Source organism: Narcine bancroftii, chromosome 2, assembly GCF_036971445.1.
Source record: "Narcine bancroftii isolate sNarBan1 chromosome 2, sNarBan1.hap1, whole genome shotgun sequence".
NCBI lineage: Eukaryota > Metazoa > Chordata > Chondrichthyes > Torpediniformes > Narcinidae > Narcine > Narcine bancroftii.
Genome location: NC_091470.1, coordinates 97,650,928 through 97,760,216, shown reverse-complemented (window position 1 = coordinate 97,760,216; position 109,289 = coordinate 97,650,928). Strand labels below are relative to the sequence as shown.

Here is a 109,289-nt window from a genome sequence, read left to right as displayed (position 1 = left end):
CTTCAAAGGAGGTTGCTGCCCGCCAAACTGTGAGGCACCAAGATGCACGGTTTGAGGCGATATCAGCCCACTGGCGGTGGTCAATGTGGCAGGCACCAAGAGATTTCTTTAGGCAGTCCTTGTACCTTTTCTTTGGTGCACCTCTGTCACGGTGGCCAGTGGAGAGCTCGCCATATAACATGATCTTGGGAAGGCGATGGTCCTCCATTCTGGAGACGTGACCCACAAAGCGCAGCTGGATCTTCAGCAGCGTGGACTCGATGCTGTCGACCTCTGCCATCTCAAGTACTTTGACGTTAGGGATGAAAGCGCTCCAATGGATGTTGAGGATGGAGCGTAGACAACGCTGGTGGAAGCGTTCTAGGAGCCGTAGGTGATGCCGGTAGAGGACCCATGATTCGGAGCCGAACAGGAGTGTGGGTATGACAACGGCTCTGTATACGCTTATCTTTGTGAGGTTTTTCAGTTGGTTGTTTTTCCAGACTCTTTTGTGTAGTCTTCCAAAGGCGCTATTTGCCTTGGCGAGTCTGTTGTCTATCTCATTGTCGATCCTTGCATCTGATGAAATGGTGCAGCCGAGATAGGTAAACTGGTTGACCGTTTTGAGTTTTGTGTGCCCGATGGAGATGTGGGGGGGGCTGGTAGTCATGGTGGGGAGCTGGCTGATGGAGGACCTCAGTTTTCTTCAGGCTGACTTCCAGGCCAAACACTTTGGCAGTTTCCGCAAAGCAGGACGTCAAGTGCTGAAGAGCTGGCTCTGAATGGGCAACTAAAGCAGCATCGTCTGCAAAGAGTAGTTCACGGACAAGTTTCTCTTGTGACTTGGTGTGAGCTTGCAGGCGCCTCAGATTGAAGAGACTGCCATCCGTGCGGTATATATTAAAGCAATTTAACTTAAGCAGATCAACAAGGCAGGGATGCCCACTATCACCCTTATTGTTCGCGTTAGCTATAGAACCACTAGCAGAATTGATAAGAACAGAAAATAAAATAAAAGGGATAAAAATAAAAGACAAGGAATATAAAATCAGTTTATTTGCAGATGACGTTATAGTATACTTAACAGAACCAGAAATATCAATAAAAGAATTACATAAGAAATTGAAGGAATATGAAGAAGTGTCGGGTTTCAAGATTAACGCAAATAAAAGTGAAGCAATGCCAATGAATAATGCGGATTTCTCAAAATTTAAGAAAGAATCACCATTCAGATGGCAAATGCAAGCAATACGATACCTAGGTATACAAATAAATAAACTCAATTATTATCCAGTAATGAAAAAATTACAGGACGACTTAGAGCATTGGAAAGACTTATCACTAACACTAATAGGAAGGATAAACTGTATTAAAATGAACATTTTCCCTAGGATACAATACCTATTTCAGGCATTGCCAATACACTTGACAGAGAAATTCTTCAAGGAGTTAAAGAAAATAATAAGGAAATTTTTATAGAAAGGGGGGAAACCGAGGATAGCACTAGATAAATTAACAGATTGGTATAAACAAGGAGGCTTACAACTGCCATACTTTAAAAGTTATTATAGAGCCGCACAATTAAGATACCTATCAGATTTTTATCAAACAAGGGAAAAGCCAGACTGGACTAGATTAGAACTAGATAAAATAGGGGAGAAGATACCTAAACATATATTATATAAATGGGATGAAAAATTGGTACAACGTAGGAATTCTCCAGTATTATATCATCTGCTCAATATTTGGAAGAAGATTCATGTAGAAAGGAATAAAACAAATTACCAATTACCAAAACTAATACTGACACAAAATCAGCTAATCCCTTTTACAATAGAGAATGGGAGACCTTGTCTGAGAAGTGAGGGACCCACTGCGAGTAATAAGAGAACAGGCCCAGGCACCTGTGGAGGGCCTTTAGCATGAGGGGGGGTGAGAGAGGTAACTCCATTAATGGGTGCATCCTTTCTGGATCTGGGCCAATGACTCCATGGGCCACGATGTACCCCAGGATGGCGAGGTGGGTGGTGCTGAACACATACTTCTCCTTGTTGTAAGTGAGGTTCAGCTCCGCGGCCGTCTGGAGGAATTTTTACAGGTTAGCGTTGTGGTCCTGCTGGTCATGGCTGCAGATATGGGCCATGACCATTATCCAGATATGGGAACGTTGCCTTCAGCTTGTGCCGGTCTACAATGCGATCCATTTCCTGCTGGATGATGGAGACCCCATTCGTGACCCCCAAAAGGAACTCAGCGGAACTGGTATAGGCTCCCGTCCACCTCAAAGGTGGTGTAGGGCTTGTCCTTCGGGTGGATAGGGATTTGGTGATACGGCAACTTCAGGTCAATCGTGGAGAAAACCCAGTAGCGGGGAATCTCATTGACCATGTCAGTGATCCTCGGCAGGGGGTAGGCATCCAGCTGGGTGTACTGATTAATGGTCAGGCTGTAATCCACGACCATCCTCGGCTTACTTCCCACTTCGACCACCAGGACCTGGGCTCTCCAAGGGCTGTTACTGGGCTTTATAAAGCCTTCCGCCAGGAGTCACCGCACCTCTGCCTTGATGAAGTCCCTGTCTGCAACGCAATAGCGCCTACTTCTGGCGACGATCGGTTTGCAGCCTAGCGCAAGATGTGGAAAGAGTGCCGGTGGGGTGATGCGTAGTGTGGAGAGGCCGCAGGTTGGCTGGTGCTGGTAGGTTGGCGTGCTGTGCAATGCAAGTGGAGGTTGGGGCCCCCCAAAGGCAAGGGTGACATTCTGCAGGTGGCACTGGAAATCCAGGCCCAGGAGGTGTGGTGCGCAGAGTTTGGGCACGACCAGGAGCCTGAATCCTGTTTAAGCCTTCCCTCCCACTGTTATATCGAACGAGCTGTGCCGAGGGTACCAACAGTCTTATCCTTGTTGGCGAGGGCAATCGAGCAGGTGGTGGGGTGGAACTTTAAACTTAGGGAGTGGGCCACGCTCGGGTGAATGAAGCTCTCAGTGTTGCCACTGTCCAACAGGCACTTTGTTACCGCCCGTTGACTCTCACATCCATCATTGAGTGCCCGAGATCGTGGGGAATGTCCCTGGTCAGTGTGGTGGCGGCCAAGACAATCTCGGAATCGGAGTCATCGCTATCCGGAGGGATGGGGAGCATCGATAGGGTGGCCTGATCATTGCCCGTATTGACCACGTCGATATCAGTCGTGAGGTGCAGCATGCGGTAGCCGATGGCCTCCGGAGGTGTGGGGTGCGTCCGTAGGGCGGGCTGGTCATTGCCCGTGTTGACCACGTTGCTTCGGTCGCTGGGTGCAGCATGCAGCAGCTGATGGCACCCAGAGGTGTGGGGAGGGTCAGTAGGGTGGCCTGGTCATCGCCCACGTCGTTCTCAATGTCGTCGGGGGACCTCCTTGTTGGGCGCTGCCTGGCCCAAGATGGCCCAAGATGCCTGGCCCAAGATGGCGGCGGCACGTGGGGAGCTGTGTGACTGGCCTCCTTCCCCAGCCATGTCTGCTGTGCTGGGGGAAGTGACATCATCACGGCCGGTGGCAGTGACGTCATTACATCAGCCGGAAGTGACATCACACCATGAGCCGGAAGTGACGTCGCTGCAGTTGAGCGGCGAGGGCTGGTGCAGATACTCGGGGCACACGCTGCGACAGTTGCTGGCGGGGCTGGATGTTGCGCAGTTGAAGTCGGGGAAGATGGAAGTCGTCGCGGGGACAATGGCGCCATCCTGCATGCGCACGTGGGGGTGTCCGCAGCGGAGGTAGGGAGGTTCATAGAGGGCTACTTTGCTGCCGGCAGGTTTAGTGAGGCACACTTTTGCAAAGTGGCCTCTCTTGCCGCATCAGGAACAATACTAGTTCCTAACTGGGCAGTTTTGGCGTGATCGTCGATCTGACCCACACCAGGACCCACAGTACTTACAGGGGCACTGGGCGCCTGCTGCAGCGATGTTCTCCTCCCCAGCTCTGCCTGGGGCTGCAGCTACAGTGTGAGAGGGCCATGAGGGAGCCTGGGGGAACCCGGAATAGAAGGTTTTGACGTGCAGGGCTGCTGCTTCCAGGGTTTGGACCACTTCCACAGTCCTGGTTAGGGCATAGATGTTGTCCTCCAGCATCTTCTGTCGGATGGCCCTCGAGTGTAGCCCTTGGACGAAGGTGTCCCGGATCAGCCTCTTGACCTCCTCTACATCTACCGTGGGTTCAGCCAGACATGGTCGGGCCAACCCTCGCAATTGTCCCAGGTAAGACTCAGCCATCTCCCCAAGTTGCTGGGCTCGGATGTTGAGGAGGTACCTTGCACTGACCACATTCATGGGGGGTCTGTACAAGTTCTCGAGAGTGTCCATTGCACTCTTGTATGTGGAGCAGCCTTTGGTTACCTTGAAGGTCCGGGGACCCAGCTTTGATCGGAGTAGGACCAACCTCTTCCGATCGGAGTCCAGGATGTTGCCCTCGTGTGCCTCGATGATTGCCTTAACCGCGTGCTGCCAGATCTCGAAGCGTGTCTGGACTTCCGAGTGGAGTGGGTTGACCTCGAGGCTCCCTGCGTTCAGGAGTTTTCCATGGCAGCCGTGGGAAAATTTTATGCATTAAATTGTGGTGCACTGTTAGAGTGAATCAGACACACACAAGGTAAAGACTGAACAACAGGCTTTAATCCACAAAGACTTCCACAGAGCCAGGCTGGCTGTGGCTGCAGCAACTCAGTGTGAGGCCTCTGGAGGCTGATTGAAACCAAACTGGGTGGGGCTTGATCCATTCAGGCCGACTGATTGGCAGCTGGCCAGGTGTTGTCTAGTCCCCTTACACTCCTGCAGGTACAGAGGTTGCCCCCTGCAGAGGCCGGTGGTGTACCACCACAGGAGGAGAGAATTGATTTTGGCTCTTTGAAAGGAGGAAATGGGAAAAGGGCTGGGGGGGGGGGGGGGGCGGAAGAGAGAAAAAGAGAGAGAAAAATGGGGGAAGGCAACAGGGGAAGGGGGGGGTGTGTTTAATGAAATTGAGAGAGGTCAATGTTAATGCCATCCATTTGAAAGGTTCCCAGATGGAAGATGAGGTGTTGTTCCTCCAAAATGTGGGTGGTCTCAGTCTGACAGTGCATGAGACTATGGAGAGACACGTCAGAGAATAGAGAATTAAAATGGGTGGCTACTGGGAGATCCCGCTCTAGCGGAAGACAGAGCTGAGGTGCCCAAAAATGCGATCTCCCAGTCTGCATCCAGTCTCTCCAAAATAGAGCAGGAGACCACAATGGGAGCACCAGATGCAGTAGACGACCCTTGCAGATTCACAAGTTAAGTGTTGCTTCACTTGGAAGGACTGTTTGGGTCCCTGAGTGGTGGTGAGGGAGGAAATGAAGATGCAAGTAGAGCATCTCCTGCAGTCACAGGTAGGTGCCAAGGGGCAGTGGCATCGCTAAGATTGATTGGTGTCACTATGTGCGCTAACTCAGTGTCACCCCACCCCCCACCACCATGGGCCTCCACCCTTAACAGACCATACTGACTCCTTAGTAATGTTGTTTGCATTAATGCTACTCATAAATCATAATTCATGTATATCACTGAATGTATTGGCAATAGTAATGAGATAAACAACTTGAAAAATTAAAATTACACCTTTAAATTACATTATTATACGCACAGCAGCAATGGAAACAACAGCAAGGGCTTGTAGTGCGTGCAGACGAAACCACGTGATTTGAAGAGTCATTGTCATTGGGTTACAACGACAGCTCTGACAGCACAGTAGAAGGTTTAAAAAGTAAATGAGCATTGTAGGTATATTTATACATGTAAACTGGGCTTACGAAAAATGCTTTTATTGTTATAACTAACAATAGGGATTTTTAAATAAAAAATAATACATTTCTTCTGAAACACAGCATAAAAATGTTATAGACCTACCCCCCCCCCCCAACCCGACGGTGTCACCTGGCGCCAAGGGGATGATTGGTAGGGACAGAGGAGAGGACAAGGGATTTGCGGAGGGAGCAGTCCTTGCAGAAGGAGAGGGGTGGGGAGCCGAACAGGAGGGGAGCGGAACAGGAGGGGAGCGGAACAGGAGGGGAGCGGAACAGGAGGGGAGCGGAACAGGAGGGGAGCGGAACAGGAGGGGAGCGGAACAGGAGGGGAGCGGAACAGGAGGGGAGCGGAACAGGAGGGGAGCGGAACAGGAGGGGAGCGGAACAGGAGGGGAGCGGAACAGGAGGGGAGCGGAACAGGAGGGGAGCGGAACAGGAGGGGAGCGGAACAGGAGGGGAGCGGAACAGGAGGGGAGCGGAACAGGAGGGGAGCGGAACAGGAGGGGAGCGGAACAGGAGGGGAGCGGAACAGGAGGGGAGCGGAACAGGAGGGGAGCGGAACAGGAGGGGAGCGGAACAGGAGGGGAGCGGAACAGGAGGGGAGCGGAACAGGAGGGGAGCGGAACAGGAGGGGAGCGGAACAGGAGGGGAGCGGAACAGGAGGGGAGCGGAACAGGAGGGGAGCGGAACAGGAGGGGAGCGGAACAGGAGGGGAGCGGAACAGGAGGGGAGCGGAACAGGAGGGGAGCGGAACAGGAGGGGAGCGGAACAGGAGGGGAGCGGAACAGGAGGGGAGCGGAACAGGAGGGGAATAGGAGGAGAGAGAAATGTGAGGAATAGGAAAGAGGAGGGGAGGGAAATAGGAGCAGAAAGGTGGGAAATAGGTGAGGAACAGGAGGGGAGGGAAATAGGTGAGGAAATAGGAGGGGAGGGAAATAGGAGGAGGGGAAGGGTGGGAAATAGGTAAGGAATAGGAGGTGCAGGGCGGGGAATATAGGCCTCGTGATTTATTCATCGCTCGTGCCCGCCTTCTGACAGACAGTAGTCTCCACCAATGGAGTGGAGCATTAGCAGAAGCGCGGGCTTGCATTGGTTCAAAGAGGAGAAGGGGAGCGAGAGAGATTTTGGGGCGGGAGTAGAGTGAGCGACGTGGCAGAGCGCCAATGACCAACGCGGCCGTGGAGGCAACGGGCGAAGGGCATGATTGACGTGTGGGGTGTCGAATGGGAGATGGGTGTGGGCGACGGAAGGGCGCGGGGCGGGCGGGTGGCCGGCCGGTCGGCCTTCGGGCAGCGGAACGGCGATGCCGTGTGTCATAACATGGCGAGGCTGAAGCGCGGCGGCTGCTGCTGCTACTACTACTACGTGCTGTTGGCCTTGCTGCACTCGGCGGTGCGCCGGGCCGCCGCCGCCACCACCACCATCTCCGGCCTGAGGCTGGAGGACGCGGCGGGCATGCCCGAGGCCCAGGCGGCGGCGGCGGAGGCGGCCGCCGCCTCGGATCCCTGGGCGTTGCAGGTGACCGAGGGGAGCACGGTGAAGCTGCGGGTGTTCGGCACCGCCGTGGGCCGCGACGCGTACAGCTGGCTGGCATTCGCCGAGGCCGAGGGCAACGCCACGCAGCGCGGCGACGGGCTGTGCTCGCACCGCTCCAAGGGCGTGGAGGTGCTGCGCCAGGTGGAGGTGAGCCGCGACACCTCGGCCGTGCTCGGCCTGCGGGTCAGGCCGCTGCGCAAGGACGAGCGCTTCAAGCTCTTCGTGCTGTGCACCTGGAACGGCTCGGCGTGGCGGGCGCACCCGGGCAGCGACACGCACGTCGTGGTGCTGGAGAGGAAGGAGCCCCTGCTGCCCCTGTGGCTGCAGGTCATCCTCACCGTCCTGCTGCTCGTCCTGTCCGGCACCTTCAGCGGCCTCAACCTGGGCCTCATGGCCCTCGACCCCATGGAGCTCCGCATCGTGCAGAACTGCGGCAGCGACTCCGAGCGCCGCCACGCCAAGTGCATCGAGCCCGTCCGCCGCCAAGGCAACTACCTGCTCTGCTCCCTGCTGCTGGGCAACGTGCTGGTCAACACCACCCTCACCGTGCTCCTGGACGACCTGGTGGGCTCCGGCTGGGTCACCGTGGTGGCCTCCACCGTCGGCATCGTCATCCTGGGCGAGATTGTGCCCCAGGCCCTGTGCTCCCGGCACGGCCTGGCGGTGGGGGCCAAGACCATCGTCCTGACCAAGTTCTTCATGATCCTCACGTTCCCCTTGTCCTTCCCCATCAGCAAGTTGCTGGACCTGATCCTCGGCCAGGAGATCGGCAAGGTGTACAGCCGCGAGAAGATCTTGGAGATGCTGAAGGTGACCGGGCCCTACAATGGGCTGGATAAGGAGGAGCTGAACATGATCCAGGGGGCTCTGGAGTTGAGGACCAAAACCGTGGAGGACGTCATGACTCCCATTCACGATTGCTTCATGGTGAGCAAGGATGCCATTCTGGATTTTAGCACAATGTCTGAGATCATGCAGACGGGTTACACCAGGATTCCCGTGTATGAGCAGGAGAAATCCAACATAGTTGACATACTGTACGTGAAGGATTTGGCCTTTGTCGACCCTGATGACTGTGTCCCCCTCAAGACAATCACCAAGTTCTATAACCACTCTTTGCATTTTGTTTTCTACGATACCAGACTGGATACGATGTTGGAAGAGTTCAAGCAAGGTGAGCGTTTTGATTCTACTTTTGCGTCTCGTTCAGGTGCCTTGGCATGGGCGATCATGTCTCTCTATCCGTTTACAGTCTCTGACCCTCCGAATTGTAGTTGTTTTCCTTCGGTGAAGGCTTCTTCTTTGAGCTGAGACTGTAGTCGATGTTGAGCTCATGATTATACAAGGGAAAAATACTGAAGTGGTTTCCCATTGCCCTATTCAGTTGCAGTGTTTATACTGGATAGGGAACCCTGGCCATTGGTCAACAGGTTCATCTGTCTACACCATCCGCAGCCCATGGCTTCACCTGACCCTGATTGGGAGGCTAAGCAGGTATACACCTTGCCAACAGTGACCTGTGGGATATAGGAAGGAAGGAGTGCCTTACACCTTGTGCAGCATCGATACCTATTTTTGTCTCTAGTTTAATCAAAACATTCCTACTAAGTTCTTTGTGGGTTGTGGACAATTTCCTCCTTGCTTTGAACCTGTCTGATGATTTTAAGATGGCTTGGGTTGTTCTTGGGTCTCCAAACAATGAAAGCATTGCTGGCAATAAGAACTGGATCAGGCTCTGTGAGCAAATAACCTTCCACTAACTAGTGCTACAAATGGAAGGTTGCAGGGTGTTTTAGAATCTGATCACTAACACCTTTTGGGACAGGAGTGAAATTTTTCTGAACTTTCAGAGTTCTGTTGGGATTCCTCTTTCCCATCCAGTCATTACCTGGGAATCTGCATTGGCTTCTCTCAAAATGGCCTCAAGAAGCCAAATAGTCTCTTGTTCTGTGGTACCAGCAATGTTGCCTTAAATGCCCTTGATCCCACTTCTTTTTCTGTGAATGTTCTCCCTTGGTTCCCTTTGTTGTTGGATGTGACATTTGAATATGCTTACACCTTCCGATTCATCATGTCATCCCTCTTCCTAAATGAATACATTCTACTAATTTTCATTCTCAAATCTCAGCATCATATAATTGTTTGCTGCTCCATTTGTGGCTTTTTTTTAGTGTCCCCTGTCTTCATCCTACCACCATTTCAGCTGTGCATTCCTCCTGCTCAACTGACCCAGCAGATTTTCCTCTCTTTGGCTTATCCCTGGCTCTCTGAACCAATCCGAAGAGCTGGGCTCCTGTTGGTCAGAGCAGGAAGTTTATTCTTGCTGAACTTCTTGGTTTCATTTGGGTAAATCTGTGGTCTCTGCTTCTGATGAACTGCTTGTTCAGATAACCTGCCATAACATGAGCGAACCAAGATGAACCAAAACTGGGTAGCGCATAGGGATGTAGAAATCTGGGAAAAGTTATATTTTCTTTTCCCAGTAACTGGAATTTGAGGCCTGTAGGCATGATTTTTAAAACAATTTTCAGGTACAAAATTTGCCCAGAACCAACTTGAGTTTGATAGCTGAAGCATTCTTTCATGGATAAATTTTCCTTCAGAGTTTTCAAGCATATTTCTCGTTGAAACAAAGTTTATAATTTAATTACAAGCTATTGTACCTATTAAACACATTTTGCTCCTTGCAATTACCTTATTGGTTCTGACAAATAAAAGGAGAAATATGTTTGTCATCAAATTTTCAACATTCCTCAGGATATCATTTCTTTTAAAGGAATTGTTTGTTGTAAAAAAAAAATTGCATCCTCTGAAAGGAGGTTGATCCTAACTTCAATGAAGAGCTAGATGATTGTTTATTTAGGTAATTAATACAATTAAGAGTTGCAATAAGAAGTATTTGTACATAATAAAATTAAAGCCAGCTTCATAGATCTATTTTTCATGGGAGAGTTTAATTCGAAAATGGAGAGTATGATAAAATCTCTTTTGAGAAACTGGAAGGCTCAAAAATCTAGACTGTTATTGAGTCTGCAAGGGCTTGAAATGTGATTTCAGACAAATTGTTGTCAGCCTCTCTAAGGTAGTGTAATTAATTGATTGCAATTTGATTGTGGTTGTCAATGCATTTTATTATTTGTCCACATAGGTGACTAAAAATAATAGTTGCCAATGCCAAGTTAAAATAAAGCCCAATGACAAACTGGCAGGACTGGTGGAGAGAGAGTGGATTACAAGCAATTTTGACTGTCATCAGCTGCAGAATTCCTCCTGTCAATCTCCCTGCAATCAGACCATCTGTAAACCTGCTTCTTTGAGCAACCTTTTACTTGCTTGACAATGGTACACCTCTCTTTGGTTCTGTGACCGATCTTAACCTCTGCATCCCTGTGCTGCATCTTGGTTGAAATGTTTATATGTACCTTCTTGCTCAAGTTGCAACCCATTTACAAGGCATAACCTGTGTAATGTTGTGGTTTTAGATTCCCTATCTTGGGAAAGACTAATTATTTGCCTTGTCTATGTCCTGCTTGATTTAATAAATTTCTGCAAGCCCCCTTCCCACCCCACCTCTTTAGCCTTTTGTGCTCCGGGAGTAAAATATGGTAGTGTTGCATTTTATGTGGGCAACAAGTGATGTGCAATTCATTGGGGTGGAAAATAGATTTATAAATTGCAGATGCACCCTAAAGAGTCAGGGATATTGTATATTTGTAAATCAAATCCAGAAATAGTTGTGGTTCTTTTCCTTTCTGTGGGGCTAGTTTCTTTAACCCATTTCTGTACAATATTTTATTGCTTTTCTGGTTTAAACATGTGGTTGTTCAAATAGCAACTTAATTCATTCAGTGATCAAAGTAATGGAGACAGAAGTAAACGCAATATGCTGGTGAAAAGTGAAGCTTCTACCAGGATGCTGCATAATTCATGCCAGGTCAGTGCTGTGAGCATTCTTCGATTTCTCCTCTCCCACCTTGTCTGACTGAGACTCAGCAAGGATTTACCCACTGGGTTTCTATCTGCTCAGATTTTTTCGACGGTGCTTGGCTCGCTTGGTCATTATTTTCCTTGAGGCGTGACTGGTTCCATGGCTTTCCTAAGATGAGGAAACCTCAGTCTGCAAGATCGAACCTTCCGAGAGACTCCAATACACCTTGAATGTGCAGCCACAGGTTTTCAACGAGGCCCTAACTATTGAACGAGTGGTTATCTATTTACTGCACAGACCCTCCCAATCCCTTGGACAAAAGATAATTACCAACCTACACTACAGATGGAGGAAGGTTTTTGCAATCTTGAAATACAACTGGGGAAAGGTCATTAATCTGAATTGTTGACCCTGCTTTGCTCATCGTAACTATTTCCAGAACTTTGTTACATTTGTAGCATCTCAGTTTACATTTTTAATTAAAAAAAAAATTTAGATATACAGCATGGTAGCAGGCCATTTCTGCTCACAAGTCCGTGTCGCCCAATTTACACTCCATTAACTTACACTGGAGCCCCTGGAGAAAACCCACGCAGACACGGGGGGAATGTACAAACTCCTTACAGACAGCGCAGGACTCGAACCCTGGTATGGTATGGCGCTGTAAAGGCATTGTGCTGTCTGCTATGCCAACTGTGCCACCCTAAAAGCCTACAGCACCTGGTATTTCCAGGCGCTCTCCCATCCAAGTACTGACTAGGCCTGAGCCTGCTTAGCTTCCGAGAGCAGGTGAGATCCTGGTGTCTTCAGGCTAGTGTGGCCTTTATATTTGCATTAGTCTCAGATTTCATGTCTATTGCAGTGGGAAAGTTTTGTTCACTTGGGAATGAGGGGAGGTTCAAGGGTTTGTCATTGCTTGCAGGAGAGCCAATAATGTAGTAGTATTTGATATGTCTATTGAATTCTAGGGTGATGTAGACCAAAAAAATCTGTTGATGTTGCATCACTGAAAACTGCGCGAGTCACTCAACTTGATTCATTGTTTATACAAATGAACTGCCTGCAGTTCACACCCACCACTGGCCTGCTTTTGTTCCCAAGTTGTTCAGCAACAACATCACTGAAGAGTCAGCAAATAACAAGCTGCTGGAGAAACTCAGCAGGTCAGATGGATTCCATGGGTAGAAATTATCAGCCAACGACTTGTGTCGGTATCAACTAAAGTAAAAAAAAAAAGAGGGTGATCTAATGTGCATGAAGGGGGAAGAAGCCAGGGAAGGGCCCAGAATGTGTGAGGTGGAGAGATGGGGTGGGGGAGGGAGAATGGACGTTGGAGAGAAAAGTCAGTGCAGGAGATGGAAACAGAAGAACTAGATGGAGGTGCAGGACAATGAATCTCAAGCCCCCTTCACACTTGCCAGTGATCCCAGGAATCAAACGCCAATCCACCTTTAAAGTGGCAAGTGTGAAAGTAAAATCTGCTCAATGCTGGCGTCAGGTGACGTCATCTCTCTGGGGATTGCTGGCCTCAACCCCAGTACAATTCCCAGCGTTTGCAGATGCCTGTGTTGAGATCAGGCAAGAATGAAACGGGCAATTGCATTGCAGGTACTTCCTATTAAAGGTAGATAAACCCTTGCAAATATGAAAGTGTTCAGTGTTCCAGTTAGGAGTGGGCTAGTGTGAAAGGTCAAGCCCCCATTCCTATCCTGGGACATTGAATGGCTGATTTATGGAATGCAAGTGTGAAAGAGGCTTCAGGGTTGTATGTGATGCTATGTGTACTCTGTTAATAAACCTGAGGTTTACAAAAAATGAGAAAAATTAAAATTCATACAATTATGTTAAAACATTAGAACTCGATATATGCCCTTCGGCTCATGATGCGCTGATCTACGCAAATCCATAATCCTCTACTTTTCAAGTATCCATGTGCCTGTTTAACATTCTTTGAAATGTCCCTGTTGTACCAGCCTCCATCACTAACTGTGGGATTGCTTAAAAAAACCCATTCCCCTGACTTTACCCCTAAAATTCCTTCCCTCACCTTGTGCCGATGTCCTCTGATGTTTGCTACTGTCACCATAGGGGAAAAGATTCTGGCTGTTCAACCTATCTTTTTTTAATACATGAAATTTACAATTTTTATCCATTCAAATTTTTTTCCTAACTTCCAGAGTGACAGTTTACACATGAACGACCAAAACTTGAAATCTCTGTTTCCTTACGCGAGTTTACACTGAGTTCCGGAAGTGCAGTAAGTAAAGAGGCGGGACTTGCAAATACTTGTTATTCATTAGCCTATTGTTACGATCCGCCTGCACACTTCTGTTTAGACTGCAGGCAGCCCGCAATGTCTAGGGGTGCTGCAGTTAAAATTTCAGAACAGGGAAGAGTCACTCATTTCTGTTCCGATCTTTTTACAGGGACTGTGTTCTGGGAATAATTTCACGGAACACAGCACTGTGTAAAGAAAAACATATAATCTTGTAGACCTCAAAGACACATCTTATCGTCCTTTACTTCAAAGAGAAAATCCCTAGCTCTGTTATCTTTGCTTCATGACATGTTCTCCAAGCCAGGCAACATCCTGTTAAATTTCCTCTGTACCTTTCTCATAATGAGAACTGAACACAATATTTCCAAGACTGGTCTTACCAAAGTTTTATAGAGCTACAAAATTCCCTCACTGCTCTTGAACTCAATCCCAAAGGCCAGCATACCATAAGCCTTCTTTACTTCCACACTGTTAAGAATCCTACCATTACCCATGTACTCCAGCTTCAAGTTCGACCTTCCAAAATGCATCACTTCACACTTATCAAGATTGAACTCTATCTACCACTTCTCCACCCAACTCTTCATCCTGTCTATGTTCAGTTGTAACCTTCTACACTATCCACAACACCTCCAATCTCTGTGGCATTACAGACTTGCTGATAGATCCTTCCACTTCTTCATTTCAGTCCTTTATAACATAATCACAAGGAGCATGGATCCCAAAAAAGATCTTGCGGAACACCTCTAGTCACTGACCTTCAGGCAGAATACGTTCTATCTACTACTAGCCTCTGTTTTCTGCAGGCAAGACTATTCTGAATCAAGTCAGCCAAGGTTCATGGATCCCATGCCTCATGACTTTCTGAATGAAGCTGCCTAACTTTGGTCCACTCACAGAATGGGTGCCTTGTGTGTACCTCTCATCTTCTTAAATTGTCCTGCTCTCACATACTCCTGGTATCAACTTCTGTTTGCTAGAAAAAGCTTGTCCGGGAGAAATATCCTTGACAGTGGATAAGACTGAGAACTATCATTTCTGTACAGTAATGGTTGGTGGAATTGAATTGTTTGGCTGCCGGAAATTAGATCCACAGCCAGAGTGTAGGTAAAAACAGTGCTGGGGAAACCCAGCAGGTCAAATGTCTGAGACTTTTGTGTTTTATTCCTCTCATGGTGTCTGCAAACTTTTGTGTTTTATGCTAAAGTGCAGGTGTTTGGCAAATATGTTTGGTTTCACTGATGTTGGGGAGGCCACAGTGAGTACACCCAGCCACTTGCTCCCTCATCTGATCTTATAACAGTCCATGTTTGTTTGATGTTGGCTGTCAAGGTATGTGTTGAGAGTTATAAACTCTTGAGCTTGCATTCGACAGGAGCTTTCCACACCTCAGGACACGAGATGCACATTCAGTTGCGTCCTCCTAAAGGGTTGACACAGTTGTATAAAATGCAGAACAAAGTAAGCCTTCCATATCAACAGTTTGATCACTAGCTAATCTGTTGTACGTGGTGTTTTCCCAGAATAGCAGGAAGAATGTCCCAGCTCTTAAAAATGGATACAAGAGATCAGAGGTCATGTTTTGATGAAATTCTTGTGTAACTGAAGAGGTGGAGGCAGGAGTTCTGCAGAAGGCAGCAGTGAGGGCAATGGAATCTAGCAACAGAGCAAACTGGGGTCCTGGCAGAGGTGGGAGCAGCTATGTGACTGGACTGCTGAGAAGATTGGACAGAGTGGAGAAGGGCTGCAGAGGAGATGATGCCAGCAGGGCGATGGGATGGATGTTGGAGGAGAAACAGTCCCTCGGTATTGTTGCACGGTCCACATTTTATGCTTGGATTACTGGAATTAAACCATTTTTAACTTGGAAAAGCAAATTCTACCCACCAAGTCGAGGTTTTTTCCCCCAAAAATTATACATAAGAAATATTTTAAATATACAATGTAATTAAACTTTTTTTCACAAACATAACAAAAATGAAACCGTCCCTCCCTCCCTCCCCTTTGACATGTACAGATCCATTCACCATCAGAGCTTATATATTTTAAGTATAAAGAGTACAGTGGGGGGGGGGAACTGTTTTTTTATATATAATTTTATACCCATTTTTGTTCCTTTTATTACTGCATCTGGGCCCCTCTGTGGTCCAGGTACGGCTGCCAGACTTTTACAAAAGTGTCATATTTATTCTTTGTTGTGTGATTTTTTTTTTTTCTTTTCCCCCCCCCCCCCATAGGTATACAGCTGTACATTTCTGCAGACCATCGTGCTATAAGAATAGGGGAGTCGGACTTCCAAGTAATTGCGATACATTTTTTTGCTTCTGCCAGAGCTATTTTTGTGAGATTTGATATTTGGTCAATTTGTCGCTTATTTCCATATAGTTCTGGGTCGCCTGTGAAGGCCACTCCACCAAGCCATGGTTAAGACTGTGCAGGCTCAAGGTGCTATGTGCTCCTGTGCACTGAAATTAAATTTAAAATCAGATTTTCAACGATAGGTGAGTGACATGTTTTCCAAAGTAGCACTTTTATCAAGTGGCATTGTGCAATGTCAATGTTATGAATAGATCCCAACCCAGTCCCCAGAGTTAGTTCTTAAATCAATGAATTAACAGTGTTGACATAGAGATACAGCACGGAAGCTGAGCTGTTGACCACAGTCCAGTTACATTAATCCCACATTCCTATCAACTCCCCCACCCCCCCCCCCCCCCAAGTTTCTCCCACTTGCCACACCTGGGGTTCAGTTTCAAACCTGGAAATCTGAAACTCCGAGGCACCAGTTGTTCCAGTTACAACTTTGTTCAAATTGGGTTATCATTTTTTAATAAAAACTCACCGAATTGCTGGAGGAACTCAGCCGGTCTTTTCAGCATCTATAGGAGACAGAGATATTGCTGACGTTTCAGGTCTGAGCCTTTCTTCAAGGAATAAGCCAGAAGCAGGAAAGTCTCAGAATTCACACCATTGTTCCCAAAATTCTGGAACACAGTCTGTGTAAAAGGTCCTGGATGTAAAATATTGGAATAGTATTTTACCTGGACCCCGAGATGTTTTCACGGAACACCTGCAGTTTAAATGCAGCTGCAGGTGTTTGGCAGCATCAGGGGTATTAATGGGACATTTGGTGATGTGTAGTATAAGCTGGTATTCTGTGAACGGCCACTCCAGAAGGTAGGTGTGATAATTGCCAATGGTGGGCGGGGGAACCATCAGTTATACGATTTAAAAAAAAAATGATAGTTGGGGGAGGGATCCAGACCAACAAAAGCTGTTAATTGGATGTGAAGGATGAGGTTAGAATTTATCATGTTTGCGAAGGGAGATAGAATGGAGAATCACAGATAAGGAAGGGGTGGTTGGGGGGGTAGCAAAAGCCAGAGAAGTCGATATTAATGCCATCTGGTTGGAGAGTGCCAAGTTGGAAGATGAGGTGTTGTTCCTCCAATTAATTACAGAAACAAAGTGAGTGAAAAATGATTCCAGGATGTGCAATGTTTAGAGCAACAGTTGGAAGATGCGAATGAATTGATGGCTAGAGTTCCATTCAAGTGTTGGTTTGGATTATTCTGCATTTGGGAAGAAGGGGAAACTCATGCCCCTCACCTGCACCAAATCATGGTACACGGGTTCCAGGTGTCGCTCTCACCTGGGAGTCCCTGATCTGTGACTGCTCAAAGAAAAACGGGAACATTTTGAGTTAGTCAAGTTTATTGTCATCTGATTGTGCAAGTACAACCCGATGAAACAGCATTCTCGGTGCAAAACACAGACACACCACCAGACATAACTCAGTGACCAAACGAACAATACATATGCAGGATAAATTTTTAATCTGTACAAATAAAGATTGTTTCATGAATGAGAGTCTCGGGTGGTCAGTGTGAGCGGTTCCTTTGGTCGTTCAGCATTTTCCCAGCCTGTGGGAAGAAGCTGTTCCTCAGCCTGGTGGTGATGGCACTGATCCTCCTGGATCTCTTCCGCAAAGGGAGCAGCTGAAATATGCTATGTGAAGATGGAAGGGGTTCTCAATGATTTTGCATGCTCTCTTCAGCCACTGGTCCTTGTAGAGTAATCATGTGGCTGGGGGAGGGAGGGAGACTCCAGTGAACTTCTTCTGCATTCTTATGATCCTATGGATTGACCTCCAATCCATTTCTTTTCTGTGATGCAGGCGGCCAGGATGCTGTCAATGGAGCTCCTGTAGAAGGTTGATGTAATGGTGGCCGGTCTTAGGAAGTCCAGTCCCTGTTGAGTATCATGAGGGTCACTAGTTAAGTGATCTCCAAGGAATTGGGTGCTCTCCATTCTGCTACAGAGTTGTGTAGTGAAAGGGGGTCGTTTCTGGTCCTCCTGAAATCCATGATCATCTCCTTCGCCTTGTCCACGTTGAGACTCTGGTTCCTCTCGCACCATTTCACGAGATTTTCCACCTCTTTAGTGGTACTCATCATTGTTGGTGATGAGGCCAACAACATCTGTTGTGTCATCTGTACATTTGATGACACTAGGGGTTGGATCTGGTGATGCAGTCGGGGGATAGTAGCATGAAAGGGAGTGGGTGGAGCACACAGCCCTGAGGTGTGTCTGCTCACCATGATGGTGCTTGATGTTCAGCTACAAACTCAGACTGTGTCCTTTCCATTAGAAAATCCAGGAAACAGCTACAGAGTGAGGTGTTGAGTCCCAGCAAGGACACCTTGTCTACCAGCCTCTGGTTATGGTGAGAACCTGGGGACTGCTTTGGGAATACAGAGGACAAGGAGATGACACAACAAATAAAGTCTTGCAAACTAATACTCGCCTGTCCTGCCTGTGGAATAGTCTGGTTTAGATGTTGACATTATCGACTACCTCAGAACCCACAAGACAGGAGTGGAAAGAAACACAAAGAGTTCTTTGGGGTAGAAAACTTTTGCCCCACAGAGCCGTGGTCAACTCTTGGCAGTGCTGCCACTGAATGTGGGTGCTGGTTCAAGGGCAGAAACAGATACATTGTGTGACCTTTAAAAGGTGATTGAGTTCAGTGTGTGTTTATATTGGCCCACTCTCCACCAACGCCCCACCCCTCATCACATGCATTTGTACCCTGTGGATAAACAAGCCCAATTATCCCCGATATCAATGAGATGTGACTGCTCACTGCCACCTTGGTAGTGGCTGTGAATGTTCCCATGGTAATTAGGAAAATGAAAGGCATTTTGTGTGACTGCAGGGTGTCCCTAAGCCAATTAAGTACTTGTTTGCTGTTGCATTGCAGGGAAACCACCTACCAAGAACCTGGCTGGTCCATGGGAAATCTATGTGTCCCACATTGGTCTCAGCCGTCACCTCAGAACCCACACAGTAGGAATGGAAACCAGTTCACCTCAACCCTGGGGCACTACCTAAGCCACAAACAATGACGTGATCTGTTTTGTGATAATTTGGGGGATAAAAGCTGAAGCAGTCAAGGGAACTTGACTGATGATCTTTCAAATAATGGCTTGTCTTTTTTATTAATCTCAGTGCGAGACACAAGTAGACAGGTGGGGAAAGCAACATTTGACAAGCTTGCCTTCATCAGTCAAGGCATTGAGTTCAGGAGTTGTGACATCATATTACCAGGGACATGGGAGGCTGAGGGGTGACATGCAGAAGTATGCAAAATCATGAGGGGTATAGATTAGATGAGTGGTCAATCTTTTTCCAAGGGTAGAGAAGTCTAAAACTAGAAGGTGTAGATTTAAGGTGAGAAGGAAACTATTTAAAGGAGACCAGAGGGGGAATGTTTTCTGAAGATGGTGAGTGTGGAATGAGCTGCCAGATGAAGCAGTAGAGATGGGTCCAGTTTCAAATGTTTAAAAGGTGATTGGGCAGGTCCATGTATAGGGAAGGCCCAGAGGGATTAGCTTGATTGAATCGGGTCAGTATCTGGGGTGCAGAACTCTGACTGACCAGAGATTCCTGTGCTTTGGTTCAACATTTCCACGATGGCATGGACTTATCCTGTGCTTCATTCTGGACATGTCTCGTTGGTGGAATCAGGTTTAATCTGGGTGATTTGTAACTTCCTGTGTAAATTAGCAGTTTCAGGAAAATTTCCACAGCTATGTTATCTGCTATTTTCTAATGGCTTTATGACATTAAAAGAATACCATTTTGTCCTTTCTATGATAGCCTACAGTGCAATTCAATTCCCCCCCCCCCTCTAATTATGGTATCCCTGTCACCTGTTCTCCTGACATTCCATTGATGCTTACACATGAGGGAAATTTATAAAGGACCATAAACTCGCCAGTCTTTGGTAAGTGGGAGGAAAGTGGAGCACCGGGGAACACGCATGCTGACAGGGAGAACTGCAAACTCCAAAGTGATAGTACTGGAGTTTGGTATTGAACTGCTGGAGCTACGTAGTGTAAGGATGAGTTTTGAAATGTTCTTGTGTTCTGTTCAATAAATTATGTAATAAGTAACAATATTAATATCGGTTGAATGCAGGATAAAACTTGCTCGAAATTGTTCTGTCAAACTGTGCCAGGACAGGTTAGCTGCAATGTAAAGTTCCCCTGGCACTGTTTATCAAACACTGTACAGACAGAATAGGCTTGGAATAGAATTCTCTCAAATGCCTAAAAGCGCAGTGCTGGCCACTTGAAGGGAGAGCTGCACTGGATGCGCCTCTGAGCGCACTCCGGCTCCTGTCCCTTCAGGCTGTCAGGTTTGAGATGGCTGGCTGTTAGAGCCGGGACAGCTGGTGCAGGCTATCAGCGTGGGGATGTCCCCACACTGATACTGCTGCCCCCGCTCTCTCCCAACAGCCTGACGTGTCCCCACACTGCCCAGCTCTCCCAACAGCCCGACGTGTCCCCACACTGCCCAGCTCTCCCAACAGCCCGACGTGTCCCCACACTGTCCAGCTCTCCCAACTGCCCGCACTGGCTGCCCCTCAGCGTGGGGACTCATGTCGGGCAGGTCTGCCCCCGCACTGACAGCTCACATCGGCTGGCTGTGCCCTGACGTCCCGCGCAGGGGGGCAGGGGCAGCTGGGAGGGGAGCTGTCAGGTGCTCGCCAGCTGACTGTCATCCCCTTAGCAACCGCTTTCATGTGTAGGGGACCTTAGTGCTCCAGCGATTATCCCTCCCGGAGGAGGGTTTTCACAGTTTGCCTTGCAGGCGCCTCCTGCGCTTTCAAGTGGCCTCCCGACAGCCGCTTATTGGCATAATATGTGGCTTTACAATCGGGGATTTTGGCCACCTGAAAGTGCCTACTTGTAGACCAGGTGTAGGTGCAGCTCAGCCTGGCTGTAGAAAGGAGCAATTACCCTTCAAAGCAGATATCTATTAATGGATGGACCGAGATTGGATAGGGAGGTGATTTGAACGAGGGTCCCTCTAGGATCCCCTGCCTGAGAGTGAACAAAAACCCCAGTTCATTTGGAAGTAATCTTTTTAGACAGTACTAAGATACCAGCCAAGTATAGTGATTAGCAGGGCACAGTGGAAGAGACCCTTGTACAAAGCTTTTGTTGTTCATCTTGCTGTACGTGCTCCTGACTTTTGCTCTCTGCCTAAAGAAACATAGCATTTCTTTGTTACAGAGAGATCAGTGTGAGAATTAATGAGCTGCAGATACTCCTCTCCCTCCCTGAAACTGGTCCAACTTTCTCATGTGTTCAAAGGAGAGGGATAGGGTGAGGAAGAATGATCATTCACTCCCTGAGGTCTTTACACTGTATAACTAGATTATGAATGAATTGTTAAGAAGGCAGCGTCTCAAATTAAAACCTGGGCACTTTTAATTTAGCCAGACCTGAGTGAAAGAATAATAAAGTACAGGTATTTCAAATATGTCAGTAATATTAAGCATTCTGAACAGGGTAGATTATTGAGTTAAGCTGTGAGCTCAAATGTTTCATTGGAGCATGCATCCAACTGGACACAAATGGGCACATTGGACTTGGGTGGGTGGCTCCAAGATCCAACTCCATGTATGAGCCTTTTGCCTTTATACCTGGAGCTGTTACTATGGGCAATGTTCATCAATGTCAGTCAATGCAGTGAGCATTTTCAATTATTTATAATTCATATTAATGAACTGGAGGAGGAAGTGGAGTGTAAAGTATCCACAGGGCTCTACCCACACGGCTGTCTGACGTGCTGAGTGCCTCCAGCAATGCTTTGTTGCTCAAGCTTTTGCATCTGCAGCTTTCGGGTTTCTGTAAGGTCTGCTAATAACATGAAAGTAGATGGGAAGGAGTGTTACAAACAGAATTATGGGGGCTCTGCAACTGGTTATGATGGGCTGAATGAGTGTGTGGGTGGAAACTTGGCAAAATGAGTTTATTATGAGGAAAGTGTGAGGTGTATTCAGTGAGAGAAATACAAGTATTGAAATGGGGAGAGTGCAGGTGAGCAAAGTACAGAAGAATCTAGGTGTTTGCATGAATCGCCAGTTAAGCAGATTGAGCAAACAGTTAAGAAGGCAAAAAAATATTGATTTTCATTGCAAGAGTGTTTTGACATTGAAAACCTCTTTCTCTCCTTCCCTCCTCACTTCCCACTCCCAGAATGATGAGGGCAGCAGGTACAGGAACACCACCGGAGGTTCCTCTCCATGCTGCACACCATTCTGAATTGGAGGTTGTTCATTCGTCATGGGCCTGACCTTCCAGCAGTATTAGTCTCCTGACTAGATCCTTAGGGTGGTTAACTCCTTGGGTTGAAAAGGCAGTGAACATTGATGGTAAATATTGGCCTTGCCAGAGTTGCCACTTCACCGAAAAGAATTTTAACAAGGTATGAGAAGGGAGAACCTTAGCAAAACTTGCAGTTAACCTCAGCAATAAAAATCATTTTGGTGACATAGGTTTACCAGTAAATTGTTTGTGGCCCGTAAGAATGAGGGAGGGCAAGTTCCCTTGTGTGAAGAGAAGGGATAGGAGTTTTTAGTGGTTACTTTCTGTTTAGCTGATGCTTTATTTTTGAGTTCTGTTTCATGTGCTACACCTTGAAGTGCCACCATTTGAGAGTTTAAAAACAACCATATCTGGAATGGTGTAAGCAAAGCAGCTGGGAATACTGTTTGTCCTCGGCAAGTCCTACTGCAAGGATATTAAATGGACTTGGCCAGTTATATTGGTCAGGATTGGCTCCACCTGAGATAATTTGGGAAGATTTAATTAAGATTTCAGATTTATTGCCAGAGTACATGCATGCTATCACGTACAACCCTGAGATTCTTTTTCCTGCTGGCGAGGCAGAATCACCACTTAGTGGAAGAGCAAACAAACTTTATTCAAGGTACTTATGTAAACAAATAAAGAAATGTAAACAAATTGATTTTTTTTCTATTTATTGCACAGTTAAGTGCAAAAGTAAGGGTCCTTAAATAAGTCGGTGTTTGAGTTTGTTGTTGAGGAGTCTGTTGGTGGAGGGGGAGCAGCTGGTCCTGAACCTGGTGGTGCGAGTCTTGTGGCACCGATACCTCTTTCCTGATGGCAGCAGGGAGAACAGAGCATGTGATGGGTGGTGTGGATCCTTGATGATTGTTGCTGCTCTCTGACAGCAGTGTTCCCCGTCGATATTCTCGGTAATAGGGTGGGTTTTGCTTAAGATGCCCTGGGCTGTTCCCACTACCTTTTGCAGGACTTTACAGCAAGGGGTATTGGTGACAGGGTTTCTGATGTCATACCAAACCTCTGCAAACTCCTGAGTAAGTAATGGCTTCCTGCTTTCTTCATGATCCCATTAGTATGTTAGATCCAGGAAAGATCCTCTGAGATGGTGACTCCCAAGAACTTAAATTTGCTCACCCTCTCCATCTCTGATCTCCCAATGATCATTGATTAATTGTGCAGATGTTCAAGAATTTTACAGAACTCAGCGCTTCAAGTGTTTTCTGACATTTTAAAAAAAACCAGTGCTGGACAAACTCAGCATGTCAAACAGTGTATTTTATAGAGCAAAGATAAAAGATACATAACCAACGTTTCAGTCTTGAGCTCTTCATCAGGGTATGAATGATATATAACCATAGCCCAAAACGTTGGTTATGTATCTTTATCTTGGCTCTATAAAGTACACTGAGCTGCTGAGTTTCTCCCAGCATTGCTTTACATCAATCACAGTGTCTGAAAACTTTCATCATCAAGGATCCACACCATCCAGGATATGCTTGAAATTTTAAATTTAAATTTAGAAATACAGCACAGTAACAGGCCATTTTGGTCCACAAGTCCTTGCTGCCCAATTTACACCCCAGTATATTTTGAATCATGGGAGGAAACACGAACCCCCCCAGAGAAAACCTACGCAGAAATGGGGAGAATGCACAAACGGTCGGCGTGGGATTCGAACCCAGGTACGGTCCCAGTCGCTGCCGCTAAAAAGCCCTTGTGCTAACCGCTATGTCAGTCGTGCCGCCCTGTTCCTGCTGCTGCCATGAGGAAAGGGGGGATGGTGGGTGTAGATGTCATGAGACTCGCTCCACCAGGTTCAGGAACAGCTGCTGCCCCTCCACCATCAGACTCAACAGCAAACTTGGTCAGACTCATTTAAGGACTCTGCACGTCGTCACTGATATAGATTTATTTTTTGGTTCTGCATTGCCCAGTCCGTTGGCACTTTTTTTAACGTTTCTCATTTTTATACATATCTTGAATAAAGCTTTGTGTAGCCATAAGAAGAAATTCTGCTTCTGCTACAGGGAAAAAGAATCTCAAGATTGTATGTGATGTATGTACTCTGACGCTACATCTGAACTTTCAGTTCTGCGATTCTATGGGAAGGTTTAGAGTCGGAAAAGCTACTTTTCCCAGTTTGTCAAATTGATTCAAGTTCAATGGAGGCATCCATAACCAGGTCTCTCTGGACAAAATGCACTGGAAAAGGTAGCGTGTTTCCAGTATACTTTGTAAGCACTCCGCCACCTATACTGAAATCATCTCCCTCAAGTGGCTTCACTGCAAGTGACAGCTCGATCCTGATCTGTTCTTCACCTAAGCATTATCCAGCCAGCAAGTGACCCCTCTGAAAGTGGAGCCCAAATTTGTTCGGGTACCTTTTGGAGGACAGCTGTGTTGCCTAATTTTCCGCAGTAGTTCACAGACTTGATGTATGAAAATCTTTCTGAACTGGAATGGAATCCCAGCCCTCTGGGAGGTGTGTGTCAGTCGGATGAGGGAGAAAGCAGTCTGTTTTTCTGCATGATTGTAGATGAAGAGGCAGTTGGTATTTCTTGCATTCGTGCACTGTTATTTCAGATTTAAAATTAGCGCTGAGGTCCTATATCAAGCTGTTTTGTGGCAATAACACGTCACACTTTTATTTTGTGGTTAGTGAACCAGTCCAGTTCTGATCTTATGGTCCATGAGGTCATCAATTTCTTCAATTAATTGCAGCCTTTGCACATCAGATACACATTCCCTGTAATAAGTCGGCATTTTGAATTACAGCAACGTGTAATTGAGTTTTTAAAAAGAAGCTATGTGGGAATGAAATAATCTTGTTTGGAAACTAGATATCTGATGTTGCTACAGAATGTGAACTGGGGCCAGGGTTTGATTTGGATTTTTTTAACCATTTGATGGGAGATTAGTGTTATTTTCTTTGGAGTTGGGGGTTAATTAAAATCAACATGATATATTAATAGGTATGATAATACAAGAAACTGTTTCCACTTGTAAGAAGGTCAGTAAGCAGAGGACACCAATTTAGGATAATTGGCATAAAGGTGGAGGGCTGAGATATTTTTACATGTGATATGGAGTGCATTGCTTGAAAGGGTGGAGAAAGCAGAATCAGTGGTAACTTTAATTGCAAGGACAGTAGAGAAGGAGCAGAGGGATGACTATTTTGACAGAGGGAGACAACGGCCAATTCCTTTGAATGAAGAACAGACTCCAACATCAAAGTGCTTCTGGTGAGAGGGGTGGCCGCCACCGATGCTGTCCCATCACCCTGTGGGCAAACTGCAAATTAAAAGGCAACTTTGCTCTTCTATCTGGTTTTTAACTCTTGTATCTTATAACATTGTGGAAAAGGGTGACCCTTCAGCCCCCTGAGTCTGTGCCAACCTGCTCCCCCTCCCACCCACTCAAACTCACACGCATTGAGACAGGTTGCTAGAACTTGAGGTAGTTCTAAGCGGTATACCACAATGCTGCCACTAACACTCCCTTGAAGAGAGCGTTTGATGGAAACTGCATTGTATCCATCATTCCAAATTTTTTTATACAACACAGGAGAAGCTGATTCTGGCCATTGAACCCCATGTTGCCCAATTATACCTGAATTAACCTACAAACCCCATATGCTTTGAAAAGTGGCAGGAAACCAAAACACCCAGAGGAAACCCACGTAGACACTGGGAGAATGCGCAAACTTTTTATAGACTGTGCCAGATTCAAGCCTGGGTCACTGGCACTATAATTAGTGTTGTACTAAACATGCTGCTATGTGTGATGGAGTTGAATTTAAAGTTTAGGGCTTTAATATATTGAATGTTTTGTTTAAAATAGTTTATTTAAAATTTTGACCAGGCAGACAACTACAAAATTAAAAATTACAAATAGAAATGTAAATCCAGTATTTACTCCATGATGGTTGTGCCCCAACCCCACCCACCCAAGAAAAAAAGCCCAAAGAGTAGATATAAATAAAAAGCAAGGAGAAAAAGAAGGAAAAGAAAGCAGAATGGATCGCTGAAAAGAGCACACACTCCATGGATCATAAATTGATGTTCTATTAATTTTCTTTGGAGAAGATCAACGCAGGTCTCGAGGGTGAGGCAGAACATAAAGATTTACATATGAAAATTGTAAATATGGGTGCCAAACTTGTAAAAATATGTTGAACTTCTTAAGTTTTAGATTATTTTCTCAAGGCAAATACAACTATGAATTTCTGCATTCTAACGTGCCGTACCCAGATGTGAATCAGACTTCTCTACATTTATCAGACTGCTCTACATTTTCTAGCCACTGCCAATGCAGTTTTAGCAAATTTTATTTGATAATTTAGATGGCTTCAATTAATATTACCCCATAAGAATAATTCTAGGTTTTGTGGAAATGTAATTCCTGAAATTTGCTCTAAGAAATTTCCTAGATTGACCCAAAAGGGTCTCACTTTAGAAATGTTGAATGTTTTAAAAAGTTCCTACCTCTTCGCCACATCTAAAACATTGGTCTGATAAGTCTGAATTTAATTAATTTCAGTGGTGTGAGATATAATTGATGCAAAAAAATTATATTGTACAATCTATATCTTGCATTTATTGTATTAGTCATACTATTCTGACGCAGTTCAGACCAGGTTTCCTCATCCATTCTTATATTTACGTTTAATTCCCATTTTTCTCTGGACTTGTGAACTCTCTATTTGGGGGTTCTTCCCATTTGAAATAAGAGTGTATTACTGAAGTAAATTTATTGATATTTCCCTTTTGAATCAGTCTTCACATCACTGCAATTTGGTAAAAACATTGTTGGGCCAATTTATCCCTTAGATATGCTCTTGTTTGAAAATAGCAGAAGATTGTCTTGTTAAGAATTCCAAATTTTTAAAATTTCAAATGACATAAATTAACCACATTCATAGCAATTTTGACCAGGCAGACAACTACAAAATTAAAAATTACAAATAGAAATGTAAATCCAGTATTTACTCCATGATGGTTGTGCCCCAACCCCACCCACCCAAGAAAAAAAGCCCAAAGCCCAAAGAGTAGATATATCTGATTTCTTTACGACTAAATTTCAAACATTTGACTGCCTATTATGAGTCTGGAGATGAGCTTGTTCCAATATCACTATTTTATGCCAAATATTTTTGTATTTTAGCAAAATGGTTTCTTTCTCATCCCATTTATACACAGTCCTCTGCCATTCTCTCTTATTTTATCCAATTCTATTTTCACTCATGCAGGTTTATCTCCTTTCTCAAAGAAGAAAGTAAGAAATTTCATTTGAACCACTTGATAATTTTTTAAGTTGTAGTCTTCCCAATTCATATTTCCAAGTTAATTTGTCTGTAGAGACCCTCAACATCTTACCTTTCCAAATAAATTTTCTGACATTTTTATTCAACTTCTGAAAGAGCCTCTGAGATATTGGTTTGAGCAGTGATTGAAAGAGATTTTGGACTCTTGGAAATGTATTCATTTTAATACAATTGACTTCTCATTAGTGTTATGGGTAAGGCAGCCCATCTGTTTAAATCTTCAATCTTTTTGAGTAAAGATAAATAATTGTATAAATTTAAGTTATCATATTTATTCCTAAGTACTTTATCCTATTTTCTGGCCATTTAAATAGGGTATCTCTTTGACACCAAGTATAGTCTCCTCCTGTAAGAAACAATTTATTTTATAACCTGAAACTTTCCATAATCTTCCAGTTTTGAGTATAATTTCTGTAACAAGTTTGTTGGTTCGGTCAAATATATCAATATATCATCAGCAAATAAATTAATTTTATATTCCTTCTGGTTAACCCTAAATTCCTTAATGTCTGGATCTTGATGAATTACTTCTGCAAGAGGTTCTAGAGCTAAAATGAATAGGGCTGGAGATAGCAGACATCCTTATCTACTAGATCTTGACAACTGAAAAGATGTAGAAATTTGTCCATTAGTTGCCACTTCAGCTTTCTTAATTTGTAAAAATTTAGCCTAGTCTAAATTTAAATTAAAAAATATCCTCACTCAGTCGATCAAATGCTGTTTCTGCATCTACTGCCACAGCAACACTCAGATCACCCCTCTTGTGCTAAATGAATTATACTAATCAGCCTACTTACACTATCAGCAGATTGTTTCTTTCTCACAAAGAAACAATCTTTGCTATTTTCTGGCCATTTAAATAGGGTATCTCTTTGACACCAAGTATAGTCTCCTCCTGTTAGAAACAATTTATTTTATAACCTGAAACTTTTGGTCAATATTTATCAATTTTTCCAATCTATTTGCCAAGGCTTTGACAATGATCTAATCTGAAATAGGACTATAAAATGATGGTTTCAACAGTTTCCTATCTTTTTTGTTATCACAGTAATAATTGCCATTGAAAATGTTTCCAGGAGAGTGTGTATTTCAGATGCCTGATCTAACACTTCCATAAAAAGTGGAATCAACAACTCTTTGAATTCTTTATAAAATTCAGGAGGGAAACCATCTTCTCCTGGAGATTGTTACTTTGCATTGAACTCGACAATTCCCTAACATTGAGTAAAGGGAGCATTTAGTTCTACTTGTTCTTCCAAATTTAATCTTAAGTTTTATTTGTGTTAAGAATTCTTCTATTTTATTAACATCTTGAGATTCTGATTGATATAATTTAGAGTAAAACTGTCTAAAAGTCACATTCGTATCTGTTTTTAACACATTAATCGTTCTTGAAACCTGTTCTGCTTTCAAATGCCAAGAAAGGACTTCATGGGCTCTTTAACCCAATTCATAATTCTGCTGTTTATTTCTTGTTTTTAAAATATAAAATCACTTTACAAACATGTGGTAATTTTATATTAAAAGCACCCAAAAAAAATAAAAGAAAGAAAAACTTCCTCTAAATCCCCCACCCCCTTCCCCAAACCCTCTACAAACTTAATAAAAAAGACAAGAAAACCACAACAGGGGCACTTCACTTTCCAATGCTTTTAAATGTCTGCATGTGTGTGTGCTGATAGGAGAAAGGGAATGTTCAAGATTCAGTTTGTAAAGAAGGGTCCCATATTTCACAAAAAAGTATGATATTTACCTCTTAAATTGTAAGTAATTTTCTCAAGTGGAATACAACTCTGAACTACTTCTTGCCATCTGTTTGGTACGATAGAAATCAGTTCCTCATTATTCCCCCCACCATGATATTCTCCATATAGTAATTAATCATTCTTTGTATGCAAGAGTTGTATTTGAATATAGAAAGAATAGAAAAACGCACAGCATTCTTTAATTAATCATCCTTAATGTTCTAATGTTCGGCAATGTTTCCACAAATTGTTCTGTATGCTTATAGTTTGAAAAAAAATTGTCATTATTTGACAAAATAATCTTTAAAGTTGCTGGATGATGCAACATGAATCTATACCCTCTCTGCCAGAGGGATCTTAACTGGATTAAATTCTCTTCTTCATTTCAGTAATGCCGCACTTGTATCCAGATAAAATGATACTCTTCTTTCTTCAAACTCAAGCAGACCACCTCTTTCTTTTGTTCCTTCCACCGCTACATTCAATATCTTTTCTCTATCCTGATGTCTTAAGAACGTGATCAATGTAGAACGTGGCGTTTGATCTGATGCTGATCTCAGTATGTGAAAGGGCTCTATGTGCCCTTTCAATTTCATTATTCTGTCCATTCTCTACCAGAACTTTAGGTATCTGTTCTTGGAAAAAAGGAATAGGATCTTTACCTTCAATGAGTTGTTTATTCTGCTAGAATTTTCCGGTGCAGACATCTTTTCCCACATTTTATCTTTCTCAACTGTCCACGTGTTCATATCCATCTCTACTTTTCGCACTCTATATCTGCCACTTTTTCTACAGTCTTAATTCTTTCATCTATTTTACCAATAGAAAGTTGTAAATTTTTTTCAAAGGTATATTTTTTCATTTGTTTATTTGCATTCTTCTATTTCATTAGATCGTCAAGTGTGCACTTCCCTTTTTTAATTCTGTTGACTTTTTACCTTTAGCAGGCATATTTTATCTTCAGTGTCATCACTCACTGTCTGTTTCTTTCTGTTAGTCTTGTTCTCCTCCTTCTCTGAGTTGTGTTGCAGCAGCTGGTATCTCCTAGGGCTGATAAAGGCACCAGTTATTCCACCTGCTGTTGAAGGTTTTTCTGTATTAACTCCAGCGCCTCTAGCTATCCCAACAGGCAAACCACTCACAAGGAGGGGGTGGGGAGGGGGGTGGGGGAAGCAGGGCAGATCGAACTCCAGCCCCAGGCTTCTGTTAATCAAGAGGCCTCTGTTCCCGATCTTCTTCTTTTGTTCACTGGACACCAGAGATTTCTGCAACCTTTTTTAATCTTTGGTGACATTCTTAAAACCAGTAAGTATTATTTTTCTTCACATTAGATTTTTAAAACTTAGTATAAATAACTTTTTAATCAAATTCCTGGAAGGGTTGGGCTTGCTTCCTGTTTTTACTGCATCAAATGACATCCCCACCAACCCCCATATGTTGAATGATTTAAGTATGCTTATTTCAAATACTCTCTGTCATCAGGTAAATCGCACCTGGCAATTGTACAGAAGGTGAACAGTGAGGGCGAAGGAGATCCCTTCTATGAGGTGTTGGGGCTCGTCACTCTGGAGGATGTTATCGAAGAAATCATCAAATCAGAGATTCTTGATGAATCTGATTTATACAGTGAGTTGCTTTGATACTTTGGGGTATCAGAATGTGGGAACAGGAGGAAGATGGGCAGTGTTTAAATGTGGAAGGGTTTAATTGGGGAAGGGATAATTACATTGGGGTGAGGCTGGAACTAGGGAGAGTAAATTGGGAACCGATGTTCACAGGAGAAAGCACAGAAATAATGTGGAAAATGTTAAGGGATCATTGGATAAGTTTGTCCCACTGAGACAGGGGAAAGAAGGTAGGAAAAGGGAACCGTGGTTGACAAAATAAATAAGGCAGTTAAGAGGAAGAAAGAAACATAGGTTAGATTTTAGAAGCAAAAAACAGGAAGGGCTCATAAAGGAACAAAAGAATTGGGAGAATTTGAATGGGGCATGAGAAGGCTTTAGCAAGTAGGATAAAGGAGAACCCTAAAATGTTCTATGCTTACGTGAAGAAGATAAGAATGATGAGAGTGAAGGCAGGGCACCTTAAGGGTAAAGGAGGCAACGTATGCCTGGAGGCGGAGGAGGTTGGAGAGGTCCTAAATGAATATTTTGCTTCAGTATTCAGAGAAGAGGACCTTAGTCAAGGTGACGTCTGAATGGAATAGTCTTATGTGCTGGGCCATGTAGAGATTAGGAAAGAGGAAGTGCCAGACCTTGGTTTCTTGGATCTTGATCCTCCAAAATATTCCGTCTGGAATTTAAACTGGAGGTGGAGGAGGGTGGGCTTAAGGAGAGGGTTTTTGAAGAAGAGATGTCTTCAATTTAATTGGGTCTAGTTGAAGGTGAAGATTATTCCATGCTTTAATTGTACAGGGGAAGAATGAATTTCTGTACGCACATCTTGGAAGATGGCACTACAAATTGGGTTGTGAGACCACATCTTCTCCTAGCAGGCTTGGGTTTGGTAGTCCATATTGAGCTGGCAGTTTAGCATTTGTAAAAACGGGTCAGGCGGTGTCCTTCACATCTGTCTTGGAAAGAGCTCCTCTTTAATGAATCCAAGAGGTTTGTAACACTCGCTTCTCTTCCATATGCACTGGTGATAAATCGGGCTGCCTGTCTCTGGACTCGTTCGATGGTAGTAGTGTTTTCCAAACGTGGTCTGATGAGGGTGAGGTATAACTTCTTGACAGAGTTGAACAATGATGGAAGTTGCGTCTCAGAAAATTTAGGACTCCTGTTGCCTTCACTGTTGTATGATATATCTGATCATTCCAATGCAGGTCGTTCTGGATTTTGATGCCAAAATATTTGGTCTGCTTGGTAACATATTTTGTATGATGTTTTGCCTGGCTTTCTCTTCCTGGTGACACGCATGGTTTTGTATTTGGACTGCATGCCCCATATTTGTGGCCATGCTGTCAAGATCTTTTTGGAGAGAATGCTTGTCATCAGCTGATTTAATTGGATGGTGTACCAAACAGATGGCCGAAAATAGTCAAGTGGTACTTGTGACTTTTCCATGAATGTTGGATGTACAGTAAAATCAAATGTGGGCCTAACGCTGCCCAAAGGTGTACCACTTAACGCTGGATGCCATGCAGAGCTTTTTCCATTCATGCACTCATCCTGGAGATGTTTAGTCAAGAAACTGGAAATCCATCTTTAAGCGTTGGAGCGAATACTGTAGTAGTTGAGCTTCTTAAGTCATCTTTGGTGGGGAACGATACCAGATGCTTTGGAGAAGTCTAGCACCACTAAATCAGTGATGACATTGTTATTGAAGCTTTTGGCCAGGTCATTTGTTGTCAGGATAAGATGGAACTTGCATGATCTATGCTTCTCAAATGCATGCTGATTATCAGCAAGAATATTGTGAATGCTAAGATGTCTTATTAGGTTGCTCCAGGAGTTTGCCGCAGGTGCTTGTTAATGAAACAAAACAATAATTTGCTGGTTTGGTGGTTGAACCCTTCTAGAAGAGAGGAGTGATGTTTGCCTTTCTCCAATCCAGGAGGTCACCTGAGTCAAGCAACTACTTGAAGATGAACTGGAGCTAGTTCTTCAGCTGCAGTCTTTTGAGAGCTTGATTCTGAATCTGGCCTGGCCCAATAACTTTTGCCGTATTGATGTTAAGCAATAACTTTTTGACATCTTCAACCTCAATTGTGATAATTGGCTCATCTGTATATGGGCTGGGCAGTAGATCAGGAAAATATGAAGGATCTGTATCTTCCTGGAATTGATTTGCAACTGCTTCTGCTTGCTCCTGGTCCTTGGTGCATCTGGACACCAGTGTTGTCTGCCCGTCTAGATTTCACGTAGCTCCAAAAATCCTTCAAGGATTGTAGAAACGTGTGGTCTATGGGCTCTCCTAATGGTACTGTAAACTTGCTTGTGCACTCTGGTGAATTTGTCCCAGCCCAGCCCTTGGCATGGAAAAGAAAAACTTAATACTGCAGAGATGTTTTAGTTTTTGCAGAAAACCAAGGTGGATATATATGGCCCTTAATAAGTTTGAAGGATGTGGTTTGTGGCAATATCATTTAGTGAGTTTCTTCGCCATACCCAATTGTCTTCAACGGACTGTTGCAAATTGAAGAAATCTTTGCTAAAACTGAATTCCTTCCTGTTCACCCTTCTCCAAAGGGGAATTTATTGAGGTGGTTTAGAAAGGATTTTAGCCTGTGCACAGTTTTGCTTGGGTGATGGTGATTACTAATTCTAGTGCTAGATGAGACCTCTGAAGTTATCTGGATGTCTAGTTAGTAATAAATCTAAGGTGTTTTCAGTGCCATTTGTATCATCATAATCTGGTAGGGAAAGTGACTTTCTAGGACCGGTGATTATTCAGAATCAGATCAGCCAGGGCTTCTTGGATTGTGCCTTTTGGTTTGTTTTATTTGCCTGGGACATTAAAATCACCCCCCAAGATGATAAACGGAGAGTGCAATGAGGCATTTATTTTGGAGATGCTTTAGTCGAGGTCTAGGAGAGGCCTGGACTTTGCGTCAGGTGAGTGGTAAAAGGTCCCGATCTGCACCGCCTGCCCATGAAGTGTAACTTGGCACCAAATTTGCTCTGAGTCACTGCCCAAGTTGGTTCTTTCGAAACACAGGATAGAATTGTTCACGCCTATTTATTTTTTAAAAATATATTTATATTTTTTTAAAAATCACCTCCTTGAGAGTTTCTGTCCTTTCTAAAAATTTGGAGGTGAGGAGGGAATATCTCGGAAGATTTGATTGAGAGATCGAGCTAAGATTCAGTCCCAATTAGGATGTCCAGATTTTTGGATTTGATGAATGAATTAAACAGCTGTTTTTCCTTTTATACTACTGAGGTTGATAGTTTAGGGGAAATATCAGGAGTAAGTTTTTTTTTACACAGTTGTGGGTGCCTGGATGCCTTACCAGAGATGGTGGTAGAGGCTAAAACATGGGAATGTAAGAGACTCTTAGACAGACATGTGGATGAAAGAAAAATGGAGAGTTACAGAGTAGGAGCAGTTTAGTTTTTTTGATAAGATAAATAGGTCAGCACAATATCTAGGGCTGAAGGGCCTGTACTGTAATGTCCAATGAATACTTGTTCTGATATTCAGTTAGATTATGATTTCTTAAATTTATACCACTCTATTCCATAACCTTTATTACCCTCACCTTATAAAAATTGTTCAGTTTCTGCAAACAGTGGTATGCAAGAGTGAATTTCTCGCTTTCATTTACCTTTGCTTCAAGACATCGTACCTATCAATTTTGGTTATAAATATTTGCTGGTGTTCTGGTCTCTCCTGTCAAAAGAACTAATTTGCTCTAAATGCTTTAGTGAAGCAATGCTTTGATCAAGAGAATACGAGTTGTCCCCGTTTAACCTCCAGTTCCAATATCATGTAGGTGAATTGACAGAGGTCTCCAGGCATCAGTACCCACAGCTTGTGGAGTAATTGGGAAGGAATATGTTTACGTAAATTTTAAAAATATCTGGGTCTTTTTTCAGCTGACAATCGAAGCAAGAAGAAAGTTGTTCATTATGGCAAGAAGAGGGACTTCTCTGTCTTCAAGCCAACTGTTAATGAGGTGCAAGTTAAGGTGTCTCCTCAGCTGTTGCTTGCTGCTCATCGCTTCCTTTCCACAGGTGAGAGGTTGCTTCATTTTTGCTGTTCCGTTCTTGTGCGGCGTGGACGCAAAACTTGGTCGGTCCTGCTCTGTATAACCCTCTCTTATTCTAGGAAGGAAGTTTTCCATTGTAGCCTACACGGGTCTGTGCATCTGTGGTTAGGCCAGAATTTATTTTCTCTCCTTAACTGAGCAGGTGAGGCCACCCATTTACATTCATTTACAATGGTTCCAATATTATAATCAAAATCCAATGCCACCACCCCCCCCCCACCCCTTGCCTCTATCTTCCAAAGGGTCTACCACTCACCTATATACTGTGGGCATTCTGCACCACAATTAACATAACTTGTGACTTTGGGATTTGAGAGAAAATTAGGGACCCAAAGAACGCGTAGGCTCCACGCAATCACCCAAGGACAAGATTGAACCTAGGCCTCTCACGCTCTGCCTGCAAGGCTGCTATTAGTGAGGTTCCACTAACGGATGGATGTTCCCTCCCATTTTTAGGGTTCCAGATAATCCACTCTTGAGGCACTTTCTGCTATTCTTTCACCTCGTCTCTTTCCACCTTCCTTGGAGGCAGTTAATCTTTGTCATCTCCTCTGCAATGGAGCAGCCAAATATAAATTGGGGACCACTCTATAGGCATCTCCATTCAGTCGTAAAAGGCAATCCTGAGCCTCAAGTTGCCTATTTCTTTAATTCTTTATTCTACTCTCAGCTACCCAACTGTGTTCTCGAGGTTCTTCAACACCTGAGTCAAGTTTATCAAGAATGATCTCATTTTCTAACTGGTGGCTTGGAAGCTCTCTGCTGTCATGATCAAATTCAAGAGTTCTGCCATAAAGTTATCCATCTGTAATTCAAACTATTTTTCTCTCTGTTAACATTTCCAAATCTGAGCATTTCCCTTGGTCTCAATGTAATTTTGGGTTTCATTTCTGACTTGCATCTACAGCTTTGGCATGTTCCCCATAGCTTTTTTTCTCTCTCTCTCACTCTAAATTCCATCTATTAACAAGGTGGATCCGGACACATTGAAATCACCTGGAGAACCCTGACTTCTCTCTATCAAAGATACTTCCTCTATCCTACCCGTCTCTTCTTTTGACCATCCCCTGAACTTAAAACTGGAAATGAAAGAAATCTGAAATATAGAAAATGTGGGGAAAAATGTGGCAGACCACTCAGTATCTGTGGAAAGAGGATGATTGTAGGTTTGGTGGAGATTGATGATGAGGAGATACGAGACCAGAGGTGGGTGAACACTGCCACTATGAATGAGAAACACGTAGACGGGAGATGCTGGAATTTTGAGCAAACAATAAGAAAATGGAGGGGCTCAGCAGGCCAGGCAACAATGAGAAATGGTCAGTCACTGTTTCAGGTCAGAGTAAAGGGACCGACCGGAAAAGTTGACTGACCACCAAGACCGCTGCCTGATCTGCTGAGTCCCTCCAGTTGCTCATTGCTTGCCCTGCTATCAGGAGATGAGGGGGTTAGCATATGAGAGAGATTGAGTCACCTGGGTTGTACTTACTGGAATTTATAAGAGCAAGAGGGGATCTAATAGAAGCATTTAAAAATTATGGAAGGCATAGATAAGATAGAGGTAGGTAAGTTGTTTCTATTGGTGGGGAGACTAGAAATAGGATATGGCATCAAGATTGAGGGTCATAGATTTAAAACAGGGATGAAAAGTGATTGCTTCTCCCAGAGGATGGTGAATCCATGGAATTCACTGCCCATTGAAGCAGTGGAAACTACCTCAATAAATGTATTTAAGATAAGATTGGATAGATTTTTGCATTGTAGGGGATTCAAGGGATAAGGGGAAAAGGTAGGTAGGTGGAGATAAACCGATCATCAGATCAGCTATTGAATGGCAGAGCAGGATCGACGGGCTGAATGGCCAACCCCTCGTCCTATTTCTTGTGTTCTCCTGTAAACCACTTTATTCCAGATTTCAACCATGTTGACCATAGTTTCAAAAAGCACATAGACTTGGGCAGTGCGGTGCTGGTTAGATGGATGCGTTCGTGAACACAGCCAGTCACAAATGAAAACTTAATAATAGGATTCGGGGTAATTATGCATCTTGTCAGTCTCCAACTCTGGAAGGGGGTGCTGTCTAAGGGTTTAGCTTTTAGCTTCTGGATTTAAAAAAAAACAATTTGGACTTTGCTCTCACTTTTTTCCCTGCAATGTTAACAGAAGGATGTTTTGGGAAGGGCGTGGGTTGGTAAAATATAACCTTTGTATCTTCATGCTCTTCTCAGGCCAAAGGGGTACAAGGTGACCATACAGAGTTAACAGAAGGACTGAAGCAGTTGGAGCCTGATGTAAAGGGTGCCTGTTCCATTTCTGTAGCATCCCACTTAATCCCTGTCTCCACTCCCTTGCTGTGAAATCCTCGTCTGTGACTTCATTACCATTTTGCTCCATTTCTGCTTATGCTCCTTGGTTATTTTCCGCTGGAAACACCCTCGCTCTCCCCCCCCCTCCAAAAAAAATACATTTTTGATACATGACCACAGAAAGATGTGTAGGAATAAACATTTAAATTTAGATATATAGCATGGTAACAGGCCCTTTTGGCTCTCAAACCCATGCCATCCAACTACACCCAATTGATTTAAAGCCCGGTATGATTTGAAGGGTGGGAGAAAATACACGCAGACATGGGGAGAACGTACAAGCTCCTTACATACAGTGGAAAATTTGAACCCCAGTCACTGGTGCTGTAACAGCATTGCACTAAGTGCTACACTAATTGTGCCAACAATTGTTATTTAAAGATGTTAAAAAAAAGTTTTGTATATGCATGGACGTACCGCATATGTATCGTTTGTCTCTGTGTAATGCCTGGATTTGTGTTTGTAATTTTTGCATCAAGAACCGGAGAACTTTGATTTGTTGGGTTGTGCTTGTACAATCGGATGATAATGAACTTGACTTCATTGCCACCACTACCAACTTAACATGCAGAGGAGCCTGTATCAATCAAGCAAGGCCAGAAGTCTTTCCAGAGGATTAACCTCTAATCTCTGGTGCACAGTTGTGGGTGTAGATCTTGTGTGAGAAGAGGATCAGCTCAGCGGTGATATCACTCAAAGTGGAATAGATTTCTGACAGCCAGTGGGAAATAGGAACTCTGGTCAGGTGTGGGCAAACAGCAGTAACCAAATACGATGGTGTTATGGAGAAGTGGAGCTCTAGTAAGCCATAGGAACTCTGGTCAGCTGTGGGCAAACGGCAGGAACCAAATGTGATGGAGAGGTTGAGCTCTTGTAAACCTTGAAGGGAGTGTTGACAAAAGTATTGGCTTCTTGTTATCACTTATCACTATGGAAGACTTGATTGAGAAGAGATGGTTATTTTGTTGGGATTGTGAAACTTGAGAGTTCAATAGCAATGATTCAGCACTGATTGCTTAACAAGTTCAAATTTATTTATCATCTGATTGTACCAGTATTACCTGATGAAACAGTGTTCTTCAATTCGCAGTGCAAACAGACATAGCACACATACAGACCAGTGTATGTATACATATTTAAGTAAATATTATTTAATTTCTCAGAGTTGTTTTAGCAGTTTGTCCGTCATTCACCGTTCTCACTGCCTGTGGGAAGAAGCTGTTCATCAGTCTGGTAGTTCTGCTCCAATGCTTATGTACAGTAAAAACGTCTGGTATCTGGAATTCAAGCAACTGGCAAAAAAAATTGAGGAAAATAAATTTAAAAATTAAAATAAATAACAATAAAATGATGGGTAGAAAATACATAAGTTTGAAATTATAAAAGTACCTAAATGTTTTCTGAAGTAACACAAACCGTTGAAGTTGGGAGCAAATTTCAGTCATCAGAGGGTCTTGGTTGTGCTTTGCTCATAGCAGCTGTTTGAATAAAGTTGTGTGAAACAACAATGGGATCACCCAGGATTAAGAGCTGGTTGATGCTGCTTGTCATTGGGGTGACCCTCTTAAAGTGTCTCCTTATCCCTGTTTAGTAAGAATTACCCTGTCAGAGGCTTTATCTGTAAACTTGGGAGGGGGAGGGTTAATTATAATATTGTTTGTGTATCGGGTGGAGGGGGAGGAACCTGCAGATACAGCGATGGTTAAATGTTTTCAAAGAATGTGACTGAAAATAAATTAAAATGTTTTAAGGTTTATATATTCATGCAAGTGAACTTTGTTCAGTATAAGTACAATATAGTATTTTTGTATTTTCATCTTCTAAACTGTTTATTCTTAATGTAGTTGTATTAGTTAGGCATTGTAAGAGTCTCAAGCAATTGGAAAATACCCTTAACTGGCATGCACCAATCCCTATAGGTGCCGGATCCCAGGGGTTTTGCTATACTTTTCTCCTGACAGATGCATGTTGGACTTGTTTACAGATAAGATCGCAAGAACCAACACTAAATTAGTCAAAAGAGCAGTGGAAAGCAAATGCAACAGAAGGGCATATGGGGAACTTGGGAAGGGAATCATTCAAACTGCACGATGGTGTTGGATTTGGTTCATGGTGCATGGCAACATGTTGCTCACCTGAACTCTGAGTGGAGAGGGGTGAAGTTGAACCCCAGCATATCCCCCAGTGGAAAATTCTGAACCCCACCAGTCCATCCCTCCACATGCACTGAGAGGGGTGAACCCCAGCCTATGGCAGATGGAGGTTGGGGGCAATGCCATTGGACCCTGCCCCTTGGGGGGGGGAGGGGGGGGAGTATGATGAACTCCCCTAGTAGCCCATCCCCAAAGGGGAGGGTTGTGAATCCCACTCTAGTGCAACGTACTGAAGGGTGTGGGAGCAGCAGCGCTGATCTGTGCTTTATTTGAGCCTCTTTGTATTAGGTATTTGTGTTGGTGACTTGGTAGTACCTTCAGATGGTTTACTCTACCTGTTCTTCTCTGCAGAGGTCAGTCACTTTAGTGCTACAAATATTTCGGAGAAGATTCTCCTTCGCCTCCTGAAACACCCCAACGTAATCAATGAACTCAAATTCAATGAGGACAACAAGCATAGCCCTGACCACTACCTCTACATGCGGGGCAAACAAGTTGATTACTTTGTGCTGATTTTACAGGTAGGTCTTTCTTTCTAAAAATGGCTCTCAGTGCACAATCTGCCAACTCCTTTGTTATGTTGTTCCGTAGTCCAGAAATATCTTGCATTGTAAAGTTTGTTCTTGTTACCCAGATGCCTTTCCCTAGCTGTTTATTCTGTCTCTCTCATGGCATGCTGTCTTTGGTAGATCAAAGTGTCTGACCATATTCCAGTCTATCACCAAGATCCACTACAGTACGTTTCCGATTATCCAAAAACTGTTCGACAAAATTTTTTTTGGCGGCAACACAACATCACAAATTTTTAAAAAATTAATTTAAAAGTGATCTTTTTCTCTCTCTTCCAGTTCTACAGAAAGGTCATTGGGTTGAAATGTAAACTCTTCCTCACCATTGACTTGCTCCCAACATTTACTCTCATTTTATCCTAAGTGATGCTACTTGTAACTCCCTTCAGCCTATCTCTTCCTGATTGAAAGTTGTTTGCATCTTTGCATTTCATTTTCCTGCGGCTGCCTGAGATACCTGTGTGTTTCCAGTTCACAGCCTTTTGAACAATTCCCATACTACCATGGGCATCTCGGCCTTTAGTTACTGGGTTCTAGGAAAGTAAGATAACTGCAGATACTGAAAATCTGAAATAAACATCAGAAAGAATCGACCCTTCAGCAAACTGACGAGCCTGAAATAGTAACTGTTTCTCTCTCCACAGATACTGACTAACTTGTTGGGTGGTTCCAGTGTTCTTCGTGGTTTTGCAAAAAAAACTCAGTAACTAAACAAACTTTTTTAAGCCTAAGTTGGCCAAGTATTCAGTAATCTAAATAAAAAAATACTCTGCTGGAGAGCCTCAGCAGGTCGAGTAGCATCAGTGGGAGAAAAAGATTGACGGAGAAAAAGAAAGGGCCGCACGGTTGGTATAGTGGTACAGCTCCAGCGGTCAGGACCTGGGTTCAAATCCCATGCTGTCTGTAAGGAGTTTGTATGCTCTCCCTGCGTCTGCGTGAGTTTTCCTTGGGGGCTCTGGTTTCCTCCCACTGTTTGAAACGTATCGGGGGTGTAGCTATAAATTAGGTGCCACAGACATGTGTCCATTCAATATTAGAGGTCATATTAGAATTTCTTCAAATTAAACTATTAAAATATTCTAAATTTTAAGAATAAAAACAGCTGTACTAAAATTAATTTTATTTGTTAAGTAAGCAAAAATAGTAACTTTTTTCCAAGTCTTTTGGTGGTGAATCCCCATTCATATCAACATCAGGTCTGGCTGGTATAGGAGTAGGCCATCTGGCCTGTTGAGCTTGCTCTGACATTCAATGAGATCATGGGAGATCTGGTGGGCTCATCTGCAGCTACCTGCCTTTTCTCCATATCCCTCAATTCCCCTACTTTGTAAACATCTATTCAGAGAGGGGAGGAATCTCCTGTCCCTTTCCTATCCTCTCCTCCTTACCCCGAGAGAAGTGGGAAACCAGTAGCTTCCTTTGGAAAGGAGGGAAATGGCTGTCTCCAGTCCCAGCAATTGTTTTCACTCAGGGGCAGAGTGGTGGACTCCACCATTGTTGCTGGGTGTACCCTGACCCACCAGCAAAGCAACTAGAACAACAGCGTGGCTGGTGCTCTGGGATGCAATCTACTGTAATGCCTAATGAAATTGGGTCAAGTTCGGGCAAGGTGGCAGTGGTGCAATGTGAGCCAACCAGTCTGTGTCCTGCTTAATTGCTCAATTCTGCTTCACAGGGCAAAGTGGAGACAGAGGCTGGGAAGGAAGACATGAAGTTTGAGACTGGACCTTTCTCCTATTATGGCACCATGGCTCTTGGCAGTCCGCTCCCTGGTAAGAATGAGCCGTTTTCAATATGTTAATATTTCACTGAAAGGTGACTGTTTCTGGCAATATGAGGAGAGTCCAAGGACCCCAGAGCACATTCTGATGTGAGCTCGAGAATATAATTGGCAAGCTAATGAGTTTGATCTTCCTTCTTGATTCTTCAACCATTTGGACCCAACTCTTGTATTTTATTAAATTAGGCATACACCACGGTGACAAGCCCTATTGGCCCTCGAGCCCCTACTGCACAATTACAACCAATTGAACTACAACCCAGGACGTTTTTGGAGGGTGGGAGGAAACCAAAGCACCCAGAGGAAACCAATGCAGACATGGGGAGAACCTGAAAACTCCTTGCAGACAGCGCCAGATTCAAACCCCAGTTGCTGATGCTGCAACAGCGTTGCGGGATGCGAACTGTGCCGCCCTTTTTGTTGGGAAGAAAGTTCCAAGTTGCCTGATGTGGCATCAAATGGGATGAATTTTGTGAAACTTCCTCGGACTTAGTACAGCTTCCTCCGAGGGCTCACAGAGTGCTGCATTACTGGTGGTGCATCCGAGAAATTAAACCCTGGCTTCATTAGATCTCTTAACAGGGTGCAAAAGATCCTGTCCAATAAGAATCCCTAAATTAATGTTTCGGCACTGAATAGTCAGGTCCCAGAGAGTGTTGTAAAACAGAGTGACCTAGTACATAGTTCCATGAAGGTACTTCATGTGGACAGGATGTTAAAGAAGGTGTTTGGCATTGAGTACAGGAGCAGGGATGTCGATATAATGACCATGACAAGACATTGGTGAGACTACACTTAGAGCATTGTGTCCAGCTCTGATCACCCAGCGATGGGAAGGATATCATTAAGTTGGCAAACATACAGAAAATACTCGTAAGAAAGTTACCAGGATTGACAGGTTTGAATTGAAAGGAGAGGCTGGTTAATTTTTAAAATGTAGATATCCAGCACAGTAACAGGCTCTTCCTGCACTGCCCAAATAACCTACAACCCCTATACGTTTTGAAGGGTGATAGGAAACCTGAGCATCCGGTAGAAACCCATGCAGACATGGGGAGAATGTGCAAACTCCTGAGAGTTAGTACTGGATTGGAACCCGGGTCGCTGGCACTGCTAAGCTTACCATACTGCCCAAGCTGGGACTTTTCTCCCAGGAGCAATGGAGATGGAGGTTTATAAAATTATAAGGGCCATAGATTTCTCAAGGTAGGGTACTTGAAAACTGAATGGTAGAGATTTAAGTTAAGAGGGAAAGAATTAAAAGTGACCTAAGGGGTACCTTTTACACCCCGACGAGGGTGTGTGTATATGGAATGAGCTGCCAGAGGAAGAGGTGGAGGCGAGTTCATTTGTAACGTTTAAAAGAGATGTGGACAGAGACATTTATTGGAAGAGTTAATAGGGATATGGGTGAATGCTTGGCTGGACGACTTGGTCTCCATGATCCGAAGGGTCTGTTTCTGTGCTGTAAATCTCTGACTCCACTGAAAACCGGTTATCCAAATCAGTCCCTTTACTTGTGGGGTCTTACCTTAAAAGCTTTCTATTCCATGAAAAACGTTCTACGACATGAGATGTGAAAGTTACTTTACAGGTGCTTTTTGTTTCCTTTTGAGCACCAGCACATAAACAGAATCCTGAAAATGCTGGAAATAAATAGAAGGGGGGGGAAAAAGTAAAAACTTGCCAGGTCAGGTGACATTTGTGAGAGAGATGTTTCAGCTTTTGTTCAAAATAAGGGAAAGTTGTAAAGAAGCATGTTTCTTGTGGAGTGAAGGAGAAGGGATGGGAAGAAGAAAGGGAATGAATGTCTGTAGAAGGATGGAGACCAAAGGATTGAATGAAGCAAAAGTTCGTAGTGCTGGCTGAGGGTGACGGAGGCTTGTTGGCTGATCTTTCAGGAGGAGGTTGGTGGTGTAAACAGGAAGCTATTAAATGGATGGCTGCACCTGTGCATTTTAATCTCGTCCTCTTTCTATTGCTTCATCTTCGACTCTCAGCTCCGAGCTCCACGCTCTGCACTTGCAGCCTAAAAGCAGCTTCCCTAATTCCTTGGTTCCAAGGTAAATCATGCATGGTCCGCATGGTTTTTCCATTCCCTTTGTGATCTTTCTGTGCATTTGTGAGATGAACAGAGGTTTGAAGGTCAGACTTCCTCGAACAAGCAGTCTACGCCATGGGAGACAGGCAACACTAATCTGGGCTGTGCCAAAGTGGACAGCACCTTGGATCAGAAATGGTGGGGTCCAGGGTGCTGAAGTAGTCTGTCCTGGTGCAGAGGAGGGAGGAAGCCATGAGCTGCAGCCTCTGAATGCTGCCAACTTGAGTGTGCGACTAACTGACTAGCCATTCCAAGCCTGTCTCCTCAACGTCTTTGTTCTTTAGGACCGCCTCCCTTGATAGGAGAGTTGCTGCAGTCCCTGATGCATTCATTCAATCTCTTTCCCATTTAGAGACCCGCTCATCCTCTCGCAACAGTGAATTGAATCGTTCTTCATCGCTATATCAAGGTGAACGCTCAGAGTCTACTGGTTCCATTATACCAAGTATCGTGGGTGCTTCAACGCATTACATTCCGGACTTCTCTGTCAAGGCAGTGACAGATTTGCAATATGTAAAGGTGAGTAAATCTTGGCTGCCTGAACAGCTCTTCCGTTGGGGAATCCAGTGCATCACACTCCCTGTTCCTTTCCCCATGATTGTTGTCATGTAAAGTAGATGCTCCATTTAACTATATCAAGTCCAAAGTTAGAGTACATATATTTCTAAAGTATGGTGGAAAGTGTGCTGACTTGCTGCATCAAGATATGGGGGTACCAATACTCCTCAGCTTTAAGCCCTGAAAAGGTAGCAGACACAGCCCAGGGCATCATGGGTAAAACCCTCCCCACCATCGAGAACATTTACAAGGATTGGTGCCGTCAGAGTAGCAGCAACCATCAAGGATCCTCACCACCCAGCACACGCTCTGTTCTTGCTGCTACCATCAGGAAAGAGGTGTAGCTCCCACAAGATTCGCACCCCCAGGTTCAGGAACAGCTGCTCTCCCTCCACCACCAGACTCCTCAACGACAAACTCAGTCCGGGACTTGTTTAAGGACTCTGACTTTTGCACTTCATTGATTTTTTCCCCCCCTCTATCTTTGTATTGTACAGTCAATTTGTGTACATTGAGTCAGTTTTTTTGTGGTGATTTTCCTCATCTGCAGGAAAAAGAATCTGTTGTATATAATGTCAACTATGTACTCTGACAATAAATCTGCTGACATTATATACCTGAGATTCTTTTTCCTGTGGGCCAGGCAGAACTTCTACTTCTCAGTAGTGCAAAAAACTGTACTCACGAAATGAAAAGTATACAAAAGAGAAATATAAATAACAAAGAAATGTAAACAAACTATGCAATACAGAAAATACATATTCAAGAGTCCTTAAATGAGTCACTGAGTTTGTCGTTGAGGAGTCTGGTGGTGGAGGGGGAGCAGCTGCTCATGAACCTGGTGGGGCGAGTCTTGTGGCACCCATACCTCTTTCCTGATGGCAGCAGCGAGAAGAGAACGTGTCTTGGGTGGTGTGGTTCTTTGATGATGGCTGCTGCTCTCTGATGGCAATGTTCCCTGTAGATTTTTTCAGTGATGGGCAGATTCCTCACAGCATTTGTTGGCTGTTGATCCATCTTGTACAATCAGATTTGAGTCTGGACAAGTTGGGCCAAAGGGCTCGTTTCTGTGTTGTAAAACTCTGTTGGAGATGGATCATATTTTTATTGGTGTAACGCCCTTTAGGATATGGGGTTGTTTGAACGATGCTGTATAAATGCCATTGTTACTTCCCTATTTTTATTCCTTTTATCTCTTTCCTCTCCCTCTTCCCCACATCCCTGACTTCTTCCTTTTATGTTAACAGATCACATGGCAGCAATATCAGAATGGATTACTGGCTTCAAAGCTGGACAGCACTCCACAATCTCCAGAGAATCCTCACTTAAAGATCGACATGACTGCATCAGAGAAACCCCAGAGTATAGCAGATGAAACCACAAACCTGCTTAATGAGCAGAACTCTTTGAACCGTAAACCCAAATGCACTTCAATAGAAAACAATATATGACCTCTCTCTGAGGTCTGGTATTTAAATGGAACAACTTCATCTTGTCTGGCAGCAAAAAGAAACAATGCAGAACTATGTGGAACCAGGTAGAAGGATCCATACCTTGCGCTGTGGTCTTGGAAGTGTGGAATGAGAGGAGTGCTGCTTTATGTTTCACTAACTTGCATCAGCTGTGGGTGGTGGGGGTACTCGGCTTTGGACACCAGGCAGAAGAAAGATGAGATGACAGCTGATCTCCATTGCCAAAGATGTGATCCTCTGGCCTTTTCCTCCATTTTGCTAATGGCAAAGATTCAATATTGGAGATGAATGTTGATGCCTTGTGTTGGCCATTGTCTAGTGTGAACGTTGTCCAGTAGGCCAAGGTTGTGTGTTGCTGGCCAACACTTCGACTGATGCCTAGAGGTAAAGTCCTGGACACTTCTATCTAGTGGACTCCCAACTCACTGCCAATTGTTCTGTCCTCTGTTCAGTAGGATGTCTACTGCAGGATGTTGGTTATCACCCTAGACTCTTGCCACTTGCTGCACCCCCCTGCTTGCCTCCTTCACTGCCCCCCACCACCCCCTCCTTGTGGCAACACCCTACACAGTCCAGTATGCAAACTTCCCATCTCAGTGTTTTAAACTTATCAGCTCAATGGAGTTTTAGATGAGCAGATCCTCCATGTACATCAGAGTATTAGCAGAGCTGGGTGGAGGCTTCTCAGGTTAGAGCACCAGAGCAGGTGGCAACAGCCTCATTGAAGTGGTCCCCTTGCTCCCCTCCTCATGAAATTTAACCCTTACCTCTTCAATGAAAAAGGAACCGGTGATCTCTGGTCACAGATGATGCCTGCCTTGGGAGATGCTCATTCTATTCATGAGGTTACTGGACTAACAGGGTTGGGGGTGGGGTGGGTAGAGGGGGAAGGTGTGTGTGGAAATGGTGATTGTGTTATGCAATTGTTTGATGGTAGTGTGGGACACCAGTCCAGCTCATCTTAGATTGGTTTGGGTATTTTTTTTCAGGTGGATTTTGAAGTAATGATCAGATGTACTCTCTCAGCACCTATTAAAATCAAGCCATAGATTTTGCTTCTTTCATATGGCTTGTTTCAGGGAGGCACAGACAAGCCTGCATTTTCATACTTTACCCGCATGTCCATTTGTCTGCCAGGTATGACGGTTAAGGACTCTCACTCGGGCCAAACAACAAAGGTGGTTCTTATGGATTTAGACTTTATCAATGAAGATTAGGAAACAAATAGAACACTTGTATGAGAGTCCTATATAGAATATCTGCCATGTGTATCTTGTGTAATGGCATCCAAGAGGTATCATTTTGAAAAGAACTATTCAGGAGAGGCATTTAATTTTCAGTAAGGTTCTCATTTGAGATGAAGAATGTTTGTTCAGTAACAATGCCTGGCAGTCTAAAAAAGAATTAAATCTTGTGGTTACATTGCTGTGGGGATTTTTTGTTATCACCAAAACCTTGGTATATTCAGGTTAATTTCCCAAAGCACAGTCCTAGTTACGTTAATGAAAATGCTGCTGGTCCAAAACAAGGCTTCTTAATTCAAGTTGTAAGATGTTAATTTACCATCTTTCTCTGTCTTTCTCATGACAAAGGTCAGGTTTCAATGAACACAAATACACGGGTCAATTTTACAATGCCAAGTTACAACTTCCTCTGACTAATGTAAAAAAAAATCTTCTCAGGAGTGACTTGCAATGTAATGATTTACTATTGATTTATTTATATTATGCTTTTCAGGTTGGTTTGCATGTTCCTGTTTGCACTTCAGGCTGACTCTTTGATGGAACATTTGCTTTTGTAGGAATGAACATTGAATTGTTTAGCATTTGGTTGCTGGGTGTTAAGAAATTATGTTGGTATTTTATGGCACATTGGTCCTGTTAGCCATTCCCTTTAACCATTTAAAATTGTGAATGGATGTCATTGTAGTTGTGGGTTTAGGGGTGGGACCTCTCTTCATTCCATGCCAATGGTTGTAATCATGAGCAAAATGTCATCTTGAAGGTTCCTGGGAGCCTAATGTTTTTAACTTTTTGAAATGGTTTTATTTGAGACTCCAAGAATGATTGTATGAGTGTTACGTTAGCTGCCATTGGCCTCATGGCTTTATTCTGGGGGCTTGTGAGTGCGATTCCTACTCCCAGTTTGCCCACTCATTCTTGTTGCAAAGTGCTTGTGTACATCATCAGGAGGGCACAAAATAGAGTTTAGCTTTAGTGCCTTCTGAGGTCAAAAAGCCTAAAATGGCCTGACAAAGTTTGCCCTTGAGCAGCCAAGTATATTGGACTCAGAGCCTGCAGGAGAAAAGGGTGCATTGTCGGGGGAGAAAAATGTGGTTGCTTTGAAATAGAAAGTTTCTCTGAACCACACAAGGTTTTATTTATTTCCATGAAATCCCTGCAAATCCACTTGTTTAATGCTGCAAAACTTTAAAGTTTCTTCTTCCTTGTCGAGAGGAAGTGGTAGGGCAAAGGATGAAAATATTCTGGAATAAAGTGTGCACTAAGAGGGTAATAATTTTCCAGAGAACAGTTTTAAATTTTTCTCTCTGAATATTAAATGTTTTGTACATATGCAATAAATGATATTTCATAACTACATTAGGCAGTGGTGAATGATAGGAATAAAGGCAAACATACAGCACTTGTCTCAGCTACTTTTGAGGATCCAGGAAAGGTCCTTGTGTGCACAAAGCACTAGCAAGCTGGAATGTGATCCAGGTAATGCTGCATTCCCAAATCAACTTCCTAAATTGTTTGCAGGTAAAAATCCTCTGTTTCTGTGTTCAGGAGCCCATTGAATTAAGAAATCTGATTGAATCCAAATGGTGGCACTCAGTGTATTATTTATTTTGTAATGAGGTTTTAATATGTATATTTTTGAGATTTGTCAATTTCCATGAACTGTTTGCATTAATGTATTCTGTCTTTTAAATTTTTTTTTTTACACAAAATGTACGATTTCATTGCTCTGGCAATCATTGCCTTTTGGGGGGGGGGGTGGTAGTGCACTTTCCACCATTTTTAAATGTTAAGTGTATTCCTCTTTCTGATTTATTGCACACTTTGCCAATGGAAACTGTGTCTGAGACCAGCAAGTTTTTTTTGTCTACTTCCAAACTGATGTGTCAAAGTTTTTGATCTGAAATGTTTTGTAAGCAGGGCATGTTATCTAGTTTCTTCATTCTCGTGGTGCATGCATGCTATGAGAATTTGTGGGTCATGCAATTTCTTCTAAATTAGGTAAAAATTGTTTTGGGATTGTATTATTTATTTCTCAATTAAAAAGGATTTTAATCTTTGGAATTTTTGATATTTTCTATGCACAGAAACTTTTCAAATATGAAATGGTATTATTGAGAACATTTTGGTGTTGATTCCTACTGCCAAACTTTTCATTGCATCCCACAGTCTCTGTTTGGAGATACTATTGGAACTCTTTGCAAGTGCTCTCCAGTTGCATTTTTAGTTGTCTTGATAATTGGGTCCGCAGTTTGCATTATTCATAATTATTAATATTCTGCCCTACTTAGCCTGACAGTTTTATCTTGCATCCAATTTTGTTCAAGATTCCTTTACTATCATATAAAAAGTTTAATATTACACAAACTTTTCTTTTGTCTGCCGTAAAGTTGGAATTAGAGTTTCCCAGTACCCCTACAGAAAGAGAGAAAGAAGCAAGAGTCCCTTCAGAGTCGCTGAGTGACCGGGGATTCGCCTCCAGCCTCTGCATCAGCACAGACCCCTGTATGATCCATTGGGAACCCAAGCTCCAGATCCTAACTTCCTTAATTATTAGGAAGCCTTGAGTGCCTGAGGGCTCATGGGAGCCCTTCTTGCCCTCTGAATCCTCTTGAATCTTTGTTTCGATAACTGGTTCGCATGACCCAGTCTTCCTGCAGCCTGGTGCGAGTCCCTGAGCCCCTTGTTGGTCCACTGCTGTAGTCACTGTAGGGTAGTTTCCCAAGTTTCTCCTCAATCCAAAATTCACACCCTTGGGACAAGAAAAGGAAATAGAGTAAAAACAATGGCGGGGCGGGGGGTCACTAACAGGAGAGGGGTGGAACATTTTGCCTTCCCTCAGGTAATTGAGTCCATTCCAGAGATTCCATGAATAAAATTTCAGCTATTTTCCACCTGGAGTGCAAGCAACTCATCCATGACACTTAGAGGGATCACACCAACTATTGATGTATTCCAGACATTCACTGCTTCATAGGGATGTTTAAGGAGGAAGGGTTCTTAGTGGGAGGATTGCACTCACCATCCAACTGTTTCCTTTTCTACAGTATGCCAAGATATTCCTGATGACATTTGTATATTTTGCTGCTGTATTTATTCTGCTGATATCAACAACATTTTTGGAGCAGATAATTTAAAAAAAAAGTGTTCTTGCAAATAGGAAAATATCAACAACAGATATGATCAGCAGCAAGTTTTTCATCTGACGCAAAGATTGGAGGTGTTGTGGACAGCGAGGAGGGCTTTAAAAAGCTTGCAGAGGGGTCTCTGGAAATAGGCAGGAGGAATTTAATACGGATCTTGGAAGGACACACTAAAAAAGGGCACAAACTGTAAATAGTAGGGCATAGAGGAGTACAGTAGGACAGAGGGACCTGGGAATACAGATACATAATTCCCTGAAAGTCGTGTCATAGATGAATAAGGGTTTAAAGAGAGCTTTTGGCAAATTGGGCTTCATTAATCAAAATTATGAGTATTGAAGTTGGGGTGTTATGCTAAAGTTGTATAAGATATTGGTGAGGCCAAATTTGGAGTATTGTGCACAGTTTTCATCACATTACTACAGGAAAGTTGTCAATAAGATAGAAAGAGTTCAAAGAAGATTTACTAGGATGTTGCCCAGACTTCAGGAACTGAGTTACAGGGAAAGGTTAAACAGGGACTTTATTCCCTGGAGTGTAGAAGAATGAGGGGAGAGTTGATGGAGGTATTTAAAATTATGGGGGGGGGGGGGATATAGACAGTAAATGTAGGTAGGCTTTTTCACTGAGGTTAGGTGAAAGGGGAACAGTTTAGGGGGAACTTCACACAGAGTGGTGGGAGTGTGGCACAGATTAGATGGGCCAGTATCAATGCTGTAATCTTCAATGGTTCCATGAACATGTATCGTAAGAGTTCATTTAAAAACTCAATGCAGGAGACGTCCTGCTGCGTTGCCAAATCTGCTAGTTTCCTTTTGGTTTGCAATGGTGATGTTGACCGTCAAACTACTGTATTGTAATGACAGCATTTTGGCAATTTCTTCCTGCCAAATTGCTCTGGCAGATTATTTTGAGCTGTACTCCTCAAGCACGCAGAGCAGTATGGATGTAGAAAATTGGTGATAATAGTAGAAAGGAATTTGCAGGAGTTTGAGACAAACTTAGAAAAATTTCTAAAATTAGGAAGGGAAATTGAGTTGGACTAAATTAATTGCCTCTGGGTGGAGCAGAGGGCTCCTACAATTATTGCAGAAAAGAATAGCACACTTTGGTTTCCAGAACATCAATGATTCAATCTTTAAATGCCAATGCTCGCTTTTGTCTCTGGCATCCTTGACCTCATTTTACCCCCTTGCTCTGGATTAACCCAACTTGGGATGCTGATGATGAACAGGGCTTCTGATCAGCATCCTAATTGTATCGAAGGTTCTGACCCAGGGATGGAAGAAGATGATGGGAACTCTGCTTCCCTGCTGGAACTGGCTGGAGACCAAGTGGTAACATGACCTCAAAGGAAGACGGCTCTTTCTGGTGAAGGCACTGGACAACCAAATTTTGTGTATGTTCATGACACTAAAGGAACCTTTAAGCTATACTCTAGTTTCAGTCTTGAACTTGATTACTTTTCAGTGATCAACCTTCACTCTGTCCCCATCAGTGACCGAGATCTCCCAGTGGCCACTTCTGTCCCCCACTCCTGCTCATGTACTGTCAAACCAAGACCACCTGTAAATTGGAGGAATAATATCTAATATTCCAGCGGGGCATCAACTTCTCTGGTTTCTGCTGGACTATCCCCTATTCTCCCTCTCTTCCCCATCCCTCTGCTCGCCACCCTCTTTTTATTTTCCATTTACCGCTTGCTGTTGTGCCTTCCCTCCCCATATCCATCTATTACCTCCTGCTTGTGGGACCATGCTCCTCCCCCCAAAGATTTTGTTTGGGTACCTCCCCATGTTTTGCTCATACTTTGATGAAGGGCTCAAGGCTGAAACACTGGTAACTCAGCTTTACTATATACAGGATACTGACCTGCTGAGTTTCTCCAGCATTGTGGTTTTTTTTGCTAATTTCCTTTGTGACTGCTCCACCATTCAGTAGGAAGGTGGAAGGATGTTGAGGATCATCAGCAGGGGTATTCAAGTCAGTCGTGGTCTTTCTGTGCTATTACTTCCACAATCTTGAGTTGACATCAGTTGCACAAGCGACTTGAAGAACCCCAACGCATCATAATTCTCCTGTACAGATGGCATGAACATCCATATTTTTCTAATTGTTGGTGACCCTTTCTTCTCTCTTCCCCCCACCCCTTCCAATCTGATTTCACCACAGAGTGTAAATCCGATCAAGTTTATTGTCTGATTGCACAGTGTTCTCCAGTCCTCAGTGCAAAATATGCAGACACACACCCAGACGTAACACACGTGCAGGACAAGTATTTACACAAATAAATTTTGTTTCATGAATATGAGAGTCACGGAAGGAGAAACTCATCAGTGGGAGAACAAAAATGGTCTTGAGATCTGAACCTCCTTTACCTTATCTCTGATCTCTTCCCCCCCCCATATCTGTCTCTGAACCTCCCCCCGTCCCTCCTCCTGCCCCCCCCCACCTTCCCTCCCCCTATTCTCCCCGTCCCTCTTCCCTCCATCCCTTCTCCTCGGCCCCCGTCCCTCCACCTCTTCCTTCCGCGCCTCCCCGTCCTTCCACCTCTGTCACTTTGCACTTCCCCATTATTCTTGAGTCCTCAATGAAGGGTCCCAACCGAAACATTGATCATTGCAATGAGGTCCTTCAGCAATTCATTGTTTGCACAAGATAAAATGTTTGACAACCCGCTTCCAGTCAAGTTTATTGTCATCTGATTGGACAAACACAACTTAATCGGAGAAATGAAACAGCCTGGAGCTTATGGGATGGTAGCACTAAACAATTCTGAAACGTGGCTGAGATAGTGAGAACCAACGTGCATTAAAGTTCCCTGAAATTATTTGGCATCCTGCACGTGTTTTCCCCTTTAAGAGCGGCCGCATTGTGCGATGTTTACTGCGCGCTCTCAACCGCCCCTGAAACGGGAATCAGTTCGCGGCTTTGGAGCCTGATTGGCTTGCGCTGGGCATTTCTGCTGCCGATTGGCCGACACCCCTGCCAATCCCGGGTCTGGGGCGGGGAGTCGCAAGGGACCGAGCAAGTTTGGTGGTGCGTGGCCAGGGCGGTTACGTGACCCCCTCCCCGAGCCAGCCTCAAGATGGCGCTGGGAGCGCGGAGGCTGTGGCTGCTGTCGGTGCTGTGGGGCTCGGCGCTCGGGCGCCCGGGCCCCGACGAGGCCGAGGTGCGCGGGGCGAGGCTGGAGGACAGCGCCGGGGGCCGCGTGCGCGTGGAGGCCGGGGTGATTAAAGCGAGCGCCGGGGCCCGCTTCGACCTGAGGGTCTTCGGCACGGACCTGAAGCGGGCCGATTGGCCTTGGCTGGGCTTCAGCCGCGGCCTGTCGTGCGCCAACGGCAGCGTGCGGAGCCACTGGCTGCGGCTGGTGCACGAGGAGAGGCCGGCCAACGGCTCGGTGCTGGTCGGCGTTCAGGCCGGCCAGGCGAGCGCTGGCGGCCTCTATTACCTGTGTGCCCGGAGCTCGGGGAGTCGGTGGACGGCTCTGGGGGACTGGAAGACGCCGCTGGAGATTCAGCCCCAAGCGAGCCGTGGCATCCTGGCGGTGTGGGGCCAGATCCTGCTGCTGGCCATTCTCCTCCTCTCCTCCGCCCTCTTCAACCTCCTCCACCTCAGCGTCCTGTGGCTGGACCCTCTGGAGTTGCACATCATCCGGCATTGCGGCTCTGAGAGGGAGAAGAGAAGCGCCAAGTCCCTGGAGCCCATGAGGAAGAGGGGCAATTTGGTTCTTTCTTCCCTGGTACTGTGCAGTGCCTTGGCCAACTCAGCCCTGGCCGTCTTATTCTACCAGGCCTTCAGTGCCATCTTGCCTGCTATCTTTGTCTGTGCAGCTCTAATGTTCCTGATCTGCGAGATCCTTCCTTATACCATCTGCTCGAGATATGGTTTTGCCATTGCTTCCAGGACGACCTGGCTGGCCTGCCTCTTTATCATCGTCACCTTCCCCATTTCCTTGCCAGTCGCCCTGGTGCTTGACTTGGCTTTGCGCCAGGACATCAGTTCTTGCTACGTCCGAGAAAAGATCCTGGATATGCTGAGGTCCAGCGACCCGTACAGGGAATTTGTTAAAGAGGAGTTCAGCAGAGGAGCGCTGAGGACTAAAGTGGTGGAGGATGTCATGACGAACCTGAAGGATTGTTTCATGCTCAGTGCTGGAGCTGTGCTAGATTTCAACACCATGTCTGAAATCATGCAGTGTGGTCATACTCGAATCCCAGTATATGAAGAAGACAGATCCAACATTGTAGACATAGTATACGTGAAGGATCTGGCAATGGTGGACCCTGAGGACTGCACACCTTTAAACACTATCACCAAATTCTACAACCACCCTTTGCATTTTGTGTTCAATGACACCAAGTTGGATGCAGTCCTGGAAGAGTTTAAGAAAGGTGAATATGTATTTGTGATGATAGAGAGAGTTTTCTGCACTACCAAATTACAGTACGATACACAAAAGTGCTGGGGAAACTCAGCAGGTCACACAGCATCTATAGAGAAGTAAACATTTAGGATCTGAGCCCTGTGTCATGGTATGAGCAAAAAGTAGATGGGTGCCTGAATTTAAAAAAAGTGGGTGGAGGGAGGAAGGGGCAGTTTCTAATTAAAGTTATTGCCAGCACAGACCCAATAACTGATCAAGGGTCTCAAGGTGACTTGGGGACTGAATTTTGAAATGTACCAGCTACTCATTAAATCAATATTAACTTTTATCAAGAGAATTGGATTAAAAACTTCAGAAATATTTGTAAATCAAACATGAAGGAGTAGGGGATTGTAATTTCATGGTCCTGATTAAGCAGTATTGATGTTTTTTTAAAAACAAAGAAATATAATGACCACATTGAAGAACTTGAATCATTGTGTAGCTTGATTCCCAGCTCAAGTGAGGGACCTTGCAATATGCTTGCATCAAGGTTTGGATGTAACGATGTGTCTTGACTGATGCATGAGGTCAGAACTTGTGGCAAGACTTTGCATGCTGGAAGAGTTGCTGAGTAGCAAGCTGTCCCAGTGGAACTAGAGGTCTCAATGTTGACCCCAGCTCAGCTCTGCAGACTTTCTTGTTTAACTCCATTATTTTGCTGTTTAGTTTTACCGTTGCAGTGTTTTATAACAGTTTTCCATTCGTGTTTTATGTTCTGAGGTAAATCACACATGGCCATGGTCCAGAAGGTGAACAATGAGGGGGACGGTGACCCTTTCTACGAGGTAATGGGTTTAGTGACGTTGGGAGACGTTATTGAAGAAATCATCAAATCGGAAATCCTTGACGAGTCAGACGATAGTAAGTTTAATCGCTTGGGGCACTTCAGTAAATCTGTATGCCATAAGATCACTTGGATTTGCAGCACAGATTCCAAGAAAATGGTCAATTAAAATAAATAAAAACTGTAGTGCTCGAAACCTGAAATAAAAAAGGAAAATGCTGGAAACACTGGATAGGTCGGGCAATATCAGAGACCCTTCAGGACATGAAACATCCCCATGTACGACCTAAATGTTTCTGACCTTTTATTTTTATTGCAGACTGTATTTGGCCCAACAGATCTGTGAGAGTATTAATGCTGCAAGTAAGCTTCCTCCTATCCTGTTTTAACTACAGTAAAACCCCTGGTATCTGTCCCTATTGGGGATTGGTAGATGCTGCATAAGTGAATTTGCCGGTTGCTTGAGATTGCGTGATAGGCAAACTAATGGCAAGGTACGCCAATTTTAAACTTTTGTATTTTTTTTTTAACCTATTTTCCACAGTTTCTTTTTTTGGCCAGTTGCTTGTGGCTGCCGGTTGCTTGAATCCTGGAAAACAGATATATTCTTGCTCATTTGTGCTATATATTGGTTACTCCTTCATGGTTGAGTTTTAGTTTCTTATAATTCTTTGAGTCACAGTTTCTTCCTAATTCCCTTTTGGATTTACTCATGGGTTTTTTGTATTTTTGACCCTTGTTCTCTGTCATGGGAAAATATTTTCTCCACACTTGCCCAATCAAAATTTCAGCCTCCATCAAGCTAGTGCCTTGAGAGCTTTTTTTTTCTTGAAAGATGAGAGACCAAACATTTTTTTTTACATTTCCTGTCCCTTTTTTCCCTTGTGCAGTAATGAGGTCTTTGAACCCGAACAGTTGATAGTACTCCAGTATAATATTCCCTGGGCTAAGAATAGAGATGTATTACACATTGCTAATTGTCCTTGAGAAGATGGTGAAGTTGTAGGTCTAATGTACATGAAGCTGAAAGGTTTTTAACTTGTGCATGATTCTGGTATTGTTAATACGCTGGGAGTAGTGGGATATGAAGCTAATAGTAATCCATGCATTCAAAGTCTCTGGAGTGGAAATCACTAATTTTGTGGCCTTCTGCTCGGATTAATATTCATAAGAGTTGCAGCACTGAGGGTCAAAGCCATCGAATTAAATTATCCCAGGCCAGTCACCCATCAATTCATTCCCATTCTGTGGTGGTGTAGAAGTCTGTCTCCACCTGGCCTTTGCCTGAGGGAAGGAAATTGGCCTTGACCATCATAGCTGTTGTCATATCAGGTGGAAGAATGACTTGTTGTCTGAGTTCGCCAAAGTAGGATGAGTAAATTACTAAGTCCACGCTGCTGAAGATCCAGCTGCGCTGGATGGGTCACGTCTCCAGAATGGAGGACCATCGCCTTCCCAAGATCGTATTATATGGCGAGCTCTCCACTGGCCACCGTGACAGAGGTGCACCAAAGAAAAGGTACAAGGACTGCCTAAAGAAATCTCTTGGTGCCTGCCACATTGACCACCGCCAGTGGGCTGATAACGCCTCAAACCGTGCATCTTGGCGCCTCACAGTTTGGCGGGCAGCAACCTCCTTTGAAGAAGACCGCAGAGCCCACCTCACTGACAAAAGGCAAAGGAGGAAAAACCCAACACCCAACCCCAACCCACCAATTTTCCCCTGCAACCGTGTCTGCCTGTCCCGCATCGGACTGGTCAGCCACCAACGAGCCTGCAGCTGACGTGGACTTTTTACCCCCTCCATACATCTTCGTCCGCGAAGCCAAGCCAAAGAAGAAATTACTAAATGGTACCTGATGCATGTGCAGGTCCCCCATGTACAAATTTGAGTGCAGACTCAGAACCGGTGGAAAGGTTTGAAGACAATTGTAATTGATTACATTTATTTTTCTCTTCTGCAGCAGAAATCAAAGTGAAGAAAAAACTTGCTCCAGTTGGCTTTCCAATTGACCACAAGAAAGAAGACTTTTCTTTTTTTAAGGTGCCTGATATCGACCTAAAGGTCAAGATTTCACCTCAGCTTTTATTAGCAACTCAGCGCTTCTTATCCAGAGGTAGGAAGACAGTTTGAGCTGGGAACTGTTGGGCTTCTGAAAATTAAGCAATATGCAGGATTTATTGCAAAACGAATATTATGATGGAGCAGAATGGATACTGAGGGGAAAGTAAACTGACAGTGAGACTTCTCTTGTTTGGGAAAGATTTTCAGAGCTGTGAAAAGGACAAGTGGTTTGGTCAGGATGTAAAAATATCTAATCGTAACCCAAGTATGAGCACCTGCAGTATTTTCCATGTCCATCCTGATTGCCATGAATGTGGCAATTGATCTGTGAAGAAATACCAAATATAAACAGTCCTGAGAAACGTGTAGTACTGTATTAAACAAATCATCCTGTCCTGAACTGAGCCTGAACCTGAGATGTAGGTGGATTTTGATTGGATTGGATTGGTTAGAAGACCCCAATGAATATTCGAGCAGAATTTAACACGAGCTGCAATATTAACGTAAGAGTATAAGAAATAGGAGCAGGAGTAGGGCATCTGGCCGTCAAGCCTGTTCTGCCACTCAACATGATCATGGCTGATCTGATGATAAGCTCAACACCACCTACCTGCTTTTCCCCCATATCCCTTACTATATAAAAATCTATCCAACCTCTTCTTAAATACAGTGAAACCTCGTAAGAACATGATTCATTAATCTGCGGAATCGCTTATAGTGCAGGTGCCTGTGGACTCCAAACTGCTAAGGGGCGGGCTGATGACAATCAGCCAGCGATCCAACTCCCCGCTGCCTGACAGCCCCCTCCCCGCTGCCCCTGACCCCCACCGCCGGCCTCCCCTGCATCTGTTCTGCGACTCAGCTATAACGTGGTATGAAATCTTAGACCCTAACTACCGCGTTCTAACGAGGTTATGCTGTATATTTACTGAGGTCGTCTCCACTGTTTCCATGGGGAGTGAATTCCATAGATTCACCACTGACTGGGAAAAGCAGTCCCTCCTCATCTCTGTTCTAAATCTACTTGGATCTTGAGGCTATGTTCTCAAGTTTTGGTCTCCCCATCAATGGAAACAACTTACAACTTGCCTACCTCCTATATTGTCTAAGCATTTCATGTTTCTATAAGATCCCTCTCATTCTTCTAAATTACAATAACTCAAACTTTCCTCATGAGCTAACCTCTTCATCCTCATGGTGAACCTCCTCTGCATCATCTCCAAAGCCAATATATCCTTCCTCAAGTAAGGAGACCAGATCTGTACGCAGTACTCCAGGTGTGGTCTTACCTGTACCTTGTTGAGTTGCAGCATAACATCTCTGCTCTTAAATTCAGTTCTTCTAGCAATGAAGGCCAACATTCCATTTGCCTTCTTGACAGCCTGCTTCACCTGCAAACCAACCTTTTGTGATTTCATGCACAAGCGCTCCCAAGTCCTTCTGCATGGCAGCATACTGCAATTGCTTTCCATTTAAATAATAGTCTGATCTTCAATTTTTCCTTCCAAAATGAATCACCTCATATTTGCCAACATTGTACTCTATCTGCCAATCAACTCTTAAAACAGTACAGGTACACAGTACTTTATCCGGAACCCTTGGGGGACAATGTGTACCGAATTATAGATTTTTCTGGATTTTAGAACAAAAGCCAGCTGCCGAGTTGTGCTGTCATCTCCCCCCTCGCCCCCTTCCAGTCACGCTGCCGTCTTCCCCCTTGCCATGCTGCCGTCTCTCACCCGCCCGTGTCGCGTTGCCGTCTCTTCCCCCCCCCCCCCCCCCCCGCCCTTGCTGGATTTTGGAGCTTTCCAGATTTTAGATGTCCATATAAAGGATCGTTTACCTGTACAAAGTCTTTGTGATCAAAATCAGAAAAGCGTTCTTTTCCTAGAATCCCTGCAATTTGGTTGAAGTCCAGAAATCAGGATCACCCAAGAATCTGGATTTTTTGTAAACTCAAACTTGTTTGCATGCATAAGAGCCACAGTTGCCCAATGGCAACAAGTGACTGTTCCAGATTATGATTGCAAATAAAGCTGTTAATTTGGAAATTGCCGCTATAATAACTGCAGGCCTTCTTTACAGAGGTGGAGTTGTTCAGTCCCTCGAGGGTCTCTGAGAGAGTTCTTCTTCACCTACTCAAACATCCCAGTGTCAATCAAGAGGTGAAATTTGATGAAAATGATAAACTGGCTCCAGAGCATTACCTATACCAACGAAATCAACCAGTTGACTACTTCATTCTTGTGCTGCAGGTGGGTTTCATTCCTGCTTTCTGCTCTGGAAACAAAACAAAGAACCAAGATCCTTTCCACTTGGATATTCCTGATCTATCCCTTTCTAGGCTGTGAATTATGTGCTGTCAAACGGAAAACCAAATGGAATTTTTATTGTGTAAAAGGCAGTTAGAGTTTTCAATCTAGATTATTTTTCAATGATTAGTGAAAGTTCATATGGGGACCTAGCTTCATATGGGGACCTAGCTTCATTTGGGGACCTAGCTTCATTTGGGGACCTAGCTTCATTTGGGGACCTAGCTTCATTTGGGGACCTAGCTTCATTTGGGGACCTAGCTTCATATGGGGACCTAGCTTCATATGGGGACCTAGCTTCATATGGGGACCTAGCTTCATATGGGGACCTAGCTTCATATGGGGACCTAGCTTCATATGGGGACCTAGCTTCATATGGGGACCTAGCTTCATATGGGGACCTAGCTTCATATGGGGACCTAGCTTCATATGGGGACCTAGCTTCATATGGGGACCTAGCTTCATATGGGGACCTAGCTTCATATGGGGACCTAGCTTCATATGGGGACCTAGCTTCATATGGGGACCTAGCTTCATATGGGGACCTAGCTTCATATGGGGACCTAGCTTCATATGGGGACCTAGCTTCTGCCGTCTTGTGTAAAAGAAACTAACCTTCATTCTCTGTCTTTGTGTGGTCTTAATTCTTTTAATTATGTTGGGATAGGCATGTGCCTCAATCTATTGTGAGGAGAGACAGATGTGGGCATAAGATAAAGGAATTAAAGTCTAATTGAATGCAAAGATAATAGTAAATCATTTTCAGATAAGTGCTTTGGAGGGAAATCTGATTGAACAAAGGGAATAAGAAGACGAGGCGAAACTTGTGCAAAAGTACAGATTGTAAATTGGTGAGATTAGAATTGGTGGTGTAAGGGATAAAGGAAAGACTGTTGAAGAATAAGAATACTGGCAGGGCGATAGGTTGAGTAATGTTAATGAAATTTTACAAATGAAATCTTCGGTCAAGGCACAGGAGAAGCTTGGGCTCAAATTGAGGAGGTATGATTAGCGCAACAATGTTGCTGTGCCAGCGATCAGGACAGGGATTTGAATCCAATGCTGATTGTGAGGTGTTAGTACGTTCTCCCGTTGTCTGCGTGGGTTTTCCACAGGGGTTCCGATTTCCTCCCACCTTTCAAAATGTACTGGGGGTTGTAGGTTAATTGGGCCACACGGGCTCGTGGGCAGAAAGGGCCTGTTACCATGCTGGATGTCTAAATTAAAAATTGAATTGTTCTATGGTTCAGAGGGTCTAAGATCCTAAGTTGTGACATTCTTGCACGTGGCCACTTGTGGGGGATGTGTTTCAGTACGTGTAATGTGCCATCCATTTTCTACAACGATGTATTCATCCACTGTGTTCCTCTTCAGAGACTTGAGCACAAGGTCCAGACATACTCCCCAGGGTTGCATTAAGTTTGTAGTGCTCTTGGTAATCTGCAAAATTGACCAGTGTACACAGTTTTACATCATGTTGACGTTCAAATGTGCCCCATACGTTAAACTTAATTGTCGCATTGTATTACATTGGTACTGAGCACAGTATTAATACAGTGAGCCACTTTTTATGACAGGGACGTGTGGAGGTGGAAATTGGCAAGGAGGGTCTGAAGTTTGAAAACGGAGCCTTTACTTACTATGGTGTCTCTGCATTAACTGCTCCTTCATCTGGTAAGACTTTAACGTGTGCCTCTACTTTGGAGAAAAGGTGGCAGGTAATGTTCAGATAATTGGGAATAAGTTCCAGAGAAGAATCTCAGTAAATGGTTTGATCAATGGTTTTCAAATTGCCCCCTCTAAACTCACATTCTATTCTAAGTAATCCTATGCCATAAGTGATCTGTGATTAGTAAGGGATTGCTTAAAGTGGTATGTGAGTGGAAAGAAAATGTTTAAAAACCACTGTATTAATCATACTTTATTGACTCGTTATGTGCACAGTTTCATAACTCCAAAGGAAATGGGCCAATGGCAATTTTTCTCAAGTAACATATTTTAGTAACAATTGGGTCTAGAGCAGTGGTTCTCAACCTTTTTTCCTCACTCACATACCACCTTAAGCAACCCCTTACTAATCACAGATTGGGCCATTTTTGGCCTACTCCTGTTCCTACTTCCTATGTTCCTATTTATGGCATAGGGATTGCTTAAGGTGGAATGTGAGTTTAGGGGGTCAGTTTGAAAACCACTGGGTTAGATTGAGGAAGTATTGTTGGGATGCTGCTATTAGAATCTTGATTTCGCACTTGCAGAATGTTCCCAAGCCAAGTTGGTGACATCAATTCCAGTTTAATGGAGCAAAGTTTCCTCTGTGAATGATGGTAGGAGTCAGTTTGTAAGAATTCTTCACTGATGATAAATTAGTAAAGATGCAAAATTATTCTGATGCTTTGATCAGCAAATTTGTGCATTGGATGTGAGATCCGAAGCAAGATTTTTGAATAAACTTGAGAATATTTGGTGGCACTGTAGGTCTCACCCATGCTGGAACTATCCTATGAATATTTGATTGCTATGTATTGGGCAGTGGGATGATGGCACATGCTCAAGGATCAGAATCATCATCTGCTTTGTTTAGAGCACATTCTGCAGGCAAATTATACTTGCTCTTTACTCTGCAAGTTGCTTGACATTTTCACATTAATTTGAGAAAAGGGGAACATGTCATCACTAAGACAACCATCAGTTGTAACACTAAATATGTATCAATTTCTCCTTTTCCACTGAATAAGACTATAAGAAGCTTGAGTCGGCCATCTGGCCCATCGAGCCTGCTCCGTCATTCAATGAGATCATAGCTGATCTGATAATCAGCTCATCTCCACCGACCTGCCTTTTCCCCATATCCCTTAATTCCCTTACTATGTAAAAATCTATCCAACCTTGTCTTAAATATATTTACTGAGGTCACCTCCACTGCGACAATGGGCCGTGGATTCCATAGATTATAATACTACAGAACATTGCAACAGTGCAGTTCTGCACAGTGTCCTCAAACTAGGTGCAAGAGTAACACTCCTTCCTCATTAAGGCTGGCATGAATGTGAGCAGAGCTGTTTTTGTGGAATTGGTGCAAATAATTTAAAGGGTCAAGTTAAATGAGATAAAATATTACTGTGGTTAAATGATGGTGTCTGATTTCTATGGGCTGTTCAATTTGTAGCACTTGTGTCATTTAACTCTGATTTCCTTAGTTCACCAATCACCAGCTACTAATATTAAGTGGAGTCAACGAGATCCATTCTCCAGGGATCTATTGGAAACCGGGGAGAATGCAAGCCTATCTATGTACTGCCCTGACTACACTGTAAGAGCACTTAATGACCTACAGGTTCTAAAGGTAAGACCATAAAAAAGATGGTTATGGAATTACATAGTGGACTCGGGCATCAACTAGAAAGCAAAATGGAGATTTGGATTTTGAGTAGAACTTTTCAATATTCTCTTTCACGTACTGTCCAAGTAGTTATTCAATTTCAGCTTTGTATGTTGTTCTTGTGTATTTAATCTACAACCTTTGAAGGATCCAGGAGAGGTGAAGTGAACTGCATCACACTATTTGTGTAAATAGGTTTAAAATCATCCTGTATTATCCTGTGAATGATACTGACTCGGAATTGTTTTGTGTTACTGAGGGTTCAAGTCATTTTCTAGAAATTTAAGAGAACACTTTAGAGTGACGCTTCAGGGCAGTGTTGATGAATTGCTGCACGTTGTAAGGTGCTATAATTTTGATGTTAAACTAGAAAACCTGTAGATGCTGTGATTGTGGTTTACACAAAAATGCTGGAAAAACTCAGCAAGTCACGCAACGTTCTTGATGTAGCAAAAATAAAGGTACATAAATCAACATTTCAGTTCTGAGCCTTGATGAAGGGCTCAGGCTCAAAATGTTTGTTATGTATCTTTATCTTTGCCAAGGCTATCTCTGCCATTTGAGGTACCTAGGTGTAAAATAAAATTCCCACTCTACTAAGGAGAGCAACAGCATTCTCACCAGTCAGTTGGGGCTAATACGTAAAACTAAATCAACCTCACAAAATTATCTGGTAGCTTCACAATTCTGCCCATGGCATCTTTCTGCATGTAAATTAGGTGTCTATTTTCCCACATTACATCAGTGAAACATTTCAAAATAAAAATAATCTGTAAAGCATGCTTTTCTAAAAATAAGAATACGGTGAAATAAGCCTGTCCTTTTAACACTAGGGTTGCCTCATTCATTATAGTTTATAATAGATAGTCCACTATCTCAGGCCATTGCTGGTAGCCTCATTTGAGTGAGGGGACTCCTGAATCAACAAAGGTGTTGTAAGCCTGGTGGTGCAAGTCTTGTGCACCTACCTCTTTCCTGATAGCAACAGCAGAGCGTGTGCTGGGTGATGTTGATCCTTGATTGTTGCTGCTCCCCGACGGTAGCGTTCCCTGTAGATGTTCTCGATAGTGGGGAGGGGTTTTCCCTGTTTGATGTCCTGGGATGTGTCTACAACCTTTTTTGGAAGGCTTACACTTGGGGTATTGTTGTCCCCATACCAGACCGTGATGCAGCTGGTCAACACACTTTCCACCACACATCTGTAGAAATTTTCAAGGGTTTCTAGTGTCATACCAATCTTCCACAAACTCCTGAGGAAGTAGAGTCATTAATGTGCTTTCTTCATGATGCCATTAGTGTGTTGGGTCCAGGAAAGATCCTCTGAGATAATGACTCCCAAGAACTTAAATTTGCTCACCCTCTCCAACTCTAATTCTCCCAATGATCACTGGATTGTATACCTCTGGCTTTCCTTTCCTGAAGTCAACAATCAGCTCCTTAGTTTTGGTTATATTGAGTGCAAAGCTGTTGGTGGTTCACCATTCAGCCAAGTTTTCACTCTCCCTCCTGTATACTGACATCGCCTTTCTTTATACAACCCACTACTGTGGTATTGTTGGCAAATTTCTAGATGGTGTTATTGTTGTACACAGTTGTAGGTGTAAATTAAGTAGAGCAGGGTGCTAAGAATGCAGCCATTTGGGGCTCTTGTATTGATGAAGATCATGGAGGAGATGCTCTTCCCAGTCCTGACTGATTATGGTCTAGAGGTTGGGAAATCCATGATCCAATTACACAGTGGGGACCCAGGTCTTGGGGTTTCCTGATAAATTTTGAGGTTTGATGTTATTAAATACCAAACTGTAGTCAATAAAGAGCATCCTGATGAAATATTGAAGATATCTGTGAAAACCTTGGTTCGTTGGTCAGCACAGATATTTAATACTTAGCCAGGTACTCCATTTGGGCCAGATGCTTTCACTTCCCTGAAGGCAGTATGCATGTCATCCTGAGATTATGGACAGGATGGGTTCATCGAGGTGAGGAGGGGTGGTCCTTCATTGTTACTGTCATCAAATCGAAGAAGACATTGAATTCCTCTGGAAGTGAAGGTTTGCCATCTGCTACTTCACGGGATTTAGCTATGTAGCAGGTTATGGCATTTAGGCCCTGCCACAGCTGTCAGGTGTACCCTGATAGTACCATTTTCATCTGGAATCTCCTAGAAGATACTGGTGGCTTTTCTCAGATCATACCTGCTCCTTCTGTGTTGATCTGGATTTCCGGACTGTCTTGAAATTTGATGTTTTGAGGTAGCATTCCATCATCTTATAAAATAATTTAAAAAAAGGTCAAAGTGAGGCAGCGCCTGTGGTTCATTGATCATTCAGGAATCTGATGGCAGAGGCGAAGAAGCTGTTCTTGTGCCACTGTACCTTTTTTCCTATTGGTAGCAGAGTGAAGAGGGCATGGCTTGGGTGGTGGGGTCCTTGAGGATAGAGGCTGCTTTCTTAAGACACTGCCTCTTGTAGATACCCTGGATGAAGTGAAGACTGGTGGCCTTGATGACTCAGGCTGAGTTAACACCACTTTGGCATTTCGTCCTGACTTCCATACTAGACAGTGATACAACCAGCCATAATGCTCTCGACGATACACGAAAGTCATCTGTGACATACTGAATTTCCTCAAACGCCTCACCAAGTAGAGCCATTGGCGAGCCTTCTTCATGATTGCATCGACATGGATGTTGATAGCCAGGAATTTGAAGTTCTTGACCCTCTCCACTGCTGACCCCTCGATGAGGACTGGTTTGTGTTCTAACTTCCTCCTGACATCCACAATCATCTCCATGGTTTTGCTAATGTTGCGTGCAAGGTTGTTGGTGTGACACCGCTCAATGAGCTGAGCTCTACTCAACTTTCAATCTTCAGCCTCTAATTGAAGAAACAACTCAATATCCAAAAGGCAAGGTGGGGGGGGGTCTTTAACTACAATGTGGCAAAGGGACTAGAACTTTTGGCTGATAAGTTCATTGAGCTAAGGGAAGATTCATAGTTGGGATGTTCTTTAATCATCTGTTAATACCAACAGATCTGTCACCCTGTGCCACTTAATTATTGTATACTATTCAAAGCTGAATTGCAACTATTGCTACTTTAGGTTCATTGTGTGGTCCTTTTCCTTAGGTTACTCGACTTCAGTATTTAAATGCACTTATGGCCTCAAAAATACAGAACTCTTCACCATCACCAGAAGCCTTTGAACTAAAAATGATGCCCACCAGCCAGGCAAAGTTGCTCAATAAGCAGAATTCTTCTATGTGTGAGTCTTTTTTTATGAATAGATTTTGTGACTGAATTGTTTGCCATAAATATTAGTATTTTCATCATTGTGATCTGCCTGGATTGCTTAGAATATCTAAGCAATATTAAAGCAGAAGATTGCCTCAACGGTGTTTGGGCAGAATGCATCCTCCAGGTAGTCCAGAAGCAGGGGACAATTAGAAGTCTTTTCCCAAATACAAATATCTAAAGTAAAATCCGTGACTATGATTAGAGCTGCAAGTCGTATATGGACTAAAGGTTGGCCTAATTTTCATTGGGTATCAGAGGAACTTGGTTAGACTTGCACAATCAAGTTGGAGTCCTTGGGGAAAATAAGATGCTACCTACTTGACCATCTTGTACTTGTAATCAAAATGAACGGCACCACGTAGACATTCTCATGGATTTATCAAGTTAAACCATGCAATTACTTTGAAAACAGCTGTTGACTTGGATTTAGTCAAGAAAGAGTATTGCCTTTCCAGTTTCTATGGCGAGGAATATAATACATTCCAAGTGGGTGGTGGCTCAGTGACATGGATCTAGTATTCCTAAAGTCATCTTGGTAAAGTTTCATACAGCAGCCTCTTGTTTACTCTTTATCAGTTGACAGGAAAATTTGAGGAGTATGTGGCTCAAGCTCAGTATTTGGAGCCCACTTACTTTTGGTTAGGAACTGTGACTTGGAATTAAATCTAGTGCAGACTGGAAAATGGCAAATGAGCAGTAGAGGAATCTGAGGAGGCCTGTTTATATTAAAAAATTAAAAAATGGAGTGTTGAACAAGATCCTTGCAATTTGCATTTTAATCCTTATAGGAGGAACAAAGGCTAATAGAATTTCATTCAGCCAAGCATAAAGACTTTTAAAAAAGCATTGCAAGCATAATCCACAGAAGATGCGACTGAAAATTATGCAGCGATAGAAGTAAACTTATTCACTAAATGTTTTACTAAAAGTAAAATTGGTTTAACTTTAAAGTTGTCATTAGTTAAGAGTCAAACAACAGTTAAAATAGAATCCAAGTCGTAATATCTTGCAGACAACTCCCAAGACATTCATGGTCGGCAGGTACAGCAGAGACAAGTTGCATTGTTGAATCTGAGTTGTGAGAAATGATTGGAGACTTGGGTTTTTAGCCAGGAGGTGTAGTCTCTGGGAAGTGATTTTATAAATTAACATGCAGATTTTGACAAGAATGGAAATGCCAAGTAAAAATTTCCATTTAATTGGGTCCTTCCATGTTCTTTCAGGATGGCCCAAAGTTGCAGCCAGTGAAGTCATTTTGCAATTAGTCTCTGTTATAATGTGGAAATTTTGTATTGAATTAACTGCAACAACAAGACACAGGAGCACAAGGTAAGGTGGTGGCAGATTTTGGACTGATACCAGGAAATAGAGTGAGAGGTGAATGTGTGAAATATACTTCCAGATGGAGCAGTGTAAGTGGATGTGCAAGATGCATCCAAGAAACCATTGTTTCTTCAATGGAGACATTGAATGAATTGCCATGGGTTTTTGTAAAATTGTAATACTTTTTGTTTCCTACTTTTGAGCAGTCAGTACAAACTTGAATGATAGGCGGGCTAATCAACTACCTTACAGACAGTTGCTCCCTGACACAACTCAGTCTGCTAAGTTTTCTTCACGAAAAAAAACTTTCAAATTTCCATTGCCAGATTGATTCTGAAGACCAAAAAATGAAAAACCAAGAGAGAGAAAGTGTGTTGGTCTACTTGATGAAGTCTACCGCTTGCTTTTACTCCAGTTTATACTTTTTTGGCTTTGAGTGGATTTCATGGACGTATTACATTCAACTTGGAGTTGCATCCGGAATATCTCTGATGACAGAAGATTAACTTTTAATGCACTTTTTTTTTCCTCTTCAATGTCGTCATCAGGCACTAGCAGAAGTAAATCACAAACTAGCGAGGAAGACAGCCCAGAGAGGAATGCTGGCGTCTAGTGAAGGAAAGCAACCGAGAGTGCTTGTGTTCTGTACCCAAAGCCACACCACTTCATTAAGCTACGAGCATAATGTATTATCGCTGGCTGGAGCTAGTGCCATCATTCTGTTGGGAAGACTGTGCATTTGCTGTTGCAATGCAGGGTTGGGGTGGGGGGGGGGGGGGGGGGCCGGGGCAGAAGAAGAGGACTTATTTTTGTAGATATTGTGCACAGTGAAAAGACAGAGTGTATTATGCTTTAAAAAAAACTAACATGACTTATTCCTCAAATCGAACTGATATCTGTGATTTTTAAACTTCAAAATTGATTGTTCTTAGTCTATTGTGTGTAATGGATAAAATGTTTCATCTTGACTTTTGTACCCATGAGCTACGGGTCATTGTGCTGTTACTTGAAGACTACAGAATGAAGATTTATTCCAGCAATAACAAAATTAAATATCACTTTATGAATATTGTTCTGATGGTAAAACTGAGAATTGTAAATGTCTTGGATTCCTTTGCGTTAGCTTGTAAACTTTTCGGTTCCCAGTGGCTCTGTTTTTGAACAAATTAACAGCCTTGGGCTCTAAGGTGCTTTTTAATCCATTAAGTACTTCTGAATTAAAATCTATTTTGTAGAGTGGGAGAATACAGATTGTGATATTGCTTGGGAAACATGGATTGTAAATAATTGTGTAGATACCAGGAAGAATGACTATGATTTTATTCTAGTCCTATAAGATTTTTTTTTAAAAAAAAAAGGATAACAGCCTCTATTTGACTTCTAATCTGAAAGGTAATGCACGCATTCTGCAGTTCTCCTCATCTGGGACTGCCAGCCAAATCATAGGGCAAACATTTGGTGGCTAGCTGATCTAAACCATGCAAAAAAATACATTAGAAGGGTATACATCCAATGTTCCTGCATTAATCTCTGTTATAATGATGTATAATTAAGATTTAAGAACACAGAAATTAAAAGCAGGAATATGCCATTACCAAGCTTGCCACACTATTCTATAAGGTAATTTTTGATAATTTGCCTTGAAAGCTGACTTTGCTTCCTAATCCCCATACTCTTTGTTGATCTCTGCACTGGATGTAATCGATATGCCCACGATATGCTACACGAAGGAGAATAAATTGGCAAGGGTTTGTGCCCTTTTTGAATGTGAACTGAATAGGATTCAGTTATATATTTGCACTAAGATGTGCGCTGTCTCGGCCTGTACAAGAATAGCCACTTGGGCTAGGTGCCCGGACAGTGCCTCCATAAAGAATCATTGCGAGGAAAGCAGAAGGTCAATCTGATAAATGACTTTTAACTTCTGAGATGTTTTTCAGATACTCAGGAGAAGAAGTTCGCCATCAACCGGGCAATACCCATATTCCAGTCACTTTGGTAATTTACCAGTTTTTGGCTTAGAGTTTAATTTCCTATAAAATTTTATTTGTTCTGAATGGTAGTAGTTGATCTCTTAAGTGCATTAAATATCAAGGATAGGACGGGATCCATTGGTACACTGTTCTCCCCTTCCCCTATGAAATCTAGTCATCAATTCGTTTTGTGACCCTCTAGTATCCAAGTGTTCTTAACCCTAACGATTAGAGCTCTGGTTTAACAGGTCACCTGAGAGACTGTCTATGACCATGCAACATTTGCACACTGACCATCTAGATTATTGGGTTCATCAGGTTTGTGATTGGAATCCATAATACTTCTGTTCACATATACAATTTAAGTTTACATAAGATTTCTAAGGACTGTATGATGCTTTGAGACAAGTATTCTCACATATGAAGATGATGAATTGTTCTCCTCACTGTATTTGCACGCATCTGTTTTTGCATTTGCAGTGTGATTCCAGGGAAATGGTGTTGCACTGCTTCGATCTGGAAGTGATGCTGGATGTATAGGCAAGGGATCATGACAGGCAGGTGAAAAACACAAGAACTTCAGTTGCTAAAATCTTGAATAAAGAATGAGAAGCTGGAGGGACTCAGCAGATTGAGCAGAATCCATGGAGAGAACTGGTCTATCAGCATTTTAGGCTAGCACCCTTTTGTAGTCGCTTGTGAAATTGAATTTAATACATTTGACAGACATTGGGACGGTAACAAGGTTGAGTTTGCGATCTACTTGTTTATCACTAACCTAGATTATCATTAACTGCCGAAGAGGAAATTGTCTATAATTGCTTGGAGTTGGCTAACGTGGCCATATTTCAAACACAAAAGTGATGATATAGGTGTCATCAATAAAGTATTTTGAATTGCAGTATTTGAAATTATAACAAAATACAGTTGATCTGCATTTTATCTTTCATTTTCTGACAAGATTTTGTTTATTTTACTGTTGCTGACATTTATTTAAAAATCCTGGGAATTAAGTTTGCTTCAAGGTTTGGATGAGGGAAATAAATAATTGAGAGCGATGGTGGAAACGGAACCATTTTGGCATAGCAGCACGAGGGATTCCACGTTGCTGTGTACATATGAGTGCTGAATGTATCCTGGTTCCCCTCCTATGGAACTATCCAGAATGTAATGTTTGATGTCCTAGCTTACTTTTCTGAGTTCCGAAAGTGGGAATAAGAAATTGTTTTTAAGAGCAGATGTTAAAAAATTAAAAGTTTTCGTTTAACTGAAAGGTGGCACCTTAGGAATGATGAGATGGTCTGCATGCTTACTGTAGCTGGTTTCCTTGGCTGAAAGCTTGTGTGAGACTGGAGCATTTCCTTTTTACGCAGAGATTTCTTCCACGTAGAGAATGTAGACAAGGCCACTCTGTCATTAGACAAAGTTTATGTGAACGCTGGGATGATGAAGGTGGTTATTACTTGGCTATTATTTGTATTTCACAGGTGGTGTTATGCATTCCTTGAGGGATTTTTTCTGGAAACCTATTACCTTTAAGCTAAATTTTACAGATGCATTCATCTTTTCTCTGAAATTCCTGGGACCAGACACTTTTTGGAATTCGGAATTTTTTGGATAATAGAATAATAATAATGGCTGTACTTTAAAGTAATTGCGCAACACAAAGACCCTTCAACTAGAAGGGTCTCTGGATGGGGAGAGCTGTGGGGCTGCTGGATTGGGGGGGGAGTGTTGCAGCGACGCTGGACCGGGGGATGTGGGGGGGAGGGTGAGATTAAGATAGATCATAAAATTATTAGCATACTTTTTATTTTTAAATAAAAACATACAGTAAAACTTCAGATATAAACTGACTCAAACTATGCTAAACACCTGAAAATATACTGTAGATGCGGTAAAAGCACATGAGAACAATTTCATCATCAGTGTTCTGCTCGGCATCGTCTTCAGATTTGAGTCTTTTCAAAACTTCTTCCAGTGTCACCTGTTTCATTGAGAGGTTTCTGTCTGAGCAGTCTCACTTTAATTGAATAATCTCCAATAATCTCATGCTCACTGATAAATGCACGATGAAGTGCCAGTTGATGAAGTAGACAAAGACGTTGTGGTCAAACAATAATCATGGCTTTTATTAGCAGAAACTCCTGGTGCAATAATGAAAGACAATAGGTGCGTATACAGTTATACCCAAGGGGAGTGTCCTTAACAGTAGAGAAAATGCATAGCCAATGTTAGTACAGCAAGGCTCGCCAGAGGGGAGACAGGCAACTTGGCAGAAGAAGGGTTAAAATCAAAAGGACAGCTGCAAGGAAGGACTGAAGCAAGCGATACATGGATACCATGTTTGGCCTTGAGATACTCTTAACAGTCAAACTATGTGTATCTAGCAAGCAAATGAAATATAATGAGATGTTTTATGAGTATGTCAGCCTATCACGTTGTTTACGAATTCTGGTGCTTCTCAAAACGGGTGGCTCCTTTGCAACCTTGGGAACTGGTACAGTTCCTGGGTCTGTAGTGTGGGAAGGACTGACTTCTGGACCCGCTCCAGAATCGCCAGCGTGAGGCAGTGGAGCCTCAGCATGGCCATCTGAAAGCTTACTAGGGGTCACAGGGTGGTGGGGGGGGGGGGGGGTGAGTCCAATCTCTCAGGCTCACTCTGAGTAGGGGTGTGAGGAAGGGGCAAAGCAGGCGAGGCCAGATCTCTTGGGGGTAAATTCCGTCTGGGAATTTAACATGAGAGTAGTTGGAGTTGGAATGCAGTAGCTGAACTGGTTGGACTAGGGGATCTGTTTTATGCACCCGAGCGTGGCTCTTCAGCAGCATGGTTCCAGGCTCAGATAAACAGTCTGGCCAGTCCATCACAGTTCCTGATTTCCTAGGAAAGGCAAACATATGTTCATGAGCTGTTTGATTTATTGCAGTACTCAATAATGACCGAATAGAATGTAGCGCCTCAGGCAGCACCTCCTGCCACCGGGTAACAGGGTAACCATGTGTTTTTAAAGCAAGATTAACAGTCTTCCAGACTGTAGCATTAGCCCTTTCGACCTGCCCATTGCCCTGCGGGTTGTAGCTCGTGGTACGGCTGATGGCAATCCCCTTCTGTAGCAGGGCTCGCCGCAGTTCAGCGCTCATGAACGACGAGCCCCTATCGGTATGAATGTAATTGGGAAAACTGAAAATTCTGTCAAGTGACTTAATGACAGACACTGACGAGACGACAGGGCAGGGTATCGCAAAGGGAAACCTCAATTACAGTAAGGAAATATACATTTTTGTTGTTGGAAGGTAACAGTCCTTTAAAATCTAAGCTAATCCTCTCAAACGGTCGGGTTGCCTTGATGAGAGTGTCCTCCAGAGCTTTGAAGTATTGCGGTTTGCATTCTGCGCAAATGGGACAGCTTTTAGTCAGTTTCCTGACTTCCAGAGAGTAAGGAAGGTTGTAGTGGAAGAACTTCGTGACTCATGGGTGGCACAGTCTGCTATGGATCTCTTAGCCCTTCCAGCTGAGCACCCGCAGCAGATCGTGACAATGCGTCAGAGGGATCAATGAACCTGCCCGGTCTGTACTGGATCTCATAATTATAAGTTGAGAGTTCTATTCTCCAGGGGTCCTTCTTAGTGTTCTTGATTTTATTTTTGTGTTTAGTACTGAACATGTAGGCTACAGATTTCTGATCAGTGACAAGAGCAAATTTTCTGCTGGCTAGAAAGTATCTCCAGTAGCAAACAGCTTCAATAATAGCCTGGGCTTCTTTTTCAATGGCAGGATGTTTAAGTTCAGGTCCGCGTAATGTGCAGGAGAAGAATGCCACAGGTCTGTCCTTTTGATTAAGGGTTCCTGCCAAGGCACAATCTGAGACATCAGTTTCCACTTGGAATGGGACATCCTCGTCAATGGACGAGAGTGCAGCTTTGGCAATATCAGCTTTAATTCTCTCAAAAGCCTTCAAGGCCATTGGAGAGAGAGGAAAAGATTTAGTGTCAAATAGAGGGCGTGCCTTCGTGGCGTAGTCCCAAACTCATTTGCAGTAGTAGGAAAAGAATCCCATACACCTTTTAAGAGCTTTTGCTGAGTCTGGGGGTGGTAACTTCTTAAGGGGGGCCACTCTTTGCAGGTCGGGGTGGATTTCGCCCTTGCAGACAACGTAGCCCAGAATGGGTAGCTCTGTCGCGTTGAACACACATTTGTCTTCGTTAAATGTAAGGTTGAGTTCTTTAGCTGTTGCTAAATATTTATTTAAGTTGTTGTCATGCTCAGCCTGTGTTTTCCCACAGATAGTGACGTTATCCAGATAGGGAAACGAACCCTGTAACTCATATGTCCTAACAATCTTATCCATTTCCCTCTGAAAAATGGACACACCATTAGTGACCCCAAAAAGTACCTTTTTAAACAAATAACCCCCATCTGCCTCAAAAGCCGTATAGGGCCGTTCCCTTTTTTTAATGGGGATTTGGTGATAAGTTGTTTTGAGGTCGATAGTGGAGTACACTTTGTATTGTGCTATCTGATTAATCATTTCATTGATGTGTGGCGGGGGTAGGCATCCAGGTTAGTGTAACGGTTAATTGCCTGGCTGTAATCAATAGTCAGTCACCTCTTAGTGGCATTTTTCATGACTACCACTTGGGCCCGCCATGGACTCTTACTAGGTTCAATTACTCCCTCTTTAAGCAGTCTCTGGGTCTCCACTTTGATAAACTCACAATCCTCTTTGCTGTAAGAACGGCTCTTAGTGGCAATCGGCTGACACTCGGGATAAATCACTGAAAAGGGAAGGAGCTTTGATCTTTAATGCGGACAGACCGCAGCAACTAGCACGGGGGATGGTTAGTGTGGGTAGTGGGCCACCAAAATTTAATACTACACTGTTCATCTGAGATTGAATATCTAACCCCAGTAACACAGGGGCTCAGAGCTCCAGCATAATAAAGAACCACACATCAGCAAGGCAATGTCCCTGAAAATTTAAAGTAACTTTACACTTGTCCCGTACAGTTTTTGTAAGTTCACTACAAGCCATCAGTATCTTTCGGTTCACTGGATATTTCTGCAAATTTAAGGCTCTGGCAACTTTCTCGTGGATGTAGCTGTCAGTACTCCCCGAGTCTATTAGACAATCAAGAGTCTCACCATTCACCTTCTCCCACCCCCACCCCTTCATAGTCGATTGTTCCAGTCCGTAACATTCCCCAAGCTTTACAGTCAATTGAGCTATCACAGGGGATCTCACCTTGCCGTCACTTGAAGTTGATTCAACCTGCTCGTCTGAAGTCTTCCATTCCTTGAGCTCCAGGACACATTTTCTTGGTGCTTCTCTTCTTATCAGTGGGAGTACTTTTCGCCTTGCACGCTTTAGTGAAGTGGCCAAGTTTCCCACAATAGCTGCAGATAGCAAATCAAGCTGGGCACTTCTGTCTGGGGTGCCAGCTCTTATCACAGAAGTAGCATTTTTCAGGAGTTCGCCCTTTTCTTTCCTTCGGGGTTCCAGCACTCCTGGATGTTTCCAGTTTTTAGCATTTCACTGGACGCATGGCACTTCTCAGTGGCTAGAGTGACTGCCCAGTCGTAGGTTAAGGGCTCCGTCTCCAGCAGCCTCTGTCGGATGTAACGAGTCAATCCCGTTGACAAAAGCTTCCAGCTTCAAGGCATTGTGGTATTGTTGCACATTGACTGCCCTGACATCACCACCGAGTCGAGGGCCAGTGAATAGCCAGGATCACTTTCCCCGGGTTTCTGGCGTCTAGTTAGCAACCGGTGTCGAGCAAGCACCACATTCCGTGGCCCTGCATAGTTAGCAGTCAGACGTTTCCGGGCTATAGCCAGAGTGGTAGCTCCTTGCGTTACGGTGAAAGGGACCTCACCCAGCAGAGAGTTCAGGTGGCCCATTGTATCGCCTCATCGACCATGTTGTTTCGAGCCATGTAGTAATCGAAATAAGCAATCCAGTGGTTGAAAATTTCTCTGACCCTTGGGGCAGACTGGTCGATTATCAGCCGCTCTGGCTTGAGTGCTGCATCCATCTCTGCTAATAAAATTGAAGTGCCAGTTAATGAAGTAGACAAAGACGATGTGGTCAAACATGGCTTTTATTAGCAGAAACTCATGGTACAATAATGAAAGACCATAGATGCATATACGGTTATATCCAAGGGGAGTGTCCTTAACAGTAGAGATAATGCACAGCCAATGTTAGTACAGCAAGGCTCGCCAGAGGGGAGACAGGCAGCTTGGCAGACATTCACCACGGTTCCATGCCACCATGTCTATGGGCATTTTTTTGCTTCTGTTCACAAGGTCTTGTCACTGTAAAACTTCATCACTTATCTTTCTGCTTCTTTAGGTCATAAATGGTAGTAGTTCCCATGCCATAATCTTCAGTAAGATACTGCACAGGTACACCAAGATAAAGCTTCTGGAATAACTACTTTCTGTGCTATTTATAATGATAGACACTTCCTTTTCTGCTTTTTACTGTTACCCATAGGGACATTTTAACTGTCTTCAAAGTCTGTGAGCAGCAGAGGTGTTGAATGTCTGCATATGGCAAATCCGAGGCGCTGGAGATTTTTTTTCCCCGCTGGTACTTATAAAGATTTCATGGGGTTCCACTAATTACCGATGCAGACTGACATAGTATATTCAAACGTGTGTTGAGTGTCGGTTACATCAGGTTATGCTTTGCACCAATCGCAAGCTTTAATGAGCAGATGATATTCAAGGAAAAATTGTTTGGTTTTTGGAATTTTATATAAAAGATTAAACACCTGTATTTATTTAGCTATAGGTGATCATGAAAAACTGCATGGAATGAAACATGAAAGTCTGCAGATGCTGTGATTGTAGTAAAAACACAAGTGCTGGAGGAACTTGGCCAGTCTTGCAAAGGAGGTAAAGATATATTACTGGCATTTCAGCCCAGAGCCCTACTTGAAGAAGGGCTTAGGCCAAAATGTTAGTAATATACCTTTATCTCCAATAGATGCTGCAAGATCTGAGTTTCTCCAGCACTTCCATGTTTTTATTGTAGTAAAAGCACATGACTCGATAAGGCAATTGTATTTGTAAAGACTCAAACTCTAGGCCTCTGTACCCCCACTCTGCAACTGGATCCTTGACTTTCTCATCAGAAGACCACAGTCAGTACGAATTTAAACAACATCTCCTCCTCACTGATTATCAATTCTGATTCTGAATTGTGACCACTAATCTTTGCAGCCTTTTGTTGAGACGGATTTAATTTTGAATAGATCATGCTTTCAGGAGGTTAAACGGTGCCCAGAGGATCCACATGGCAAGATGGTCCCAGTTTTTATCCTTCCTTTATACAAAGCAGACTGACCTTGGGAAGGTTGGTGGAAAGTGATTGTTGGAAATTGCCTTGGTCTGCTTCTCCTGATTGCTTTACCGTGAGTCTCATTAGAAAGTGTGAATGTTTGGAAGTGGGCTGAAGATTGGCTTTGACTCTGTAGTATCTTCTTTGGCTTGGCTTCGCGGACGAAGATTTATGGAGGGGGTAAAAAGTCCACGTCAGCTGCAGACTCGTTTGTGGCTGACAAGTCCGATGCGGGACAGGCAGACACGATTGCAGCGGTCAAAATAAAACCTGGAAGAGGGTCAAGGATATTGCAGATAATTAAGTTGCAGGGCAAAGAAAGGGATCATGCCATTCGGGTTAAAGCAAATTCTGAATGAGGAGATGCTACCACCAAGCTCTTAAACTGAGGCTTTACTTGCACTAAGAAGCACACTACAAGATGACCAATTTAAACAAAAAGAAATAATTTAAAAATAATCCAGAATTCTGTAGTTTTACCAAAGAGTTTAGAGCAAAATGTAAGTGCCAATAATTCAGCCAAAGTCAAATTTTGTTGTCATTTTAAACTTCGTTGTATTCTTATATTTCTAGGAGCTTCTGAATTGAGAAGCAGTTGGATTTCAGTTATTAATTTACTGGGTTATTTTGCTATTTTACATTTTGTATGCAAACAAATGTATTAAAAGTCGTGTAATTTCCAGTCCATGTTTAAATCTCATTCCAGGAAAGCATTTTTAATCATTGCAATTGAAGTGATTGTACATTTTTATTGTGACATTGGAGATGTGTATTTAAAGAGAAATTGTATTGTGTTGTACAACAATTGATGGGTTGTAGGTCAGTTTAATAAATTGGAACACAAGTGCTCCTTTAACAGTACCTCAAGTGGCAATTGCAGTATATTTTGTGGAGTGACTAACATTGAGTCTCAACTCTTCTCAAACTATGCTAATTTCAGAGTTCAGCAACTAAAAAAACTCGATGGTCAAATCCTTGCCTGTCTAATGGTGTGTATTCTTTTCCCCTATGCTCTGGAGAACTACAAATACATGAATATACATAATTTTGTTACTTTACCTAATGTTTTTCCACTTGTAGAGTGAATGTTGAGTACACTTGTGTATGAGATTAGAATAGTGTATGTTGGAAACATGATTTACCCTGACAGAAATATCTTTCACCCCAAGTCAATCAAGTCCTCTGTTTCTAATTGCAGATGAGGGGAATGTTAGATTACTTTGGGTAAGGTGGTGGGTGGGCTCCAACATCCTACACTACATTAGTACAGTCGTCACACTACATTAGTACAGTCGTCCCTTGACTTTGTTAGCAGTTTGAATTTTGGTTCCTGGTGTCTCTTAATTGATCCCACCTTTCCCACAGAGCAAGACTCCAGTTCATTAATTACATGGAGCACCTGCAGCATTACTCAAGTTCAATGGTATTTAAGTCTCATTTTTTTGAGCTTTCTCAGTTCCTTTCATGGGCTGCGCACTTTGGGTTTAAAAATGTGATAAACAAATGCACGTTTACTTTCCCTAACCCGATCTTTTTCAAATGTCATCTTGTTATGTGCTGACTGCACCTTCTAAAGAATTGTTGCTTTAATCAGCTGCTTTTGGTGAAATTGCAACGTACATTTTCATTTAAGAGTACTGAATAATTCCAATCCAGAATTTCTAACTTTTTAAGAGTTCAGATACTGAACTTGTTTTTTCCTTACGACGAGGGATTGCGCAACGGCTGAATTCCTCCAGCATTTTGGTGTGTTTTTACTTCTAGCAACTGGAGTATGAATTTGGTTTGATTTCATAAAGAACTATTGCTTTTTTTGGTTTCTGAGAGCTGTTTTTTCAAATAGATAGAGCCAAGAGCAGAAGGCAGTCAAGTCCATGACAACTATGCCATCAAGCCTTTATAATTCGCAACTCTGGATTAACCACCCATTGCCCATTCCCCTCCCCCACTGACAGAGCCTCCTGGAAGAAAGCTTGATTTCTGCCAACGTTGAAAAGTTGTTGCTTGTTTCCTATATGAATGACCTCGCTCTAAATTAGAACTTTAAATTATAGTTCACTTTCACAAGATTTCCCACAAAGAAGAGGTTTCTCTGTATCTAACCTTGGATTTCTTTAGCCATGAATCATTATAATTGTAATCTTTAACCATTTAAACTCTTCAATTGGTATAATTGAAGCCTACCCATATACTTCCTTGTTTTCTTTTTACTCTCTTCTTTCTTGCTCTCGTTATTTTCTGTGTTCTCCTCTTGTTGTTGTGTTGCAGCTGTCATCCTCAGCTGTGGAGATCGACTCCTCAGCTGGTCCCCCCTCCCATCAGTGTTTTTTTCTCATGCGCATCGCGCATGCGCGACTCCTCCAAATCTTATTTATATATGGGTGTCTACATTGTAAATCTTTCAGGGCGAAGGTCTGCAGACTAGTCCAAATGTTCTTGCACCTTTTTAATCGTGCAGTCACCTGGACCATCTTCCTATTTCTACATTCACTTACATTATCATCTGTGATGTCCTCCACTTTAATCTGCTTCCTTTTCTTAAAACTATCTGTAAAACTTCAACACATTTCCTACTTAAGTTATTGATTCAAGTATAGATCACTCTTTCTAACTTTTCCATATCTGTTGAATGAAAATATCTTACCCTGGCAGTGGAGAGCCCAACATATTAAAGACCACGTGTATGTGAAAGGAATGGAGGCTTATCTATCATGCACAAGTGTCAGTTTGGTTTGGCACAGACATGTTGGCGTTAAGGTCTTTTCACTGATGTATGTTCCATTTTCATGTGCAGTAAAGAGTAACTAATAAATCAGAGTTCTTTCCATTTTCTTCCAAGATGCTAGATTGGGAAATTAAACCAGGGCAGGTCTTGCACAGAAAATGATAGGACCTTGGAGACTGTTGTAGAACAGCGAGACATTAAAAGTGGTGACATAGGGAGATGCTTGCCTTCGATAATCAGGATTTTGAGTACAAGAGTGGAACATCATGTTCTGGTTGTGCAAGATGTTGGTGAATCCATACCTGGAATATGTGGTGTAGTTCTGGTTACCCAGCTGTTGGAAGGATGTCAATACGCGGGAAGGGAAGAGATTTAAAGGGTTCACAAGATTGTTATTGGGACAGGTATGTTTTTCAAAAATATGTAATAAAATCTTCAATATCACAATATATTAAACTTACTTACAAACAACAAGGAAGAAAAACAAAACAGTCCCTCCCTCCCCCTTTCCATACATGCCTATCCGCATACTGTCAGAGCTTACATATCTTTTAAATATATAAAATACAATTGGGAAAACCATGTTTAAATATATAATTGTAACATAGTTCTTTTTATTACTCTACCAAAATGGTCTCACCTTCATACATGTAGAAAAGTTCCTATCTCAGTCCCACATCTGAAATACACCTTTGATATTTCTGCTTTTGATCTATGTAACTTCTGTGGGGTAAGATATAATTGGTGTTTTAAAAAAATCTATATTGAACCTATCCATATAAGAACTGTTCCGCCATTCAATGGCTGATCTGATCATTGACTCAACTCCCCTACCTGCTTTTTTTCCCTCATATCCCTTGATTCCTTATTTTTATGTAAAAATCTATCTAACTGAACCTTAAATATATTTAATGAAGTAGCCTTAACCGCTTCCCTGGGAAGAGAATTCCACAGATTCACTACTATCTTGGAAAAACAATTTTTCCTCATATCTGTCTTAAATCTACTCCCCTGAATCTCCCCTAGTTCTGATCTCACCTACCAATGAAAATAATTTTCCTGCCTCTATCTTATTTATGCCTTTTATAATTTTATAAGATCTCTCATTCTTCAGAATTCGAGTGAATATAATCCCAGACGATTTAGTCTCTCCTTGTAGGTCAACCCCCTGATCTCCGGGATCAACCTGGTGAACCTCCTCTGGACTGCCTTCAAGGCCAGTACATCCTTCCTCAAATATGGAGACCAGAACTTGAATTCAATTCCTCTAGTCCAACATTCTATTTGCCGCCTTAATAACCTGTTGTACCTGCAACCCAACTTTTTGTGATTCATGCTCAAGCCCTCCCAAGTCCTTCTGCATGACAGCAGCCTGCAGTTTCTCACCATTTAAATAATAATCTTTTATTTTTCCTGCCAATGTGGATGATCTCGCATTTACTAACATTGTCCATCTGCCAGACCTTAACTATATCCTTCTGCAGCCTCTCCATATTCTCGGTACAATTTGTTTTTCCACTCAATTTAGTATCTTCCGCAAACTTGGCTACACTACACTCTGTCCCCTCTTCCAAATCATTAATGTAAATGGTGAACAGCTGTGGGGCCAGCACTGGCCCCTATGGCATCCCACTTACCACAGTCTATCAATCAGAAAAACACCCATTTATCCCGACTCTCTGCCTTGCATTTATAATTTTTCCAATATTTTTATTAACATTGAAATTTCACATCCAAAAATACAGAGTAAATGACGATAAATCTTAAAAGTCTAAAAGATACACTTGCATCATTTCATCCAAGGAACCTCACATTTTAATCAAGCAATTGATATTTTACAAAAAAGGAAAATCTAAATTCCACTACTGAAAAGAACCTGTTTGGCCACAAAAAAAAGAAAGACAGAATTCTTAGCAGAAGGATAAATGACCTTATCAGTCAACATTTCTAACTTCGTAACAAATCAAAGATTATAAAAGTAACTCAAGGATCCCCACCTAAGTCTGAAACTTTAAATTAAAATTGGAAATTGAGCAGCTACTCTACATCACGTACCCACTGAGCGTGATGAGGAGGGGTAACGTCCCTCCGTACCCTCGCCAGAAGAGAAATAAAAGCTAATACGTGCAGATCAGATGCCATTAAAGTTGGGTCGCTCTCTCCAACCTTCCCTCTTTTTTTAATAATTTTTTATTTTTCACACTGTGAACCATATCAACCAAAATATATACAAACGTTTCTCATTAAATATACACAGTGACATTTTCTCCCTTTTTTCCTCCCTACCTTCCCTCCCCCCCTCCAAAACCAATAAATATTCAACATATACAATAAAACCATTAAATAATGTCATTATACAATGAAAAATAAACAGGAAAAATGTGTCATCTACTTTTACACACTGGATCAAGTCATTTTGTCTTATCATTTTAGGGGGTGGAGGTCAGAGGCGAGCCCTCTCTGTTATGTTCCATGTCGGGTTCCCAAATTTGTTCAAATAGTGTGACTTTATTTTTTAAATTGTATGTTATTTTTTCCAATGGAATACATTTATTAATTTCCATGTACCATTGCTGTATTCTCATGCTCTCTTCCATTTTCCAAGTTGACATTATACATATTTTTGCTACTGCTAAGGCTTTCATAATAAATCTTTTTTCTGCTTTATCCAATTTGAGGCCTAATTCCTTACTACTTATATTACTTAGAAGAAAGATCTCTGGATTTTTTGGTATGTTATTTTTTGTGATTTTATTTAATATCTGATTTGGATCTTCCCAAAACATTTTCACTTTCTAACATGCCCAAATTGCATGTACTGTTGTTCCCATTTCCTTCTTACAGTGAAAACATCTATCTGATAATGTTGGATCCCATTTTTAAAAAAAACTTTTGGGGCATGATATATAACCTGTGTAACCAATTATACTGTATCTTGCATAACCTTGTGTTTATTATATTCTCCATAGTTCCAGAACATAACTTTTCCCATGTTTCATTTTTTATCTTTGTTTAAATCCTTTTCCCACTTTCGTTTGGGTTTATAGCTTATTTCATCCTTTTCCTTATCTTGCAGCTTTATGCACATGTTTGTTATAAATCTTTTAATTATCATTGAGTCTGTAATCACATATTCAAAGCTGCTTCCTTCAGGTAATCTCAGTCTGTTTCCCAATTTATCCTTTAAATAAGCTTTCAGTTGATGATATGCAAACATTGTACCATGAGTTATTCCATATTTGTACTTCAACTGTTTAAATGTTAATAAATTATTTCCCAAAAAACAATTCTCTATTCTTTTAATTCCTTTTCTCTCCCATTCTCTAAAGGAAAGGTTATCTATTGCAAAAGGGATTAGCGGATTTTGCATCAATAATAATTTTGGTATTTGGTCATTCATTTTTTTTCCTTTCCAAGTGAAGCTTCTTCCATATTTTGAGTAAATGATGCAGTACTGGTTAGCTTTTATATTGTACCAGCTTTTCATCCAACTTTGAAGGTATATGTTCCGGTACCCTCTCCCCTATTTTATCTAGTTCTACCTTAGTCCAGTCTGGTAAAAATCTGATAAATACTTTAATTGTGCTGCTCTATAATAATTTTTAAAGTTTTGTAACTGCAAACCACCTTGGTTGTACCTCTCTGTTAATTTATCTAACGCTATCCTCGGTTTCCCCCCTTTCCACAAGAATTTCCTTATTATTCTCTTTAGTTCATTAAAGAATTTCTCTGTTAAGGGAATTGGTAATGATTGAAATAGGTATTGTATCCTTGGGAAGACATTCATTTTAATGCAATTTACATTCCCTATCAATGTTAGCGGTAATTCTTTCCAATGTTCTAAGTCTTCCTGCAATTTCTTTATTAGTGGCTGATAATTTAGTTTGTACAAGTGGCTTAAGTTATTATCTAACCTGATACCTAGGTATCGAATTGCTTGTGTTTGCCATTTAATGGTGATTCTTTTTTAAATTCTGTATAATCCGCATTACTCATTGGCATCACTTCACTTTTATTTGTGTTGATCTTGTACCCCGATATTTCTCCATACTCCTTCAATTTCTTATGTAATTCTTTTATTGATATTTCTAGTTCTGTTAAGTATACTATGAAGTAATCTGCAAATAAACTGATTTTATACTCCTTCTCCTTTATTTTTATCCCTTTTATTTTCTTTTCTTTTCTTATCAGTTCTGCCAATGGTTCTATTGCTAAAGCGAACAATGAGGGGGATAATGGACTACTTGACCTACTTAATTTAAATTAGTTCGATACATATCCATTTACTGTTACCTTCGCCAATGGTCCATTATATAATGCTTTAATCCAATTAATATATTTTTCTGGTAGATTGAACCTCTGTAATACTTTGAATAAATAATTCCATTCTAAAAGCAATAGCCACTGTTGGCTTCTTATTTCCTTGAACTGCATGAATTAGATTAATAAATTTACAGATAATGTCCGCTGTTCGTCTTTTCTTAATAAATCCAGTTTGATCATGTTTTACTATTTTTAGTACACAATCAGCCAATCTGTATGCTAATAATTTTGCTATTATCTTATAATCTGAATTAAGTAGAGATATTGGTCTATATGATGCTGGTGTTAGTGGATCCTTCCCTGTCTTTGGTATTACTATAATTATTGCTGTCTTACGTGAATATGACAAGTTTTGTGTTTCTTCTATCTGGTTCATTACTTCCAGGAGAGGAGGATTTAATAACTCTTTATATGTTTTATAGAATTCTATTGGGAATTCATCCTCTCCAGGCGTTTTATTGTTCAGCAGCTTTTTTAATATATCCTGTACTTACTCTGTTTCATATGGTTTTACCAGTTTGTTTTCTTCCTCTTCTTGCAATTTTGGCAGTTCAATTTTAGCTAAAAACTCTTCTACTTTATCATCTTTCCCGTCGTTCTCAGTTTGGTATAATTGTTCATAAAATTCCTTAACGTTCTCATTAATCTCTATTGGATTATATTTAATTTGTTTGTCCTTTTCCCTTGATGCCAATACAGTTCTTTTAGGTTGTTCTGTTTTAAGTTGCCAGCCTAATATTTTATGTGTTTTTTCTCCCAGTTCGTAATACTTTTGCTTTGTTTTCATTTTGTTCTTCTCCACCTTATACGCTTGTAATGTTTCGTATTTTTTTATTTGACCACCAATTCTCTCCTTTTTGTTATATCATCCCTTTTTACTAATTCCTTTTCTGTACTTACTATCTCCCTTTCCAACTGTTCTATTTCTCGATTGTAGTCCCTTTTCATCTTAGTTACATAACTTATTATCTGCCCTCCAATGAAGGCCCTTGAATTTATAATTGATGTCATGCTGTCCTTACACCAATGTGACCAGCTTCTTTCTGAAATCACCACACCCACGTCTGACTCCCATCTTTCCCTTGACCTTTGTAACCTTGGTTTTGTACTTTCTCTCTGGAGAGCACAGTACAATTTTGTTATAAATTTGGGTGTATTCCCCATCCACACTGTTCGTTCTGTTTCACTAATTTTAGGTGGGGTCATCGTTGGTCCCCGTCTTTCTCTTAAGAACATTCTAAGCAGGAGAAAACAAAAGAAGGTCCTATTTGCCACTCCACGTTTGAGTTTTAGTTGTTCAAAGGACTTGAGTTCCTTCTGAAATGCAGTCTTTAATATATCTTGTGCCTTAGGCAATAGAATATTAAATTCATGGTATGACAATGTTCATAGGCAATAACATTTTTACACAGTGGTGCTTTTATTGATATCCCTACTTTTTTTCCTATACATTGATTAATTTCCTGCCTCACTCTGATCATACATATCAGTATGGGATTGCCTGTCTTTTTTTTCTAGAGATTTGACACTTCATTGGTTCCTCCTCCCCCAATGAGAACATTCCCATCTGAATCCAAGAGAGGGTTGTCTTCAGTGAAGAAGGCTGTGAGAAATCTAGCCAATGCATCTAGGTAATATATTTTTGAAATCTAGAAGTCCTCCCACCCCGTAGGCCCAAGTCAGTTTTTCCATTGCAATTCTTGGTACTTTATTATTCCATAGAACTGTCTAATATAGTTGTTTAGTAGCTTTAAACATTTTTAGGTAACGGAATAGGCAGTGATTGAAAAAAGTACAGGGTATTGCAGTCTTGGCACCACTTTCATTTTGACGCAGTTAACTCTTCCCACCAAAGTGATCGGTAAGTCTCTCCATTTCTGTAGGTCTCTTTCTATCTTCCACAAAAGAGGAACATAGTTTGTACAGATGCTATTCCAAAATATTGTATTCCATCTGTCTTCCATTTAAATTTACTTCCTTTTTGGTATCTTTCAAATTTAAAATTTGTTAATAGCATTATCTCCCTTTTATCCATATTTATTTTGTAGCCTAATATTCTTCCATATTTTTCTATTGTTCCTTGTAATTTTTCCAAAGATTTAGCTGGGTCTGATAGGTACAATAGCACATTATCGGCAAATAGATTGATTTTGTGTTCTTGCCCGACTTTGAAGCCCTTTATATCCGGATCCCTTATTATCTCCGCCAGCAGTTCAATCGCTAAAATAAAAAGCATTGGGGACAGGGGGCATCCAGTCTACTCGATCTACTCAAGGGGAACACCGCCAACATCTGATTATTTGTTATTATTTTAGCTTGTGGTTTATGGTATAAAGTTTTTAATCCAATTTATAAATGTTGTGCCTATATCAAATTTTTCCAGTGCTTTAAATAAAAAGGGCCATTCTAAATGGTCAAATATTTTTTCTGTGTCTAGGAAGAATGTAATACTTGGATTTTATTTAGATTTAGCCATGTGTATTATATTAAATAATCTTCCTAGACTATTTGAGGAATGCCTCCTTTAACAAATCCTGCTTGGTCCGCATGTATCAGTTTTGGCAAGTATTGACGTATTAGCCAATGCTTTCACTAGTATCTTCTAATCATCATTTAACAGGGATATTGGTCTGTTTGACAATTTTTTGTAAATCCTTTTTTTTTTTGGGTAACACTGTAATAATCACGGTTGAGAATGATTCTGGGAGGGTCTGAGTTTCCACAGCTTGGTCCAGGACATCCATTAAAAGGAGCATTAATCATTCTTTGAATTGTCTATAATACTCAGGTGGAAGTCTATCCTCTTCTGGTGAGTTATTAACCTGAAGGGAGGGAAGTATCTAATTCTATCCTTTTTCTCTCTTCCAGCCTTGGTTGGAAGTTCGACAGATGACAAAAATTCTTCCGTTTCGTTCTCATCTAGTCATTCGGATTTGTATAGTTTTGTGTAATATTGTCTAAAAGTGTTAATTTCTTTTTGCTTGTATACTAGAGTTTCTGTTTTTATAGCATTTATCATTCTTGAAGACTCCTCTTAATTTGCCAAGCTAAAACTTTGTGTGCCTGTTCACCCAACTCATGGTATTGTTACTTAGTTTTTAATATAGCTTTTTCTGTCCTATATGTTTGTATTGTATTAGCTTTTTGTTCTCCAGTAATCTGTATTCTTCTTGTAGTCCTGTTCTTTGATTCTGTTTTCTAATTCTTTAACATCTGTTACCTTTGCCATATGTTCCCTCTTGATTCTTCATATAGGATATAATTTGTCCTCTTTAATATGCTTTAAGGATGTCCCATATCAGAAAACTACAGATTTGTTTCACAATATTTCTATCTGTCTCTTTATAAATTCACAGAAGTCTGTCCTTTTGAGCAATGTAGTATTGAGATGCCATCTGTAAACATTCTCTTGCTTTTCCATCATTGCTCCAAGAAAAGTGCAGAGAACAAAACAAAGGACTCTACATCACCTTTGTTGACCTCACCAAAGCCTTCGACACCGTGAGCAGGAAAGGGCTTTGGCAAATACTAGAGCGCATCGGATGTCCCCCAAAGTTCCTCAACATGATTATCCAACTGCACGAAAACCAACAAGGTCGGGTCAGATACAGCAATGAGCTCTCTGAACCCTTCTCCATTAACAATGGCGTGAAGCAAGGCTGTGTTCTCGCACCAACCCTCTTTTCAATCTTCTTCAGCATGATGCTGAACCAAGCCATGAAAGACCCCAACAATGAAGATGCTGTTTACATCCGGTACCGCACGGATGGCAGTCTCTTCAATCTGAGGCGCCTGCAAGCTCACACCAAGACACAAGAGAAACTTGTCCGTGAACTACTCTTTGCAGATGATGCCGCTTTAGTTGCCCATTCAGAGCCAGCTCTTCAGCGCTTGACGTCCTGCTTTGCGGAAACTGCCAAAATGTTTGGCCTGGAAGTCAGCCTGAAGAAAACTGAGGTCCTCCATCAGCCAGCTCCCCACCATGACTACCAGCCCCCCCACATCTCCATCGGGCACACAAAACTCAAAACGGTCAACCAGTTTACCTATCTCGGCTGCACCATTTCATCAGATGCAAGGATCGACAATGAGATAGACAACAGACTCGCCAAGGCAAATAGCGCCTTTGGAAGACTACACAAAAGAGTCTGGAAAAACAACCAACTGAAAAACCTCACAAAGATAAGCGTATACAGAGCCGTTGTCATACCCACACTCCTGTTCGGCTCCGAATCATGGGTCCTCTACCGGCACCACCTACGGCTCCTAGAACGCTTCCACCAGCGTTGTCTCCGCTCCATCCTCAACATCCATTGGAGCGCTCACACCCCTAACATCGAGGTACTCGAGATGGCAGAGGTCGACAGCATCGAGTCCACGCTGCTGAAGATCCAGCTGCGCTGGATGGGTCACGTCTCCAGAATGGAGGACCATCGCCTTCCCAAGATCGTATTATATGGCGAGCTCTCCACTGGCCACCGTGACAGAGGTGCACCAAAGAAAAGGTACAAGGACTGCCTAAAGAAATCTCTTGGTGCCTGCCACATTGACCACCGCCAGTGGGCTGATAACGCCTCAAACCGTGCATCTTGGCGCTTCACAGTTTGGCGGGCAGCAGCCTCCTTTGAAGAAGACCGCAGAGCCCACCTCACTGACAAAAGGCAAAGGAGGAAAAACCCAACACCCAACCCCAACCAACCAATTTTCCCTTGCAACCGCTGCAATCGTGTCTGCCTGTCCCGCATCGGACTGGTCAGCCACAAACGAGCCTGCAGCTGACGTGGACTTTTTACCCCCTCCATAAATCTTCGTCCGCGAAGCCAAGCCAAAGATAGTTAATATTAATGGAGAATGGTCTGATAGAAGCCTCACTAGATATTCTGTTTTTAATCATTCTACTTTTTATCTGGGCAGACATTAAAAATGTCATTCCTTGAATGTGAGTCATGCACCCTTGAGTAAAAAGAGTAGTCTCTCTCTCTGGGATTTAATGACTCCGTGCATCAATAAGATTTAGATCTTTCATATATGAAATTGTGGTTTTTGCTGCTTTCACCCTCATTATTTTTGCCGATTTATCCAGCATTGGGTCCAAGCAGAAATTAAATCTCCTGCAACTAATATATTTTGTCTTCCCTCAGTTGTTTTTTAAGATGTCCTTCATAAAGGCTTCATCATCATAATTCAGGATATAAATATTCATAAATGTTCATGCTTCTCCATAAATTTCTTACAAATTCTTAGAATTTCTTACATAAGTGTGCCATTACATATCTTCCAGCTTGATCAATGAGGTATCTTCTATTAACACTGGTGTATTTTTATTAATTAGAATCTCCACCCCTCTTGCCTTTGAACCAAAGGAAGATGATATTATTTGTCCCACCCATCCTCTTTTTAATTTATCATGTTCCAATTTGGTAAGATATATTTCCTGCAAAAAGATTGCATCCACTTTTAATTTCTTTAAATATGCCAAGACCCTCTTCCTCTTCACGTTCCCATTAATATTAAGACTAATAATTTTCACACAACTATTGTATAGCAATCATATCTTCCCAATTTTCAAAATACTGTTGTAACATTTCCCCATTAAAAGACATTTCCAACACGTGCATTTCCCCTTTAAGAAACACATACACACATCCCTAGCTCTGATGGTGACAATAGTACCTGGAAGCCCACGAATAAAGCCCGTGGGTTCTTCTGAAGAAAAAGAAACCTTCCCTTTGATGCCATCTTTTAAAACCGTTCCTCTCCTGGCGCCATCTTCTCCGAGTCAGAGTTCCCACCTTGCTGCTTTCCTTACCACCTTTCTGTCTTTTCAGAGCTCTCCATATAAACCACAATGTTTTCAAACCACCTTTTTAATACTTTTTATGGAGAGCTCTTTCAAAACATGTCGGCTCAGATCCTCTGCATGGCCACACCCCCTGGGACAGGCAGGCTTGAGTTGTAAGAAGGGCAGCACTGTTGGTGGTTAGTGCCATGCCAGTATAGAGCCAGTGACCTGGGTTTGAATCTGGTGCTGTCTGCCCGTGACCTACATGGATTTCCTATGATCACTCCTCAAAACATACTATGGGGTTTGTAGCTTAATTGGTATATTTGAATGGTATGGGCTGGACAGGGTTGTTGCTGTGCTTTATGTCCAACTTGAAAAAAATTAAGAGATAAGTTTTTTCCTTCAGAGTAGGATGTTCAACAGTGACCTTATTGAGATATATAAACTTATGAGGACTATGAATAAGAGGTATGGTTAGTCTTTTCCTAGGGTAAGAGTTTCCAAAATATAGAGGGAAGATTCAGGGTAGTAGATTTAGGACTGAGATGAAGCTGCTTTTCCCAGAGGGTGGTGAATCTGTGGAATTCGCTGCCCATTGAAGCAGTGGAAGCGACCTCAGTAAATAGATTTAAGAGCAGGTTGGATAGATTTTTACACAGTAAGGGATATGGGGAAAAGCCAGGTGGGTGGAGATGAGCCGATCATCAGATCAGCCGTGATCTCATGGAACGGTGAAGTAGGGGAGATGGGCTTCATACTCCTATTTCTTGTGCTCTTATGAGAGGGGAAAGAATTAAAAGAAACCCAAGGAGCAGCTTGAATTCAATAGGCTTCAATTTTGTTCATATGTTTTTAGGAATGCAAGCTATAATCGTCGGCAGCAAGCTTCGCTGTGAGTTGGCAGAGTAAGGGTTCAAGATTTGAACATAATATGTTTGATGACACCACACTGAAGCACTGAGGGAGTGTCGCTGTGTCAAAGGTTCCATCCTTTAGTTAGGAAACCTCCAACAGCTAAGTAGATGCAAAAGAACCCCTTGCTCTGTTTGAAAGAGCAGAAGGATTACTCCTGGTTCCTTGCCAATCCCAAATCACAAAATCATGTTGGTGAGAGCAAATAGCCATGTTCCCTCCTTTACAGCACTTCATAATTCCCGAATTGTGTGTAAGTGAAACGTCCCAAGACCACAGAAGGTCTTTTACCAGGTCCTCCTTGTAAAATCCATATGCACAACTCCAACCACTATGGCTTGCATTCCCCAAATGGCATTGGTCGAACTCGAGGAGCAGTGCTCTAATGGCTTGAAATCCGCTAATGAACAGACAGATTCCACCAGACGGTGTTCCTCAGTGACCCATGCCCATTCTAATATACATTAATGACCTAGATCAAGATTCAAGGCACAATTTTTTTTAAATGGCAAGAAATTCAATGTAGTAAATGGATAAACTTTGGAAGGTCACTGATCAATTGAGCAAACACATGAAGGTAAAATGTAACTTTTGGAAATATGAAGTGATATCTTTTGGTAAGAAAAACGAGAGTTAACGTAAACTGTTATAATGTTTAAGAACAGAGACACAAGGGTTTACATGTACGAGTATAATTTTTAACTAAAGGGTTGGCCCTTGAGGAATAATTATGTTTGATCAATAGCCACCAGTGATGAGAACTAAGTGATGTCACTCGTCTATGAGAGGATTTGGTGGGTTAGTGTGCATTTCCATGGTTCTCGCCTCAGGCTAGGGAATCTAACGGGTGTAGATAAAGAATCAGCGAGTACGGCGATGAGAAATATCTTTACTCTGGCTATAAATTCTTGGAACGTTCTACCTTACAGATCCGCAATTAGTATATTTAACACTGAGAATGATGGATTTGCAGGTTTGAAGGGAATTGAGGGGTTAAGGGGATAAGGGAGTAAAGAGGATTTGAGGAACAATCTTATTGAATGGATACAGCTGGCTTAGGAGCAATATGATTCTATTTATAAAACACGCAAGGCTGCAGACAATGCAAATGAAGTTGAAAAAAAACAACACTGGAGAAACTCAGTGGGTCAAACAGTGTATTTTGTGTATAAAAATACATAACCAATGTTTTGGGCTTGAGCCCTTCATCAAGGTGTGAGAAAAATCCTGGCAGGTGCCCGAACCCAAAGGAGATCTTCTTCTGAGATTTCAGAGTTTTGGACTAGACAGGAGTAAAACCCAAAAGTCTACAAACATAGTGATTGAAGTTTTAAAATAAAACAAAGCTGGAGGAACCCAGCAGGTCAAGCATAACTTTTACATAACCAATGTTTCGGGCTTGAGCTCTTCATCGAAGTATGAACAAAATGTGGGCTGATGCCCAAACAAAAAGATGGGTGTGGGAGGGGCCACTATTTTGTTCGGGGGACTGCCTGCAGTTTGGTCTCATACCTTGAAGTAGTTGAAACATTGGTTATGTATCTTTATCTTTGCTGTATAAAGGACACTGAGTTTATCCAGCTTTGTGTTTTCACTTCTATTTCTTGTCTTTTAATATTGTTGCTGTTAAGCCAAAATAGGAGCTTGGGCTTTGTAAAAAGTGTAATTGACACAAAAAAATAATCAAGAAGTTGTGTTACCTTTTATAAATCATTTGTGCTCCACTAGAGAATCTTCTTTTCGGAAACGTCAAAGCCTTGGAAGCATAGAGGAGATGTAATAGGATGGTATTGAAGGAAAGGAACGAGGGAGGCAACAGCAGATGCTGTTGCCCTCTGGGGAGAAAGGGTTAAGAGGGGACAAAATAGTGAAAAGAGTTAAAGGATGAATCTTTAAACTGATATAGCTGAAAATCAGTGGCCACAGAGTGAACATATTAGCAAACGAGATGGAGACCACCAATAAATTCTACTTTCCTTGCTGCCTTTTTGTTCCAGATGAAATTGACGATAAGCTTTTCTAAATATTCAATATTTGAAAGTGTACTTATTATTGCACATTCCTGAGGTTATGGAAGATGATTTAGAAATGGCAAGTCTTATTTTTACTAACAATTTGGCTCGTAACTCTTCTCATAAGAACACCAGGTTTGCTTTGATTTTTGCATTTGACAGTTCAGCATAAAAAAGGTAAGTCTAATATTGTGCCTCGTAGTCAAGTTGTACAGAGCACAACAGGCCTTTTAGCTCAACTTTGTCCGTTCTGACTGAGTTGCTATTGTGGGTTAGTCTCGTTTGCCTGCACATACATTTCCAAGCTTTTCCTATTCATATCTCCGTCCAAATGTCTTTTGAATGTCAAAATTGTGCCCATTTCAGTTTCCTCTGGCAGCTCATTTCCAGATACTGACAACCCTCTGGGTGAAAAAGCTGCTTCTCAGATTCCTCTTAAACCTATGCCGTGAATGCAGTGAAACAAAGAAGAGCACTCACTGATTTTCACATTTATCATGACCCAAACTCCAGAGCAATTAAGTGTGGTCAGTCTATTGTAGAGAAACTTGGCAGCAATTTCAAACGAACAGGCTCAATGACATGTTAGTGTTGTGAAGGTAGGTGACTGACATGCTCAAGAGCCATTGACGTTAATTGAGTGGAACTATCACATTAGTTCTCAAGGACTGTGATGTGTTCTCATCGGTGTTACAAAATACAGTTCTATTCCAGCTGGTAGGACTTTGACTTTTAACACTGATGCTGTCACCAACCATGCCACAGTTGTAAACATTGCTTTCAGTTACATTACTCTGTCTATCCCAGCCACTCTCAACCTTTTGTTCTTGGCCATGGCCCTGTTCAAAGTTTATGGGCCACCTTCCTGGTGAAGCAATCAAATTTTAGTTGGCTTCTTCCATACTTCCTTCCTGCCAACTATTTAAAAAAAAATGATTTCAGTAGGTGACCCCCCCCCTTAAATGTGATGTGGTTGTTGGGGTGGGGGGGGGTGGTTTCGGCATAGGGCACCCATTTGGTCAGCCTGAAGAAAACTGAGGTCCTCCATCAGCCAGCTCCCCACCATGACTACCAACCCCCCACATCTCCATCGGGCACACAAAACTCAAAACGGTCAACCAGTTTACCTATCTCGGCTGCACCATTTCATCAGATGCAAGGATCGACAACGAGATAGACAAGAGACTCGGCAAGGCAAATAGCGCCTTTGGAAGACTACACAAAAGAGTCTGGAAAAACAACCAACTGAAAAACCTCACAAAGATAAGCGTATACAGAGCCGTTGTCATACCCACACTCCTGTTCGGCTCCGAATCATGAGTCCTCTACCGGCATCACCTACGGCTCCTAGAACGCTTCCACCAGCGTTGTCTCCGCTCCATCCTCAACATTCATTGGAGCGGTTCCATCCCTAACGTCGAAGTACTCGAGATGGCAGAGGTCGACAGCATCGAGTCCACGCTGCTGAAGATCCAGCTGCGCTGGGTGGGTCACGTCTCCAGAATGGAGGACCATCGGCTTCCCAAGATCGTGTTATATGGCGAGCTCTCCACTGGCCACCATGACAGAGGTGCACCAAAGAAAAGGTAAAAGGACTGCCTAAAGAAATCTCTTGGTGCCTGCCACATTGACCACTGCCAATGGGCTGATATCGCCTCAAACCGTGCATCTTGGCGCTTCACAGTTTGGCGGGCAGCAACCTCCTTTGAAGAAGACCGCAGAGCCCACCTCACTGACAAAAGGCAAAGGAGGAAAAACCCAACATCCAACCCCAACCAACCAATTTTCCCGCTGCATCCGTGTCTGCCTGTCCCGCATTGGACTTGTCAGCCACAAACGAGCCTGCAGCTGACATGGACATTTACCCCCTCCATAAATCTTCGTCCGCGAAGCCAAGCCAAAGAAGAAGGGGAAAAGTTTAAAGGGAACATTGGGGGGAATTTCTTCATGCATAGAGCAGTGTGGAAAGAGCTGGCAGCTGAAGTGGTGAATGTGGGTTCAATTGTAACATTTTGGACAGGAGGACTATGGGGGATATGGCCCAGGGGGTAGATCAATGGGACAAGACAGATAGTTTGGTGCAGACTAGAAGGGCCCAAGGGCTTGTTTCTCTGCTGTAGTTTTCTATGGTTCCATTTGCCAGAGAGAAGAAACAGGATTTGGGAAACCATCACACAGCAGTTGTTTACATGGCATTGTTCCACATTGTTCTCTATGTTGGAGTGAGTTTGGCTGGATTAGCAAAGAGGGTGATTAGATCTCTCAAGTTTGTTTCCATTAAAAGGAGAGAGATTAGATAAAATCCATGGGTTTTTTTTTAGCTGCCTGAAGAAATAGATAATCTCCTGTAAACAATTAATTTGGATGGAAATGCATAGCTGGTGCAGAAAACTATAAGCCTTTGTGAAGAACAGGTTGGTGGCATCATGAAAAAAACACTTGTCTGACAAAGGAGTAGATCATTATAAAGAATAATCTGGCGCTATCTGTAAGGAGTTTGTACGATCTCCCCGTCTCTGCGTGGGTTTCCTCCTACCCTTCAAAACAGGTCAATTGGGCAGAAAGGGCTTCAGGGCTGGAAGGACCTTTCACCATGCTGTATGTTTAACTATATGCAGGAATAAATATGAGATTTGTATAGAATTCATGATTATTCAGGGCACCAAATACTTTAGAGCCAAAGGCATACTTCCACATATAAATGTGGAAAGAGGGTGATTAGATCTCTCAAGTGAGGTTTCCCTGTGTTAAGTGCCATATCTTGTGATGCTGTTGAAGGGGTGACGATGAGGGAGATTGTTTAATTAACAGTGCAAGTACTTCTCAGCATGACACTTGAGTGTCAAGTCTTGACCCACTTTCTTCTGATGCAGATTTTCACCAGCTGAAAAAAGGCCACTGTTACCACAGGCAAAAATCTAAAATGGGGGAATGATCAATGGAGCACAATGCATTTCCTGCTGCTGAAACTATCCATGTCTAACACCAGGTAGTCGCGGATAATGAGTGTAAGATGAACCTCTTGTTTGTCAGAAATATGTTGTCAGAGCTTCAAGTGAACTAGGTGGAGTCCAAATTGAACTATGTTTTTTTACCATATTGTACAATACTGGAAAAACTCAGCAGGTCACACAGTGAACTTTATCTTCTTCTTTGGCTTGGCTTCGCGGACGAAGATTTATGGAGGGGGTAAATGTCCATGTCAGCTGCAGGCTGGTTTGTGGCTGACAAGTCCAATGCGGGACAGGCAGACACGGTTGCAGCGGTTGCAGGGGAAAATTGGTTGGTTGGGGTTGGGTGTTGGGATTTTCCTCCTTTGCCTTTTGTCAGTGAGGTGGGCTCTGCGGTCTTCTTCAAAGGAGGTTGCTGCCCGCCAAACTGTGAGGCGCCAAGATGCACGGTTTGAGGCGATATCAGCCCACTGGCGGTGGTCAATGTGGCAGGCACCAAGAGATTTCTTTGGTGCACCTCTGTCACGGTGGCCAGTGGAGAGCTCGCCATATAACACGATCTTGGGAAGGTGATGGTCCTCCATTCTGGAGACGTGACCCACCCAGCGCAGCTGGATCTTCAGCAGCGTGGACTCGATGCTGTCGACCTCTGCCATCTCGAGTACTTCGACGTTAGGGATGAAAGTGCTCCAATGAATGTTGAGGATGGAGCGGAGACAACGCTGGTGGAAGCGTTCTAGGAGCCGTAGGTGATGCCGGTAGAGGACCCATGATTCGGAGCCGAACAGGAGTGTGGGTATGACAACGGCTCTGTATACGCTTATCTTTGTGAGGTTTTTCAGTTGGTTGTTTTTCCAGACTCTTTTGTGTAGTCTTCCAAAGGCGCTATTTGCCTTGCCGAGTCTCTTGTCTATCTCGTTGTCGATCCTTGCATCTGATGAAATGGTGCAGCCGAGATAGGTAAACTGGTTGACCGTTTTGAGTTTTGCGGAAACTGCCAAAATGTTTGGCCTGGAAGTCAGCCTGAGAAAACTGAGGTCCTCCATCAGCCAGCTCCGCACCATGACTACCAGTGAACTTTATATATCAAAGGTAAAGATACATAACCCTCTTTTTGGCCGGCGTCCTTTACCAAAGTACCTTTTATTGTTATGTAATATTAAAAATGTAATATACGTGACATAGTTCAACTTCTGTCTGCCATAAGGCAAACAAAGAGTTGTCATGAGCGTTGCCCAGCACTGACAATAGGAGAATTGATGATTGGTCTTTAATATATTTGTAAATTATTTTGGTTGGAGCAAAATGAGCTACCTGACAAATTTTCATGAGGGAATGAATAAAATAAATTACCAAGAACATTGGAAAAGGAAAGAAAATGAACTAAGATTTGTGGAGGAAAGTCCAGGACTATTATGGACTTTATCCATAAGTTACAGCATCTGGAATGGACGGATTACCTGGATGAGTACTGAAAACCTGTGCTGGCCAATGTATTCACGGATATCTCACTCTGACAGGGCATGATGTCCATCTGTTTCAAACAGGCTCAATTGCCCCAAGAAGAGTGTGGTAACCTGCCTAAATGACTACTGGCGAATAGCACCCACATCAACAGCAATAAAGTGTGTTTAGAGGCTGGTGTTGAAGCATATTAGCTCCTGTTTGAGTGGTGACGTAGTTCTATTCCATTTGCCTAACTCAGCAACAGGCTTACAGCATCTCACTGGCTCTACACAAAATCCTGGAACACCGGAACGGCAGAGGTGCATACATCAAGATGCTCTTTACTGACTAAAGTTCTGCATTCTGTATCATCTCTCCTCAAAACTAACTAGCGCATTCCAAGTCCTGAGCTTCAATGGCTCATTGTGCTATTGGATCCTGAATTTCCTCACCTCCAGACCCCAGTCAGTGTGCTTGGCATAGCAGTTAACGCAACTCCTTTACAGCGCCAGCGATCAAGACTGGATCTGGGGTTCAAATCCCGCGTTGTCTTTAAGGAATTTGTACGTTCTCCCCATGTCTGCGTGGGTTTTCTCTGGAGCCTCCGGTTTCCTCCCACCCTTCAAAAAAAAAGTACCTGGACTGTACGTTAATGGGGTGTAAATTGGGCGGCATGGAGTCATGGGCCGAAATGGCCTGTTACCGTGCTGTATGCCTAAATTAAAAAAAATCCTCTGCACGATCTCCATCCGCACTGGAACACCACAGGGCTCTGTACTTGGCCCCTTGCTCTATCTTGCACCTCAGTAAGACAACACCATCATCAACAAATTTTCCAACAATACCATGGAGTGGGTTGTATAAAAAGGGGCAATGAGTCAGCGGTCAGAAGGGAGGTTGAAAACTTGGCTGAAAGGTGAACCAACAGCCACCTCACACTGAATGTCACCAAAACCAAGGAGCTGGTTATAGACTTTAGGACAGGTGTACGATCCAATGATCATGGGGGGGGGTATCAGATCAGATTTAAATTCCTGTGAGTCACTATCTTAGAAGATCTTCGCTGGACTCAACATATGAATGTCATCATAAAGAAAGCACATCAGTGCCTAGGCTTCCTCAGGGGTTTGTGGTGGTTTGGTATGAATTTTAAAATCATGGCAAACATGGACAGGTGCCTAGTAGGAAGTGTGCTGATCAGCTGCATCACAGCCTGGCATTGGAGCACCAATACCTTTGAGCGTAAAGGCCTGCAAAAGGAAGCAGACACAACCCAGTACATCATAAGTAAAACTCCCCCTATCGTTAAGGAAATCTACATGGAATGCTGCTGTTGGAGAGCAATCATTCTGGATCTGCACCACCCAGCACGTGCTCTGTTCTCGCTGTTGCCATCTTGAAAGAGGTCTAGGTGCCATAAGACTTGCGCCACCAGGTTCAGGAACAGCTTCTACCCCTCCATCATCAGATCCCTCAACGACAAATTCAAACAGAGACATTACTTTGCACAATATTTATTACTGAATATTTTTTTCTATATTGAAATATTTCTGTATTCTATATTTACATTTCTCTCTTTTGTGCATGCATCTTTCTCTTGCGTAAAATTTACAGTTATTGACAAGTAGAAATCCTGCCCCACCCTTGGGAAAAAAGAATCTCAGGGTTGTATGTGATGTCGTGTGTGTAATCTGCAAATAAATCTGAACTTTGAGATGGATGGAATGTGGTGCTTGATGTAAAGGCCATTTGGAAGTAAAGAGCAAATTATTTCAATCTATATAGTATTGCGTCACCTTTCTCAGTGAAAGATATTGAATTGCCATGAATATGGTTGCATATTGCAATGTCCTGAAGTTCTAGATGTGCCAAAATACCTGAAGCAATAATGAGATTAATGAAAGTTTCTTCAGTCTTTGCAAGGTGTTGTTTGCATGAGGAAGTTTGATGAGTACCATTCCTTCCATCTCCTTGAGCTCGTGGAGTGGATGAACATCAAAAGGATGCACCGGATTGTAAATAGGATTGATTCCCTAGGCAGGACGAATCCTCAGCCATTTGCTGTGTACTGAACTGGGATTCACTAGAGGTGTCCTGTACTGATGCCTGGGCCTGTATATAACCCTGGTTTACCGCCTAAACCCTGAATTCCTCTGAAGCCTGTTCATGAACCCTACCTGTGTTGTAAGCTAATAAAACCGTGAGTTCTCCCTCCAGTCAAGTGTGAACTTTTATCTACGCTACACGGTGTTAAAAGATCACATCAGGCTTCATGGTTAAACTCCCATTGATGAGCTTTGAAACCTAGCCCTGCCGGGAAGAGAAGGTGTTAACAGAAGTCTCGTTCCTGCATTGAAAGAAACATTGACTTTTGCGAAACTCTTCCTGAGTAAAGAAGAAAGAGAAACGTTTGTTAATCGAGGTTACTCTTATCCTGGGGGGAGGGTTCTTCAAACGCTATCCCATTGTGTAGGATCTATTTCCTATCCTGTTGGATGTGCTTATATTCTGTGAATGAAACCAACACTGAAAAGGAATGTCATATCCAGATATTGTATCAATGGGAGTTGATCCATTGCTGGACTTCAGGCAGTTTGGTGCCAAATGTTTAGAAAGGAAAAAACTTATTTCTTTAGTAAGTTCATGTGAAACTCACCAAAAATTGTGAAAGCCCAGACTGAGGAGGTGCTGGAATTATGAAAAGTTCCAGCATGCAGGATCTGGGGTGGATGTCATTCCAAAATGGGCATAGATGCATACTCTATGCCATGTGGAAAGTAGGTGTGGTGCGCTGAGGTAGCAACTCAGAAAAGACTATTCCAGTAAAAGTCTGAACAAGCAGTTTATGTCTTGGTGGCTCCCCGTTGACTGGCTCAGGTTTATATTCAGGTCAGCTGATTGACAGCCGGCCAGGTGGAGTCAGTCCCTTTGGGTGGTCTTCCTGCATGTGCAGAGATCGCCCCCTGTGGTCGTATCACCACAGTAAGGCAATTTTATTTGAAGTCCCTTCAAGGATTTTGGAGAGGGCAATAAAAACGTCTGGAAGAATGTTTATGTTTGGAGAGTATCAACACACACCCAGAATTCTTTCACCCTACACTTCTACACTGTTTTAAAACTGAAGTGATTTGTTGCAGGTGTTAAGAGTTAATAGGTGTTAAGAGTTACAGAACTTGAATTAAGATCAGGTAATCCATGATCTGAAATCTGGACCAGGCTTGAAGGGCTAAAGAACTTCCTCCTTTTCCTTTGAGAGCAGTCGTGGAAGGTGACTGGACTCGGCGAAGGGTTGGCAATGTAAAATCATAATTCCGCGACTCTTTCTATTCCGAATGGACAAATTCAGTTTTTACCACTAGAGGGACATCTCGCATGCCCTTTAGTGAAATGGTAAAGTGCCTTGTGTATGGAAATGCTCAGAATCAGAATATATTGACAAGAACAAGTCATGAAATTTGGTGTTTTGTGGCAGCATCGCACTTGTACATTCATTTTATACCATCTTACTACATCACTGTAATAAAAAAATATAATAATAGAGCAGTGTCATTGTTTCATAAAATTATAGATTGTTCAGGAATTTGATGGCAGTAGGCAAGAAGCTGTCCTTGTGCCGTCTTCAGGCTCCTGTAACTTTTCTTCAATGGTAGCAGAGTGAAGAGGGCATGGCCTGAGTGGTGGGGGTCTTTGAGGATAGAGGCTGCTTTCTGTCCTCGATGGAGCCTGGCCGAGTTACAACTCTCTGCAGTTTATTCTTGTCTGAGCATTAGCACCCATGTAGCAGGCTGTGATGCAACTGGTCTTCACAATACACCTATAGAAGTTTACAAGTGTCTCTGGTGACATGCCGAATCTCCTCAGACACCTAACAAAGTCTAGCCGCTGGCGAGCCGCCTTTGTGGTTACATCAATGTAGAGGCTCCAGGACAGATTCTCGGAGATGTTGATACCCAGGAATTTGAAGTTCTTGACCCTCTCCACTACTGAGCCCTCGATGAGGACTGGGCCATGTTTTCCTGACTTCCTCCTGAAGTCTACAATCATCTCCCTGGTTTTGCTGACATTAAGTGCAAGGGTTGTCGTTACACCATTCAACGAGCTGAGTGTTTCTCATCCATAGAATCCAACAACTAAAGTGAATTATTAATTTAATCATTGGAATATATGGAGCCAGACTAATGTATTGGGTTCAGGACTGTGTAAATCTATGTTATGATTACAACTAGGGTTGGCATTTCATGCATCACTTCTGTCGGAAAGCACTGCCTCACACAAGGAATTGCTTTGAGTTGCTGGCAAGCTGTTTGGTGTCCAGCAAGATCCCACAAATAACGATGAACCTAATGGTTAATGGGCTTCTGGCAGCTTTACTTGGGCCATTGGGGGGAGTCCCTTCTCGTGAAATGCAAATTTAAAACTAAATGACTGCAGCTGGCAGGCGGGACCATGATAGGAGATGTGCTTTGTTCTGAATTCTGTAAATGAAATAATATACGTATGAAGTGATGTGCTTCATACATTGATCTAACTAAAACTAGATAGCATAAAAGCAAGTTGGACCACTGTATGACCCAGGCTCTATGAAAAGAGTAAAGTTCCTTTCCCTCTACTCTCCCTTATCCCCTTAATAAGCAAAGAGATATTGGTGTAAGCTGTAGGTGAATCATTTCTAGGGCAGAATCAAATGGAAAGACTCTTGTCTAATAACCATTGCCCTGGCCATGGTTATCGTGCACCAGCTCAGCTGGCCCAGTCACTATACTCGCATGTTGAATGAGTGCTTATCCAAGAAAGTTCCCACAGTCCAGATCAACAAGGGCACCAGGAGATCAAACTGTAAGTTACAAGGACACCCCTTGTGCATCTTCACAAGAAATTCGAGATTCCTACTAAAAGTGGAGAAGTTTAAGCAATGGAGCGTTCTCTCTGGTAACTGCACTTCCTGAAGAATCCTCCCAGTTTGAGAAATTTCACCTTTGAGGCAAAGTGAAAAGAGACAGCAGAAGGAAAATGCACAGTGGTGCACATCGCTAAGTCATACCTTGATCAATCTGTGCGTTTGGCATATGGGCTCGTGCCTTGAAAACTGGATCATCCAACCTTGGACGATGTGAAGGAGCATGGCTAAATTGTCACCACCTGTGCTATGGCTGAGCGTTTCAAGAAGGCAGGTTCTCATTGACCCGTTGTAGGATGGATGCAGCACAAAGAAGGCCATTTTGCCCGTGAAATCCTGGGATCAAGAAAAGTGAGGAAGGAGTTTGGAAATTTACATGATAGAAAAAGCAGTGTGCATGAGAGCCTTTAGCATGGACCGTCAGAATCTTTACCCCATGGTAAAAGCGTCTCTCACACACGCACAAGTGGGAACGTGTTTAAGGGAAACTCCTTTTTATACTACAAAGCCAATGTATTCCCGTAGACATGATCTGTCTCAGAAAGCCGGCTTGCAAGTTCACACAGAATCAAAAAAGCCGGCTCCATGAGTCAAATCCATTCTACTGCTGAGACTATCCCCACTTGGAGGATCGAAGACTGGTAAGTCTGGACCACCCATTCCGCCTTCATTTTTTTTTACACAGAGCTCGAAAGGCAGATAAAACCCAGCTTTACAGTACTATGTGAAAAGGGCTGGAGATGTGTTGGACAAATTTTTTGTGCAGGGATGGGGGTCTGGAATGGACAAACAGGGGGTGCTGGTGATAGCAGATACTATGGTAGCATTTAAAGATACTTTTGGGATAGACACATGATCATGAAAAAGATGGAGGGATATCTATTGTGCAAACAGCAGAGCTCTAGTTTATTTGGACATCAGCACATAAATGTGGGCCAAAGGGCCTGTTTATGTAATATTATTTCTAATATCTTCAGCCACATGAATAAATAGCATGGTGTCAACCTCTTAGTATATTTTATGCCCACTGATGATGAATCAGTTGAGAAGCAAATTCAATTTGACCGTGAGGAACAAACTTCTTTATCTGGTTGAATGATTGGGTCGGGTTCAATTATGACTCAGTGGTAGCTTTCTCAACTCTGGGTCTGGGATCACAATCCAGTTGGCTTATCACTATATAATCCAAGCTGATGCCACAGCCGGGGTTCTCGTTCATGATCACGGGCCCAACTCAAGTCAAAGTTTGACAAGTTAAGATTTCAAACTAAACCCCTTCAGCGCTGAACTTCAATCATGGAATAGAACAAATAGCATCAAATAAACAAATTGTAGTTAAATGTCCATTAAAATACAGCCATTTGTTTCAGAAACATATCACTTCTGTTGAATCACTTTTGAATACCAGCCACTAGGTGCATCGAAGGAATTGGCCAACAGTAGAAGGATGAGTTCAACCCTTATAGCGATAGCTGAGAGAATCCAGGACACCACAGAAACCCTGCGTTTGAAGTTAAATTGAGAGATAGGTGCGACAAGACTCACCCCACCAGGTTCAGGACCAGCTGCTCCCCCTCCACCATCAGACTCCTCAATGACAAACTCAATCCGGGACTCATTTAAGGACTTATTTTTGCATGTTATTCATTTTTCTCTTTGTATTGCACAGTCAATTTGTTTACATTTCTTTATTTGTTTACATCTTGTTGAGTACAGTGTTTTGCATTACCAGTAAGTGGTAAATCTGCCTGACTTGTAGGGAAAAAAGAATCCCAGGGGTGTATGTGATGTTATGTGTGTACTCTGACAGTAAATCTGAACTTTGAACAGCATGGTATCAGACCCTCCTGGCCCATGAGCCCGCGCCGCCCAATCACACCCGATGACCAATTAACCTACTAACCACGTATGTCTGGAACGCGGAAGGAAACCGGAGGCCCGGGACGAAACCCATGCGGGCACAGGGAGAACGTACAAACACCTTGCATAGCCTGGTGGATTTGACCCCAGGTCATTGGTACTGCAATAGCATTGAGCTAACACCTACACTATCCAATGCTCCCCATTTTCTTCTTTGAGCGATTTTCTGAGGACCTTAAATAGTTAATCTGGACCTTAATATTTGCTGCTGAATACATTTAACTGGGAGGATTGATTAGATGTATCAAATTTTTAAAGTTCATATTTTTGTGATTCTGGGCAATCTGATTCTCTAATTCCGTAGTGTGTTAGATTATTAGGTTAGTATTGTTGCTGCTTTATTTTGAAAAATGTGCAAAGGCTTTGAGTTTAAAGGTTTATTTGATTTAAGCAATAACCGATCCGATTGTGCTCTAGCAGGGAATGGAAAATAAACAGGTCAATTAGATTCAGCTACACGTGGATCCGATCCTCCAATTCATTATCCTTATTTCCCAGTGCACTTCAAGCAGTTTCTGTTATTGCTTAAATCAAATATGCCTAAAAGGTCTTGATAAAAGGGCATTAAAATTTCAATATGGCAATAATTTGGTACGTGCTGAATTTGGACAATAACAGAAAAGTCTTCGAACCCCTGATTAAATGCCAGTGAGTTTTGGACAGCTGTGCCAATCCCATTTTCAATGTTGAACTTGCTTTCCAATAAAGAGTTGCAGAATGGCAGTTATTAGAGAACATTGAGATAAATGTTATCCGAACTGAAAATTAGCATGTAGTTTTCAAGTCTGTTGACCACACTGCTTCTATAACAAGCTCCAGGCCTCTGGCTTTTCAAGATCTCCATTTCCAGACTGCTGTTCATCTTGGGTTATTCTGCCTTCAGTTGTCTCAACCTCCAGCTTCCTCACCAGCTTCCTCTCATGACATGTTCTCTTTATGCATTTTGTCATTTCCATGCAGTTTTCTGCCAAATTTTATTTGATAATGCTCTCATAAAGGACATTAACACAGTTAATGCATAAACATTGTTGTTGTAAGATTCATTGTATTGCCTGAAGTAAAACATGAAGTAAAAACACAACTAGGAACTCAGGCAGGTCAAACATTGCAAAGATAAGATATATAACCAACATTTCAGGATTGAGCCTTTCATCAAGGTATGGGCAAAATGTGAGCAGGCACCCGAACAAAATGGTGGGGGAGGGGGCAGCGAGAGGACCACGGGCCCAGAGGCAGGAGGTAATAGGTGGATAAGGGCAGGAGGGCACAGCAGCAAACAGAAAGAGGAAGGGTGGCTCTGTAAATGGAGGGGGAAGCAGATGGAGAGCTGGAGGGAAGGACGGAGAATGGGGAGTGGGCTAGCAGAAACCAGAGATGTTGATGCCATCCGTTGGAGAGTGCTCTCATTTTCTTCATACCTTGAAGAAGGGCTCAAGCCCAAAATGTTGGTTATGTATCTTTATCTTTTCTATATTAAGTACCCTGAGTTTCTCCAGCATTGAGTTTTTAACTGAATTGTAACTAGAATTTTATCAATGGTGCCATACAGTCTAAGTGTCATGCCAGATGCTTTGTAAACTGCAGTTCATTGCTGCAGAAAGAAGCCCATTGAACAATCAAGCTAATGAACTGTGATCTACACCAGAATTTTAGTTGCTCCTTCTAGTATGTAACACACTCCAGATGGGAGCAAAACTTTGGCTTACTTTGAGGTTAATGCAAATGCTGGACTTGAATTGTATGTGCTTTGGTTTGGGTCATTTTGTTACCTTCCAACCCTTAGTTAACACTTCTTTGCTTTCGTGTATGACATGTTTCTTGGAAATAGAGTGAGGCTACTACGCACTGTCTCCACATCAAGTCATTATATTCTCGGACCTCATTCAGAGCAGAAGCAGATAATGTGATATTCAATAGAAGAGAGAATCGGCCAGGTTTCAACCGATGTTACAACAGGCAATCCCCACATTACAAGGTGGGTGTTGCATTCATAGAAAATGGGCAAAGTCTGCACATTTATCAAGGAAAGAAAATGGTGTCAACATTCTACTTTTCAATCAATTTTCTGTATTTCGTCTTAGGTAATGATTTGTGAATACTTTAATGGTGACCTTTCTCAACCAGAACAGTCCTTAATCCAGGGCACAAGAAGTGACACTGGGACTGACCTCAGCAAGAAATGCTGTCTTGTGAGATGGGGACTCCATGGAAACTTGCAGTTGAAATGCACAGGCCAAAATTTTTTTTCCAAAAAGGTTTGCTTCCTGAAAAACCATAGGGATTTTGATAGGCAGCTTCAAGCTGAACACAAATATAATTTCAGATTTGCTGTATCACGTAGGAAGATGTGACTTTTATGTGACTGAAAACAGTAACTTTTATTGAATTCGGCATGTTTAAATGCATAACGACGCTGACCCATTGTGTTCGTTCAACTGATCAAAAAATATTTTGCTGCTGATTTTCGTTTGTACTCAGCATCTGATGCCTCTCATGCTAGTGTCCAGCACTGATGGATTCCAGTTGCCCTGATACTGCTTTTCCAAGGTCGCAATGTCCCGGTGAAACCTTTCACCTTGTTTGTCATTGACTGCACCAAGATCAGCAGGGAAGAAGTCCTAGGGCAAATGCAAAAAATGAATTTTCAATGACACTTTGCATTTCCTGGTTTTGTATGCTTGAAGTAGATTTATGACATAAAATCACAAAAATAGGTTATAGCTAAAAAAATGGAGTATAAAAATCACCTTAAAAATTTCCTATCACGACCAGCATCCCAAAATCCATAAAATACCCCCAAAAGTGTTCTGGAAGGAAAATCTTTGTTGTCCAGCGTTATTGGTGTGGATATTTTTTAATTTCAAACACCAGAAACTCTCTCATCTCTACATACTTTCAGTGAACTCGACATCGTAGAGTCAGAGAGACATGCAGCACGGAACCAGACCCTACTGGAGAAAACAACTTTCTTGCCTGTATCCCTTTCATAAATTTGCACATTTCAATAAGATCTCCTTTCATTTCTTCTGAATTCCAGCAATTATAGTCCCAGGCAACTGAATTCTAAATTCCAGTGAGTACAGTCCCAGACAACTCAATCTCTCCTCGGACACTAACCCCCTCAACTCTGGAATCAACCTGATGAACTTTCTCTGCACCCCCCCCCCCCCACCCCCCACAACCAGCATATATAATTTCTCAAGTCAGGAGATGAGAACTGCACAACTTGTCACTTAAATCTGTTCCATCTGAACAACAAAAGGTGATTGTTATTTTGCACTGCAAGCTCCTTAGAGTACAAAACCTGATCTGTTAATTCCAGGAACCATTCTGCTGGCTGTTTATCCAGGTACATTCTCCCAGCTGTATTGTTTGTTCCTTGGTTGTTGTGAGAAATAAAACATTTTCTCTAGCACCTTGGCACATTCCCAAAGCTTTGCACATAGTCATTACTTTTATTGGGCTCTGGTGGATGTTAAAGGAACCATCTCACAAGTTTTGACTTTTTCAAATAAATCTTTAATTGGAAGTTGCCAGTGACGTTACTAGACTGTGGGTCAAACATCTTGGCTGATGTTTTCTCACTTTGAGCATCCACTGGTGTAATTGGACTCTTGGCCTTTTTACAGCTGGGTTAGGAGGTGAGACCATTCGTTCCCATCACTAATCTCACTCACCAGCCTCCATCTCCAATCTTGTAACCTCTGTCCCACTTCCCAGCCCCACTCCCTCTTCTCCAGCCTCCCTCCCTCCTCCCCAATCACACTCCCCAACCCCACTCTCACCTCCCTCCTTCTTCCCCAACCCCACTCACTCCCTTCCCACTCCCTCGCCCCTTCACTTCCCCCTTTTCCTCCCTCACCCGTCTCCCTCCCCTGCCCCTCCCTCCTCCGCCCGTCTCCCTCCCCTGCCCCTCCCTCCCCTGCCCCTCCCTCCCCTGCCCCTCCCTCCCCTGCCCCTCCCTCCCCTGCCCCTCCTCCCCTGCCCCTCCCTCCCCTGCCCCCTCCCTCCCCTGCCCCTCCCTCCACCCGTCTCCCTCCACCCGTCTCCCTCCCTCCACCCGTCTCCCTCCCTCCACCCGTCTCCCTCCCTCCACCCGTCTCCCTCCGTCCACCCGTCTCCCTCCGTCCCCTGTCCCCTCCCTCCGTCCACCCGTCTCCCTCCCCTGCCCCCTCCCTCCGTCCACCCGTCTCCCTCCCCTGCCCCCTCCCTCCGTCCACCCGTCTCCCTCCCCTGCCCCCTCCCTCCCTCCACCCATCTCCCTACCCCCTCCCTCCCCCATTCCACCTTCCCCACCATTCCACCTCCCCCACTCCATTCCACCTTCCCTCCCCCCATTCACCTTCCCTCCCCCCATTCCACCTTCCCTCCCCCCATTCCACCTTCCCTCCCCCCATTCCACCTTCCCCCCCCCATTCCACCTCCCCCCCCCCCCATCTCTCCATTCAAATTCTTATGGAGATTGGGAAGATTTCCTCCCAATCCCACATTGGGGGTGGGGAAGTTTAACTCTCCTTCCCAGGGGTTGTCCACATTCTACCGCTTCCCATGCACTGTCCTCCCGTCCCCTCCGTAACCCGTTAGGCAGCGGGGGTTGAGGTCTCCGGGGCAGAGAGACAGACAGAGACTCCGGGCTTTCCACGCCTGTCCCGCACCGACCCCGGGGTTTTGCAGCCAAACCATCTGATGTAATTGCCAGATAAACAGGGATTGTAAAATATCTTCCAAATAAACGATTTGGAGCAGAGGAGCTTGCCAAAAAAAAAACGAAACCCGGTAACGATGAGCAGGAAACGATGAGGGTCCCCCTGTCAGTTTGCGGGACGCAGAGATTCCCGGCGCTCAGTCGCGGGGGCGGGAGGGACTGTCCCGTTGGGAACAGTTCCTCTTATAGCCCACCCCCCGATCTCGGAGTGAAAGGGAGACACGTTTTCCTGCTGCCGAGTTGGACTTTGCGCTGCGAATTGGCCGTCAGCCCAGCCGCTCTCATCTGATTGATGACAGGACTGGCTCCGAGCCTCGGCGAACAGGGGGCTGAGCTTTGAATGACCCACCTCCTGGGCA

The 109,289-nt window shown here is 43.0% G+C and overlaps 2 protein-coding genes and 2 long non-coding RNA genes across 8 annotated transcripts; 2 read left to right on the top strand and 2 right to left on the bottom strand.

The window, feature by feature from the left end:
• The first annotated feature begins 7,024 nt into the window (after positions 1 to 7,024).
• On the top strand, positions 7,025 to 49,268 carry LOC138753958 (metal transporter CNNM4-like). Its single transcript, XM_069917586.1, has 7 exons — positions 7,025 to 8,485; positions 30,731 to 30,874; positions 34,792 to 34,929; positions 39,835 to 40,004; positions 41,728 to 41,824; positions 44,286 to 44,452; positions 45,739 to 49,268. The coding sequence occupies exons 1-7, from the start codon at positions 7,096 to 7,098 to the stop codon at positions 45,940 to 45,942; spliced, it is 2,310 nt and encodes a 769-aa protein (XP_069773687.1). The 5' UTR covers positions 7,025 to 7,095; the 3' UTR covers positions 45,943 to 49,268.
• LOC138753959 (uncharacterized) lies at positions 14,662 to 16,451 on the bottom strand. Its single transcript, XR_011351524.1, has 2 exons — positions 16,360 to 16,451; positions 14,662 to 14,940 (listed from the first exon to the last, which is right to left on the bottom strand). It is a non-coding gene; the product is annotated as an uncharacterized lncRNA (long non-coding RNA).
• On the bottom strand, positions 48,795 to 52,420 carry LOC138753960 (uncharacterized). Its single transcript, XR_011351525.1, has 2 exons — positions 52,220 to 52,420; positions 48,795 to 49,956 (listed from the first exon to the last, which is right to left on the bottom strand). It is a non-coding gene; the product is annotated as an uncharacterized lncRNA (long non-coding RNA).
• Positions 52,421 to 53,392: 972 nt separating this feature from the next.
• LOC138753957 (metal transporter CNNM3) lies at positions 53,393 to 69,180 on the top strand. Of its 5 annotated transcripts, none has more exons than XR_011351522.1 (9): positions 53,393 to 54,741; positions 55,497 to 55,637; positions 57,525 to 57,677; positions 59,711 to 59,880; positions 61,515 to 61,611; positions 63,135 to 63,280; positions 66,445 to 66,580; positions 67,836 to 67,941; positions 68,484 to 69,180. XR_011351522.1 is itself a non-coding variant. In XM_069917584.1 (8 exons), exons 1-8 carry the CDS (start codon positions 53,436 to 53,438, stop codon positions 68,546 to 68,548), a joined length of 2,214 nt encoding a protein of 737 aa, XP_069773685.1. In that variant the 5' UTR covers positions 53,393 to 53,435; the 3' UTR covers positions 68,549 to 69,180. The 5 variants fall into 5 exon arrangements, 2 of the variants coding, with proteins under 2 accessions (XP_069773685.1, XP_069773686.1); XR_011351521.1 differs by having other exon boundaries at positions 68,262 to 69,180; XR_011351523.1 differs by lacking the exon at positions 68,484 to 69,180 and adding an exon at positions 68,142 to 68,165.
• Positions 69,181 to 109,289: the final 40,109 nt, after the last annotated feature.

What these genes read in the sequence shown, in the direction of transcription:
- LOC138753957 (XM_069917584.1), top strand. Translation starts at nt 53,436, where the DNA reads ATGGCGCTGGGAGCGCGGAGGCTGTGGCTGCTGTCGGTGCTGTGGGGC. An exon ending in CCTGGAAGAGTTTAAGAAAG is followed by an intron (nt 54,742 to 55,496) that starts GTGAATATGTAT and finishes TTATGTTCTGAG; the next exon opens with GTAAATCACACATGGCCATG. An exon ending in ATTAACTGCTCCTTCATCTG is followed by an intron (nt 61,612 to 63,134) that starts GTAAGACTTTAA and finishes TGATTTCCTTAG; the next exon opens with TTCACCAATCACCAGCTACT.
- LOC138753958 (XM_069917586.1), top strand. Translation starts at nt 7,096, where the DNA reads ATGGCGAGGCTGAAGCGCGGCGGCTGCTGCTGCTACTACTACTACGTG. An exon ending in TCATCGCTTCCTTTCCACAG is followed by an intron (nt 34,930 to 39,834) that starts GTGAGAGGTTGC and finishes TCTTCTCTGCAG; the next exon opens with AGGTCAGTCACTTTAGTGCT. An exon ending in ACTTTGTGCTGATTTTACAG is followed by an intron (nt 40,005 to 41,727) that starts GTAGGTCTTTCT and finishes TCTGCTTCACAG; the next exon opens with GGCAAAGTGGAGACAGAGGC.